Raw genomic sequence first — 107420 nt, 5'->3', positions numbered from 1 at the left:
TGGGTTGTGTGCCCTCTACCAAAACAAACACCGGTGTGCCCCAGCCGGAGCGCCACGATGGCAGGCGGGGCATGCCAAAGGCAGCTCTGAAATCGCACACAGCAGCAGCCAGCCCAGGTCCCCACGTGAGGGGACTCGGGGAAAGCAGGTGGCTCTCCCCTGCTGGCAGGAGATGCCCAGTATCGCCTCTGACACAGGGAAGCCAGCACACGGCTCCTCTGCCTGCCCGCAATCAGCTGGAAAGGCTTGGTTAAACGGGGACAGAGCTGCACAAAGCTGCTCCTCCTCCCTTCCCTCTGTGTTGGGAAATTCAGGGTGTAAATTGCTCGCTTTGTTTTTAATTTCTGCTGATGCCCCGACATTATTTATGCTCTCGAAATACAGCAGTAGGCACGAGTATAGCACTTCATTCATGAAATACATCCTACTACCTATGCTAATTATCGATCGGAGCAGTAAATAACTCCAACAGGCACAGTTTTCCAAATGAGTAGAGGACGTGGCTGAAGGCTGCCCATATGCCAGGGCCGGCAGGATTGCACCAGCAGGGCCAGTGAAGCAGCTCCTGAAATGCTCTTTTTTCACACAAAGCAAAGCCAAAAAGGCCAGCGCAGCCCCGGGTGGGTGACAGTGACAGCTGTGCCCTGCGCTGGCACAGGGCTTCCAGCCAGCCCGGCTAGTGCTGGGGGGACATCCATGGGGAAACAGGACGCAGCCTGCCCTGGGATGCTCCCAATTAATGCCAGAAGGATAGGGACGGCCAAAAGGTAACCACTCTGCCCTGTCCAAGGGACACGCAGCCACACCAGGAGCTGGTTCCCACAGTACCACGCACTCCAGGAGAGCCCAGAGGCCACTGCAAGAAATAAAAGGTCTCTATGATAACTTTTTTTTTTGGTTTGATTTGACCATGCTGGAGAAGAGGAAGGCAGTACATAGCCCTGTGTATAAGCAGTTGCTTGATTAGCATAGTTAATGCCTGTGGAATTTATTCAATGTCTGAATTCTTGCACTTTTTCCAGGGGAAAGGCAACGGGGGAATCTGCATAACACTATCCATGCAGAACTGTGTCTCAGCTGTCCCAAGTATTTCCCTGGAAGCCCTCTCTACCCTCCAGTAAGAAAAGGGACCCAGGAAAGCCAAGTGCTAGGCTGGATAGATTTAGGGTTGCTATACTGGGACCCATTTACCTTGGCTCAAAGGTGAAGCAGCACCATCCTCAAGGACAAAAGCTTAACAAGTGGGAGGATCTGAAGCAGACCTTGACCTAGTCTCAGTCACGTAGCTGCACCAAGCCAGGCGAGGTTGATTTATGGCAGCAAGAAGGCAGTTTCAGAGGCACCCAGAGCATGCCCACCCCCCCAGCACCTCACAGCACCCCCGGCTCATCGCTGCAGGACGGGGCTGCTGCAGCAGCACCCCCAGCGGTGCTGCCAGCTCTGGCCGTGCTCATCCCAGTTCATTCCGGGGCAGTGTGTGTGAGCAGGGTGGTACACAGCGTGAAACAACAGGGTGCTTTCAGCAGCTCTAGCATTCACCCCGGGGCGAGCGTGATACCCAGGCAGCCTCTCACCAGGGCTCGGCTCCTTCCAGTTTAGCTGGTCCCTGTTCCAGAGGGCTGAGCACGGTCCGAGGCACCGAGGAGACCAAAGTGGGACCCCCGGCTGCAGGAAGCACAAACCCACGGCCTCAGGGGGTTAAAGCCCACGTGGTGCCCAGCAGGAGCGTGGTGGCAGGATGCCCCGCAGCATCCAGTGCTGCCAGAAGTCGCCGCATCCAGGCAAGTCCCCACTGCGCGCTGCTGCCTGCGCACACCAAAGCACTTTGCCTCCCCTGGGATCCCCCAGACGTCCTCTCCTGCTCCTCAGAGGGAGGCAAACAGCAGCAGACCCCCACCAGCCCCACTTCCCAAGCTATCCTCAAACAACACCTGCCCATTCCCACCACTGAGAAACCTTTCCCATTTTCCCGAGGAGCTGCAACAACCCCAGCCTCCTGCAGAGCCCCCAGCTCGCTGCCAGGGCTGAGCCCCCGCTGCCGGGGATGCTCCTGTGCACCCGGGGCAGGCGGAGACCAGCACCCGCTGCGCTCCCCAGCCCTGCAGATAGCCAGGGGAGCCGCTTCACCTTGGCTCCCTCCCCAGCCAAGAGCCGTTTGCCAAGCTCAGGCTTGGATCTAGCGATAGACTTTTGTGCTCTGGCTCGTAGATCCTGAAAACAAGAGCTTTAATCATTGCTTGCTTTTATGTGCCGAGAGCCAAAATTGTCTTGTTAAATACAGTAAGCGATCAGTGCTCGCAGTAAAGAACATTTCAATGACGGCTTGTGTGGGTAATTATTTCAGGCTTGCCTTTCTTCCCCTCTTGAGAAAAATTACGGAATGTGGAAATTATTGCGAAGCCTCTCCGGACCTCGAGCCTGTTCTGCCGTCTGCAGGCGCTCACTCCAGGCAGCTGCAGCGACGTCTGTGTGCCTGGCCGGGCACGCTCCTGCTCACTGCTGGGCACAGGAATCGGTCCCTGGGCAGCTGGCACCAGGACCGTGTCCCCTGCCAGCAGCTACAAGAGGCGCCTTGAGTTCAGATAGGTCTAAATGACCCCGATTGTCCTAGAGGCAATAGGAGGCTCTGCTGTACCAGCCTTGTCCTGCCTTGTGCCCAAGCTCAGCACATCAGCACAGCCCAGAAAACATTGATTTATTGTTTTTTCCTACCACTGCATCCCTGAGCAGCCTTCAAGCCATGCTTGGGAACCCTTGTCTCACCCTTTTCTCCCAGCGCTTCTCTTTCAGCCCCGTTTAACATTATGGTATTAAAGTTTCCTCGTAGCTTTTATTGTGATTTTTTTTCCCAAAGATTAAGCAGCACAGAGGAAGCTAAGGCAGCCCTGGCACAAACCATGTCACTAGAGCCAGCAGAGCGGGCAGGCTTGAACCAGAAGCACTGCGGTGAGGCCAGGGTATGCAGCAGCCACGAGGAAGAGGAGGAGGATGGTGCTCAGCTGTCCCATTGCTCAGCCCCAGCTTTGATCTAGGGACAATTGTGGGGCTGGGAGAGCAAGCCGCAGCGATGCTGCCTGCTCCAGCAGCCGGGGGCTGTTTTGTGGAAAGTTCCTTTTTCCAGCATTCTGATCAAAATATCCCTGGCTGCTCACTCACAGCCAGGGTGGTGCAGGGGGCTGCATCGCTTCCCGCTCTGCAAACACAGCCCTGGGGCGTCGCAGCACGAACACCTCTGTGCAGGTTTAGGTGCAAAACAATCTCCCCCCAGCTGGCAGGTGGGCAAAAAGCTCATTTCTTTGAGTTTACTGCAGATGGGAGAAATGGGGCAGAGCCATTAGCTCGAGCAGGGGCCCTGTCATCACCCTGCGGACAGGCAGGGCTGAATGGCACAGCTCCATCACCCCATGGAGGGAACAGCGTGAAAACTGCAGCAGAAAGGGCCCCTCAATACATTTTTCCCCCTCTGCGACCAGACCAAGATCAGAGCAGAAGCCTTCCAGGGAGGACTCTTAACACATGGCTGCATCTCCACGTGTAAAACCTGCTGTGCTGGCAGATCCGAAGGCAGCGCAGCACCAGGTGCAAGGAGCCTGCAGAGAGGGGCTGAGCACCGTCAGCAAAAGCAGATGTGCCCCGCGCTGGGCACAGCTCCACAGCACCAGCCCGAGAGCAGCTGGGCACAGAGAGGCACCCTGGCTCTGCCTGACCCGCTCGGCACAACGCGAGCAGCTGCACCCCAGGGGAGGCTGCAGGACACAGGGCAGGCTGCTGCTGGATTTGGGGTCTTTGAGGCGATACAAAACCACCCGTGCAGCCACAGGTACAGCAGACCAGCAGGATTTGCCTGCTACCAGTGTTCACGCACCCGCACCGTGCCCACCTTGTTGGACAGGCGAGCTCCTGCACTGCAGTCGTTACCTGGCTCCGGTGCAGCTGGGACCTCTCTGCCTGTCCCCGAAGGCTCCCCACAGCCCCAGGGCTGGCTCCTGCACCCACCCCAGAGCCAGACCCAGCTCTCCCAGTCCCCCCAGCACCACAGGCTTTGCACTCCAGGTGCAAGACCACATCCTTCCCTCCCAGCACCGCCATCCCCCAGTGTGCTCCTCCACACCAGAGCCCCGAGTCTCCCGGGACACCACAGAAGCTGCATTGAAGACATTTGTGTGCTCCCCATCCCCTCCACCCACGCACGGCCCCGCTCCTCAGCCCCGTTTGCCGGGAAGGCGTGGGGGGGGGACGCGGCACCCGAGCAGAGCCAACAGGAAGGGAGGCACTCCTGAGGAGCACTGCTTCTAAACCACTCCAATATGGCAAGGCAATGGTAACCAGCTGGGAGAACGCTTTAAAGACCCTTAATTAAAGGCTGGCTGTTGCACAAGCCCCTTTTCCCATCCCCACAGGAGCCTTTCCCAGTTTCCCAGCCTCTCCCCCGCTGCCCTCCATCCCCTGCACTTCCCCGCCGCCGCCTGCCAGCAGCGTGCTGGGGCGCTCAGCCCCCGCAGGCAAGGGAAGCTCGTACTCACAGCACAAGGGGGAAAAGTGAAATATTCTGTGATTTTCAGGCATGGATGGAGGCAGCAGCTGCCTGCCGTGCAAAGCTGGCGTGGCCATACCAACCGGGTGCTGGGACCATCAGCTTCGTCATCTTGCTGTGCTCTGCACCACTCCTCACCCCCCACGGTAAACCAGGGGAAAATGGGGCTGGATGAGGCCCTCCAGCTCCATCACTTGCCTCTAACACCAGAATCCAGCTGCAGCATCACTTGGTGCCATGGCGCGAGGCAGCCCCGATGGCTGCAGCTTCCCCGCTCCTTCCCCTGCCCTGCTCTGTGTCCCCCAGGCGGTGGCACTGCCCGGTCCCACGTGTCCCCCTGTGCCCACACCTGTGGGAAGTGATGGGGCGTACACGACAAAGGCCTGGGGCTCGCCTCCCGTGGGGCAGAGCTTGCTAGAAAGGCCCCAATTCATTCCTTCTATTGATATAAATTGATGGATTAAGCTAGGCACTGCAGGGCTGTTTCTAATCAACGCTCCCCAAAGCTGTTGTGCTGCCAAGGGAAAGCGCTCAGCCTGTGCGAGGGCGCAGAGCCCAGCGGGGCCGTGCTGCCTCTGGCCGGGGTCTGGCCCCTCACCCACCGCGACCACTGGGGGAAAAGGGACGCCACGAGCCAGGGAGCCCATCCTCTTCCAGGGGGATGACCCCGAGCACCCCTGAGCGAGGTCACCGAAGCATTTAAACGTGCCCCGAGATGGAGCTAAACCCCCGCAGGAGGAGGCTGGGACTGGCACTGCTCCTGGTTGAACGCACAGGCAAGATTTAAGATCTGAGCAGAGAAGCAGCTTGGACTTTCAAAATAGCTCAAAGAAAACGTGTTTTGCCCCAAGAAAAGCAAATAAGCTCGGTCAAGCTGGTTTCCTCGCAGCAGTGCCACCATTTACACGCCTTCCACGCTTGCTCTCTAGAGCTGTGGGGGATGCAGGGGGGGGCTCCAGCCCTCGCTTGCAGCAGGACCCCCAGACACTTGCGGTGGGGACATGCCAGCAGCGTGCCCTGTCCCAGTTTGAACAGGAACTGATCCCAGCAGGTTGCTCCCAGATAAATCATTTGGTTAATTATTTCAGTAAGCAACAACTTTCCTAAAAGCACTTAGCTGCCTGCTCGCTCGCTTCCAGAGGGGCTGAACACAAAGGCCGCGTTTGTCTCACCCTAATTCCAACTAACCCAGGGAATAACCTCACCCACGGTCGGGGCACAGGTTGAGCCAAAGCAGCCCAGCTCCCTCGGGGCTGGAGGTGAGCGCCATGCTCTCTGTTTGCTTTGCACACCCGCGATGCTGGCTGCACCTGGTGGTGCCTGTGCCCACATGTGTGATGCAGGCTGCACTTCACATGGCTTGGAAGCCACCGCAGGGCACGTGGTTGCAATTACAGCAGCCTCTGCCTCGGCGTGGGCATTCTCTTTTCTATCGGGGAATGTGGCATGAGATTGTTCCATGTGTTGAGATTATGTCAGGATGGAAAACAAAGCAGCAGGCAAGGGAGCTGGCAGGGAAGGCAGGGTGCTCTGAGGGGATGCACGGCCCTGTGAGGGCTCCCCTCTGTGCTGGGTGGGTAGCTTCAGCCCTCCCTGCTCCACCTTTATTTGTATTTGAGTTCTGGTAGCCCCAAACCCCATCGCTGCCCCCATCACACACTAACGGTGCACCAGCAGCCCTGGGGTGAGTGCTCAAACCCCCAGGGAGCAGCAGGACTGCCCCACGGGACAGGGGCAGCTCCTCTCACAGACCTCAGGCACAAACACGGGAAACCTCACAGACGCCCAGGCACCCAGAGGTGCTCCCTGCCCATCGCTGTGAGCAGCCACACTGCCCCATCCCCAAACCCTGCCGGGGCACGCTGCCCTACACGCAGCACCAAGCACAGGCAGCCTTCTGCCCCCCTTACCGGGCACATCCTTCTCAGATCCAGGACACCTCCTCTGCCCCCTGCACAGCTGGGGCAGATCCTGCAGCAAGGAGCTGACCTCCTTACCTCCTGCATTTATAGCCCGCAGGTGCACAGGACCCCAGCAGCACCAGCCCCACCTGGGAATGCAGCCCCACACGCTGCAGCGGGCAGGGAGCGGGCAGATGGGGGCGTTTTCAGGGAAAAGCATGGCTTTCCTTGTCAAAGGTTATAAAATGTGTTCCCAGGGCACACCGAGATGAGAAGTGTAATTGCAAATCAGCTCTCCTGGATCTCCAGACCTACACAAAGGCTGGAAAGTTTTAATTACTTCCTTGTGGAGCTTTTTTTTTTTTTTTTTTCTTCCTCTTCTCTCCTCCTAAATTTGGAATAAAAGAAGAAGAAAAATGCGTACATAAAAATTTTGGAAAGCTCTTGCAACCCTGCTCTTCCTGGCGTATGCAGCAGCCGGGACAGATGGGGAGGCCCAGGGCACAGGAACAGCAACACTTTGGAGAGTTACTTTTAAAAACAAAAATTGGGTTAGAAATGGGAACTGCTTAACTGAGACTGGGAACAAAACTTCTTTTCACACTTGGTAGCCAAGGATTCTTCTGTGGATTTCCATCCCCCTCTTGCTCTGGCACTTCCCCCGTTTAACATCCACTGGGACCTGGTACCCAAAAGGCATTTCTGCAGCTCTGGCAGCGGAGGAACTTTGCATCCTCCCCAGATTGAGCAGACATGGACATGTAGCTCAGAAGTGCCTTCCCCGAGCAAGAGCCAGCAGTGCTCTGGGGAATGATAGCTGCCGGTGCGCTCCTGGGGTCTCAAGCACAGACTTCCAGCACCTGCCATCCTGTGGGAAAAACATCATCTTCCAAACTCCTGGTCTTTAGCAATCTGAGATAGACATAAAGAAAGAAAAAAGTCACAAACACACCCACACGGAGCTGTTTTCCCTCCCCAGTCCACACCAGCACCACGCAGGGAGACATGAACACAGCTCTGCCTATAACTTTATTCCATCCCAGCCTGGCAGTGGCAGCAGCTTCTCCACCGCCTCCAGCCCGCGTCCACGGGCTGATCCTGGTGTGTACAGAGGGCATTGCAACGGGGGGCTCAGCTCACCTTTCCTTAAGAGCCCACCTGAGATCTGCTGCATAAACTCTACCAAAGAAGCCAAAATAAAGAGGCAGTTTCTCTTTCTCGGCTCTTGGTGCACACAGGGTGTTGTGCCTCCACCAAGGTGGGAGCTGACACTTTGAGAAAATCTGATTTTTCAAAAAATCTGACTTTTCAAAAAATCTCCTTTTTTAATTAGGTCAGTGCTGCCAAAGGCCGTTTCTCCTCTGGATGGACATGGGACATGCTGCACCAGCACGCGGTGGGCTCCCCGTCCTGCTGATGGTCGGCACCCGCCTGGCCGTGGGGAAGGACACGGCATAGGGCCACCACGGCTCCGATAACAGCTCCGACTCGCCCATCTCATCTTGGCTTTCACCAGTGATCGTCACCTGCCCTCAGCAGTCTGGAGTTCCCCAGCTTAGGGCTAAAACCGTGCGCACGCAGAGAGGCCACCAGTGCACCACCAGCGCAGCACGATGGATGCTTCAGGCTGGTCCTTCTGCCGGACACATTGCCCCAGCACCATCATGGGACCCCATTGCCTTGTGCCATGGACAGCACCGATTTCCTGAGCTGATGCCATCCTAAAACACGGCATGGTGGAGAAGTGCCTGGTGACCACAGGGGATTTCAAGCAATCGCTGCTCTCAGAGCGAGATCCGGGCGATTTCATCCCGGGCACCTTCCCCCTGCCTGTCCAAGGCCACTTTTATTGTCTTGACGTGATGAAGTGCGGGCTTCACCTGGACAGACCCACAAGTGGCTCCTCTCGGAGGCAATGAATACAAATACTTGACCTCATGAGCCGTGGGGCAGCAATTAGTTTAAGCAGGGGGTTTGTGTAACACTTCAAAAGTCTTAATCCGTGCGGTCAGCCCTGGCACGGTATTTGCCAGAACCTATTGAGTAGTCTTAATGAGTCTGCAAAGCAAGCTTTCAATACATTTTGGGTCGCTTCAGATGCTTTAAATGGCATAGTCTATATGGTATTGTGTGGCTTTAGAAAGGCCCGGGCTTTAAAAAAGTATGGCTCCCTTTCACAGGACAGACAGAAACCATCTTTAGAGCCGGGACCCTTAGCGTTTTGCATATCAATACGGCTCGGGCTGAATGCAGTCACTCAGCTGGGAAATAGGATCACTATCAGCGTTTCCAGGCTTTCACAGGCACTTGGGAAACTTTAAAGCCCTTCGTGGAGAATAATTTGGTCGAATATCGTGGCTGGAAACAAAACCTCGGCCGGCAGAGCGCGGTCCCTCGCGCCGAGCTCGCGGGGCGCTACGGCAGGAGCCGCGTCCGGCCTTCATCTCCTGTTTCTGCTTCTTCAAAACTTCCCCAGTTCCTGCCTTAGAAGCCCACGGGCTTGTGCACCACAGCCCCGGCATCTTCAGCTGCTGCGGAGCTGCTCACGGATGCTCGCAGGGATGGACACACGGAGAGCCAGTGGTGCTCTGCTCGCAGGAACGGGCAGCTGTACGCGTCCGGTTCCCACATCACGTCAATCCCACTCGTGTCACTCGTCCCGTGCGTGTCGCTTGTCCTGGCATCGACCGGACGAGCCCAGGGGCTGAAAGGGGCAAACGTGCTGACCGCACACCGGCACGGAAAGTACGTGCCGGCTCCAGGGGGCACGAAGAGTGTCCCGGCAGCCGGGACACGGGAATGGGGACAGCTGCGTGGGGCAAGGCACAAGGTGCCGGCGTAAAACAGCGAGGGAAGGCTCCCCTGCCTGCCGTGCATCCCAGGACAAGCGGTACCCTCCGCATCCATCGCCCCCATGCAGTGGCGGAGGTGCTGAGCGGTTCAGAAGGGAAGGCGGCGTGGAGGGACAGCCAGCGCGGGGATGCGGCACGAGGGGCAAACCACAGCCAAAGCCTATTTGCAAACAATGCGGGGCCCGAGGGCCCTTGAAAACACGTAATTAGCTCATTAAAGAAACAAATACAAGTCACTAATAAGATATTAAAGGTTAATTAAATGTTTTCCCCATATTTAATTAAGGGAAAACTAGTTAATTCAGACTAAACTAATTTCTGCAGCCTCCCGTGATAGCGCTCTGTGGCTGCAGATTTCAAAATCTATTGAGATAATTGAACCCAAAGGTCAGAGTTTGGGGCTTTTGTTTGCTCTGCTTGGGTGAATCTGGGGAAGCAGGGATTTTTATCCTATGGGTGAGAAATGCCCCGCTTCATCATCTGGCTTACTTGAAGAGCATAGGAAGGTATGTGATACACAGCTCCCCGTCCCCAGCCCCAAATCTGGCACTTATTCCAAACTACCACCGTTAGTTGTTGTCCTTAACTAGGGAATTCCTTCAGACGATTCTCAGTCTGCAGAAAACACCCCGTGCTTTGGGTTTGCTGCTTTTGCCAGCCTCAGCCCCATGGCAGCCGGCGGCTGGCCCCAATGTGGATGATTGCCTGAATGCAGCCCCCCTGGGCTGGGAAGGGGCTGCGAGCACAGCTGAGCACCCACCATGCCCCGGCACCAGCACCCCTTTTTTCCCCTCTTTTTTTATTTTATTTTTTGCACATAGGATTGTTTCGGCAGAGGGGATCTGCACCCAGAGCTTTTTCAGTCTTGACCAACACTACCAAACTATCTCACCACGTCCAGGAACAGCACGGCTCCGTATTTAGCATTTTGGTTTTAACAACACTTCCATCAACAGAATGTGGAAACTGGGGAAAATCGGTGCAGGGAGGAGCAAGCTCATCGCAGTCACCTTCACAGCCCTCCTCCCACAGATCTCACCTTTAGATATGAAAACCAGACGAGGAACTGATGGGAAGCACAGAGGCTGACCTTGCAACCAGCAAGGAGGGAAAAAGCAGCTGCCATCAACTGTCGCAAACATGTACCTATAATTTATAGTCTAAGGCTTGACACTGCTCACAGTAAAATCAGTGGGTAACCCTCTGAAGGAAGCACAGGGGCTCACACGTTATTAAATAGGAGTTATTTTTGCCACCTCCCTTGCTGGAATGGGCACCGGCAGAAGCCCCAGGGCAGGAGCAGCCCAGCCCCGGCTGCGTGCCCCAGGGCTGGCTGGCCCCCGGCGCTCGCACGCCCGTGCACCCACACCCTCCCTCTCGCCACCAGCACGGCCACAGTTAACATAGATTAGCAAGATTTATATGGAAGAATATTTAATCTGGTCAGGGGGAGAGGGGTCATCTGTGTTTTTATTTCTTAAATATTTCTCTCTACTCCGGAAGGGTCCGTTTCTGGCCGGAAAAGGTCCGATATAAATTAGAACGAAGGGAGGAGGCTGCTGGTGGCCCCGCGCACGGCTCAGTCCCACCCGAAGTCCTGCCCTGTCATCTGGTAAAACTTCATGTTGAAAGGTCTGTAAAACTCCTGCAGGCGCTGCACCACCTGCCCGTCGATTTTGGGGTGCGGCCGCCCCTTGGACTTCCCCAGGCAGCGGGGCTTGCTGCTGCCCTCCGGCTTCTTCAGGCAGGGAAAGCCCTTGGTCTCGTTGAAATAGAAATGCTTGTCCGTCACCACCCTCTTGAGACCCAGAAAGTCCTGGACGCGGCCCATCTCCCCCGCCGGGTCGCTGACGAGCCGCTCCCCGCTGACGAAGAGGAATTTGGAGAGGGGGAAGTACCGCAGCCAGTTGTCCAGGTGCTTGGCGTAGATCCCGATCCTCACCGCGCTCCAGCTCGTGTCGATCAGCCCCGTGCTGACGTTTTTGAAGGCCAGGGCCTGGAAGCTGGGGATGGTGGGGTTTTTGGAGAGCGTCTGCGTGTAGTCCGAGATGGCGCGGGTGACGGGGTTGCGCACCACCACGATCAGCTTGGTGTCCCGCGACATGTTGTAGATGCGCCGCGGAGCCTCCTTGGTGACGAAGTAGCTGGGGGTCTTCTCCATCGTGATCTGCCCCTCCAGCGTCCGCGGCATCAGGCTCCTGGGGAGAGAAAGGGGCACGGTCAGGGCTGGCGGCTGTGTGACCCTGCCCCGTCACACCCCGTCGGTCACCTCCTCGTCCTCAGACCCCTTCCTCGGAGCCCCCCTGACCAGCTCGCCCCTCTCGGTCCCCCCAGGCCTGTCCCCAGGAAGGGGTTCCCCATCGCTGCCCTGTTCACACCCCACCGCCTGTCCCAGCTTGAGACTGGGGAGGAACGACAGCTCAGTGGGACGCTGCAGGAGAGGTTCCTTAGAGCACCTTGTGCAGGGAACCCGACTAAAAGCGACCCAGCTGCCGGGGTTAAAAGCCCCCGAGAGCCCTGCAGGGTCGAGGTGCCGGTGTGATGCACGGTGTGGAACCCTCCCGCACAGCACCCTGGTGCCGACGCAGGACCTGCCCCAAACCAGGACCATGCAGAGGCCCCCCTGTGCCGTGCCTGTTCCCGCACGGGGACATTTTTTGTCCTGGCCACCCCACAGAGCACACCAACTGCAGATGCTCACACGCTCCGTAGGGTTGCAAAGAGAAAAGAGGAGGAGAGGTAAGCCTTGACGTGGGTGTGGGCGCCCATTTGGGCGGGCAAAGGGATGAAGGGGTAACCTGGGGGCCTGGCACAGCCCCAGCCCCCGGCCCTGGCAGCAGGGATGAGCACCCTGGGGGGCTAAGTCCGGCCACCTCGAATCCAACCCAACCGGGATGCAGAAGCCCACCAAGGCTCCCACCTCCCCCAGACAGCAAGCAGTTAAGGCCAGAAAAAGACTGTTTCCTTTAAAAAAAAAAAAGAGGCGGAAAACCTCTCAGGGCCCAGGCATTGTGTTGTGTAAAATTCACTGCCCTGATTGTTCCCTTGTGCACTTTAATGAGGCATTAATTGCTGGAGAAATTACCCAGGCATGTCATAGGCATGTCACCCCATGGGCTGAGGGCTCAGGGGGGCTGCGGCAGGGTGCCCCCTGTACCAGCACAGCACCTGCCCTGAGCCCCCCATGTCCCCCTTCTTCTCAGGGGTGGACACGTCCCCTCCGGGCAGCCGGTGAAGAAGGGGCTTGGTTTGTGCAGGACTGAGCCCACAGCGGGGTCACCTCGGAGCTGCCCGGTGCCCGCCCCAGCAGGGACAGGGAGGGATGGGGTGGCTGGCTTCTAGAGGCTGGCTTAGTACGTGGGGAATGACCAAACCACTTCTTCTGAAGCAGGAAGTGCCCATCCACCCGCACACACGAATACAGAAGCACAGCCCCCCCCAGGCAGGTGCTATTTTACAGAGGCACCCGGCAGTGACACGGCGCGCAGGAGGTGCTGAGCGGGCGCCTGCGTTCATCCAGCAAACGCACGGCCACCTCCCCACACCAAGACTGCGCGGCCCCAAATGCCAACCGTGGTCAGGGATAAAAAACCCCACGGGCAATCCCCCCCCGTGCTGCTGGAGCTGGCAGCGCTCTGGGGATGCTGATGGCTCTGCCCGGACCCGGTGGCACCGCTGGGCCGTGCCTGGTCCCCAGGCGGGGACACACGCAGCAGCCTGGGACACGCTGCCGGCACGCCGGGGCTCTGCCCAGCAGCACGTGGTCCTTATGTAATGGGAAAAGGCTTGAGGTTTGGGGAGGTTTTTTCCCCTGGACGCAGGAAAGAACACTTTATTAAAAGCATTTGCGAGCAACGCTGGGCTCCGCACAACTCCCTCCCCCGAACGAGAGGCGAAGCCACTTGCGGCTTTATTTTGTGGGATTTTTTTGGACAGTGACAGCACTCAGAGCCACCTCTCGTCCCCAGCCTCACCGGCCACCAGCAGCGGCGGGGCAGCCTGCACAGCCTGCACAGCTGGCTGGAGAAGCTCCTGCCCGGCAGGTCGTCGCGTTCCCCTGTACCTGTAACCCCAAACACATCCCAAACCCAAGCCCACGATGCCACTTTAGAGCTGGCTGGGGGATGATGGACACATGCACCTCCAGCCCAGCTCCTGGCCAGCCGTGTCCCCGAATGTCCCCAAGGTGCCTGCACTTCCTTGGGACGCCGCTGGTGTTTCTGCGCAGGAGAGCGACGTCCCACGTGCTGCTCAAGCTCTCAGCACACATGGGCTTAAGACCTAAATCCGTCACTGTCCCCAGTGTGCAACAAAATGCTCGTTATGCAACATTTGGGAGGACGCCCTCTGAGATGCCGGAGAGCCCACGTTACACTGAAATACCGCTTTCCTCAGTCTGTGCTCCACAAGCCGGTGCTGGTTTGACCTGAACTCAAGTTCTGCTCTGCTTTTGTTAGAGGCAGAGCTTTGAACCTGCTGCAGCCGCCACCACCGAGCTCCCTGGACCATCAGCGGGGGTGCCCTGAGCCATCTGCACCCATCCTGGCATCCGCAACCCTAAAAACTGATCATTTCTTACAGCACGTGAAGAGCAAATTGAAAGAAAAGAAGAAAGGAGGAGACCCAGACTGCTAGGCCAGGCGGGATTTACCTCCAGGTACAGCGCAGCGCGCCTGGGTGGCCACAGAAAAAAGTTAACGGAAGGTAGGGTTTTGAGAAAAAAATCACTAAAACATTTAAAGTTCCCAGATTTTCTGTGCCAACACATGCCGCTCCATCTGTGCTGCCAGGGGTTATTTCTAGGAAAAAAATAAAATAAAAATACATCCCTGCCCAGAGCTCTCCCTGCGGACTGGGGGGCCAGGTCCACCAAAACAGGACAGGTGCCTGGGCCCCACCTGACCCCCACCCTGCCGCGGTGATCGTGAGGAATGATGCCAGCCTGGACACCCCAAGAAAAGCCTTTCCAGAAATACCTTCCAAAAGCTGCTTTATGCCCTCTCCTTCCCCGCAGGAGGGCAGCCAGGGCTGACAAGCGGGGTGACACATGCCTGACACCACCGGTGCCTTCCCCGCACACGTCCTGCCCACCAGGGGCTTGTCAGCACGCAGGAGCAACCCAGCTTTAATTAAAGCCAACCACGCCCTCCTTAGGCTTAAGGAAAATTTAATTAAAGTAGAATTTGTAATAAAAGCCCACACCGAGGCAGGGATTCCCAACTCCGCACCACCGGAGCAGCAGCGAGGGCTGTGCGAGGGATGCGGGGACCGTCCCCGCTGGGGACAGCGATGCCCCACGCAGACCCCCAGGGCCATAAGCAAAGCCCCTGCACGGCAGCGCTACCACGGACCCTCCACGGGGCTCCAGCACCTCTCCGGTTTTGTTGGTGCTCAGAGAGTGTTAGGAACGATGGCTGCCAAACAACTGCACGACATGTATCTTCCGCACAGCTCCGGCACACGGATTCCCGGCTACCTACGAGATAATTACGCTATTTCACATTTTCATTAACTCCCTAAGAATTACCCCAGTTAATTATTGATAAGCTCTGCCTGCCTCCGGATCTGGCTAAAACCAGCAAATGAAGGGCAGGGCTCCTGTTGTGCTCCACTTTAGCAAAAGCACTGGAAACTTTAAACTTGGAGCTAATTCTTGTTGACCTTGAGGTTGCTCCTTGGGCGCACCAAGCACTGCCCACGGGAACGCGGCATTGCGACGGGGGAGCACCCGGCAGCCTTCGATGGAAGTTGTATTTCGAGAGAGACCACGCGCCCAGGAGGAGGGATAAAAGTCCTGCTTCTCTATTAAGCCGATAAATTTCAATTTTTGATAAGCATCGAGATGACTGGCACTTGAAAGGCATCGGAAACAAGATTTCCTGTGTGGAGACGTACAAGACGTGGAGATGTACAAAATGTGCCGCGGGGTGCTGGCACATGGGGCTGTCGGTCCCCGGTGGCTGAGGCACGCTGCCGAACCTGCCTGGGACAGCACAGCTCTCATAGCCAGGGGGAAACTGCGGGTTAAGGCTGTGCTCCCGGGGGCCCTCACTTAGATTAATTACCTCCTCTCCTGAGGTAGCGAGGTGCAGTAAGTCACAGCCCTGATAGCAATGCAGAAAGCTGCACGAAATACAGATTAACAGCCATAGCAGGCAGGTAATCAGAGCAGACTTCAAAAACCCGGGCCGACATAACTTCCCAGGGTTAATTGGTTGAGGATTCCTCAGCTCCGGGATGGTTTTGCCGGAGACGGAGGAGAACTCATCCCAGGAACGGGCTGAGTGTAAAGTAATGGATGCGCCTGCCCGGGACAAGCTCGCTGATAAGGAAGGCTCCAGCCCGACAGCCTCCCACGGGTGATGCCAGGCAGCATCCTCAGCACGGCCCAGCCCGTGCCAGGAGTGAACAACGGCCCCGAAACCCAGAAAAACCACGGACGTGGGTGATGGGGGCAGCTGGACCAGGCCTTGCAGGTCCTGCATTATCACCCACCCCGTGGAAGGGAAAAGGGGGAACAAAACCTCCCCATTATTATTAAAAAAACGAGCACTGACAAAAAAAAAAAAAAAAAAGCCACCGACAAAAGCAAGTGAAAGGCGAGGGGATTTCTGCCGGGGTGGACATGGTTGAGAGCTTTCTGCAGCGCCACAGACAGCGCCTCTTTCAGGGCGCTCAGCCGGGAAGGCGAGGGGTGATGCCGAGGACAAAACCAGCAGGATGGGCGCAGATTAGGGTCGCCCTCCCCAGCCCCGGCCGGTGCAGGCAGGGGGCACGGAGCCGCGGGGACATGGGGGACACGGCACCCCCCGGACAGCAGGGTGACGGCCTGCCCCACGGGCTCACTGGGGCCAGCACCTTTTTGTGTAAACGTAAAACAGTTTGGAACCGGAGAGGGGCGAGGGCCGGGACAGATTTATCCAGACTTACCCTCTGCCCGCAGACACCCCTACCACCCGGATCTGCATATGAATCGCCCCGAAGGCTTATCTCACCCGGCGGGGACAAGGCGGCCTTTGTGGTGGCAGCAGCAGCGGCTATGAAGTTGTTAAACTGGAACCAGTTAGCGATACTCTCAGATACTGGGCTGCTCCGTAAGGCAGCCGGGATAGCGGCACCTCTGCCGGAGAACAGGGCGAGAACACGTTAAGGGCTGGGACATCGCAGGGACGGACCCAGCCGCACGTCCTCGGGCACGGAGCTGCAGCAGGACCACGACTGCCAGGGATGGATGGGGGCAGCCACACCGGACCCCCAAGTCCCCAAAGCAGCGCCTGTCCCTGCCCTGGTCCCCTCCACCACCTCCTCCCGAAGCATCTGTTGAACCTCCGCACCCCGACAAGCCGCCCGGGAGCAAATTAGGGCCGCGGCCGCGTTTGCTCCTCATTACTGCGCTCTTCCCCTCGCCTTCCCCATCATCGCCCCCTCGGAGGGGCCGGAGGGGCCGTCATCGCCCCCACCGGCGGGCAGAGCCCCGCGGCGCTTTCCCTCCCCGCCTGCCTCCATTATTTTTGATTCTTTCGCCGATTCAAAAATGTGCAAATGAGGCCACAGCTTCCCAATCGGGCCTGGCCATGAGCTAATTGGCTTTAAGCAGGGAAACCTGAATATGCTAATGGGGGCAGTAACGAGCCCGGGATGCGCCTGGAAGGGGAGCCAAGCCCTCGGCTCACCGATCGGCTGACTCGAGACACGTCAATTAACAACAAGGAAGATAATTTATTAATGCTCCTTTGCATCCCCCCCCCCCCGCCCTCTGCACCTAATTACAGATTGATACAAGAAACAACCCAGGGGTTTGCTCCGTTCAGCCCCCAGCACCCGCAGCGGCCCAGGACCAGGCTGAAGGTGCTGAGCTAACGCAGAGGACCCGCGGCTCCTCCAGCCTCAGCGATGGGTCCCTGCCTGGTGCCACCCGGGCCGGGCAGCAGAAGGGGCTCAGGGAAGAGCCAGGAGCTGGGGAATGTTGTGTTTGGCTTTCCGACCTATTTAGCATCCTGTTCTTGGGGATGTGGAGTGATGGAAAGGGGAGAAGCCTGAGGCAGCATTAGCATTTCTAATCAAGTGGCTGCTTTTACGAGTCACCCGACACCCAGTTATTAGCCCCCGATAAGAAGCAGGGCCGTTTCAGAAGCCATTCAAAAGAATAAATCATGTCCCTTTTGCGGGCTACAAAACCATCCAGCCCTCTGCACACCCCAAGTCTCAAATCCTGGTCATAAGAAGAGGAAAAGGACGTTCGCCCTAACACCACGGGGCAGCTACAGCCCCCCCAGCACGCACGCCTGCTCCCCTCCACCGCACTTCATCTGCACTGGGACCACGCTCATGTTTATGGCTGGGAATTGCAATTATGGGCAGCTCGAGGCCCTGAAGGTTTTTGAGCGATTACGGTGTTTTCTTTCCGTGGTTATTCCAGCAGGGTCATTAAGGCCAAGAGGGCTACTGGTGAATACACCCAACGCATACCATTATGGAGAGCAGAAACCAGAGACAATGCGAGCGCAGCTCTGGCCCCCGAGCGGCAGTGCTGGATGCAGCCGCTCAGCGCAGGGTGGGCAGGGGGTGCTGCACGGGGTGCCCCAAAACAGTCGCTCCTGCTCGCAAGGCTGGCTGCTTGCACACACACGTGCTCCTGCACGTACACCAGACAAGCACTGAGAGCTGGCCGGACGGGGATGAGGATCCAGCAGTGGCACCCCAGGCAGGGCCCTGCAGTGCCACAGCAGCACGGGGACGCCTGCAGCCCGCGGGTGCCACGACCGGAGAGAGACCGGGAGGAAAAAGCTCCTCCGTTCCCTGCGGCACTTCACGTGCAGCGAGCAAAGACGCCTACTGAACATCCACCAGTGCCAAGGCAGCTGGACCCGCTTTTACAGTTACAACGGGTGAAAAACAGAATAGCAACAGGAATCCCCCCCCCCCCCCCAAAAAAAAAAAACACCTCCAGAAAGAGCGGGCAGGCAGGTCACCTGCACGGGGACCGGGGATGCTGCGGGCTCCCTCCGGAGCGGAGCGCGGCCGCAGCGCCGCAATTAGAGCCCTCCCCGGCGGCTGGCTCCCCGCGCCCCGTTGATTCCCGGCCCCGGGGGCGCAGGGACGGCCGGCGGCAGGTGTCTTGCCTGTGACCCGGGTCAGCCGAGGGCTCTGATCTCCAAATGACCCTGCCCAGCAGTGAATATGCGTACCCGCGCTCAAACAGCTTGCAGATGAAGGAGCAGCAGACTGGAGATGATTTATTCAGGAATTAAAGGTTCAGTACCCCTTTTAAAGGCCGAGCCTCGCCACTGTCAGCCTTCATTGCACACAATTAAAGGGGTTAGCTGCCTGGGCCCGCCACGGCCCTCCTCCCTTGCAGGGGAATGAAATAAAACAAAAACAACCCCTCCACACGCCCCCACCGCCCCACGGCCCCATCCCTGCAGCGTACAGTTTGGGGCACGACAAGAGATTTGCAAACTCAGCCCACGAATGGTGCTGAGCTCAGGCACGGGACGGTGCTCTCGCTCTGCCTTCTGCAAGGACGGGGAGGTGCAGACCCTCAGGAACGGGTTTTCTCCCCTCTCGCAGAAGGGGAAGATCGGGGCCTCGGTCTCTGCTTGCTATCCCTGGCGCAATCAGCGCAGAGCTCGTTCCAGCAGCACAGCACCAGGGTGCTCAGCACCAGGCGCCCCAGGTCCTGCAGGGTCCCCGCAGCTCCCAGCAGGCAGTGCCTCGCTGTGCTAGGCTGGAATTGCCCTCCAACACCCGAGAGAGGAGATAACAGCAATATCAGGCATTGCCCACATTGTTTTCTTCCCTTCAGAGTTCGGCGAGCTGACCCGGTGTAACTGCGGGAGGGGAAGCATCGCTCGCGGGCACAACCAGCAGGAATTCAATGAAAAGCTTCCTTCCCTTTATAGCAGAAAAGGAAGAAATCCGCTGCCTGCAGCGGCTGCTGGTAATCTCTTTCTAAGGCAGTAAATTTTCCTGCAGCTACCCCAGCAAGTAATCCAGCAGATTATTACACCTTTCAGTGAAATCAGCCGTTTAAATACGCTCTCCCCTGGCCGTGCATCTTATGTTTTACGACCGGCTGAAGATACCCGACGGGCCGGCTGAGAGCAGCGAAACAAAAATTATGCTCTGCTGCAAACTGAGCGGAGGCACCGGTGACAAATCTTACGCCTCCGGTAACCGGGTCCTTGGGCGCGCCAATAAATAAGGAAAATTTCCTCTTAAAACTCGGCGGGGCTGCCAGGCTTGGGGCTGTGCATCACCACCGTGAGACGCCCAGGGGAGAGCAGGAGGGCAGCACAAAGCGCAGGGGGGGGCACACACCCCAGGTGGGCAAAGCACAGCCGGAGTTTACAAAATCTTTGCTTACAATTACAAATAAAATAACACGCATATCAGTTTTGACTAAAGTATCCTCTTGCAGCAATGGGCTGATCCTTCCTGGCTTCAGGAAGGAAATAAAAAGACCACAAAATCTCAGTTTTTCAGCTTTAAAGTTGCACAGCTCGTGTCTCCCGCCCGAGTCCTGCTTGCACCCCAGCTCTTGCCGGGTAGCCCAGGACAGGGCCGGCAGCTCCCACATAAACGGGAATTCCCCAGCATCCTGATGCCAAAGCAGGTGAAAGGAAAGCAGGCGTGCACCAAGAGCCAGCCCCGGGCACGCAGGGAAAAAACAGAGGGGAGCGCATCCCTCCCACGGCACCGCTCATGGGTTAACCTCTCCCTGCAGCATCGGCTGCCCTTGGGAGGGGAAAGACAAAAAAAAAAACCACGCCGATTTCCCTATAATTTTGCAATTCTGCCTGCAGGGCCTTGGGGCACTGCACGCCCACGGGTCTCACTGAGCAGCTGCAATAGGGGGACAAAAAAGGGGCAAAATCCTCAAATGTGCCGGGTGTGCCCGTCCCGCAGCAGCACAGGGTGCGGCCGCCACAGCTCCCTCCGCGGCCCCGGCATCGCCGCAGGTGCAGGACCAGCGGGAGCGCAGGCGAGGGAGGAAGAAAGGAGGAATTCACACGTGTCTGCCAGAGCGAGACCTTCCTGCCGGCCGCTGCACCGACAGATGCTTTGATTTGATCAGCAGATGCTGACGAGGCATCAAGACAAGTCCCCCGAGCCATGAATAATTTCGCTGCCTTCGTGTTTATTTGATCTCAGCGTGGGGCTGGCCGGCGCTGCCGCCCCATCCGGCGCTCTGTGCCCCGCTGGGGCTGGGAAGGGTGCTGGGTGCTCTTCCCCCGTGCACCTGCACCTCCTGCACGGCTGGGGGGGCACGGGGAGCAAGGCATGAACATAACTGAGCCCAGCGTTTATTTATTTTTAATTTCTCCTTTTACATGGATAGAAATGGGAACTCTGAACCCGAGCAGAGGGCGGAGGCTCTGCACCAGGGCCACCAGGTTCTGTTGCAATCACCCAGTCAATGCTCAGTAGAGCACAATGAATGCATTTCTGAGTAACTACGCGGCCACAGCCCGCCGTGGTATGGCACAGATCCACCCACCCGAGGCAGCCTCCGGACCACAGCACCCAGGGAAGCAACGGCCAGGGCTGGGCAGCGGTGCAGGACCGCAGCCAGGCCAAGGCAGCAAGAGGAAAATGCTGTGGGCAGAAGGGATGGAGAACAACCCTCACCGAGGTCTCCCCGAGATGCTATCAGCTCCTCTCTGGGCGGCTTTGGGACAGCGTGGGGCCACCTGCAGCACATGCAACCCTCACTGTGACACGGCCGAGCACCGGATGGGGACAGGGGGTGTGGGGGGGACAGCATCTCCAGCCACGAGCAGCCCCCGTCCCGCAGGGCCCTCACCGCCAGCCACTGCAGGTGGGGAGCATGCCCTGGGACTACCCAGAAATGCAAGCATTGGCAGGGAAAATAAGGATAAAAGAAATGTGCAGGTGGCCGCAGGCGCAGCCCCGCACACGGGACGCAGCAGCAGTGTCCCCGGTCCCCGTGCAGAGCCCGGCGCAAGCGGGCGTTCTCCTCGGGATGAAACCGCTCTGTGAAACATGAGCAGGCTCCGGAGACGGGTTAGCTAATCTGGTGTGGAAAAGCTGTCAGATTTGGCCAAGGGACAGAGCCAGCTTCATTTATTTTTTAACGCAGTGGGTGGTGTGGGGAAGGCTGCTTGGAAGCTTCGTTCAGGGTTAAAAAAAAAAAAAAAAAAAGACAAAAAGACACAAGACCTGCCTCTTCAGCAGGTTCCCTCCTAATGCCAAAGGGAGGCCAGGCCGGCCTGCAGCTGGGAACCGCTGCGTGCACAAAAAGCCAGGGGGAAACAACCCGGGTGGGTGCACAGAGGCTCGTGGCCAGGGAGCACGGCAGTGAGGGCCCATCTCGCTCCTCGCCCAGCCACGGACAGCAGCTCTTCTCCGTGACACAGGAGCGGGGTCTCAGAACACATCCGCGCCGGTCCAGGGCTTCCCCAGGGCTTGGAAGCCCATGGCACGATCTTACGGGCTCTGCGTGAAACCTGCACACCCTGACTGAGGACCCTGGGTCCTACTCCAGTAGGTAAACCATAAGCAGTAAAAGCTGCTCACACCATCTGTATTTTCAACTGAGCAAATTCAATTGCTTTAACTAATGTGATTTTAATACAATTACACTGCCCACAGCACCTTCAGTGTCCAGTCCAGAACTGCAGCAGGGGGATGTGACGAGTTAGAAGTCAAAGAAGCTACCAGTGAGGTGAGAGCCTGCCCGCTGCCGTAGGAGCGATGCCCTCCCACCACCAGCGTGCCAGTTTTGCACGTGGCAACTCCACCGGTTCCACTTCACGGAGACTTCTGCAGAAATGCTCTCCCGGCTCGGCTTCCCGCTGCTGAACAAGCGCTGGTCCTGTTTGAAGCTGCAGGTTCAAGCTAACCGTCAGCCGCTCTGAAACGCATCCAGAACTGTCTCGTTTCTACCTACGAAAACATAAATCAGTCCTCGCTCCTGGACCGCAGCCAGGCCTGAGGTCTGCGGCGAAGCCTTTGGGATCCATCGGGAAAGTTTCCCGCGACAGCTTTAAGCTCTTTTGGCCAGATCCACAAAGGTATTTGGGAACCTAACGCTCACGGAGATCGCCGGTACCTGAGCACCCAAATCCCCCCCGGAAGGTGATCTCCGGCAGGCAGCCGCCCCGGCCTTCCTGAGAACACCACGGAGCGCCGCGTTGGGTTTTGAAGCAGAAGCTGAGCCGGTGCCTCGCTTTGCCCTGTGCTTCCACGTCCCCCGGCCCTCTGCATCCCCAGCTTGCTGGCGAGCATCCCCGCGCACAAGGGACCGCGTGCCCCAAACCCATCTGCCACTGCACCCCCGTCCCCGGCGGCAACGGGCAGAAGGACGGGGCAGGAAGCCAGGAGACCACAACGGCCGGGTGCTGCTGCCAGCAGCTTCCACAGCCCACACCGGAGCCCGAGCTGTAGGACTCGGCCCAAGGGAGGAAGGGCACCACATCGGTGCAATTACCTGGGTTACGCACATCTCCGCGGGTGCCCGCCGTGCCCACCGCCAGGCTGGGTTCGGTAGCTGGCAGATGAGCGGCACCAGCTGCGGCTCCGGCTCTCGGCGGGGCACGGAGCAGGTGTGGGAGCAGCCCCGCGAGCGGCTGCGGTGCGGGGAACCGGGGCTGCTCGCCCATGGGGGGAGGCAGCAATGCCGCAGCTGCGCACAGGCAGGGGGTGCACGGAGATGCGGCGGTGCCCCCCCGGGCATCTCCCCAGTGATGCCCCCGACACCTCGAGCAGGCAACGGCGTGGCTGCTGCATCCTCCCCGTTTGTGAGAAGGGCACCGGTGCTGCGGGTCGGAGCCTCTGGCCCTGGCTGTGGGTTCAACAAGGGAAGCTTTGAGTTAAGCCCTCACCCCGTAACAGTCCCTGACCCTGCACCCAGGCAGACCCTGCGCCCTGCAGAGCCCGCGCTACCTGTGCGAGGGTTCGCAACAGCTCAGGGCTCGCGGGGCTCGTGTCCCCTCCCCGCCTCTGTCAGCGACAAACAATCCCATCCGGGCTGCCTGGTGCTGCTCTCGGGCAGAACGTTGTCATGCTGCCACAGAAAAGCTCTTGTTGCGATGGAAAACGTATCCAATTTTCCACAAAAATGAAAAGAAAAAAAAAACAAAAATCCCCATCTGTGTCAAATTTGTAATACAGCCTCGGGGAAGATGGGAAACAAATTTAGCTCTTTTTTTTTTTTTTTTTCACTATCAGAAAAAGCCCCGTTTCCTGGCAAGGAGCGCAGGCGAGCTTCGCCCCGAGCGCAGCAGTGCCGTGCGGGGCCGTGCCGGGGCCGAGGGGCATCCCGCATCACCCACCTGCAGCACCCACCGAAAGGAAGGGGGAACCAGCCCTGAGGGGCTGCCCAAGGGCTCCCCTCCCTCGCAAGCTGTTGAGCCTCTTCCCTGCATCCACGGGACTTTTCTCGCCCACCTGCAGCCCGTCCCACGTGTGCCAACAACCGCTCCCTCCACGGAGAAGCCTCAGAAAGGCAGCCGAGCCCGCAGGGGTGGCTCGGGTGGCCCCCGGGCTGCATCCGTCCCTCTCGCCTGGCACTGGGGGGGTCCTGCTGGTCCCCAGTGCAGGAAATCCCTGCCCTCCCAGCTGGGCTATTTGCAGGTCCCCAGCCATCCCAAACCAGCCCAGCAATGGGGCCTGGGGGCTCCACCAGACCCCAGCAGTGCAGCCAGGCTCTCGGCCCTCCCCACGTCCTCCCTTCCCCGGGAACAACTGGGAATTCTCTCACAAAGCATTTCGGCACTGGAAAAGCATCAGTTTGTGGCAACTGGAGCTGTTTGTGGGAAAGGACTGGATTTTTATTATTTTTAGCCTGGCTTCCTAAGGAAATGTGGCTTAAGCAATCACACGGTCTGTCTGCCTGTCCGCCCGCCTGTCTGCTGGTCTTCCCCCGGCCGCGTCTGGGGGGAATGCCCACCGGCCCATTCCAATCTGATTTGATGGAGAAGGATCAAAACTAGGAATTTTACACATTCCCAGGAAAAGCTGCGGCCAAGCAGCAGCCATGACCCTGACAGCTGCCCTTGGCTCGGGGAAAGGCAGCTCCAGCACGGCCCCGTCAGGAAAACCCCACCAGGAAAGCGCTTTGCTGGCCTCATCCCACGCACAAGGCACGGGCGAGGATCCCAGCACGCCCAGCCCCACGTCCTCGTGCTGTCATGTCACGGTCCCCAGGGGCACCGCAGCTCTGCCCAGCCCTGCGGGACCAGCCCTGGGCAGGAGCAGAGCTGGCAGCAGGGCACAACACCATCTCCATCAGCAGGGACAACACGTGCGAGCAGGATGGACTCGCCCGGCCCTCACCCCTGGGCAGAGGAGCAGCAGCAAAGAAAGGGCATTTCTTCACAGCCCACAAAGCTTTGGGAAGAGGGAACCTCCAGCGGCACAGGAATTCAAAGGCCACATTATTTGCTCCCGAGTTATTATGTGCCATCATGTGTACTCAAGACAGTCTTAAGCCTTCAGAAGCCGGTGGCCAGCGGAGCAGCGAGGGCTGAAGCGCAGCGAGCTGTCAGCAGCAGAAAGCTGCTATTCATTTGGCCCCCATAGAGGAGAGGAGCAAATCCTGCCCAGCCTTTTCCACTGGTGCGGGGACAATAACGCGTATTTCATTTCACTTGGCCTGCTTCCAGCCATCAACTTTTACGTGCTTCCAGGAAGCGAGGGGCTGACTTTTATTTCTAAGTTTGAAAACCTTCCCAAAGGCCAGCACACAGCACACATTGACCTCCCTGGTTTTGGTTTTTTTTTGTTATTTGTTTTTTGCAACACCCGAGCTGCCCGTAAATAAGGCATCTCCCCAGGACAGGGCTGGAGGGGCACGGGCGCTGCGGGGTGCTCCACAAGTGCTCAGCTCTTCGCTCAGAGCCTGCAGTTGTCACACCTCAATTTATCAGCAGTGATAACAATTATCGACAAAGACAATAATTTATCCTCATGCGCCAGAGGCCCCTCCCAGCTCAGGGCCGGGCAGAGCAGGCTCGCAGTGGGCAATTTGGATGGTGCTGGGCTCTGGTGGCAGCAGCACCGTGGGATGGGCACAATCTGGGACTTGCAGCACGGGGACGGAGCACGCAGACAAACCCGATGCGGGTCGATCCCGCATCCCAGCGCCGGGCATGCAGAGCCCCAGGACACGCAGCGCCAAGACCTGCAGGGAGAGACGGACAGACAGAGGGACAGGCAGCGCTCAGCCCCGAGACAGACCCGTTTGCAGCCGCTCAGCTCCAGGTTTCCATCCCCTGCTTTGTCCTCGGATGGACGGACGGACAGATAGACCCGGACAGAGCACCTTGGGCACGGAGCTGCAGCCCCGCAGCTCCTGGCTCAGAGGCGAAGCCGGGCTGAGAGCTGAGCAGGATGCACCCAGTACAGCACCCGCCGCCGGGACACATCCTGCTCCAGCATGAAACTGAGCCCGGGGAAAAAGCAGTTCGGAAAAGTCGCCTTACTGTGAATTGATTTTCCTTGTTCTGTCGGTAGCTTTAAAGGAAAAACAGAACAAACAAAACAAAACAAAACAAAAAACACACCACAAAGCAACACAAAACAAGACAAAAACTTCTTTAGGCATTTCAGAATAGTTTCTCTTAGTTATCACGAAAATTTAGCTCAGAAACGTGTTGGGTAAAACGTTCAATTCCCCACAGCCTAGAGAGCCTCATCAAAAATCCATTTGAAGTGTTACTCTCAAATCCCTCATGGCAATGGGATATTTTAAGGTCAGTTAAACTTATTATTCACTCAAGATTTTCTTTCAGGTTCCTGCATATTTTAAACAGATTTTCCCCCATCTCTAACCCAACTGTGTTACAAAACCCCTCTCCTTTCTTTTTTTTTTCCTTCTGAAAAGAAAAGAAGTTGTCAAAAGAAAAGATACTAATCAGAAACAGCTTCTGAAGTCTTACAACCCACTACAGTTTGTACTTGTTACCAAAAAACATTGATGCTCTCTCCAGATCCCTAAATCCCTTGACTTTTAAAACGTTGAATGGAGCTGTGCTTGAAGAAAAAAAAAAAAAAGAATTAACTCAAATTTGTTTTTTTTCTTATTTGCATTTCATTTTCCTTGAAACACAGTTTATATGATTTTTTTTCTCCCTCAAATTGCGCAAGGAAGTTCCTTCAAGAACTGCAACCTGCATTATTTTTGGAATACTTCAGGTTTCCACCTTATTAGAATTGCAGTTTCTGCTCCTATCACACTCTTCATCTCATGGAACACTAGGACTTATTATTTTTTAAATCGCCATCACCCCGTGATCCCAGTTTCTCCCCTCCGCAGCGGGAGGAGCACACCCCTCTTCCAGGGGCTGGATCTGGCCCTGCGCAGACAAGCTGGGGCCCTGCACCAGTTCCACAGGCCCAAAGTAACAAGTGTTTTAGCAAAAATACGACTGCTTTTACAAGTGGCCACGGAGAAACTCTGCAGACGATTACAAGGTACTGAGGCAGTAAAAAGATCAGCGCTCCCCTGAAACACAAATGTCAGTTTTCTGCTCAAAAACTTCCTGGTTTTGAAACACTAAATTCAAGGTTTTCCTTAGAAGTTCTTTGCTTTCTTAGTTTGTTAAAAATAAATAAATAAATAAATAAAAGCAAAATCCTGCTTTGGAGAAAATGGGGCTTTTGACCACAACAAGGCAAACTGTACAGCGACCCGGACTGAACCTGCAGCTCCTGCCTCACCCCAGCACCTCTCACCTGGAGACCGGCACCATAGGGAAACACACCTGCGGTGGCACGCGTGTGGGGACAAGCCGGGTCCCCTTCTGTGCTCAGCACCAACGGCACGCCTGGGCTGCTGCGCAGGGCACAGCGCAGGGCTCCGCCACCCGTACTTATACACTGCCTGTAGCTCCACCGCCACCACTCCATGCTGCAACGTCTCCTCTCCTGGTCCTGCCAGCAATACTGCTCGGCCAGCATTTTCCATCTCATTTTGGCACCTCAGGATCTACTTGGAAACCCAGGGAGCCAACCAGTGGCTAACCTCACAGCAGGGACCAGGAGGCAGGTTCCTGTCCCTGCACACCCCCCCACATCCACCTCCTGCATTACTTCATCCCCCTGCTAGTAGGAAAGTGACTCAGTGGGTCCCGAGGACCCATCCCCAGGAGCGCTGTGAGCACCTTCATCTCCAAAGCCCTCCAAACACATCCCCCCTCCTCCCTTTCCCCACGTAACGCGTGGTTCAGCCAGTGCCAGGGAGATGGCACCTGGTTAGAGACAGTTTCCAACCCTCTCCCAGGAAAGACGACGGCTGCAATGTGATCAGTTTGAGCCAAGCTCCTCTGTCGGGTCACGCGTTTGGTAGGAGCCAGAGGAGAGGCAGCGAGTACCAGAGCCAGCTCTGCTCCCGTGCGGCAGCTGGAACAGCGCCTGCTTGTCCCAGGGCACAGCTCCTGCGACTTTGGTGTTTGGGGCTGCCGCTCCAGAGCCTGACTTCAACCCAGCCAGGTCGGCGGGAATTGGATGCAGGACGCCCCCCAGGCACTGCTGAGCTGGTTTTGGACCCGTTAACGTACGTGGGATCGGGGAGCCACGAGGCATTTCCAAAGCTCCACCTCCCAGGCACGGAGGAGACACCCTCACAAATCACTGGCTGCTCCCTGAAAGATGCTCAGAGGTTATACCCCAGATAATAATTCCATAAATTTGTGAAGGTCACAAACAATATTAAATGTTCTACGTGAAGCCAAGAGTAATGCAGCCAGCACAGGAGGCAAACTGAGCAGAGAGGAAAAGACTGCAAGTGCCCATAATCTTGCTCTAGAGAGCAAAGAGTTTAGAAATTATTAAACAGTTCCTAGCATTTCCAGCCATCTGGCCTGCATTTCTCCATTTATTCAATCAGACATATGCTGCTTTTATCCCCACAACTGCCAGCTCTCCCCTGTGCTCTGAAAACATGTGCATCCTCCATCCTGCTCGCTGTCAGTGCAGCACAAAGCACAGGCTGTGCGTTCCGCACACAGCGCGGGCTCCTAACAAGTGAACGTGCCCATCACAGCCACTTCCACCAGCACATTTCTCCCACTCGTACCCAAAACTCAATGTTTGCACAAAAACAAGGCAGCCTTGGCAGACTGAGATGGAGTTTTGAGTTGGAAACCCCACTTGTGCCAAGCAGCAGCAGCCCCCCGAAGCCCGCAGCACCAGGTCTGGCAGCAGGTGTAGAGAAGCAGAGCCCATGAAGGTTCCTGTGCCATTCTCCTTGGGGACATCACCGCCTGCTTGTGCCAAAGCACGGACACGCACCGCCCTGCTGCCCAACCACCCTACGTGCAGGCCCTGCAGCACACTAACACGTGCAACAGCGTGCCCAGGCCGCCCCTGCTAGGTGTAGCCCCACAGAACATCTTCTCTGACCAGCCCACCCTTCGGACCTCTCTCTTCCAGCCATGATTTCTTCCCTGTAACGAGCAGAAGACGTGTCCGGGGGGATCAGAAGCCAGCAGTGCAAACAACAGATGGAAAGGGACAAGGAGGCCTGTAGCACCGCAGGGCAGCGCCAGCAACGCAGGATCCTGCTGCCCAAGCCCATCGCAGCCCTGGCCACTACGGTCTTTGGAGGGCAAGAGGAGTCCCCACAGCGTGCTCAGGGACGTCTGCTCAGACCCACGAGCCACAGGGGCTGTTTTGGAGCTGCAGCCACCACTGCTCCCTGCCCAGCAAGGAGATGGAGCTGCCGGCTGAGACCAGGCCTCGCTTGCTGACAGACACCCGCACGCCAGCCCCAGCTCTCCTGCCACCTGCGCCAGGCCTCTCATCCTGCAGCCAAGCACTTCTTCGGCTTCATGGGATGCCACCGCCACGCCGGCAGTGCCTGCACATTCCTCCTCCACGAGGCTTCCCCGAAGGCCGCCCCTCCAGCAGGAACAGTGCTCTTCGAGCCCACGGCAGGGCAAGGAGTGAATTACGTTTGCTCACACACTGTCCAGGGGCTTGGGTATCAGGCCAAGTGTTACCAGATGTGCAGGGATCTCTGTCAGAGCGATCTGCAGGCTCGAATGCCTGTTTGGATATTTAATATGTTGGTATCTGGGGTGCGAGGGTCAGAGCTGGGGGTTTCAATGCAGATGTTACACATCTTTTCTACTCTTACCATCACCTTTTAATAACACCATAAATCATCAGGCACTTCTCAGGTGACCACGTAATTGCTCATTTGTGTATCCGAGCAAGCTTATCTGGCCTCTCACTCCTTGCTGCCATACAAAAACTGCCAGCAAAGGAGACCCGCTGGGAGCAAACTGCAGCTACGGGGCTTTGCGTGCCCCATCTCTCCTTCAGCAAGTCATCTCCTGGCATATGTGCTTCAGATGCATCGTGGCAGCGCAAGAAAGAGACAAGTAACTGATACGGGAAGATTAAAAAAAGGTTGGATCAGTCTGTTCCTAATGTGAGCCTTGCTGCTCGCAGCCCTTTGATTGCAGCAGAAATAAAAGATGGAAATTCACTGGAGGCAAAGGAATTAATTAAAAGGAGAATAAAGGAGCATCGGTCTGTTGGAGTCCTGGCATCAATTCTGAGACTAGTTTTGAAGTGGCAACAGTTTTACTTGTTCTTTAAAGTTGTTCCTCTATGTCCTGCACGGTGACTTGAGGAGCTAATGTGCAGCACGTGCGGTGCCTTTCGCAAACAGCCTTCGGGGACGAGGCGGCTCAGTCGGTGCAGGGCCCACGGCCACAGCACCCAGCCCCTGCCCTGGCAGCCTCCCCCTTCTGCGTCCAGCGTCCTCCTCAAACCCCGGAGAAGAGGAGGAGTTGCAGAAGCCGTGTGCCTCTGCGAGGCCTGTTCAGGACCTTACACCACCATCCGGCACTGCGCTGCTCCGAACTGCTCGCTCCTGCTCCGCGGAGAGGCACAAAGCATGGTGGAGCCACTGGTCGCTGGCGCTCATCTTGGGCTTGTAAGCCGTCTCCGGATGGCTTCGTAACTGCATGAAATAACTGCAGAGGTGCTGCTGTAGGTGAGAAGAACGCTAAGCACCTTCAGCTCAATCACAGCTCATGTTCCAAGATTTATGGGATTGTCTTCAAACACAAGTTTGCACATACGTACAGGCTACGGTCCTTTACAGCTTTCTTCTGGTTTCTGAGCCCTCGGGTTTCTCACCTTCGGGACACACTCGCTTCAGGCAAGAACTGAGGCTCTCCCCCACCCTATGACTCCAGGAGCTATGGCTTTAATGGTACTTCTCCTTTCTGTCATGAGCTTACCTCCAACTTCAGTTGAAGCAAAGCTTTGAGGGCTGTTTTCAGATGGTCTAAAGCCAGCCCTTGATGTGACTAGCACATAAAGTCAGCCTTAAGCTCCTTTCATTTTAATTAACGTTTGCCTAGAAACAGGCTTAGAAGAGATCTTGCCGTAACAGAGTGTTTTATGCTAAATTGCTTTATGCTATTAATCACTTGTTCAAGTTTCACACTCTGTAGTTCAAGTTCTACAAACCTTTTACGCGATAGAGACCTTAGAGAGAGCCCTGGTCTGTCCTGCCCTTGCACACTTCCCAATACACTCTGAAGTGGAGGAATATTAATTTGGAACATACACAAGACCAGAACTGAACAAGGCAGTCCCTTGTGACCCACGGAACAAGAGCGGCTCAAACCGAGAGCGCTGCAGGCGAGGACGAGGCGGCCGGGCTCCACGGCGCCCAGCTCCGCGCCAGGAAATCAGGCGGCAGCACTTGGGGACCCCCTGGTGCAAGAAGCCAGCTGCCATCTCCGGCATCCCACTGCCAGGGTGCCTGGGGCCAGGGATGCCCGGGCAAGAACCAGGCTGCGTTTCATGCCCGGGATGAGAAGCAATCAGCCCCTCTCCAACAACGGCACCTCGGCGCCGTGGCACCAGCTGGGTCCTGCCTTGCCCGGACCAGGCGCTGGGATGCTCCCAGCCAGGCCCTTCCCTCCCTCACCATGATGCAGAATGCTGCCCTGGCAGCACCACTCACCCTCCCTGCAGCAGGATCAGGCCCTGGGGACGCCCCCCTCCCTTCTCCAACTGGGAGCAGCCCAGACCCTGCCCGGCGGCCCCTTTGGGAAGGGCCAGCACCAGCAGTAGCTCCACATCCCGGCGGCAGCTGAGCGGATGCAGGTTGTCACACTGGGTCTCTGACACCGCGGGGGACGTTCAACCCCCTTCCGGCCCCCAAAACAGGCTTTTCATGGAGACAAACGATCCCTTCCCTCAACAAAACCTAAACTCTGAGCCCAAAGCACTTGGCAGCGACCCTTTGAAATTTTTCCTCATGGCTTGCGTGGCTTAGGAACATGACTTTCTGCAGTATAAAGGCAGCCGGAGGAAGCGGCCGATGCTCTTGTTGAAGAATAATCATCCCTCCCCGGCTGGTGCCAATCGCACGGAGCCCCCGTGGAGCTGTCACTCGGAGGGATGGCGCTGGCAGCACCGCACGGCACCCGGCTCCGCCGGCCGGGGACCTCGGCAGCTATCGACAAGTGCCAGCAGTGAGGGATGTGCTGATGAGCCCTGATCAATGCACAGTGAAGGAAGCCCCTTCAGCAGCCACGGCAGCCCCAAGTGCTCCCAGTAATTGGAGGATTTCTTTCAGCTCCACTGTTATTGATGTTTTTCCCCATCAGGGTGCCAGCAGGGTACGCTGCCACTCGGGGCTATGGGAGAGCTGAATGGCACAAGCAAGGTTGGTAACAGTGGCACGGCACACAGCGCAAAGCATCCAGAGGGAAAAGCAAGGGAAACCTTCAGGGCACCGCCAGCAGCTGGAAAAGTGCTCCAGCGTTAGGAGAGATGCTGGAGCTGTTCTTGCTGGTTTAGGGTCCAGCCCAAAACCTGGCTGCACATGGCCAAATAGCATCCAAGGAGCTATGTAAAAATATGTAACTCTCACACTGGACCAGACACACGGCAGATATATTTCAGTGTCCTGCCCTGTGGGTGCAGAGACAGGAGCAACAAAAAGGCTCCTGGCACCACCGCCCTCATTTAGAGCAGGGAAAGGGGACTCTGCCCCCTGGGCCCCAGCTGGTCACCACCTTGCTGTGCCATGGCTTTTGCTCTGCGGGCTTAATTTTACCAGCAGCAGCAGCAGCAGGTCCTGCCCTCGGCTGGGCGCAGGCAGCTCAGCCCCCAGGACACAGCTCTGGGATGCCGTGGGCTCTGGAGCAGCAGGGAGGTGCAGGAGGGCTCCGGCAGCATGGCCCTGGCACCGCTGCACCCCGGCAGGAGGCAGAGCTGAGATGTGGCCCCTGGGGACAGGACCCGGCCCATTCCCTGTGCGTTCCCATCACTCAGCGCCCGCTCCCTCTCCTGCACAGCGCGGTGCCTGCTGACAGCGGCTGCTAGCTCACAGCTGGGCCAGCCCAAGGGGCGCGTGGTGGCCGGGCACGAGATCACAAATTCTCCAACATGACCGCCCAAATGCCCCCTATGCAGCCACGGGTGCACGTAGGTGTGCATGAAAAGACGGAGCTGTTCGCGCTGCTTAGGGACCGAGCAATAAATCAATAGCAAAGTGGCCAGCCCTTCCAGCAGCAAGGATGCTTAACAAGGTCACATCCTTATTCTCTCCAGACTAATGAGCGGAGATTACTAATAAGACCTCGGTGACAAGTGGATGTATTAATGTAATTCACTCCTGCCTGTAATCAATTTGCTGTGTTAAAATCCGCAGCTCCTTCTGACACTGAGATCTCCCGTGCCGCCCCCAGCCGCCGCGGGGCTGCTGGCTGGAACGCGGAGCCGTGTCCGTGCCGGGCTGTGACATTTTGTGCAAAATCACTCCGAGAGGAGCCCAGCTGCAGGAGTTCAGTGCAACTGGTTAGGAGATGCGGATTTCAAACATTTTGCTCCACATTTCAGACGTGAGCAGCGTTGGTCAGAGCGCTTCGTGCGCTGCCGTGCTGGGTGATTCGTGGCAACCCCGGCTGCCAGGCGAGCAGCGCGCGCTGGGGCAGGGATAGATGCTCTTTTTGGTCTCTGGCTCTCCAGCACCTGGCAGGTGGCAAAGCCAGGGCTTCCTGCACACAGTCATCGCTCTGGTCCGCAAACAGCAGCAGTCCACGGGGTCAGGCATTTACAACCCGTACACGGGGATCGCTTGCACATTCAGGCTGGGTTAGCTGGACACGCTGCCTCCGTGCCCCAATGACAGCAGAGTGGTCTGATTGACTGCAATATTCACCATTTGCATTTCAAATGACTCTTCAGATCAAGAGTGACTCACTTAAGAGATGCATGAATAATTTTGAAGACGCTTAGACTCCTGTGATCTGCGAGCTGTCCCCACCCGGAGGGAGCAGGAGGCCAAATTGAATTAGCTGCTGTGAATTTTTTGCCAAGGACCATCCCCACAAAACGTGAGCACGCGAAATGTGAGCAACCGAGAGCGTGCTGAGTCCTGGGCAGCCACACTGCGAGACCAGAGAGTGCGTTGGGGACCCCAGCTGCAAAACCAGTCCCTGCCTGCACAGCACGGGCAGTGCCCCACACGCTGGGAGGCCAGAGGCGTGATGCCCGCGAGTTTGGGCAGAGCCCCAGTAACGGAGCGGTGCAGGATCAGGCCTCCTCCTCTGAGCCCAGCTGCAGACAGCTGCCGTGTATTTCTCGCGTGCAGCCACCGCGATTTTCAAAGCCCTGCAGAAAGCTGTTCACAATATCCCTTTTCTCCTCACTCGATACATTTATAAACAAACGCGCCAGAAAAATGCGGTGGGAGGAGAGCAGGGGCTCCCGCAGCACCGCCAGCCCCTCGCCGCGCCCCCGGGCACAGGCGCTGGTGGCGGAGGAGCTGCGAGGGCTGCGAGCACCCCGGGCACCCCGCAGCCGGCTTCTCGCCGCGGGGCTGGATGCCTGCAGGAACCCGAGCTCGCCGTGGGGCTCAGCCCTTCGGCCACCCCCGGGCAGGGAGCAGAGCGTTGTCCCCGCTGTCGGCTCTCGCTCCGGGGCAGAGCACGGCCCTGCAGGAAAGAAACGGGAGCATCGGGCTGCCGCCGAGCAGCTCTGTAAGCAGGCGGATTTCCAAAGCCCTTTGAAAAGCCATTTAGAGCTAAGTCCTGGTATTAAACCTGGCCTTTCATTAGTCAGGTTTTCAATCTCTACCGGAGCCCGTTTCAGTGAAAAGTTTTTTAAAAGGTCAGGAAGAAGCTTTTAAGCATATTTGCCAATTAACTATTGTAACTCCCTCCTCGACTGGATGCGAGCTGCCCGCTTCCGTCTCCAGGGACGGTAATTACTGTTTGGTAAAAAGCTTTGAACACCCCTAAGTAATAGTCTCTCCTTGCATAAAAGCACCCTAAACCCCCTGGCCTCTTCCACCTTCTGTCACAATCCACATCTAAAAATAATCTGGAAGAAAAAAAAAAAACAGAATGCTCTTAAGAAGAAACCCCCGTGGTGCTGAGCGAGGCTTCGCTGGGTGTCGGCACAACGCGACGCACGCTGCAGGGCACGCCGCTGCCACAGGGTTCCGTGCAAGGTGGCCAAAACAGGGGACAATTTGCAATACAGATGGGGGCCTGGGGACCCTGCCTGTCCCAAGCAGGGTGGGTAGGAAGCAGAGCAGCCCCCCGAAAGGGGTGCTTGCACGGGCTGCCCCTGCAGCCCCCCGGCCCCATCTGGAGCACGGCCAAGGCCGCCAAAGCCCCACATTAGCACCCCAAGCCCCTCACATTGCCACAAATGCTTTTCCAGCCCTTCGGCAGTTGCACTCCTAAAAACCCATCCGCTTCCACTGCTGCCCATGAATATTTCTTCCATTCAGCCTCAAAAGTTCTCTGGAGTTACAAGGGGGTAATAAAAAATGTCCACATTTACGTGCTTAAATTTCCAGCCCCCGAGGTTACAAAAGAGTAACTGGGGAACCCAAGGAAAAGGCCGTGACCGAGGAAGTGTTTTTCAAAGACACTGATTCATACAATATTCATTTTTTAAAACAGTTCCAGGATTTCTAGGTGCCCAGCCCTATCTATTTATTCAAGCAGCCTGGGACAGCAACGCTGGCGTACTTGAAATCTTTTAGAAACTCGGGTTACTTCTACACACTCCAGTGCACAGCATGTATATAAAACCACCATTTACTTAAAAGAGACAGCACCAGAGAAAGAATTCCTCAGTCGGGAAGACCGCGACTCGTTACACTCCACGAGTCACAGCGTCTATCAGAAAACCCGGGGCCAAGACCAACACGCAGCTTCAGTCGCTTGCGCCTGGCGCTCTCTCCGCAGCACGGAGCAGCCAGCCCGAGCTGAGCCTCGCAGCATCAAACCCCGATGCTCAGACCTGCCCGCACCAGCGAGCGGCACCACACCGGCTCCAGCAGGATGCAGGTGGGAGCAGAGCCCGGGGCTGGTGGCCAGCGGCGGCCTGGAGCTGATAGCCAGGGGTCCCTGCTGCTCCTTGCCCAGCGCGCGGTGGGCCAGGAGAAGCTCCCGAGGCAGCAGGAGCCCAGCCCAGCCCCGCTGCCCTCAGTGGTGGCTGCCTACGAGCGCTTTAAACGTTTTCAAATGTTAATTCCTCATCGTGGCAGTAAAAGCTATTTTTAATCCCACGTGAAAGCACTTTGCGGCAGACCTAAGTCTGCACGTATCACGCAGTGCATGCGACGCGCTGCTGCGACCAGGCAGCGGTGGGACGGGGCACGCGGTGGCGGGGCCGACCCATCCTGCTGCTAGCACAGCGCCTGCTCCCTCCTCTCGGTGCAGAGCTGGGGCTGAAGCATTGCCTCAACAGCCAGCATTACGGCAGGGACACAGAGCCCCGTGCACGTGGACATGTTTTTCTCCATCTAACGACAAATCTGAACTATCTTGCATCAAATAAAGCACTAAAATATCTTCTTCGTAGCTAGAAAATTGCAGCTTTTCCTCAGCTTTCCTGCATTTTTTTTTTCTTTTTATTTTAGGATTGCTCTTAATCTTTTAAACATGGGGGTGAGGACAGAGGAAGCGGATACAAAAAGGCCCTGTTTTGCAACAAAAACCAAAAAAAGAAATGAGAGATCACAAAATCAGAGTAGCAAACCCAAGAAGCGTGCTCCAGGACTGAGTTTCTGCAAACGCACGAAGGAAAAACAAGGGCCACTTTGAGGCGCAGAGTGCTGAAACGCGAGTCCATTAGGAGAGCAGATTAGCCAGTGTCAATGAATAAAGATAATGTCCCGGAGCAGCTCTCAGTGCATCGCCATCTGACTCCTCGCAAGATCCCTTTGTCTCTTGCCACCTATGTGTTTCTTAAATGCGCCTGTGAAAAGCTCTGCCTGGAAGGGGATCCGAGCTTCGTGCCAAAACGCAGCCTGGTGACTCCCCAGTAGCCCCCACGCCCGGGTTTTATTCAACAGCTTGTGCTATAGAGTGTCTTGATCTGTCTGTACAATCACAACACACACAAAACCCCCTCAAGGCATCTACTTAGCTCTACTTTTCAGCTGCCAATAACACTCACAGCAAAAGTCAAAAGAGCAGCGCCGGAGCCGCGTCCCTTCCCTGCCGCTCAAAGGCTCCAGGGCCGCAAGGTCCGGAGATAACAAAGTCTGGCTCAAGAAATCCTGGACGCCTTTCAAGAACGTTATTAGCTTCCATGAATGGGCTCGAAGGGGGAAAACATCGCATGCGGCAGCTTTTGCTCCCCGTCCACCTCGGCCAGGCACACACACATGCTCCCAATCTGGGACGCCCTCCGCGCAGCCCGGCGTCCACCGGCTGCTCGATGCATGCACAGAAGCACAGCGCGAGCATGACAAACCACATGAAGGGTTCCTCCCCACGCAGCCCCCAGCATGCAGACCTGCATGCGCTGCAGCCCGTCCAAAGGCAAACCGAGGAGGAATCGTTGCAGCCGGCCGCAGAGGAGCGCAGCGCCGGGCTGCTCGGCAGTGCTGGCCATGCCCACCCAGCTGCGTGCCGCCGCTGCGGAGCTCGAGCCTTAAGACTCACATGGAGGCATTTGCCAACTGTTACCAGCAAACCCACACTGGGTAGATTTATTACGTCTGCCCCAATGTGGAAGAAAATGAGGAAGGGATTGCAATTCCTGTGAAATCCAGCACGCACCATCACGCAGAGCGCAGCTTCGCGGAGCACAACGCCAACGGCCGCTTTCATGCGGCACGCTGGGCTCGGCGATGCGAACGGCCACCGGGAGCCCTGGCCCAACCCTCCAGCTGTGAGGCGCTTTCTTTAGATATCGGGTAAAAACAGGAAGAACAGACGGGGAAGAGAGGACTCAGATCATAAATCGTACAAGGAAGTACAAGACAGAGCAAAGCTGCCTGATGGAGCTGCTACCACTGCAAAGATTCAGTGGACGGAGACAAGGGAACTTTGTATGAGCGACAGCAGAGCGAGTGCTCGCAACGTGCATTCCCCCAAACTTCCTTTCATGCAAAACCACATCCGCAAAGACCATTCCCTGCACCGCCTTCATGCCCCACGCCTGCTCTCGTCCCCCCTTCCTCACGTCCTTTTCCCAGCAGCACCAGAACCGCAGGGGCTGCGCTGAGTTAGGTGCGGGACAGACGGATGCTGGTTGCGGGCACAGCCGCATCGGGTGGCCGAGTGGGAAATGAGGCTGGTTCTGGTAACTGGGAAGGCAGTGGGAGGTTCCCAGCTGTGCCCTGACACGGGCACCACAATGAGAAAATGCCCCCAGCTCCGACCCCAGCCTCCACAAGCACCACTTGGCTTATGGCCGTGGCAGCCTGCAGCCGCTCAGCCCGCTGCAAGCACAACTTTTCTATATCCACGCAAGCAAGGGCAGGATCAGCCCCGTGCCATCACACCGAGCACCGCTCCACATGCTTGTGATGAATTTTGAAATACCACCAGGAAACGTCTCAGGTTCGGTTCTTACGTTTGCCTTTGCCCACGTTGCCACAAAGCGGAGGGGCAGCCAGCCAGCGGCGAGGGGCACAGCACCACTCCAGCTTCCCCGGCAGGACGCTCGCGCTCCCAGCGCCGCTGCACAGGAGAGGAGCACGCCCACGGATATCCCTCCCGTTCTCTTTTTATTTGGGTTTACCCCAAGCAGCACCGAGTGCCAAAAAAGTTAAAACACTGTTTTGCTTCAGGATAAAATTTCACTTCATGCTTGGATTATCCATTAGGTAATTTATGTTGCAGGCTAGAGAAGGTGTTTAATCTTCTTATAATTAGCTAAACCGATAGTAACTCAAGGAATTTCAGATGAGATGCTTGCTGCTTTTACCGAGTATTTTCGTCATACCAGCAAAATGAACTATTTTAAAAAAAAAAAAAAAAGGGAGGGTTTTGAGCTATTTCAAATTTAAATAAAATAAAACGCTCCAGTAAGAACAAATGGTTTCAGTCAGTGACTTACATTATAATGTAAACTACTCGGCACCCACAAGAAGATACTCCTTCCACAGAAGCAAAATCCCTATGGGATTAAACTATGAAGAAAGAAAATTCTGTGACAATATTTCTAAGTTGTTGTTGTTGTTGTTTTTTCCTTCTTCTCCCTTTTTTCTCCTTACATTGACTTAAGACAAGCAACGACCTACAGGTGCCTTCAGGCCAAATATCTTGGCATGAGAAGCAGTTGGTGTAATTTTGGTTTCCTAGCACATTCAAATATTTTAAAAATGTTTACACCACTTTGAGATAATCATTGGAAAAACCTGAACTTCTGTCCAACTTCTATTTTCCTCCACCCAAACACACCCCAGCTTTAAACATTTAGCTCTGTCTGGCTTTCAAGGGGAAAAAAAACCCTCAGTATAGCAGGATCTTGTAAGAAGACAAAACAGGAGAGGCACGGAAAAGAGGAAACTCTGAAAAATTGTTGTGCATATGATTGAAAACACACGTGCTCTATGCAGAGCTAAACCAAAACATCTAATAATTTTTCCCCCGACTAGAAAGGATGCAACTTCTTCCCAGCACACGGTACGCTTCCCTGCATTGCATTTGGCTGCACCAAAAATGTTCCCTGCTCTGTTTCTCCAAATTTACCATAGCCATATAGAGAATCATATCATCTAGCTGCTTCCAGGCCGGGCTCCCTGCGAGCACTCAGAGCACTGAAAACTCCCTACGCAGCAATCCCAAAGTGAGTTTTATTTATTCTTCTCTTGCCACGGTCCATCCTGCAAATGCCTCACTGGACTACAGCAAACGATATGAAAGCGTTCGATCTTCCGCACTTTAATTACGTGCTTGCGGTCATTAAACTCCCATCCTGCCAAGCAAGATCTATCTTGTAATCCTCACCCCCCCAAAATTAGTTATCATCATTATTGTTCCTAGCGCGCCGCAGATACATATGGAACTGAGAAATGAGCTAATAAATCACGGCAATATTAATACAGTCATAAAAATAAGTGTGCTACTTACTGCGTTTGAAGGTGTGTTAAGTCAATAACTTTACAGTCCAGATGTGGTCTTACAGAGCCGAAACTCTGCAGGTAAAATTACCACTAAAATTACGCTTCGCATTAAGCGTGCTTATTTTTCACAGGTTATTATTTTGGCGAGCATTGCTAAGCTGCATCCTTCCCCAAAACATAACGAACCATTAAGCACACGTAAGAAGGAGTATCCCTGCGGGGTTTGGAGGGAGCCCGGTGGAGGAGCAGGAAGGACAGGGAGAGCTACTCCTTTTATTGTTTTCAGATGTTTCGCGAGAACACCGCAGCGCTTTTATAAATCTGTACTCTTGGACTGTCTTCAAAATAACGGACCAGATTCTTTCGCTGGCTTCAAGGGGCTTAGCGCTCCGACGAGGTTTGGCCGGCCACTTTGGAGTTGGCCACGATAGGGGAGTTTAATGGACAACACATGCACGGTAGCCGCTCTTCCGATGCTTTATCGCCCGAAGAGCTCAATTCCATTGAAACCCTCAAAACTAAACAACTCCCTTGAATCAATACAGCTCTGCCCTTTGACACAAGCAGCCCGGGGAATTCAAGCGATACTCTTTTACCCTTCCCCTCCTCGCGCCAGTTCGAGGTTTCAATGCCAAAATCCGCCGGGATCAAGTCAGGTCCCGCGAGCGGAGCTCCTGGCTCCCTTTAGTTTTAGAAACTGAGATTTAAGAAAAAAACAAAAAACTCCCTAAAGGAGGAAGTCGGCGGGGTGAAAGCCACGGGACGGCTGCGAATAAAGCGGCAGGGCCACGACCGCAAACGGGGGGGTCACCAAAAAAAGCCAAGCACCCGCTGCCCAGCTCTCCGCCACCTGCCCGAGGGGGGGGGGGGGGGAACAGGGGGGCCAGCTCCGCACCCCCCCGTTCCCGAGGCTCGGGGGAAGGGGGGGGGGGCCGTTACCTGTACCAGCGCAGCCCCTTCTCGTAGCACCTGTCGAAGAAGTGCGGCTCGGCGCCCACGGCGCGCACCCCGGGGTGCACCCGCAGGAACTCCAGCAGCGCCCGCGTCCCGCCCTTCTTGACGCCCACGATGATGGCCTGCGGGAACCGCCGGCTGCCGCCGCCCGCCGCCCCCGGAGCCCCGGGCCCCGCCGCCCCCGGGGCCGCTCCGTCGGGGAGAGCGGCGGGCGGCGGCAGCAGCAGGGCGGGGGGCAGCGGTTCGCAGGGCCCGGGCAGGCAGTAGAAGAAGTAGGTGAAGAAGAGGATCATGGTGAGGAGCAGCGAGGCGCGGCGCCCCCCGACGGGTCCCAGCAGCCGCCCGCTACATCCCATCGGGGGCCGCTCCCGGCGCAGCCCGCCCCCGCCGCCGCCGCCGCCGCCGCCGCCCCGCCGGGCAGCGCATCCCGTGCGGCCGCCCTGCCCTGCCCTGCCCTGCCCTGCCCTGCCCGGCCCTGCCCTGCCCGGCACGGCTCGGCACGGCACGGCTCGGCTCGGCCCCGCTCCGCTCCGCGCCCCCCCTGCGCGCTGCTCCGCGCCCCCCCGGCCCGTCCCGGCCCTCCCCTCCCGCCCCCCGCGCACCGCCCCCCGCGCCCACCCGCGGGGAGGAGGCGGGAGCGCGCGTGGGGCGGCCCCGCCCGGGGACGGGGCTCACGCGTGGGGAGCCCCCGGGGAGGGCAGAGACCCCGCCGGGACAGCCCCCGCCGGGACCGGCGATTTCCCAGCCGCTGCTTTTTTTTCCCCTTTTTCCTTTTTTTTTTTCTTTTCCTTTTTTTTTCCCCTTTTTCCTTTCTTTTCCTTTTTTTTTACCCTTTTCCCTTTTCCCTTTTTCCTTTTCCTTTTTTTTCCCCTTTCTCCTTTTTTTTTTTTTCTTTCCCCTTTTTTATTTTTTTCCCCTCCTTTTATCATTTCTGGAGGCACACTGCAGCTGCTCACACCCAGGAGTGGGGTCCCGGTGGGGGCTGCACCACTCACACCCGGTGCTCGCCGTGCTGGGAGCCCCGAGGCCCGCAATTAGCAGCCGGCACCCCCGGGGCAGCGCTAATTGGGCTGCGCGGGCTCTGCTGCAAGCGTGGAAAGGCAGCCAGCATGCGCGTATAGTTCTTGCTTGGGATGGGAGGAACCTGGGGTGCCAGCCCTGCACCTGGCAAAATGCGCCCCAAAGCAGCAGCTCAGGTGTTGCACCCCAAAATGTGCGTGTGAAATGAGCAGTGGGGTGGGGGCAGCAGCAGCTGGGGAAACGCCATTCCCCCATCCCAAAGCACCAAGGTGCCAAGTGAACCCCAGCGGTGCTGCAGCGCAGGTGGCACACGGTGACCCTGCAGCGAGCGGCTCTGCGGGTGGCATCCCCGGGCACTGCTGGCCAGGCCTGGGCCTCGCGAGCAGCAGCGGCACCGTGCCGCTTGCCCCTGCCCTCCTGGCAGCACGGACCTGCAGCAGACACAAACCAGCCCAGGCCCGGCCTGGGGGTGCCCCTGGGGGCCGTTGTCCCCCCAGCCTGGCTGTGGCTTCATTGAAACGCTCCAAGGATCTGCCCTGGCACACACCCGAAATGCCGAGCCTCACTTCCAGCCTTGTGATAAAGCCTTTTTTTTTTTTTCTCTGAAATCAGCAGTGCCTTAATTAACCTATCAATATAATTAGCTCTTTTTATAATTAGATCCCCCGAGTCTTCCAAGAGATAGAGCATCGCGGGGAGGGGGCGAGCGCGGCCCGAGACCTGGGGGTGCAGAGCTGCGCAAACACCGCGGCATCGCCACCGAGCAGTGACAATCCTGTGCGGCGGCGGCACAAGCGACAGGCTGCGCGGTGCCACGGACACCCGAATGCACACACCAGCACGGTTGGGTGGTGGCACAATGGCAAAGCCGCAAGGTCGCCCGGCTGCGGGACGGGGCTTTGTGCCCTCTCGTGGCTGGTGCTCGCAGGAGGCTGCGCGGGGGCTGCCTGGCCCGTGGCGCACGGTAGCTTTTCAACAAGAGGAAATAAACGCTCGGGCGCGACGGAGAAACCTTCCAATTCACAACACGAAGGTTCCCCGGGGAAAAACGCGAAGGGAAGATTGCGACGAGGAAGTGAATCTGTTATCGGGAGCAGTTTGATAAATAAAAACGCATCCAAAATCTTCCCCGCGACACTTGCCAGCTCTTGTTGAGTTTACGTAAGTGATTAGAAATAGGAACTGTTTCACTCCGGGCTAGAGCTGGTGGGAATTTTTCCAGCTCCGTGTTTGGGTTGGGGGGGGAATTGTTGTTGTTGGAAAATGCCAATTTGTCAAAATGGAAACGTTTGGCAGGAATATATGCATTTTGACAAAATTCTGTCTAAACACAGCCAGGGAGGCTCAGGAAAGGCAGGTGGGGGAGTGCGGCACCCGCACCGTCCTCATCCTCAGCCCAGGGAGGATCCCAGCGGGCTGGCGATGGTGCAGCGGGATGGTGCGGTGCTGCCTTTTGGTGCTGCCTCTTGGCACCGCCCGATCTGCCCGCTGCACAGCAGCACAGGGCCCAAAGGGCAGCGCCTTTTCCTTGCCTGCCCGCCAGGCTGGGGGAAAAGGCCTAAAAGGTGACCTGGAGCTCGGTGCTGGGGCCGGGAGGCTCAGACGATCGAAGGCAACAAGCACTTGGGAGTAACTTTTTCAGCAAAATTAGAACATTCAAACTGACTCGAAACAAAATCGGTGGGTAGCAATTTTCAGCTCTTTGAGATTTCTTCCCAATCTGTCATTTCAGTATAATTTTAAATTGAGTAGAGGAGCTTTTTAAGGACAAAACACTGCATTTTTGGGGACACGCTTTCAGGGTCCTGTGCAGGCAGTGAGCCAGGAAAGGGCCTGGGGGTCTCGGTGCCAGCATTTCCACAGCCTTCAGCCAAACAAAGGCTGTTCTGAAATGAGCAGCTTCGACGTCCCTGTGCGCAGTGCCACTGGCTGGCGGTGGCTGCAGTCAGCGCAGAAGGCTGAGCGGGATGCGGGATCCGGACCGGGCCCCCTCTGATCTCCCTGCCACCTTGTCTGCCGGGACGCTGCCTGTCTTCTCCCTCCGTTAGCACTTCTTCATCTGCGGCTCCGATAACAAAACCCACCGGAGAGCGCCGCTTTTCAAGAGTTTCCCGATCGTGTTGAAAGGTCCCTGCTGCGGGTGCCCAGCTGGACGGGGCCGCGTTTGCCAGGAGCAAGCCATGCCACCACGATGGGCACCGATGTGCTCGCCCCAAGGAGCCAAACCTGGGTGGAGGGGAGCCTCCCCACACCCCAAGGGCCACCGCGGGCACCCCTTGGGCACAGCCGGTCCCCAGGGCCGCACGAGAGCCGCCGGCTGCCCTGGCAGATGCAGATGAAAGTGTTCCGGGCTGTCACCGGCGTTATGGATGGGCTGCGAGCGCTCGCGGGGAGCGTCGTGCAGACACTGCGGATGTGGAGGGAGCCTCCGCGCTTCCGAGCCCTGATTGATGAGATGCGAGGGCCGGCCACTGCACTCACTACATCACCACTGCCTCAACCTCTGCCAGGGGCGAGGGGTGTTCGAGCCCTGGAGATGACTGGCTGCACGGAGGAAGGGAAGGGTCATCGTTCCTGGGGCCAGGCAGACTAACCGCGGGTCCCAGGGGAGATGACTGCAGGCTTGGCAGCTCCCCAGGGACTGGGGGACTAACGACAGCCCGGGGGGAGCCGTGGCACTGTGGCTGTGCATCTGCATGGCCAAAGATGCTCCATGGATCGTGGCCGAAGGAGCTTGTAGCGGTTGTCAGTGCAGAAGAGGTGAGGGAGACACATTCCCGAGCTCAGGAGCTGCCACCAGACATTGTGGCACACATACGTGTGGTCTGAATTGTTTTTTTGGGGAGTAGGGGAGGGCTCCTCCTGACCAGGTGCATTGGGCAGCCCTGTCCCATGGCCATACCCGCCAGCACCCCTGAAGCATACCAGGGATTTATCCTGACACCAGGACAGAGCAAACTCCCAGGGCAGCATTCCCCAAAACTGCCCGTGCCCCACGCAGGGGTTCACCTGGAGCACTCTCCACCAGTCCTCGCCCCCATTTCCCCTTTAGTACAACCTCCCCTGGAGCCCTTGGACTCAGGCAGCCGAGGTCCTTCACAGTCCACGCAGAGCAACATCAGCACGGCGCTGTGTGAGCTCGGTGCTCCCCTCATCCGTCCTTCCCCCAGCCCCGAACCATCTCCTCTGGGCAGGATGGGGTCCCGGATAGCGGTCGGGGCATCCCCACCCAGCCCCTTCCCCTGGGACCTCCCTGGCCCGTGCAGCACGCAGGCGGGAGCTGCAGCGCGGGCGCTGTGGGTCTCCTGAAGCTCGTTGTTACAAAGAAAGAAAGAAAATGGCTCAAGGGATCAGCGGGGATAAAAAGCGCTTTAGAAACACAGGAGATCATTTAACAGGTCACCTCCGCAGCGGAGTTCGCCAAGCTGATAAAGGCGAGTAAACTTATTAAAGAGCGCACAGCTTGATTCGAAACGGCTGCTCCCAAACAGCCAATTACTCAGGGCCCTTCCAATCCAATTAGGACGGCTGTTTCCCTGATTACGGCGGTGTGTTTTACAAATACACCCTGCTCCTCGGGTTCAAAGAGCAAGCCAGAGAAGGGGCTTGGTAAGGGGCGAGGCGGTGCCTGCAGCCAGGAGAGGCTCGGGGAGGCAGAGCCCAGACCTGTGCCCCGGGATGCGGATACGGATGGGGCTGGGGATGGCTGAGTCCTGCAAATAGTGATGTTTCCCAGAAGAGCAGCCCCATGCCCGTCCCTAAAGCAGCCCAGGCCAGCTAAGGAGGCGGGTTACGTCTCCTTGGGGGTGTTCAGGTTGGGGATGGACCCCTGCAGGGTCCCAGCAAAGGCCACCCCTGTCACCAGGCTCAGCCACTCTGTGACATTACTGAGTCTTTCCCCAGGGACCTGGGGAGTTTTGAGGTTTGCCCTCTGGGCATTGTAGGTGTCCCGACCTCAAAATAACAGCACAGGGGGATTTGCCCTAATCCTCCCTGTGGGAAGAGGCAGCTTTTACAGGGAGAGACCTGGGATGGCTTTGCAGAAGCTTGGAGCTCATTAGGGCCAGGCCCTCGCTGTTTTCATGGACGTGAGCACAGGGACTGTCAGGAGGATAAAGGAGGAAAGAACCATGTCTCTTCCTCACCAGGATCAAGGGTGCTACAGTGCAGCAGACGGATCTGATCCTGTCCAGAGCAGGGGTGTCCCATCACCTGGGGTGAAGGAGACAGCGCGGAGCTCATCACCGCGGCCACTGGGAGGCTGAAAATAACCCGCAAGCTCCGACCTCTGCTCGAGGGGCTGAGCGGGGCTCGGGAGGCAGAAGGGGCCACACGGCACACGTCTGGAGCTGGGCTGGAGCCGCGGCTCCTTCTCCTCCGCCGCTCGCTCAGCGCCTGCGCCGCCGTCCAAGCCTTCACCGCAACCGCTCCAACGGGTTCGCTTCAAAATACTGGCACGCGGCCACCTCTGGGGTGTAGCACAGCCCCTGTTATTAAAATGTGTGACAGCAGCTCGAGATGGAAAGTGAAGTTGTACATTCTCCATCTGAAACTCCGTGAGGAATTTCAAGCAGGGGAATGCAATTTCCAGCCTGGAGGAGAGCCAGCAGCGCCAGGGCGAGATTTTTCTTAATATGGTTTTGCAAAACTTGAACGCAGAAAATTGCCCGTAGCTATAGCAATACCAGCGAGCTGGAGACAGCCCCGCTCGGGGAGCGTTTACACAACAAAAACACCCCCAAGCTGCCTCTCCTGTGCCACGCTCCGTGCCACCCGTTCGGTCCCTTAAATCCTGAACGGGAACGCGGTGCTTCATAGAGGGCAAATCTGGTGCTCGCAGCGTGCCCAATGCAGGAGGAGGGTTATCCTGAGCCCCCGGTGCTGTCCCAGCTCCCTCCAGCAGCCCAGGGTTCAGCTCCATGTTGTTCTCTCCAAAACAGCCTTTGGGGTGGTGGCAGGGCAGGACGGGGGTCCCAGGGGGGTGGCCCCATCCCCGGGTCCCCGCCGTGCCCGTGCCCGCCCAGGATCCGCCACCCGCCCGCAGCAGCGCAGAGGCAGCTGGCTCCGGGCCATCCGCGGTTACAAAGGGAGCCTGCCCCATATTTCTGTTTTTGATTTAAATAATCCCAATAAGGGGATAAAGCAGCCAGAACCCACTGATTTTTTTAAAGCTTCAATTTAAAAAATAATATATATGAAATGTGCGAGTTTTATGAGAGTAGGCAGAGCTGTAGGGTATCAGACGCAGCCCTTCCTACCCAAACCTCTGTCCCCAGGACTCCAGCTATTAACTGTGCCATCCAGAGCCCTCAGACATCCTCCACGCAGCTTCCCAGCCCCACCCGGCCCCATTTTCCTTCTCGTTTTTTCCATGCAAAAACAAACTCGGGCTGACTGCAATTACTCCCTTATTGGTGCCCTCCTGGGCGAAGACACAGCAGTGACAACAGTTTGACATCACGCTGGAACTGCACAAACGCGGGGATTGGGGGAGGATAACGCACAAAGGTGCTTTTTCTGTTTGATTTGCTGTTCCCCAGCATCTGGTCACACAGCTCTATGGGAGCAGCGGGATTTCTTTATCCTATAGAGATGTATGGGGAAAAAACCCTACCAAAAGGAGCTGGCAGCTCACCAGAGGACCCAGCCATCACACTGCTGGGTGCCCCAGCCTGACAAAAGGCCATTTCCAGCTGAGAAAGTCACCTCCTGAAGACGCCACGTAGCCAGACCATGAAATATCACTGTATTTGCAGGGGAAATACTGCTGTAGCCAAAGCTGATGGCGCGGGAGCGCATCCAGCTGCAGCCCAGAGATGTAGTGGGACCTTCAGTACGGTGCCTGGGGACCCTGGTGGGGCATCACGGGGCATCTACAGCCCAGACAGCCCAGGGACAAGGCGGGCTTGGTGCTGGGAAGGCAGCAAAGTCCCCACGGGTCTCCCAGAGCCACAACTTGTGGGAGAGCCCGTGGTGCCTCTGCCTCTCCCAGACGAAGCGAGGCTGGCACAGGGTCAGGCTCAGACCCCACTGTCAGCCCCTTGTTAGCAGCCCCCCTCATCCCCCCGCCGTTATTTCTGCCTGTCTGCAGCGTCAGCCCGCACGGCGAGCGGCTGCTGACTGGCCGGGGGTATCTCGACAACTGCTTACCTGCTCTTTATGAGCTTAATAACTCAGTGGAACCATAATTATGTGTTCATTGCCGATCTCATTTAGAGTTAATTACATGCCAGATAGATGTATCTCTAATGTGCTTGGAAGCATCCCAAAGAAGGCTCTCAGCAGCCATCGATCTGCACACGAGCACAGGTACTCCTTCTGCCGGGTGTTTCAGCACCCGGAGCTCGTCGCAGGTCTGCACCTCCGGCATCACCCCTTTTGGTCAGGGGGGAGATGCAGCAAGAATTTGGCTCCAGGCAGCCCCAAACCCACCACTTCTGGAAGCAACTTGGGCAGGATGGGAGGGCTGGATCCCATCCGGGCACCTCCGTGCCATAAAATACCAGCAAAGCTTGCGGTTTTGGGTGGTAGAGGTGGAGGACTGTGCCCTCACCACCTGCAAAATCAGCCCGCGAGCGCACAGAGCTGCTCTCCGTCAAGCAAAGTTTGCTCACGCCAAGCCCCAGCTGGTGAGCCCCACACCGCTGTGCCCAGCCTCTGCGGGAAAACGGCTTTTTTCAAGCAAATCAGTTCACAAGTTTCCTCTTTTTTGAAAAATAAATAATTAAATAAATAAACGTTGCAGTGGGGGTTGTTTTGCTGTTCGTCTTGAAACAAAGTGTCACAAGGTGCAGATGGCCACATTTTACGAGTCTATGAAACTCTGGCATGCCCGCTGCTAATTCCTTGCCCAGGTGGGGGGTAGCTTTCATTTGGCTCTAATTCAGCCAAATTTTCAGTGGCCAAACAGAGAGGAAGGTGTGGGACCAACAACGGCAACATCTGGAGCAGAGCCGAGCCATAACGAAACATGAAGCTTTAAAGAAATGTCTCAAATGCATCGAGGAGAAAAAGCAGCGTTGGAAGGATTCCCCGCTGCCAGCGAGGGGGCAGGCAGCCTCCCAGGTGTCGTTCTGGGGTACACGTGTGCAGCCTTTGGAGACGGGCAAAAAAACAGCATGGTGAAGGGGGAGGCAGCAGTAACCACTGCATTAAACCCTGGCGGTTGCACCCCCAGACCCAGCAAAACACTACGGGCAACACAGATTGCAGAGCTTAATTTGAGAAAACCTAAACTTTGGTAGTTTTTCAGTAGTAGCAGAAGAAGCCAACTGAAACTTTGGGTCAGAAACCTGACTTTTAGCCCCCGCTTTTAGCCCCTGGCAATACAGAGCCCTTTTCCCAAGAAGCCACCTCAAGAGTGTTTAAGCCCTGCACGCGGGCAACGCGTTCTCTTTGTTCGTTTTCATCGCCTATTCCAGCCTTAATTCTGTAAACCCCCTACGACAGCAAAATGCTTTACCATTAAGAACAGCTAATGAACACCTAATGAATCAGGTAATGAACACAACGATCTCATACCCTCGTTCCCCTCAATAGCCACATGCATCATGCGCATCCGGAATTGCAGCTGCAGAAATCAAAGCCCGGGCAGTCGGCGGGTGGTGCCTGAGCCATGAGCCAAGGGGAGAGCTCCGGGTGGGCACCCAGGGACCCACCTCGCTGGTAACATTTTGGGTGTCACCTGGGAGTGACAAGAAGCTAACGGAGAGGCATGGCAGGGAGCCCTGCTGCCCGCTGGGTGCAGAGGACACGGGTCCCCGTGGACTGCCCTGCCCTGCCCGGTGGGCGAGGGACGGTGCCGTGCGTCTCTCCTCATCTGCAGCGCACATGCTGGAGCAATCGGCGGGGGGGAGGGCTGGAAAGGCTCCAAATAAAAGAGGGCGCAGGGTACGCCTGCGCTCCCGCTGCCCCGGGCTGCAATACCTTTCACACCAATAAAGTGCAGGTGCTGGGGGATTGCGTGCGCCTGCCTGCGCGCCTCAGTAGCGTTTGGATCGTGCCTCCGGTGCCCGGCCCCCTCCCACCTCACACGTGGCGAGAAAAGGCTTGGAAAAGGCTCTGTTCAGAGACAAAAGCCTCTCGGCGAGGATCCCCTTTCCTGGTGACAGTGGGCATCTGGTTCCTATAGCGCAGGCACCCACATGTGCTGCCTGACCCCACAGGCCCCCTCTCCCCTCCCCGCGACGCAGGTTAGCGCGCGGCGCTTCGCGGCCCCGCTGGGAAGGAGCGGGGCTTTGTCTGGAGCCGGGCCGACGACAGGAGCTTTCAGGGAAATCACCCGGGCCCTGGCGCGTCTGGGAGAAATGGAGCCGGGCTGGAGCTGCCGGTAACCTGAGGCTCGTCGGAGTGAGCGAGTGGGGGCAGCAGGGGGGCTCCGCTCCGCAGGCACCCGCGGGAGCACGGGACCGCTGGAACAGCATCGCCCTGTGTGGGCTCCTGGTATCGACCAGTATCCCATGGCAGGCTGCAAAGTGTTACCCGAATATCTGGGTGCTCCCCTGAGGAGGGGCTCACGTTGGAGGGGGTGCAGGAGCATCCCTGAGCAGCTCGTTACTGCCTGCGGCTGATGGCACAATGCAGCCCGTGGGTGCAAAAAGGCCAGCGGCTGCACCGCCACCCTCCCTGCAGCACACAGCCATGCACGGCCCTGCCCTGAGTCTCCCCCATCACCCCACTCTCACCTCCTGAGCATGGCTAAAAAAATACAAGAGAACCTAAAATCTGAAATGCTGGCAGTGGGTTTTAGCATCACACCATGGGAAGAAGTCCGGACACACGGCTGGCCGGCACCCCCTCTCCTGCGCCTGGGGCTGGGTCCCTGCAGCAGCACCAGGAGGGGACCAGAGCAGCCCAACACTGGGAGCAGCATGTCCCCGTGCTGCTTCTGCATCCCGGGCTGCCAGAACGGGGCCAGAGAGCAGGACAGATGGGACACACAGCCCAGGGCAGGGGTGAGCTGCCTGGTGAGCTGGTGAGGTCTTTGCTCAGCTCTGATACCAGCCCTATGACCCAGGGCTGAGCAAGCAGTGGTGCAGGGGATCATCCAGCTCAGCATCGCAGCTGGCTCCAAGGCATCCCAGAGCAGTGAAATCAAACTCAAAACACCACTGGGATGGTCACTGGACAGGCAAGAAGGAGCCATCTCCAAGGCCTCTGCAGAATCTCCGTGCTCCATATCACTATGCAGTGGGAGGTGGATGGAGATTTCAAGGTGTTGGGTGGGAACAGACCCAATGATCCCTAAACCCTGGGGCAGAGGGACAGTTCTTCTCCCCAGGCATCAACAGCAGCGCCCACAGGGTAGCACTGACCTGCCCGAGCACTGCAGGGACCAGAGGGCACCCCAGAGCGGGGAGCCCCGGCACGGGGCCAAGCCCCAGCCCCTCTCGGCCGCCCCCGCAGCAGGGCCAGCCCGTGGGAGCCGCCATCCCCGGGCTCATGTGGATGCCCCCTGGTCATTTTTAACCTCAGATCTTTGGCATTATTAACAACATACGTGTGGGGCTCGCTTACCCTATGGGATAACATCTGGGGGTTATTCATCACGGCCACCGCAGGCTGCAGCCCCCCGCGCTCCCCGCGGAGTGGGATGGGTCACATCTGAACACCAAGCCGCTTGATGTGGAGTCATTAGCATGCACAGACTTCCAGCCCAATTACTTGACAGATGAAATCAAGATCCGTTGGCCTTATTGTTTGCATCTGGAGGGCCGCATCCGCGCACACTCCTCCTTCCTCCGGCCCGGCCCCGCTCCCAGCCTGCACCGGCGCTCGCTTCATCTGGATGTCGTTTAACGCCGCTCCGCACATGGGAACGTACCGAACGCACCGTAATAACGTCAGCCCGACACAACGGCAATTATCCACAGCACCTTCAGAGAAGAAAAAATACCCCACGGCCTGGCCCTTCCTCCTCTGCCCCTTCCTCCTGGCGGCACATCTCGCCGGAGGAGCTTTGCTCCGTTGGTGAGCACACAACGAAGCCACAGTGGATCAGGTCGTGACCGTCCACAGCTCGAGCTTCGCAGCCAAGCCGCTGCTATTCTGCCAATGGATTTTACACAGAGGAACAATTCGACCTCATTTCTACCCATTAACACAATCAACAGCGTTGAGCTTGCTGTAAAAGAAAACCCTAATGGTGCGTCGGAACTATGTGAGGAGCTGAAGGCAGCAGGCAGGTGTGGGAGCATGGGGAGCACCCAGCAGCACGCCAGCTCAAGCAGAAAGCCCCAGATCCCGGTAATTACGGCCCAAAAATGCTGGTGTGGGGCTGGGATCGCCAGCACCCCTTGCACCTTGCTTCAGCTGCACCCCCAGGGCCTCTCCTTGTGCTGTTAATTGGACAAGAAAGATTAATTCTTGTCACGTATTTTCCTCCCGTGCTTTGCTGCTCTGGAGGGCCAATGCTTTGGGGAGGGAGTCCCTGTGTGGCTGCGGGATGGGAACCTGCGGGATGGGAACCTGCAGTCCCTGCGGGATGGGAACCTGCGGGATGGGAACCTGCAGTCCCTGCGGGGCAGTCCTCGCCCCTCCAGGTGACAAACCATCCTGCTGGCACCCAGGGGCCCACCAGCACGCAGCACGTTGCTGCGGGGACAGCTGTGGCTGCCTGGCCCTGCGTTCAGACACCAGGAAATGGCGTGCCGCAGGGGGCTTGGGGTGGAAAATGCACAGAGTGTGGGCAGGAGGGCGGGGAGGGACGGCGGGAAGCGGATGCGCAGAGGCGTGGGGCTCCGGATGGCTCCCGTGGGGCTGGGGAAGCAGCGACAGCCCCGGCTGCTGTAGGGCACCCCGGGAGCCACCTGGCACCGTCCCCAGTGGAGGAGCCGGTGACCCCGGCACGGTGCCTGTCCGGTCCCAGGGCCAGCACGGAGCCGCAGCGGGGACGAGCGGCTGTGCTGGAGGCAGCACCGAGCGGCAGGAGGAATTCGGGTTTCTTTTTTCCCCTGTAACCCATCTGTGCTTAATTTCTTTGGGGGTTTCACTCCAAATTCTTCAGATTCTATGGCAAATGCTTTGCGGTGCTCGGTTCGACTCGCCTCCGTGGCTGCCTGGCTCGGGGCTGCCTGCAGGCAAAGCAGAGGGAAGGGAAAGCACCGACCCTGCAAATCCCCCGACACAAGCCCGATACCCAGCCAGCACCTCCAGCAGCAGCCCAGAGGCAGTGAGAGCCTTTACTGGGGCTGTGGCAGCAGGGGACAACACGGCAGGGGACCACATGTGGCTGGGGACCACGTGGCGCATCACCGCCCCCAGCTCCACTTCCAGCCCCCCCATCCATCCCTGCACGCTGTGCTCCACGCAGGGAGCAGAGGAACCCAAACCCTTGCTGATCTCTGCAGACACCTGGAACAAGCAGCGCCCATCCTGCCCGGGGGACAGCCCTGCTCCTGCTGCGCGCCCCGTCACCTCCCGCAGACCAGAGCTATGGAAACAGGAGGCGGCTGGAGGCAGATGTCAGCCTTGCGAGAGCGCTGATGGGAGGTGTTTCTGTTTGCTCCTATCATTTGTAGCAACAAATCACTTGTTTTGTCCTAATTTTGCAATTACAGACTGGTAGCTCTGGGCTACAGGCACATGCAAATGCCTCAGTCTGGGGAGCAGAGCTGTGCAACGCGCACCGCCCTCGTAGGGAGCGGCAGCGTGGCAGCGCACACCACAGTCACTGCTAATTAGCCGCTAATTTTACAGACTTCTTTATGGCTCTGCAGTCATTTACCCTTCCCAGTGGGCTGGAGCCCTGAAGCCAGAGCTGCCAGCAGGGCACCGGTGTGGCTCTGCCACGTCTCCCCAGGGACAGCGCAGCCACAGCGCTGGGGCAAGGACGGGCGCCAGCCCCAGCCCCATCCCCAGGCACCGGGGACAGCCGGGGAAAAACTCCTGAGCCCGGTGGAAGCCAAGCGTAGGGTGGCCACAGCTCCCACGGGCACTGCCCTGCCTTGGGGAAAGGGATCGGGAAGCACTTATCTCTGCTGCTGTGCAAAGGAGAAATTCAGATCCTGCACAACACCAGGTAAAAACGATCCCGCGCCAGGAGACCAGCCCATGCCCACATACAGGTTCAATCTAGGCACAGTTGTGAAGGTTTAAGTGGTGTCTTGGCTTGACGTGGGCTGTCTGCAAGAGTAAGTTTCCTCCCCAGAGCATACATCCAAACCTCTGTTTTGATAAGTATCAGGATACCGTGCTGGCCTCAAATGGAGAAATTAAACGAATACCTTGCATATTTTGGCGACTCACGCACGTGAGCAGCTGTAATTGAAGACACGACCTGTCTCGCCCTTCAGCATGTATTGGCAAATTACAGCTTCTCATTACTTTCCTCTGTTTCATCTATACCCAGGCAGAGATGTTCATCTAAACCCAGCTAAAACCTGCACCCTGGATGGGATGGGGGCACAGGGCTGCGCGCCTTCCTGGGCAGCTGCTCCCATGCAGAGCAAGCTGCAGTTACCCAGGATCGATACCAATCACGGGCCTGGGGATTGGATTTTTGCATTTTCATTGCCCCCCAGATGCCGTTTGCAGCAGTTCCTTCCTTACAGCGTGGCGGAGCAGAAGCAGTGCATCGTGCCGTGCCCGCTTATTGCACCTCCGCGCTGCGCGGGGGCTGCGCAGGAAGAGCGGACAACCTCCAGCATTGCATCTGAGGAGCCACCAGTTAAATGAGCTATTTTAATTAAGTGCAATCTAAGTTATGCGGTAATGTCAGGAGGGATGATAGAAAACACTCCACTTGGCCTAGTGAGCAGAGGAGGATGTATTTCATGAGCTTCATTAGCCCCTGACCCACCACCGACCTCGCCTCGTGTGCACGTTTGCACACTCGCGTGCACGCTGCGCCCACAAGCCCCACTCGGCTCAAGGCAGACCCCGCTCAAAAAAGAGCCAGCCACCCCATTTCTGCCCCACCGTCCGAGGTGGGCGGGCAGGAAGCACCACGGTCGGGGTTAACTCGTCTGAACGGGCAGCAGGGAGCATGCTGTGCCGGGACGGACGGACAGACGGACACGGGACGTGGCTACGAGAAGCAGGGCAGCAGCTCACCTGCTCCGGCGCTGCCGAGCGCTTCCCGAGCACTTCATCCCCCGTCGGAGCCTAGATGCTGCGCCTGCCAGAGCCGGTGGCTTAGATTAATCTGAGCTTAACTGGTTTGATCTCTTACTTTGAATTTTATGGCTGCGAGGTTTTTAAAGCTCGGAGAAGTTAATTTCCAGCAGAACTGTCGTGCTGCTGGCAGGCACCGCCGTGGCCATAAAATACCATCCCCGACTCAAGACGTCAGAGGGGGAACAAAGATAGACCGTGATGCAGAAAAGATGCACACATTTAAAATAATCTCCTAAGAACGCAGCACAGCCCTGAAGACACATGTCTGCAGCTCTCTCCCGAGCTGATCGTTTCCTCTTTAAATAGCCTGCGCCGCTTATTCCTCCTGGTGGCTTTCCAGTCTCTATTTCGCATCCAACGCTGGTGCAGCTTACTGCCTCCGTATTCCAGCGGCCCGGGGGAAGACCCCTCGATGGGCGCCCACTCGGAGGTGGCCCCTGCACCCAGAGCAAGCGCCCGCGGCCCTGGAGATGATGTGGGGTTTGCAGAAATTCTTGGCAGTCCTCCCACAGCTTCCCCTCTCCTGAAATTAAAGGATAGAGCTGCAGCAAGCCCTCCATCTAAATTAAAACGAGCTATATTTACTGTTCATACTAATTGAATTATATTAACTCCAAGCTAGATGATAAGCAGAGCCGTCCCTCGCAGTTCCTGGTCTTAATATGTTTTGCATTCAGACAAATGCACACCAGTGTGCCACCGTGTTCAAAGCAGAGGAATTTGGTCCTGGGCTATTTTCCTGCTGCTTTGACAAGGTTGACCAGGAACTTGTGGTTTTTTTTCTTTTTTTTTTTTCTTTTTTTCTGTGGGCTTGATTGCACAATGCAAAAGTGTTGGTGAGTCCAGTGCAAGCCCTGCAAACCCCTGCAGGGTGGCACAGCCCTGCCCCAGTGCCGTCCCCGATGTCCCTGCCAGGGAAAGGCGGCACACGGCCAGGAAGGGAGAGATGCTGCTGTCCCCATCCCACAGCAACCCCCAAAGCTGGGGCAGAGCACCACAAACTGACAGGACAGAGATACCAGGGGGAAAAGGAAACATGCTATCAGCCTAATGCCATCAAGATGAAAGTAATTCGAAAAGCTTGGTCAGGAGGCTTCAATAAGACCCAAGGACCCTGCCAAGAGTCACACTTCCTATATTGAAGTGCATAAAAGCTAGACATGTAAAACACGGAGAAAGCACTGTCAGGGTAGGCCAGTGCCAGCCAGCAAATATGTAACAGTGGGAACGTGAAATATTAATCACTGGTGCATAAAACAATAGGAAAAACCTGCCTTTTCAGGCAGCCATCAATCCTCGCTCAGCAGGGAACATCAAGAGACGCTAATACCATGCAGGTTCTGCTTAAATATTTGCCTTCCTTAATGCTCACGCAAGAAGCATTTGCTTTGAAGTTGAAAATAGACTGTAAATGTCTTTTGTGTGAGATGAAACATGATAAGACATGAAACTAGGAGGCTAAACTGTAGTTAATCACGGTGGTTTTACAAGCAACAAATCATTACCGCAGACAGTGAAGCGCAGCGCTTAGAAGCGCACGCCGCATGGCCGGGCAGAGGGGAGAGCCCGGCGTGGGCATCGCTGGCTCTGGGGCACGGCACAGCCGGGGCACGGCACAGCCGGGGCACCTGAAATGCCACGGGAGCCCTGTGCCCCCCGGTGGGACACCCAAATCCTGTCCTGCTACGTCCAACGTGTCTCCATGGGTCCCCAGTGCCGCCGATGTCCGGCGTGCCCCGCAAAGCGGCACGAGCGTGGCTGCCTTCACGTTTTCAGGCAAAAGTCAAATTTCTCAGTGGGCCGAGGTCACTGGGGGGCTTGGGATCTGCTGCTGAAAGCGGCGGCCGTGGGGCTGTGCCGGACCCTGCAGAAGGGGAAGGTTTGCTCCAAGCTCCCCCCAGCAGTGCTGGAGCGATGCTGGCGCACCCCAGAGCAGCTTTGCTGGGCGCCTTGGGGAGGGTTCCTCCGGCAGCTCCATGCGGGGGCACAGGATGCCCACAGCTCCCCTGCACCCCCACGGCCCCGCTGTGAGCCGGGAGGGATGTGGCACAGCCCGGGCAGACTCTGGGGGAGACCCATGTGGGGAAAGGCACCCCCGAGAAACCGGGATGCGCTTGGGATGCGGAGGGAGCCCAGGGATCTTTGGGTGCTCCGTGGGGAGAAGCAAGCAGAGGCGGAGGCACAGGACCGGGCAGGATGAGCGGCAGCCCCATCGCCGCATCCTGGCACAGCCAGCAGCACGCGCAGCATCCCGGGACAGGTATTTCACACATCAAAAATGCGGATTATGATTAGCAGCGATGTGCACTTGGGAGCGTGAGATAAGACCCCAAAGCAAGCGTATAAGTATGGCTGATTAACAAATAAACACTCGCTAATTGCCTTAAAAAGTCAGATCTCAGCAGCCAGGGAAGAAGAAAAAATGATTTAAATTTTCCTTGGGCTAAACATTTTTCCGTCGAGCTCAGACTCGCTCCGAGTGTTTCCAGTCATTATCTCCCTAATTAACGAGCGCCGCAAACTGAAAACAAATTTCCTCACCTCGTGGCTTGGGAAGGTTCACTGGGATTAAGCAAACTCCACGAAATAGGTCAGCGATTCCCTCCCACCAGGCGAGCGACGGCTGCCGGGTGGGAGGCAGCCCGGAATAAAGATAGATGAAGTTATTATCGGCAAACGAAGTGAAATAAGCCTTTAATTTTCCCCAGCTGTTGCTGGATGTGCCCTATTGACAGGTGTGCTCTTGGGATGGGCGCTGGCAGGCGAGCTGGGGGGGCACCTTGGCTCCTTACGGCCCCCTGCGTGCCAGGGAAACCAGCGGGGTGCGTGGGTTTGTTTTTTTTTTTTTTAATTTCCCATAACTTTATTTTCTGCAGTTGACACCAAACCAGCTCCAGCCCTCGCTGCAGTTTTACGGCCCCGCAAGGAATTGGAACAATTCCTTTTAAATGAAGTGGTGTTCCTAAGTGCCTGCAGAGCGCGGTACCCAGTGGGCTGGGACCCTGCAAAGGGTCAGGATTGCAGGGGCAACCCGAACCCGGCCTTGGCCCCCTCAGCAGCACTGAGCCCCTTCACCTGGTAGTGGCCAAATTGAAATAAAACTGAAAATTTAAGGTAAAAGAAACCCGTTGCAGGTGGAGGGCTCCCTGGGCAGCCTCCTTGTTCTTCCTGTGGCACTTGCTCGAAAGAATAACGGTAATTAGAGCTTCCTAATGCCTCCAGGTCATCTTCTTTTTCCTCGCGTAACGTAATTTCTATAGGGCTTGTCGTCTTTATTAGGAGAATTAATCTGAATCTCGCTGTGCCCTGGCCGCTCGGCTTTCCACCGGAGCCACGCTGAGGAGGGTCAAAGAGGCAAGTCCACCTCATGTCATGCAAATAAAAAAATTAAAAAATTAAAAAGCGAGGTCAGCTGGAGGCTACGGGGGAGGAAATTAATGATTTTTTAAACAACCAGGGAAGTTTACGTCGGCCTGCTAACGTAATTCAATTTCTGCCTTCAGAGCCCTTTATGTCATTAAACCCACGTCGCCAATACGGGGCCTCTTTTGCCCAACTAAGCAAAATCTTCTTATTAAGCCAGAATTGACATTAGCGCAATAATAAAATTAGGATTAATGGCGGGGGAAGGGCTGCTCCAGGCCAGCCGTGCAGGCAGGGACGGCCGGCGCTGATCCCCTCGCTGCGGGGCCGGGGGACCCGCGGTGCCCGGAGGAGGTGGGGAGGCCTGGGGGGAACCTGTCCCTGGTGGGCCGCGTCCTGCACCCACAGCACCGTGCCTGAAGCCTTCGAGCCTCCCCTGACAGGCTCTGTGGCATCAGCAGCTCCAGCCAGGGGTCGGGAAAGCATCTCATCCCCGGGAGGGCATCCTGGGCTTTTTATTTATTTATTTATTTATTTATTTATTATTTATTTATTTATTATTTTTCCCCCCTTTTCTCCTCTTTTTTTCCTTCCCCCCCCTTTTTCCCTTTTTTCCCTTTTTTCCTTTCCCACGCTTTTTCCCTTTTTTCCCTTCCCCCCTTTTTCCCTTTTTTTCCATGTTTTCCCTTTTTTTCCTTTTTTCCCATTTTTCTCCTTTTTTCCCCATTTTTTCCTTTTTTTATTTTTTCCCCTTTTCCCCTTTTTTTCTCTTTTCTCCCTTTTTCCCCTTTTTCCCCTTTTTTTCTCTTTTCTCCCTTTTTCCCCTTTTTCCCCTTTTTTTCTCTTTTCTCCCTTTTTCCCCTTTTTCCCCTTTTTTTTTCTCCCTTTTTCCCCTTTTTCCCCTTTTTTTCTTTCTCCCTTTTTCCCCTTTTTCCCCTTTTTTTCTTTCTCCCTTTTTCCCCTTTTTCCCCTTTTTTTCTCTTTTCTCCCTTTTTCCCCTTTTTTCCCTTTTTCCCCCTTCCCCCTTTTTCCCCTTTTTTCCTTTTTTCTCCCTTTCCCCCTTTTTCCCCCTTTTTCCTTTTTTCTCCCTTTCCCCCTTTTTCCCCCTTTTTCCTTTTTTCTCCCTTTCCCCCTTTTTCCCCTTTTTTCCCATTTTTTCCCTTTTTTCCCCTTTCTTTTTCTCCTTTTTTCTCCTTTTTCCCCTTTTTCCCCCTTTCTTTTTCTCCTTTTTCCCCTTTTTTCCCCTTTTTTCTCCTTTTTTCCCCTTTTTTCTCCTTTTTTCTCCTTTTTTCCCCTTTTTTCCCCTTCCTTTTTCTCCTTTTTCTCCTTTTTCCCCTTTTTCCCCTTTTCCCCTTTTTTCCCCTTTTTTCCCCTTTTTTCCCTTTTTCTCCTCCCCCCCCCCCCCCCTTTTCCCCCTTTCGGCCCGGGGCGGCTTTCCTCCTGCTTGCCGGAGGGGAACGCGCCGCCGCCCTCTGCTCGCGCCCCGCGCCCCGCGGGAGGCCCCGGGGGAAGCCGCCGGGCCTGGAGCCAGCCTTCAGCAGAGCCTTGGGAACACCGCGGGCACCCTCCCGCGGCCGCGCCCCGAACTGCAGGCAATCCGAATTGCCGGCAATCCGAATTGCAGGGGGGTGTCCCCCCCCCGTCCCCTCCCGGTGGCACCTGGGCGCTGCGAGAAGGCCCCAGCCCTGCCTCGGGGGCACCAGGCTGAAGGCACAGCAGCGGATCGGGGGGATTAATTAGCTGAAAAGTGGCTTGGAACTCAGGCCGGGATCTCATTAGCAATTAGTGTAATGGAGCCGGTCAGGCGCTGGGTCCGCCTGGGGACAACCGGGCAGGAGGCAGCACCGGGGGGGGGACAAGGGGTCCAGCAAAGCCCAGCTCAGCCTTCGGCCTCCATGAAGCCGGGAAGGGACCTTTGGGGAGCCGGGGACAGCAGAGCTGCCACCAACAACTGTGGCTTCCAGCCTCACGTATGGCTTCTTACAGGGAAACTGCTGAGACACTGCTAAAACTCACCCCTTCTTCCCAGAACTCCCTGCCAGAGGCCATGATTTACCAAGAACACGCTGAAACAGCCTAAAAGCGTCTGCAGTTGAGCTGAAATTGTGATTTAAGGATAAAGAAAACCTTCCCCGGTTAAAGTTTTGACCCTCACAAAGCCCAAAGACTTCCAATGCATCCGCATCCTCCCACCCAAAACCCAGGGTAAGACACAAACCCACCCCGGCCTCAGGGGGCACACCCCAGCTGCGGACCCCGCAGCAGGCCGGCTGCCCGGCTGCTCCGTGCTGCACCTCGGCCACCAGCCCTGCACCCCTGGGACACCGGGGGCAACCCACTCCCAGGTCGCTGCCAGGCCTCCAGAGGGGCCAAGCTCTGCCCACACGTGTCCGTGCTTCGCTCGTGTCCCGGGCCTGCCTTACCCAGAGCCTCCCCATCCTTGGGACCACCTCCAAGAAATCCCCCAGAGAGGAAGCCTAGGGTGGGCTCCCCAGGCACCAGCAGAAATGCTTTTAAAGGACAAAATAAGAAGGCTATTTCTCTGACACAGTGAATCAATGGTTTATTTTCAGTGTTCGAAGAGGTACGAGATGAGCAGTGAGCTCCAGGGAACGAGCTGGCACATTGCACTTGTGGCCGGTGCCGTTCCCTCTAGCCCAAGAGGCCTGAGGAGGCACAAAGCACGTGGATAAAAGCCCCCAAAGTGCCCTGAGCGCAGCCGAACCGTAACGCTGCGGCGTGGCTGCACCACCCTGCTCACGTGCTGCACCAGTTACACCACTAGACCCATGGGTCAAAGGTTTGCTGTGCCCAGAAACCCTGCTGTATCGATTCCAAAGAGGAGGATTTGGTTTCTGGGCAGTGAGCAAAGTGGGACAGTGAGGGAAGGCCACGAATCAGACCCTGAATTAAAGAGAAATCAGTGTCAGAGCCCTTCTGAGTGCAGAGAGAACGCAAACGTGACTCCTAAAGCCTGAGTTGTGCAAGGTGCAGTCAGTGAGCCTGGTTCTGGCCTCCCTTACAGCAGCGTAAAGCAAGGAGGAACCGTTAACACCACGAGGGTTACAACACAGTAATAACAGGTCTGCCGCGAGGCAGAGCCAGAGCCAGGCCCAGAGGACACAGCAAATGCAGAACCACCGCTGCTGCCTGCAAGGTGGGTCAAGGGGTAAAACACCTGGGTGTTGTCCAGCAGGGTCATAAGAACATCCTTGCCCCAGCATCCTGGAAGGGTTTACAGAGGGCAATTCATACCATGATCCCAGCCCAGAATAGCACCAGAGATTAACCCAGGCTCTGCTCCCCACTAATCCAGCGCCGCCCCCCCGAGATGTCAGCGGAGCGGCTCTGGGTGGCAGCGGTGGCAAGGCAGAGCCTGCCCGTCTTGGCCACGGCGCTGAGGCAGCCCCGGCTCTGCTGGTGACCAGCAGAACTGCCCCAGCGGAGTAGGGCTGCAGGCACGCGTGCTGCTGCGGTGGGCAAAGCAGAAAGGACTCAGCGGCAGCTGCTGGCAGAGGCAGGGATGTCTGGGGGAAGAGATGGTCGGGGAGGGGGAAAGGGAAGGTAAAATGAAGAGCTGCAGCCTTCAGCTCAATCTGTGCAAAATAACCTCAGGCACGGGTCATACAACCCGGCCCCCAGCAAGTGCAGTGCAGCCACAGCCCCCCCTCCCCTCCCAGCTCCCTCCCAGCACCCAGAATGGGAACGCCTCGGAGCATGGAGCCGGCCCGGGGGAACCAGGAGCTTTGTCGGGGGGCCTCTTGCTCCCAGTGCACCCCAAGATGTGAACACAGGATCAGCCCCCAGCAGCATGTCGTGTAGAGCAGCTCGCTTACTTCTCCTTTGGGTCCTTGTCCGCTTTGCCTGGAAGAGGGGGTGGAAAGAAATCAGAGCCCTTATGTCTTCCTCCAGACCCCCCAGCCCAGTTTATATTTACTTTGCTACACACAGCTCGTGCTTCACAAGCATCGCAGTCGGATAATCAGAACAGCAAGACACGGCTGGGGTGCTGCCCCGAGGTCAGACACAGCCTCCCAAAGCCTTTTTCTGACATTGGGGAAGCAAACTACACAATAACCACAGGAGAAAGAAGAACTGGCCTTCCCCTACCATAAAGTAGAGGCAACGTTCAGACCTCACACGTGACTACTGTGGGGAGCGAGCCAGCAAGCTCAGCGCCATCCTGCCCTGGCTCTGCACCGCCAGCAGAAAGCCTCCACGGTTCAGCTGCTCCCCTGACACACGGGGACCTGGGGCACTTCCAGCACGCCCCACGTTCCACCGTGCAAGTTCAGAGAGCCCCCAGAGAGCCACCCACAGACCAGGCTGAGGCGTGTGGGATTTGCTGGGGGCCTGGGTGGCTCCGGGCTTACCACATCCCTCACCGTGCAGCCAGGCTGGCAGCGGCCCCCAAATAACCATGAGGACAGAGCCAGCCCGGTGAGGCGCAGCCCTTACCTTTCGGGATAAATTTCAGCGAGCTGCTGAATATTCAGAAACGGGACTGCCCCCTCTTGGGCCCATCATTGAGGAACTCGTGGCCCAGCCCGTTGCCGCACTTGCCACAGGACACCTGGCAACACAGGGAGGGGGTCACAAGGGGCCCTTCTCAGCACGGGCCCTGCTATGAGAAAGGGGCTTTTTTTGCCCCTTCCCGAGAGTTTCGTAACCGTTACCTTGAAGGCCCCGGGGCGCTCCTTGCGCTTGGCCACGCTGTCCTCGTGGATGGTCTCGGTGAAGGCCGGCCAGGGCGAGGAGTGCTCGTACTTGGCGCGGCTGGAGAACAGCTCGTAGCCGCACCGGGCGCACGCGTAGATGCCTGGGGGGGTGGATGGCAGGGGGGGGGCTCAGCGCTGAGACCCCCGAGCAGCCCCGGGGCCGTGTCAGCTGCCCCGGGACACCCGCGCACTTGGGCTCTACCCCTCGGTGCAGCCGACAGCACAGGGCCGGGCACCGAGAGGGAGCTTTGGGCTCACCCCCGGCCCAGCACCCCCGGACCCTCCAGCCTCCCCCCGACCCGAAGCGGGACCTCCCCGGGCCCAGCCCCGCAGGATGGGAGCCCCCCGGCCGCGCCGTACCCCCCCGAATCCCTTTACATGCGGCCCCCCCGACCCCTCCAGCCTCCCCCCGACCCCTCCAGCCTCCCCCCAGCCCCCCGGGTCGCCCCCGGCCGCGCTCACCCGGCTCGAAGTGGTCGCGGAACGCCTCGCCCCCCAGGAAGGCGCAGAACGACATGGCGGAACCCCCTCCGCCGCCCCGCCCGCCGCCCCGCCCACTGCCACACCCACTGCCCCGCCCCCTGACCACGCCCCCTGACCACGCCCCTCCCGGTGCCCCGCCCACCGCCCCGCCCCCTGACCACGCCCCCTCCCGGTGCCCCGCCCACCGCCCCGCCCCCTGACGCCCCGCCCCCTTGCCCCGCCCCGCCTCAGGCCCCGCCCCCTCCTCCCGCCCCGTGCCGCTGCAGCCGCCGCGGAGCCCCGGGGCCACCGGGGGGGGGGGTCCCACCGGAGGGGGGTCTCCCCCGGTGCCCGCCGCTCCCCCCGCCCCGTCCCGCGGTGTTGGGGTTTTTTGGGGCCGCTCCGGTGCTGCGGGCCCGGCCCCGTTCCCAAGCGTGCTCCCGAGCCCGGCCCCCAGCCCCCCCCCACCCCCCCGGGGCCGCGAAGCCCCGGGAGAGGGGAGGGGGCGGCTCCTGCCGGGGCTCCGCCGCACCGCCCGCAGCGGCCCCGGGCGGGCTCAGGACGGGGGTCCCGGCTGTGCCCCCCCCCCCCCGCACCGCCCGCGCCGCACCGGGGCCGGCTGAGCCGAACGGAGCCGGCCCCGAGACCGGCCCCGGGGCGGAGCTCGGCGGGGCGGAGCGGGGCCCGGCGCGGTCCTGCGGATGCTCCGGCACCGGGAGCGGGGCGAGCTCCGGCCCCGCACCGGGCACCCAGACCCCGCACCGGGACCAGAGCCGAGCCCTCACCTCCGGCACCGGCCCCGCCACCGGCATCAGCCCTTCGGTACCGGCACCGGCGCTGCCCCCCGCCCGCCCCCTCTGCCGGCACCGGCCCCGATCTCCCCCGGTACCGGCACCAGCCCGGCCCCCCGGCCCCAGGACCGACCCTTCCCGGCAGTCCGGGCCAGGTACGGGCGCTGCGGGAGCGGGGCCCCGCAGGGAGCGGCCGGGGGCAGCCCCGGTGCCCGGAGCGGTGCCCGGAGGCCGGGCAGCGATCGGCACGGGGCTGGGGGCTGGGGGCTGGGGGCTCCCCCGTGGGCTGGGGCTCGGCGAGCGGCTCCGGGGAGGGCTCGGGCCAGAGCGGAGGGGACGGGGGGTCAGGGGGACGGGGGGTCAGGGGGACGGGGGTCAGGGGGACGGGGGTCAGGGGGACGGGGGTCAGGGGTACGGGGGTCAGGGGGACGGGGGTCAGGGGGACGGGGGTCAGGGGGACGGGGGTCAGGGGGACGGGGGGTCAGGGGGACGGGGGTCAGGGGGACGGGGGTCAGGGGGACGGGGGGTCAGGGGGACGGGGGTCAGGGGGACGGGGGGTCAGGGGGACGGGGGTCAGGGGGACGGGGGTCAGGGGGACGGGGGGTCAGGGGGACGGGGGTCAGGGGGACGGGGGTCAGGGGGACGGGGGGTCAGGGGGACGGGGGGTCAGGGGGACAGGGGTCAGGGGGACGGGGGGTCAGGGGGACGGGGGGACAGGCACCCCCGGGGAGCCCTGCACGCTGCCGGAGGGGTGCGGGACACGCTGCGGGCGCCACGGGGCAGAAAGCGGGGGGTCGCCGTGGGCTGCAGGCTCAGCGGGGGCGGCGGTCCGTCCCGCCACCCCAGGAGCGGGGGGGCGAAGGGACACCCAGGTTCCAGCAGCCCCTGTGGGGACCGTCCCTGCTGGGCCTGGGTCTGTGGGGTTGGCGTGGGGAAGTGGTGTGGGATGTGAGCTGTGACCCCCCGTGGGGTACATGGAGCGCGGGGGCTCCCGGAGAAGGAGGCGGTGGCGGCGGCCCGGCGTGCTGCAAGGTAACGGCTTTGCTGTGAAGGTGAACCGCAGGCAGCGGGAGCCAGCCGGCTCCTTGGCAGGCCCGGGGGGGCGGTGAGCTTCTCCTTCAGGAACACCAGGCAGCACCACGAGGCTCTTTGCCACTCGCATCACCCGAGGACTCCGGGACGACGCAGGCTGCGGGCTCTCGCTCAGATCGCGCCTTCCTCGGTGCGAGAGCAGAAAAAAAAGCTGGGGCCCTTCAGGCACACGTGGGTGACCGTCCCACGGAGCTGCAGGAGCCCCGAGGCCCAGAGCGCTTAGAGGGGCTCCGGTCCCTCCTGACGGCGACACGTCCACGTCCCGCAGCCCGGAGCAGAGCCCGGGGCTGCTGTCGGGGGGGCTGCAGCTGCCCGGCACGTGGAGCCCCCCACGCCGGGCCACTGCTCCTGCCCTCTGGATGCTGCCGTTTTAAATTAGGTCAGGCGTGCGTCGCGGGCTCAGCCGCGCTCCCGCTCGAGCCCAGGGGATTGATGGCTCGTGGCAGGCGCAGGGAGGATGAGCCTGGGGCTGGGGCGGCGGGGAGCCGAGGGCGCTCCGTGGGGCTGTGCGGGGAGCGGGCGCCGTGCGGCTGTGAAGGTGCCTCTCCTGATCCGCCGAGACCAAACGAGTGGGGCACCAGGGAGGGCTCCCAGCAGGCTGACCCACCGCGTACACGTTCCAGGCGCAGGTTTTCAGCCAGCCTAAAGCAGGCAGGCTCCGGGAGCAGCCGCGGCAGCCCCCGGGACCCTGCGTGGCGGCAGCATCGCCCACCCAGCCCCTGTTCTGCTAGCTGAAGCCTTTTCAGGAGGTGAAGCCGTGCCTGCACTAAAAGCTCTCGGTTTTTGCCTAGAAGCAGTCTGCGTTTGTCAGATGGCGGTACGCAGAAAATTTATGTCCTTAGGTTGCAGCGAGACTTTCTTCAAAGCCCTGCGCTCCTTAATCACAGGATAATGCAGGGAGCTCTCCAGCTACAGCACTCGTAACCACAGCAATTTGGTTTCTGTAGCGGTATGTTGTGAAGATAATTAGACGAGGGATTTCCAACTTGTTTGGCTGGGTGATAAAAACCTCTCTGAGAGGAGGCAGAGCTCTGCCACAATCCCCGCTAGCGGTGCCAGCCCGCCTCCAGCAGCCACCGGCAGCTCTCATTAGCTGCAGAGGGCTGCTGGAGATTAATTTTTCAATTAACTCTCCTTGTTTTTACATCAAAAGCAAACACCATTTTGGCAATGGCCCACCTGGGAGGGTGTAGGTATCATTCGTTGGCGGGAGCCAGCGCCGGGCAGCGAAGCACGGCAGGAGCACTTTTGCTGCCTTGTGTGAAGGGGGTGTTCAATGGGAAGGTGCTCGGGGACACCGCCCTGTCCAGGCTGCGCTTGTGTCTCCTTCTGCACCACGTCAAGTCAGGATCCTGCACCTGAGCCAGGAAGAGAGAAATCAGAAGACTCCGAAGCTGTCTCCAGAGACACCTCTAGGCTCAATATTTGCTTTCTGAGCACTGAGCCGAGACCTTCACCGGGGCTGCCCCGCACGGAGCCCCCACTGCTCTGTCTCAGGGTGGCCCCGCTGTGGCACCCACAGGGTCTGTCCCCCCGCTCCGCGCCCCGCCGGCCACCCCCGCTCCCCAGAGGTGGCTGCGTCTCAGCAGCGTACGCGTAGCCCCCGCTGTACTTGCTGTCCCTGCCAGATGAAAACTCCCATATAAACCCAGGCTATTATTATCTCAGTCTTCCACTCTGCTAATGGTCTCTCAGGAAACAGACTTTTTCTTTTCCCTTTTCTTTTTTTTTTTTTTAATTTTAAGCTTTTAAAACCCAGGAATACCGGAGCAGAGGTAACCAAACACCAGGCACGGCGCAGCGGAGCACCGAGCCCGTGCCACGCGCAGGGGAGCTGCTGAGCCCCTGAGCCAACGGGGCCACGGATCAGCACCGGGGCTTTCTGGTAGGCACGGCCATGGCTGGGGGGGGGCACGGACAGCACTGGGGACAGCTGTGGCACTGGGGACGGCTGTGGCACTGAGCCACCAGGCTCAGGGTGCGTTGGGGGTGCCGGAGCCCTGGGTGGTGCCAGCCTGGTGCTGGGTTTGCCGAGTAAATGCGAGAAGCGCGCCCTTGAGAGGGGGCAGATCCTGCCTGAGCATCGCTGCAGGTGAGGGAAGGTGCTCCCCAGCACCGCTCCCCGTGGGCTGCCAGCCCCAGGACCTGCTGTGATCTCTCCCTTCCCCCCCCAGACCGGGGCATCCCCCCAGATTATTTGGGGTTAACAGTTGGCGCGTGTAAATCAGGAGCAAAGCAAAAGCCGCGAAGCATGAGATTACATAAATGGAGCTGGAGGCAGCTGCGACGCAGCCTGTAATTAATTCGTGGTAGGAAAGTGCTTTGAAGATCCCGGGTGAGGCGCATCCCAGGCACGAGGCAGCCCGAGGGGCAGCACCCACCTGCAGCCGGGACCTGCTCAGCCCCACTCCTGCCGGGGGGATGCTGTGAGAGGAGGGGTGAGGGCGGAGGACGAGCTCCCCGTGCTCAGCCCCACGCTCTGGGTGCTGGGCTCGGCCCCACGATGCTCCTGAGAGCCTGGCCTGCAGCTGCCATCCTTCCTCCTGACACCACGCACACGCTCAGCGGTTCAGGCAGCCCCGCGCCTGTCGCTGTGCCTCGACGTGGCACCAGGCTGAGCTGCTCCCTCCCGTTCCCTCGGCAGCACCGGCACCGCCGGCGATGCGCGCGATGGCAGAGCAGGCTGTGGCAGCAGCGGACGCCTCCCCAACCCTGGCACCATCCCCAGGCTCTCCTTGGCACAGGGACACCGATGGGATGAAGTCTCATCCCGCCAGCACCAGGGAGGACAGCGGTGGCCGGGACGGCTGCAGGATCGTTTTCCCCATGGACGGGGACACGAAGCTTCTCCCTTCGCCCCAGCCCGCGGGGATGCTCCTGGCCGACATCCCGCGGGGGCCGCAGCCACGGCTGAGCCTGGCCAAATCCCGCACGGCCCCGTCCTCGCCCAGCGTCTCCCCGTCGGAGAGCCGCGCCGCCCTGCTCCGGCTGCGGGAGGCCAAGCTGGAGGACACCAAGAGGAGGCTGTCGGAGGCCGTGCAGGAGCCCCTCAGCCGGCTGAGCCGGCTCATGGCCGAGGAGAGCAGCCCCACGGCACGGGGGAAGGCAGGGGGCAGCCCCGGGCGAGGGGAGCCGGGGGGCCGAGGGGCTGGGGGCCGCCGGGTGCGGGACTGGAGCCCCTGGGAGCCCAGCCTGAACTGCCGCTACGAGATCTGCTCCTACGGGGACGTCATCCAGGTGGTGGAGGTCGTGCAGCAGGAGGCCGAGCCCCCGGAGCAGCCGCCAGCAGCCCGGCCGGGGGGGTCGGTGCCGGGCAGGGCCCTGGCCTGCGTCGCGCTCCTCGCCTACGGCTACTTGGTCCTGCCGCTGCCGCCCTACGCCACCGGCCTCTGCCTGGGGCTCACCTGCGGGCTGCTGCTGGGCTTCCTCGCCGTCCTGCTCCTCCTGCTGAAGCCTCCGCCGCCGCGGGGCCGCCTGCGCCCTGAGCTGCTCCCGGGGGGCCCGCGGGGAGCCCATGGCCTCCAGGTAGGAGAGGGACGGCCACGGGCACTGGGTGCTGCGGGCTGGGTGCTAGGAGCCGAGTGCTGGGGCTGCCCAAACCTGCACAGCACCACGGAGCAGCCAGATCCTCTCCCCTCCAGGGCTGGCTGAACCAGCTGCACGTCTACGACCCCGAGCTCTACCACCCATCGCTCACGCACTCGGTGCTGGCCACTCTGGATGGGGCCACCCTCAAGCTCTCCTACCCCAAGAACAACATCCCGCGCCGGGCCACCTTCGCGGAGGAAATCCTCGATGCCACCTTCATCGGCCATCGCTGCTACGACATGACCGATGCCAAGGTGACTGCAGAGCTGCCCCTGGGACTGGGGGGCTCTCCCCTCGCAGGGACCCCCAGCGCCTCACGGCCACTCTCGGTGTTGCAGGTCTTCCTCTGCCCCCCCTGCCTAGCCCGAAAGCGGCTGTGGAACAAGAAATACCCCATCTGCATCCTCTTCCCGGACCGCGCAGACACGGAGCACAGGAGCAGTGATGAACATGGCACAGAGCTGCAGGGGGACGAAGGGACGAAGAAGCCGCAGGTGCCCATCCAGGACGTCCCGGGGGACTGCAGGGAAAGGTGCCTGTACCTCTTCGGACGGACGGGGAGGGAGAAGGAGGAGTGGTACCAGCACCTCCTGCGAGCCTGCCACGGGACCCCGAGCAGCAGCCGCGGTGAAGGCAGGCCAGGTGAGATGCAGCCACTGCTCCGCACCAGGACCGAGCCAGGGCTGGGAGCTGCCCCGTTGCAGGAGGACAGGCTCTGGGTAGGCAGCGGGGAGCAGGGAGGGAGGTGGAGGAGCTGGGACAGGGCTCACCAGCCTAGAGTTTGTGCAGCAGCAGGGGGAGCCTGGAGGATCCCCTTTCTCTGGCAGAGGGTGGGCGGCACGTCACCGCGCGTGCATTGTGGCTGGGCACCATGTCACCCCTCGCCGCAGCCAGCCCGGTCATGTCCCCGTGTCCCCAGGGATGGGACCAGCTCCACAGAGCGCTGCCAGCAGCAGTGGAGGGAGCACCGAGGACATCCCCTCTGCCGTCAGACCCAAGGACCTGGCTGGAAATGTCCGACAGAAGATTTTTCTGGATTACAGCACCTACATGGCCCGATTCGTGCCGGCAGAGGCGGGGGGCAGCCCGGAGCAGAGCCCCCCTCACAGCGTGCTGAGCAGCCCCGTGCCCGTGAAGGTGAGTGGGGCAGATCCAGCCCTCGGAGCCGGCCAGGCTGAGCAGAGGCGACGAACCACAGGCGCTGCTGCCTCCCGGCCCCGTTGTTCATCTCCTCCCTCCCAGCACCACGGTTTGAGCGGCCGAGCCGCGGTGCTGGGGAGCAGAGCCCCAGCCTGCAGGTCCCACCCTGCTCCAGGCGCTCGTGGCTTCTCCCCATCCGCAGCTCGGCGAGGACGCGGCCGGGCGCGGCGAGGGGTGCACGGCCTGGGTGAACGCGCTGGTGGGGCGCATCTTCTGGGACTTCCTCCGGGAGCGGTACTGGGCCGAGCAGGTGGCCAGCAAGATCCAGAAGAAGTTAAGCAAGATCAAGGTGAGAAGCACGAACGGCCCTGGTGTCACGGGAGATGGCAGCACCAAGAAGCGCCCCGTCCTGTCCCAACGGTGGGTGCCAGGCTGTGGTGACGATCCCCGTGTGGTTTCCTTCCATCAGCTCCCGTATTTCATGAACGAGCTGACGCTGACGGAGCTGGACATGGGCACGTCCATCCCCTCCATCCTCAGCACCTCCAAGCCCACCATCAACGACCGAGGTACGAACCCTGCAGCCTCACAGAGCGGCAGGGATGCCAGGGCTGGCTCCACAGCAGCTGTTACTGAGGTGCCAGCCCCGTCCCCAAAGCAGGGAGGTTTTGGTGGGCAAGGGAGCAGCCCTCAGCCCCTGTGGCACTGACAGGGGCTTGCCCCTTCCCTCCCCGGCAGGGCTCTGGGTGGACATGGAGGTCACCTACAGCGGCTCCTTGCAGATGACCCTTGAGACGAAGATGAACCTCTGCAAGCTGGGGAAGGAGGGTGCTGCAGAGGACAGCGGCCCGGCGGAGGCAGGAGGAGAGGGGTAAGGTGACCGTGCATGGCTGGGTGGCATCCGCATCCTCCCACCTGAGCGAGGCGAGAGGGTGCTGGTGCCAGGGCACCCACTGATGCAGCCCGGGGCTCACAGGGCCAGGCCTCGGCTGATCCTGCTGGCAGACAGTGACGCAGAGTCGTCCAGCGCCGGCTCCTCCGACGAGGAGGACATCGCTGCTGCAGAGCCCGCAGGAGCCCTGGGAGAGCGGGTGCCCCCGCCTGGCACCGAGGGGTGAGGGGCTGCTCGGGGCCGGGGGCAGAAAGGGAGGTGCTGGGGGAGGCACAGGCAGGGGCCCTGGTGCTTCGTGGCAGCCCTTGGCAAGGGTGTCCCACCCCTGGGGGGTGCTGGTGGCAGGTGGCGGGGGGCGCCGAGCCCCAGCACGGCTCCGGGTCTCACCCTGTGGCTTACTTTAAGCCCACCCTTACTTTAGCCACGTCAGCGGGAACAGCACGGGCCGGAAGATCCTGCGCTTTGTGGATAAGATCGCCAAGTCCAAGTACTTCCAGAAGGCCACCGAAAACGAGTTCATCAAAAAGAAGATCGAGGAAGTTTCCAACACGCCGCTGCTGCTGACGGTGGAGGTGCAGGAGCTGGCGGGCACCTTGGCCGTGAACGTGCCCCCGCCGCCGACGGACCGTGTCTGGTACCTGCCCTCCTTCCTCCCGGGGGGGTCCACAAGCTGGCCACGGGGGCTGTGCCACGTGCATGGGACGTGATGCTTGATGCTTTCTGCTGCTGTCCTCTCCCCTCGCAGGTACAGCTTCCGTGTCCCACCCCAGCTGGAGCTGAAGGTGCGCCCCAAGCTGGGTGAGCGGGAGGTGACGTTCCTCCATGTCACCGAGTGGATCGAGAAGAAGCTGCAGCATGAATTTCAGGTGCCTGTCCCAAAGGGCTGGGTTTGTTAAAGGGCTCAGCAAACCCTGCTGGTTTATTTTCTGCTTCTCACCTTTGAGATCTCTGGTCAAAGAACAGAAGGTTCCCCATAGATGTTCGGGTACCCAAATGCCCCTAGAGATTAACCCCTTTGAATATCCTCAAGGCACTTGTCACTGCCCTCTGCCACAACCACTCCTGAAGCCCTCCATACAGGTGAGCTGCCCAAAGATAAACTGCTCCTGCTTGTTCCTACCCAGAGGTATCCGGAGCTGGTAATTCTCTAGGGCGAGGCATGGTCAGTGCTGCTGAGGGGATGGGGGCCCAGGACCTGTGCTCAGCCCTGATCTCTGCCCCAAGCTCCTGTGGCTCCTGCCAAGGCCACTTCCAGGCCAGAGCATCAGCACTCAGGTAGTGGAACTTAAAACTATTTTCTTGTTTTTCTGGATTCCTCTTTACAGAAAATTTTGGTGATGCCGAACATGGATGATCTCATCATTCCCATCATGAACTCCGGCCTGGACCCTCAGCCACCCGCTGGGGAGCTGCCCAGGGACCTACCGGCCAAGGGAGAGAGGAGGCTCTGACGTGCAGCCCATGGGCAGGGCAGAGACACTGCACAGGGCTCTGGGACCTTGCTGGGACGCAGAGTTAGCTGGGGCCTGGCCACTGATAGCACCCAGTGCGACGCCGTGGGGTCTGGGCTTCTTGGTTCATCTCATCCTCAACATCCTGCTCCTGCACAGATGAGCCGCCTCCTCCAATATTGCAAGCACATGTTTGGAGCTGAACCAGACCCCGGGGAAAGAGGTTTGCTGGAGACCCAAGAACTTCATGTACCTCCCACCAGCATCTCAGGACTCCTCCTGGCCAAGGGGGCAGCTCCAGACCAGCAGAGGGCCGGGTTTTCCCCTGCCTGCTTCCCAAAGAGGGTGCAGGATGCAAAGACAGCTTCCACATTCAAGGAGTTGTGATCACCACTGACCCAAGGCATCACAACTCCAGGACACATCACACCCTTCCCGCTGGCAGCTGGGCTGCAAGGAAAACATGGGCGGGAAACGAGTCCAAAACCTGAATAAACCCATCACTGCCCAGCCTTACCTAGCAGCCATCTTATTGCACACACATTCCCATGGCTGGATGGATGGATGCCACATGTGGGGTTCCTGGAGAGAAAGCCATGGATCGTGCCTCCAGCTTGGCAGGAGAAGTGCTGGGGTGTGCACGCGAGAGATGGTCAGGGGAGAGCTGGGCAGTGAGGCTGGGCAGAGGCAGGTAGCGGGGAGGCCCCGTGCTCCCAGCAGCAACTGGGCAGAAATGCTGCTTGGTACCTGCTCTGCTCTGGAAGAGGAAGGAGAGCCCCTCACCGTGGTTCAGGTGAAGATGGCAGATTGGCAGAATGATTTTTTTTTCACAGGCAGTGAAAAAAAAAATCATTCAAAAAGGGAGGATCCGCAGGACAGAGCAGACACTTGGCTGTCCCAGTTAATCCCCTCCATACGGGCCTGTCCCGAGCGTTACCTGCCCCATCCCCAGCTGCGAGGTGCCTCGAGGACACGCTGCTGCACACAGGTGGCACCGAACACAGGCGGGACACTCCTCCAGAAGGAAGACAGGCAACAGGCACGGTTTGAAACCCCTTTATTGAAGGTGCCCGATTAGGAAGCCTTGTGTATCGCAGCCCTTACAACTCTTCTTGCACACCTGGCTTCCCTTTCACCAAGTGTTTCTTCTGAGGGCCCTACAAGAGAGCAGAAAGGAGAGGTCTCGCTGTTAGTGACACACAAAGATGGCTTTCAAGGCTGCGTGTGAGCTGTGTGGGGCAGAACTGCAGCTCCGGCCCCTTTCTGCTTCACAAGGCTGCCCTGGTCCCTGCTCCCCATCTGGTAGCCCTGCGCTGCCGTTCACCAGCAAGCCCTGGGGCCTCCCTAGCCACGCAGGCATCAGGAGCAGAACATCAGGGCCCTTGCACAAAGGGTTTGTTTATCAGGAGCAGACATTGCCAGAGAGCAGCAGCGACCGACCTCTGAGCCAGGCCGGCCTGCACCCGAGGCATGCCGGGGGGAGCAGTAATTGTGCTGGCGAACGCTGCCAGGAGCCCCCCATGGGGAGCAGCTCCCCGGCTGCTGTACGAGCCCTGGACGAGGCGAGGCCTCCCGCGACCAGAGGCACAGAGACTCATCAGCCAGCTCAGCGAGCCTGAGGAGTTTCTGCCAGCTAGGAAATGGGGTTTTCTTGGACCAAGCAAGTCCGAGGGAACAGGCCGCAAGAATTACTTCCGTGGCAAAATACTTCTAGCCTAATGAGAAGTTTTAGCACGTTGTATGTGGGGGAACCTCTCACCCCAGGGAGAAAACGGCAAATAAAGCCTCCACAAGCAGGTAAAGCCATGGCCCGTCCCTAAGGCCCCCGCCACGGTTACTCAGGACTTAGAGCAGCAGACAAGCAGGACACGCACGTCGCTCTCGCTGCAGAACAAGCTCCTGACGCTGAGCTGAAGGAAAACGGCTTAACCTCTAAAAGAGCCCTGCAAAGACACTGCATAACCAATCCCCCTTCCGGGGGCTAAGGAGGCTTAGCTAGTTTCACAGGGGATTTCTGGCTGGCAGGCAGGGAATGCGGGCAGTTGCGTTCCTTGCTGCTAGCTGAAGGCCCAGCTCACCAAGCACTTCCTCCATTTCACACTCAGACTTAGGAACCAGCCTGGTGTAGGCTGCAGAACTATTCAAGAAGCTCCATTTGTTTTGGATTTATTTAGATGATTTTTTCTGCCCTGGATTTGAGAAAAATATACTGCTTGGCCTTTTTGGGAGCTTCCTGACAGAAAAATCACAAGTTTGTGGCTGAATTTGACCCAACCTTTTCCTCTTAAGAGCATTAAAGTTATAAATCATTCCAAACAAATCAAAGAAGTGCACAATTACGGGTGAAAGGGACCATATGTCCAACACGGTGCCTGCCAAGGTAACTGCTTGTTTAAAACATCCCATGGTGAATGGAAGCTGTTTGGCCATATGGTGGTGTATTATTTGCTAGCTGCCTTGTCTTGGATCACTCACACGACCATCGTGTTCTTCCTTAGCATAGTATCTGCTGTGTGAGTTGAATTCATGCCTGTCTTTTATGCGAGATGGCCCTGATCACTCATTTGGCCGCTTTTGTATCTAGAAGCAGATGCTTGGCTGGACTCAATCGGTTGCTTTAGCCCCAGCTGCAGCGTGGCCCGGTGCAAAGCGTAACTCACCATGAAAGCCCGCTTCTCCTGAGCTGTCTGGAAGCAGCCGTGGCCAAACTTGGACGTGGTATCAATGAATTTGAGTTCAATGGCTTCCTGAGCCCGCCGGCTGGTATGCACCAGAAGGGACTGAAAGGGAGAAGTCACAACGCGTCAGGCTTACATTTACAGAAAATCTGGATATCTGCTCTGACAGAAGCAGGGCTGAAATATCCTAGGTGCATCCATTAGATAATTATCTCCACGAAAATCTGCTTTCTCAGAGGAACACCCTGGTGCCCAGCTGGCAGGTTATGCCTTGGCTTGTAGGGCAGCTCTGAAATGATCCTGCTCTTTCATTTCCTCACAATCTGCTCATGGTCAAGGTTTCCGCCCACAGGCCCACCACCTCAAAGGCTCGCAGGTTCTGTCTCCAGAGAGAGCACATCTACACTTGCCTGCACACTGCCACTATCAGCCTAGCTGCAAATGCTCTCACCACGCACCGTGCTCGTGTGCCACATGCCCGCTGCTCCCCAGCATCAGGACCTGACCGATCTCCCTGCCAGCACCTGGGGCAGCGGCGTTCTCCCTGTGCTGAATCTGTTAGCGGAGAGCTACGGCCAGTCCCTCGCCAGCACCAGCTGCGCTCTCACCTTCCGGAGGGTGAGCACACGCTTCTTGGTGCCCACGACGCAGCCCTTCACCATGAGGAAGTCGTTGTTGACCTCCCCATAGTGGGGAAAGCCGCCCTGTGGGGAGAGGCAGAGAGGGTTGGCAGGCAGCAGAGCTGGGTGGGAGCAGGCGCGACAAACTGGTGACATTTTCTAGGGAAGCAGAGGGTAGTGACCGACGGTCCTTCCGGCTAACGACGCTCTGCACCCTTCAGGACACCTGCCCAGCATCACCAGAGCCACACTGACTGCATGATCCCAGCCAAGCAGCACCCAGTAAGAGCTGGGGAAGCAGGAACCCTGCTGGAGGATGTGGGTAAAGAGAGAGCAGAGCTGGACAGACTCCAGAGTTAGCAGATTTTACATGTAAAAGGGATTTTTTTAAGGGGATTTTTTTTAACCAAGTAACAAACATCTCTCCGTTGAATATGTTTTTTAAATGTCATTTGTACTTTTTTTTTTTTTTTAAACAATGGTCTCAGTTCCTGCCCAGGGTATCAGCTGGAAGTGAAATGATGGGCCTAAAAAATGCTCATAGAGATAGTTCTCCATGTCCAGAACAAGAGAAAGGGAATTACTGCATTTCCTTCAGTGGAATTCAAATAATTCCCTATGCAGCTGTGTCCAGTCAAAGAATTACTTCCCGGGCCCAGATTGCTGCAGCCAGGGCCACTTGCCGTGGGGTAACATCAGGCCACCACGGCTCTGTCACCCCTTACCAGAGGTGTAATGGTCTTTTCTGTGACATCGTAGTTCGTTGAGGCGTTGTTCTTCACCACTTTGCCATCTTCCACATGGATCCCATGGCCAATGCGGTAAATCTAAAAGAAAGGAAATGGAGACGGTGACTTTCCTGGCCCCACACTGACGTACATGGCAGGAACAACATGCTTGTCACTGAGATGTGTCCCCCTGTGATGTGCCTCTTGAGCAGAAAACAAGCACCTGCAGAGACGCGCGGAATGACAGCCCTGCAGATCTCTATGGAAACATCAGAGGAGCTCGAGGGAACTGAGGCCACTGTGCAAAGGATGGAGACAGCACAGGAGGAAGGCAGGAAGGTGCAGTGGTGCTGGGCCATACCTTCTTGTTGAGCTCCGTGCGGTGGTGGTAGCCCTTCTGGCCAGCACGAGCAATGGAGTAGCCAACCCGGGCTGGGTGCCAGGCTCCGATGCAGGCAACTTTACGCAAGCCCTTGTGTGTCTTCCTGGGGAGCTTCTTGGAGTGCCATCGGCTCGTCACCCCTGCAATTGAGATTTAGGGCTGGCGTCTGAGCATTGGGGGGAGATGCGAGGGGGGGAGAGAGCCTCTTCATCCTTCTGAGGTTCTCAGAAGACACCGCGTTGGAAGGAGACCAAGAGCTGTCACCACAGCGAGGGCCCAGAGCATGGAACTGTTCTCACTTCCCATGAATCTGATCACTGTGATATGTTCCTGTGGAGCACATCCACACACACACAAACACCCACATCTCCGCACACGTGGGGCTGGTGAGAAGTGCGATGCCTTCACATCCCTGCGACACCCCTGAGCCTCCTGGGAGGGCTCTGGGCATGGCAGACAGCATGACCGATATGACGTAAAGGACACCAAGCTCTGCACATGATGGCTGAGGTAAAGAGGCTCTTTGCTACAAATTCTGCAAAAAGTTGGTGGATTCTCAGCGTGGCTCACACTCCGCTGCCCCCAACATTCTCTTATGGGCAGCATCAGCTGAGAAGGACAGAGCCAAGCCCCCGACAAGGGTCCCCCTAGTCCGTACCTTTCATCCCATGCCCCTTGGTCACGCCAATGACATCAATCATCTCATTCTGGCTGAAGACGCTGTGCACGGAGACCTGCTTCTCCAGCCTCTCACGGACCCAGTCGACCTTGTCAGCCACTGTCCCACCATTCAGCTGGATCTCCATCACATGGGCCTTCTTCTGCCGCAGGGGGAGCAGCTTCATCTGTGTTAAAACAGTGCATGAGGGCAAAATGCTGCCCCTCACCCTGTGAGCACGCGTGCAGGGCTGCAACACCCACCACCTGTGAGAGGTGCAGGGGGTGAGCAGGGACCAGCTCCCCACCACACTGTCCACCTCTTTTATGACAGTCAGGGACCTGGGTCTGCAAGCCCAGGTATCTGGGATCTTTTGGAGCCCATACCTTGTTCTTGAGCTAAATTGCTCCCGTTCTTGCCAGCTAGTCCAGGGGCCAGCCAGCCCCAGCTCACCCTCATGGTAAATGCCCCGCAGGTGCCCATCACCAGAACACATCTGGGGCTGAACATCGTGCCAGGATGCAGCTCTGCACTACAAGCCACAGTCAGTCCGTCTCCTTTGGTCATGCTCCCTCTCCGCTTCCAAACTGAGCGATTACTTCTAGTTTCAGCCACAAGGTGCCCTCGCTCCCTCCCAGTCCCAGTTCCCTGTGCAAAGCCTCCACCAAATTCCCACAGTGGGACTTGCTCTGAAGGCTGCACCAGCCACAAGAGAAATGAAGCCAGCTTAGCTCTGCCTCAGGCTCCGATGCAGTTGTTAACTCCAGGGATCAGTATGAAAATGGGCCCTGTGTATCCAGCAATCTGCATCTGGCAAAACTGCGTCTGCCAGTGGGTTATTTTTTTCCCCAGCACTTGACACCAGTTGCTAATTTGAGTTGATCATGAGGCCTGAGGTCCACTGCTGACACAGGGCTCACCCTGCGTTGATCTCTGGGCAGGGAGCTGTGCTGAGCCTGGCTCACACGGACAGGGCTGGTGTCAGGAGGTAGCTGGAAAGGTCAGCCAGAACCCCCCCACCGCCTGCATGCTCCGTCCCACATCCCTTGACCAGCCTGTGCCTGCTCAGTCTCCTGTGACCCCACCAGGACACCCCCATGCTCCAGGCTCCCAGCCCCTAACCACGCTCTGAGGAAGACCCCGAGGCCCCCTCGCCCACTGCCCTGGGTAAGGCTCTGACCTGCGTGTGCACAATGACACGAATGACCTTGCAGTATTTTTTCATAGCTGTAAAATCCTTCTCCAGCTGCTTTTTGCCATCCTCATCCTGCCATTTTTTGCAGTACTTGGTGAAAGCCTTCTTCTTGCTCTTGTGCCTACGACAGAAGTGTTTAATAGCTATCAAGAGCTGAACAGTGAAGCATTTCTTCACCGTGCCCTGCAGACAGAACAACACAGGGACAGATCACCTCGCCAGGCACCTTCCTGGAGGCACCAGGTACCTGCGGGTACCTGCACCATACCTGGCTGCCTGCCCCATGAGAAGGGGCTCCAAGGTGGGAAGAGGAAAGCAAATAAAGAGCTGCAAAAAGGGCTGGTAATTCAGACCCTTCTGCATGAAGAATCCAGTTGTCTCCCACTGACTGGCTCAGTGCCATCAAAATACAAGCGCAAAATCGGAGCTTAGTGGAGAAAGGAGAACAGCCTCCACCAGGGATCGGAGGCATGTGGTGGGTGGATCTGACGGCCAACAGGCGCTTTTGCAGGAGACACGATTCCTATGGTTATGAAATTCGTGTTTCCATTTTCCTCTCTGCCAGTGTGGGATTTGCGGTGTTGCTGTTTACAAGGGACAGGGGTCACATTCTGCATCGATATTCCCCCTGAAAAATCTGTTTTTACTCCCTTCGCTTGGTACCTAAGCTCAAACATTCCAGTTTAATGGGGAGTAGATGGTTCCAACCTACACAAAGAGAAACGGACCTGCAGCACACACTGCGTATGATATCATGGAGAGTGCTAACATAGTTCAACTACTAAAATAAATTTACATATGCATATGCCGATTCCTAGCATCAAGCTGTTTGCAGTATCTCTGTGCATGACTGAATAGTTGTTTCACTCCACCCCAGAGCCAGCTGCCGGTAGCTGAGCTGTCTGCAATGGCTAGGCACCACGGAGAGCCTGGGGGAAAGGCCTGCAAGGGACTCCCCACGTGCAGGGGACCCCAGTGACCCACCGCAGCCAGGGAGGCACATACCAGTTCTTGTAGAAACGCCGTCTGCACTCATCGCTGATGTGCTCAGCAAAAACAGTCTTGAAATTCCTCAAGCCCTTTGGTGTTTCTACATATCCCACGACTCCCACCACCACCATCGGGGGGGTCTCAATGATGGTCACGGCCTCCACCTCCTCCCTCTTGGAGACCTCTGCGGGATAGCAAAGGGAAATGGAATCAGATCATCACCTGGGAGCCATCCGTGGCCTGTCCCTGTGGCCCACTCAGCAAGGAATATGCTGAGGGCAAGATCACGCTCTAGTCTCATGGCCAGCCTCAGCCCTTCCAGTCTCCCAGCACCACAAGCCCCCCAGGAGGGCCACACAGGTTCAACCACCAGGCACCCACTGGGTTAGATCCTACGGCCCAGCACACTTTTAACATCTTCTCCAGGTCGGAGGGAGCAGTACGCTGGATGCCCTGAAGTTTGGCTCCCATCCCAGGGGCATACCACAAAGTAACATTATAAACCTCCCCATCAAGGTGCTCCACAGTGCCCAGGGTCTGTCAGGTAATTAGTCTGCAGGGTCCTTCTGCCAGCAGGGTCCAACAAACCGCCAGCCACCATACTAGCGTGGCGACTTCCCCAGAACCTCCTTTACGGCCTTTGGCCATCAAAGATCTGGACAGCATTACCGGAGATAGGCTACAAGCTATGTGCTCTGCCACCTGTTTCCATGAGCAGCCTTTCCACCAACAAGCCCATGCCCTCTCCTCCTGGATGTGACCCCCCTCCTTCAGCCAAGCCTTACTGAGCCCGGGCCTGTGCACCTCCCGCAGGGTATGCGTCATGCCAGCCTTGTAGCCCAGGAAAGCTGTCAGGTGGACCGGTTTGCTGGGATCATCCTTAGGCCATGTCTTCACCTTCCCTCGGTGGCGGCGGCTTCTCTTGTGGGGGAGGAAGCCCAGGTGGCCATGCCTGGGAGCAGAGAACTTGCGGTGGGACTGCGGAGAGGAAGAACAAAGACGATCAGCCTCACTCTGCCCTGGAAGACATCAAAGGAACGAAGCCCAAAGAACAATGGAAAATCCCCCCTTTAACATAAGTGAGCACTGGAAGGATTTGGGGCTTTTCCTTCTTTCCAGCTTGAGAAAAATAACTTGCAGTAGCATGGGCTTCTCTTTAAGCTTCCAGCACGTGCATCAAAGAAATCAGTAAGATTCTGGACAAACGATGCAAACTAACTGAAAACTTCACCTCCCCTTTCTGCTTGAGGACTTTCAAGAAGTACATTCTTTAATAGGTCTTCTCTACTGTGACGTTAATTATAATTATTAATTGTATATTCAGAAGCACCAAAAGGGCCTGCTCACAATTCACAGGGACACGTTCAATGCTTTGTGTCATCAAGGCAAATGGCACCAAACAGGCACAACCAACAATCCAAAGAAACCAGAAAGGATGCCCAAAGGAATCAGCAATAACATGCACAGGTTAAATATTTACCTTGAAAACCAAATTAGAAGAGCTAAATACATAAACCCCAATCCCAAGGTTATGTTGTGCCAGACAGAGAAAAGCAACAGCACTTCAGAGAGACATGGACAAATTCTTACAGCACTGGCATCAAGGCAGGAAGCTAGGGGGTCACTCCAAGCACTGAGGAGTTAGATCTTAGCCTGCTGCAGCTCCCTTCTTGCTGAGCCCAGTTCCAGCAGCTGGCTGCACTTTCCACCAAGCTTATTTTCCAGCCCAAGTGGAGTTACGCTGGGTCCAGCCCCACTTCAGCTGTGCTAACTTAACCAATAACCCAGCCCTGTTCGCTGTCCCTCTCCATGCAATCCCAAAGGTAGCCGTGCCGAGCTTTACAAACCATGGGATGTCTTCAGCCCAAGTCAGCAGCAGGAAGAGGCTATCGCTAAGTGCCTCCCCTGCCTAATACTTGGGATGTTTATCAGTCTGAAGACACAAATTTAGCCACTAGCTTCATTCGGTGCTATATTCATTTCATACTCAGCAAAGCTGGCAGGTTTGACTCTAACAGTTGGGATGTGGTAAAGGTCAATTGCTGGTGTCTCAGTTTACCGCTCGCCCTCCTAAACAACTTGAACGTGAATGGAATCGATCACAATGGTTCCCAGCCACAACACAACTCAGTCAAAGCTGGGAAAGCTCCCTCAGGGCACAGCCAGTAGCCAGATTTGGTGCATTGAGCAGGCTGCTCTTGGATAGGGACAGATTAAAAATAATAATAATAATGATGATAATAAATGCATCAGCGTAGACAATAAAGACTTGGTGATTCTGCTTGGAGGTGAAGCCAACACTGCATGTGGCAGGCTCAGGGGAGAAGCAGGCAGCCAGTGCCACAGCACCAAGGATGCTCACAGCATCAAGCACCGCTGACAGTGTGAACCCAGCCCCTCCAGGCTGAGGGCTGCGGCCCCAGGCCCGGCACGAAGACGCCCAGCGGAGAGACAGGACCACCTCCCATCCCAGCCGAGCTGCCCCAGCCGGCTAAAACCCCCCCACAACAAGCCGCCATTTCAGCAGCACGCCCACCCGCCCGAGCCCCGCCGAGACTACAACTCCCAGCACGCACCGGGCTCGGGCGGAGCATGCGCAGAGCGGCGCCCTCCGACCGCCGCCGTCCGCCGGCGCTGTGTAGGGCGCCGCCATTTTGTGCGCGTCCCCGCCGCCCGCGGCACCATGGCGGAGGGCCGGGACCGCGACGTGTACACGGAGCCGTCGCCCCGCACGCCCGTGGCGGACAGGACCACGGCGGTGCCCAACCCGGTCACCTTCTTCCAGGCCTTCTTCAGCTATGTCGTCGACGCGCCCGTTACCTTCGTGCGCGGTACGGCCGGGCCGGGCCGGGCCGCCCCGGGAGCGGGGACGGGGATGAGGGAGCAGGGGGCAAAGGGCCGGGGGCACGGGGCAGGGATGGAGGGGGGCGGCGGGGGGCACCGGAGGTGCCGCGACACGGGGGGGGGGCACAGGCAAGGGCACGGCACGGGCGTTGGGACGGCTGCACGGGGACTGTGGCACTGGGACGGACACACGGACAGACAGACACACGGGGACACGCTGGGACGGGGTGCCTGACCCCTGCCGTTGCAGAGTGGATCGAGAGCCGTCAGGCCAAGAACAAATTCTACTACTACCACCAGAAGTTTCCCCGCGTGCCCGACCTGAGCGAGTGCATGGAGGGCGACCACCTCTGCTTCTTCGAGGCTGAAGCGCAGTGGAGGAGGGACAGGTACGGCACTGGGGTGCCTCTGCTGGGCAGCCACAGTGCTCTGGCAGCCCCAGGGACTGCAGTGGGTGGCTGGAATTCACTCACCCAAAATCCATTTTAGTGGATTTTGGGGAATTGAATGTTTTCCTAATACACTTAAATCACACCCGCCTTCTTACAGAACATTGGCGTTCATAGTTCTGCTGTCCCCTGCACCTCGCTTAGGCTGGGCAGGGTAGCATCAGATGTCCTCCAGCAGAGGCAATGCAGGACACTAAAATCCCAGAGCTGAACTTCCACCTGGTATCATCACACCTTTCTTCAGCTCTTGTGATCATTTGGCTGTGGTTGCATTCATACTCATCTCCTGCGCAGGATGGTGGACCAGCAAATTGTGGAGATAGTCCGGGAAAGGCTCGGTGCATGCAAGCAGAGGGAAGGTCCAAACCAGTTCCAGAACTGTGCCAAAGAGATTGAGCAGCTCGCACAGGTCACCAAGGCCTACCAGGACAGATGTGAGTATGGCAGCAGCCCGTGCACACCTGCTGCGGGGCTGTGACACTGCGGGGAAAGGCTCAGAACCAAGATTCATGCTTGGAATCATCTTTGTGATAAAAATTCCCTCTTGGTAAACGCTGCAGAGCTGGGCTTGGTGCTTAGCTGTGCTGGAGCCACTAGGCCTGGGCAGTGACATTAAATAAGCACAGCACAGAGTAGTTTGCCACTCCTGCTGCTGCCAAAGCCACCAGGTCTGTGTGCATCTGCCTCTGCACTGCAGCTTTCACTGCCCTGATGCTCAAGTTCCAGATGTTCACATGGAGCTTAGTTCCTTACAGCTGAGGAACACTCTTCAGACCTTCCCTTGATTATCTTTCTTTCTAGATGGTGATCTCGGTGTCCATGGGAATGCCAGGACATGCCTGATGAAGCAGAAGCACAGGATGATTGAGGAGAGGAAGGCACAAGCAAACGCATCTTAGCTCTGGGTGCAGAATGGTTAGCACCTCCTCCTTGGTGCTCATCGAATACCGTGTTGCGTCTTTGAACTGTGATGCTATTGTGACCTCTACAATAAATGTACAACCCAGACATGTGCCCTACAACTAGTCTCATTCCTTGCAAAGCTATTTCCAGGTCTGCATTCATCTCTTAATTGGTTGCTGCCACACTCAGGAGGTCAGCCCCTGGCTGTGGGCACCCCAGCTGTTACCCAGCATTTCCCTGCCAGACCCCTCCCCTGCTGCCACGAAGCAACACAGTTCTGCTCTACCCAGCCCTCGTAGGGACCTCCTTCAGAGTGAAAATTGTGCTGTAGGACAGTATAAAGGCCTGTTACATTCCTTCATCTTCAGAGCTGGTTCTAGACCCTATTTAGGATTAATACATGATTAACAAGGATTAGTGTAATGTAACATTCAATTTCATTCAACAGATGTTTTGATTCCAGTCCACAGACTTAAGCCTACTCAAATCCCCAGCATAAATTTAATCCACATGCCCAACGCACCAAGCATTCAATCAAACCAATCAATTTCTTGTCCACTGATCATTTTATTGTCTTGTACAAAAACCACTTAAGTAGTTGCCACAGCAGCTGCCTGGGTTCTCTGCACTGAGACTCTGGTGTGGGTCTTCGCCAGATGATCAGTGAACTCCTGCAAAAAGAAAAAAAAAGGTTAATTTTTGTAAACCATCATCACAGCATTTTCAATACTGCATCCCTTTTCAACGAGGTGTATGCATTGGGCAGGAGGGGGTGTTCAGATAAAGCTCATTTTTGAAGTGCTGAGTAACACCTCAGGCTGAGGTCCGGCCGCCTGGGGATTTCAGGCAGGAGAACAAGTCAGGGAAGAGAGGGACTGCGCCTCCGCTACAGGGCTGGTAACTGCATTCAGCAGCAGGAGGCCCACAGGTACAGTTGCGTAAGGCTGGTTCACAGAATTGCTGAGGCTGGAAGGGACCTAGAGAGGCTCTGGAAATTATCTACTCAAACCCCCCATCAAGCAGGGTCAACTGGAGCAGGCTGCCCATGACCACATCCCGTCAAGTTCTGGTATCTCCAAGCAATGGACTCTAATCTGGGCAACACATTCCAGTGCCTGGCCCGCAGAAATTCTGTACTCTTACCTGGTAAGGAGACTTGGTGAACACAGTCTCTTTCCAGAGGTCAGGAGTCAGGTAACTGTAGGTCTTGGAGATGGCATCAAAGGTGGCTTTGGCTATTGACAGAAGGCAAACAGCGTACATCAGTTAGGGCAAACAGCTCCCCTGCACCCACCTATGCAGCTCCAAAAGTGTAGAATTTCAGAAGGAACAGGGAGACCATAACAGAGTCCCTCTGTTATACATTCCAAATTCAAGTTTCTTTCTCTCTCCATTTACGACAATTACACTACTTCAACCAAGTGCAACCGCGCAGATTGGGAGATTTTTTTTTTTTTTTACAACAATACACATAGCATTTTATAATTAACTTCGTAGAACTTCAGGATCAGCTACAGCAAAAGTAAACAAATAGCCTGCATTACAGAAAGCACCAGCAGAAGGCTGCATTCCTGCTTGAATGCTAGAAGCTTTTGATTCAACAGGCTTAAAAAATAGTATAGAAATTATTTTTCTGTCAGCAACAGAAAAATGGCAATACGTACACATCTAACCCATAAAGCAGCAGCCTAGCACTTACCGAAGTTGCCCAGTGTGGCGGTACAGCCCCTGGCAGAGGTATAACAGTCATCAATACCAGCCATCATCAGCAGCTTCTTGGGAACAGGGGCAGACACGATTCCTGTGCCACGGGGGGCTGGGATGAGCCGCACCAGGACAGATCCACACCGACCAGTAACCTACGCAAACACACCCAGTTACAACTCACAACGCACAGCACAGCACGCAGCACTGAGACGACACACGAGTTGTTCTTACCTTGCAAGGCACAGTGTGGGGCTTGCCAATCTTGTTCCCCCAATAGCCTCGTCGTACCGGTACGATGGATAATTTAGCCAAAATGATGGCCCCACGAATAGCAGTGGCAACTTCTTTAGAACATTTCACGCCAAGACCAACGTGGCCATTGTAGTCTCCAATAGCGACAAAAGCCTGCGGTTGAAGAAAAGTTGTCAGTGGTGGCTGTGCAGGAACATTCTCTCAGACCACAATCCATCAGGGTCTGACCAAAGCCAACCCCAGGTGTGTGCTCGGCAGTTAAGTCACGGCTCATGCAAATGCGCACATTTTAGAACAACTCCCAAAACTTAAAATTCATACATTTTAAGCCTATTTTTCCCCTTAAAATTTGTCCTACAGATCAGAAACAAAAAATGAGATTTAGACTCCTGCTACAGCCACAGTCATCAAAATGCCAGCAGCTTTCAAGGAGCATTCCCTGTCCACAAGGAGGAACTCTTCATCTACCACAACCCCCAAAAGCCCTACATCACAGCAGGTGTGCAACTGGATTTTGTGCTAGGGCTGTCACAATGTAACATTTAAAAACATTAATATAGTTTTAAAATTAACATAACCTTAAAATTTGCAGTCACATAATATTATATACTACAGAAGAATATCAAAGGATCCACACTCATTTATCAATAGGACACCCAAAAAGCAACAACCAAAACTAGTTTTTGATAAAGAATACAACAGAAAAGGTTACCTTAAACCTTGTACGCTGACCAGCACGAGTCTGTTTCTGGACAGGCATGATCTTCAAAACCTCGTCTTTCAGGGAAGACCCCAGGAAGAAATCAATGATCTCTGACTCCTGCAAGATTCAATCGTTTAACCCATCACACAAAGCCACACTTTTCAACCAGACCTACATGCAACCAACAAGGCTCCTACAAGTTAAAGTCAACTACATAAGCACAATTTCGCCAATAAATACACAAAGCTTTGTGGGTATTAGCTTATCCTACCTTGCCAGGCAGTCCAATAATATAGTTTAGTGATAGTAAAATAAAATTTCAGCTATCAGAATTATTTGACTAGGGTGCTATCATCTGCACACAATACAAAAGGCAAAACAGATTTTGCTACTCCTCACAATAAATAAATTCAGTCCACAACGTCTAGTGATTTGCACCTTAAATGAGAACACACTTAACAACAGCTTTACAAACCTGAACTGAACTACAAAGCTGAGATTAAGATTCTACTGCTCACCAACATTCACAAAGCCTTACCTTGATGGGAAGCGAGAAGAGATAAATCTCCTCGAGAGACTTGATCTTCATATCCTTGACCAGGCGACCAAGTTTGGTGACAGGAATCCACTACGGAGGAAAGCAACAACACCGGCTCACCAGCCGCCCCCGGAGCCAGCGCCCCGTGCCCCATCCCTCCGGAGGACACCAGGGGGTCCCCTCACACCGGCTGGAGGCCGTGCCCGCAGACTCCAGCCCTGCCATTGCCCCCGGGCCAGCCCCCCGCAGTCCCCTTCCCAGCCTTACTTCCTTATCCTCCGCCTTGCCTCCGCGGGCTCCACGGCCTCTGCCTCGGCCTCTCCCTCGGCCGCGCCCGCGGCCCCGCAGCCCGGTCCCGAAGCCTCCGCGGAAGCCCCCTCGGGCGGCTCCTGGTCCTCCCGCAGCACCGGCGTCGTCCGCCATTTGCTACAACACAAGAGAGAGGCATCTCAGCCCCGGCACCACCGCCCCAAGAGAAATGGCGGCGCGGCGAGGCGACGGGGCCGGGCCGGCACCCGATCGGCCAAGTACGGCTGCCCGCGAGCCAGCGGCGGCCCCGATGGCGGCGGATGGAGCGGACGCCGCCCCGCCGCCAGGCCGCCCGCCGCCATAACAGCTGCCTTACGTGATCTCAGAGTAGAAGGCCGCGGTGCGGCGCCGCCCGCTATTTATACCCAGTCAGGTCTCGCGAGAGCTCCTCCCGCCCCGCCGGCCCCGCGCGCTGAATGCTGGACGCGCCGCCGGGGGCGGGGGGGGACGGGCCGCAGGCGGCCGTGCGCATGCGCCGGGAGCGCGTGGTATAAAAGGCGCGCACGTGGAAGGGGCGCTCAGTGTGAGGGGAGAGTTGAGGTGGGGTGAGAGGTTTTGTGCGTGGAGCGAGCGGTGGGGTTCTGTCTTGCTTCTTTTGTTTTTGGGCTTCTGGGGGGTTTTAAGTGTGGGCTAGGATTGTTGCGTTTGTGTTGGTGCTGGGTGGCCGTGGTGGGGTTATCGGTGAGGGGCCGGGAGCGTGCGCCTGGGTCTGGGGGCGCCTGGCACGGTCTGAAAGTCACCTCTGCTCTCCTGTGGCCCTGGTGAGGTAACTGTGCCGACAGCATGGGGAGCATTAAGCTTATTGCCCACGGCGATGATGTGTGGGGAGTGAAACCCATGTTCCTACAAGCAGCGCTACGAGAACCGCTGGGGGCTGGTTGTGCCCGCAGGCGCGGTGACACAGCCCTAGGCACCCCGCGTTTCTAGGGGGGCTGATCTGTACCTGCTGCACGGTGCCCTCTGCTCCTTCGTGAGGGAAAGCTGCCAGCAGTAGTGTAGTAGCGTCCTTATCTCTAACTTCAGTGGAGGTTTTAAATTTTATTGATGTTTTTCTTGTAGATGGTGCTTAGAAGATGGGTAATTGCATCATGGAGAGCATGATGCACACTTAAACCTGGAACGCTTTGGAGTTACTGAGGAATCCTCAGCGATATATGCGTACTTCTGGAGTTCTGTGTTTTCAATAAAGATTTAACTGCTCGAGTTCATACTGAAGTCCTCGTATTTGTACTTTGCGTAGCCCAAACAGCCCGGGTGGCTCTCTGGGGGGAGGAGGTAGGACGCCGGGAACGTTGCGGGGCCGCGTCGGGCGTTTTGAAGCTGCTCTGTCCGGCAGGGCCGCACCGCCCGTAGCCGCCATGGCGCTCCCGGCTTCCTTTGCCCTCAGTACGTCCCCGCCACGCGCCGGAAGTGACGCTTTCCGGCGGGCGGCACGAGGAAGGCCGGCAGCATGGCGGCGGCCGGGCCCCTGCGCTTCAAGAGCAAGTGAGCGGCGGGCGGGCGGGAGCGGGGCCTGGCACGGGGCCTCGCCGTGACGGCCCGGCCCCACGGCCCTCTCTTCCTCTCCCCTTTCCCTTCCAGCTACGCCGTGTCCAGGAGGATGGAGCCCTTCTACACCGGCGGCCGCGTGCAGGTAAGGGTGGGCCGCCCCCCGCCGCCGGGGCCTTGCTGCCCCCCCCCGGGGCAGCCCCGCTCCCCGCTCCCTCTCTCGCCCCCAGGTCAGCCGCGACGGCACCGCCATGTTCTGCCCCTGCGGCACCCGGCTCAACGTCATCGACCTGGGGACGGGGGCTCGGCTCCACAGCCTCGAGCAGGTGAGGTCGTGGTGGGGTCCCCGGGACGCTGCTCTGAAGCTCTGGGGACGGGGCTGGGAACCGGGAGCGTGGCGGGGTTGTGCAGGGTCTGTCTCTGCGGCTGGGTGCTGCTGGGCGTCATCCCCCCGGCAGCAGCTGCAGGGAAGGGAGAGCACTGACACGGCACCAACAGCCTAACTGTGACTCTTCCTTTCGTTCCTAAAGGATGACCAAGAGGATATCACCTCGTTTGCTCTTAGCCCTGACGATGAGGTATGTCTCAGGCTGTTTGCTTTGTGTTAACCTCTCTTGGGCATCCTGACAAAGCTGGTGAAGACTGAAGGCTGTTCTGCTTGGGGGTATGCCGTGCTTCCAGAGATCTCTCTGTGATCTCACCTCTTCTGTGTTCAAGTCAGACATAGTAACCATTGCTGTCTGATGGCTTTTTGGAGCAAAGGTCAAATCCAGGGATAACAGGAATGTATTTTAATCTAACCTGTCTATACATAGGGACCGTAACAATTGACGTTTCAGTTAAATCCAGAGTTATTTTTAGCTTCTTCCATTCTTTCATGCATCCATGCACTTAAGCACTGAAGGTCAGAGGCTCTGGGAGAGAATTACTGCTGTTTCTATTGCTTGTCAGCCTAGAAGATGATTTTGTGCACGTATGTTAAAAATCCAATGTTTATTCTATTATGCTATGGTGTTAGACATAGTCTTGTGAATTAATTTTGAGGTATGATTTTGAGAGATGACTTTTTGTGTGTGTGGGCACTGAAAGAAACAAAAGTCTAATTGTTGATTTTGCTTTCTTTTGTCTTGTTTCTGCACAGATTCTTGTGACAGGCAGTCGAGCCCTGCTGCTGAAGCAGTGGAATTGGCGAGAGAACAAGTGCGTGCGCACGTGGAAAGCAGTGCATGTAGCACCTGTTGCTAGCATGGCCTTTGATTCTACTTCAACGTTGTTAGCCTCAGGTAAGATCCTGCTTCATTCTCCCACAATGGGAATGGTACTGAGCGGTGCTTCTGAATAAACTGCACCAGCTTGATGCAGTCTGAGGTGGTAGTGATCTCCTGAATCCAGATAAAACCAGAATTAGTTATGCATACATAGAAGTGAGGTGATGATGAACTAATAAGAATTTTTCCAGTGTTCTAAAATACACGTAGTAAAGTGCGCATAAATATCTGGGACCTATGAGTCAGTTTGGCATAGTTATCCCAGTGTACACCTGGGACTCTGGAGATGGAGGGGGACAGGCACGAACTCTAACTTATTAACTGTATTTCAAGATTCTTGTCTGTGAGTAGTCAGGTTTTTCCCAGCTCTCTGGAACTGTAAGGTGCTCCTTGAAGTTCTTTTGGTGTGGGTGGCTGTTACTGGGTTCATTTTTCTTTTGCTGCCTTTGCAACCCATGAAATCTTATAGTCACTGGTATGTTAGGCCTCTTGTGTCTCTGTCCTTTGTTCTTCTCCAAGGTGGATGCGACAGCACCATTAAGATCTGGGATATGATCAAACAGTACTGCACACACAACCTGAAAGGATCGTCAGGAGTTGTACAGTGAGTACATGTCTGGGTGTTGCTTGGATGCTGAGACTGGTGTGAAATGCCTTGAGTTAATGGAATGTAAAGGATTGTTTGGATTCAGGTTCTGTTTCCTGACTTTTGAAATACTTTGTGAAGGAGCAGGACTGTAATTGACTTTAGCCCAGGGAGGAAACGATTTGTTCAGGAAGTCTTGGGATTTAAGTGAAATATCTGTGCTTGCTGATGTAGTTCAAGAACATATAAGACTGGCAAAGACCAGTTATAAATTTTCCTGGTGGGTGGAAGAGGAATGAAGTCTTGCAAAGAAAGCCATAGTGTAAGTTCAGCTCAATTGATCTGTCAAATTTGTGGTGTAGAACATAAAAGTTCATTGAAATGTTGGGCTAATGCTGGGGGGGTGCCAGGCATTATATTCCTGTCTCATTCAGATTTATCTCCTTCCCTCTAGCCTCGTTGAGTTCCACCCTGATATCTCCCGTCTGCAACTCCTCTCCTCCTCGATGGACTACAAAATCCGCATCTGGGACCTGAATTCCAGCAAATGTGTCGCTGTGTTGGATGGCCACTTCAGTGCCGTTACCTCCCTGGCATTTGCTGCAGATGGGAACACGCTCATTAGGTACAGGTCTACAGAGGCTTAGCTTTTCTCTCCTGTTTACCCTGCCCCTGACAAACTGGGTGCTTGCGTTGAGGTCTGGGAAGTTTGTCCTGTGGGGTGAAGGACTGCTAGAAAGCATTCAATCTCAGCTTGACAGTGCAAGGAGCTGACTGAGGGTTTTAGCACCTCTGTTTAGGGCAGCATGCTGTGCTGCTGTAGTTAGGCTGGTGCCTTCTTTTGTTATGGGTCTCTTCAGAGAGGTGTTGAACTCTTAGAATCATAGAATATCCCAAGTTGGAAGGGACCCATAAGGATCGTCGAGTCCAACTCCTATGATTCTAAATCTGAATTCAGAGCCTGAGTTGAATGGTTTTAGCACTGAAACTGCTCTTTTCAACTTGCAGTTCTGGCCGTGATAAAATCTGCATGGTGTGGAACCTGGAAACAAGAGAAAGTAAAAGAACTGTCCCTATCTATGAGGTAAAGTCCATTTTTTTTATTCCTTTGAGGTCCTTTGTTGTTTGTAGTCATGGTTTCAGTGCTTTTCATAGGCAGCAGAGTGCGGTGTGGGTGCTTGTTAGCACTAGTGGACTGTTACTCAGCTGTCTGCTAAAATGGGATGCCAGTCCCTTCTGCTCAGCTGATGTTTGGCCAATCCATGCAGAGTGTGGAAGCTGCTGTCTTGTTACCTGAAAAAGGAGACTTCTCTCAACTGGGTGTGAAGAAACAAGGGCTGCACTTCCTCACGGCTGGCAGTAAAGGTGAGTGTTTTGGTGTGTTACTGCTGGATTTAGAGGCTGAGAAAGGACTGTTATTCCTGGGATGTGCGTTATAATTTGTGTGGCAGAAGTCTCGGGATGAACTCATGGGGGATCCAGAGCAGAGCCTTCTCCTGAGCTATCTGACAGTCGTGGATGAGCAGAACCAATCAGGCCTGCTGTGGAGTTTTGACTGTGCATGTTTTCAAACAGCAAAAAAAGTTTGGTTTGAACTGAAAGAAAGCCTTGTGGTCCCTACGTGCCACTTCAATTGGTCTACAGTAGTGGCTCTGACAGAAAACTTGTTTGTGTTAGGTGTCTTGAAAATTTGGGAAGTTGCCACAGCTGCTTGTGTATATACCCAGCCTGTGCCCTTTGAGCCTGTGGAGTCGAAGGAAGAGGCCAGCAAGCACAGTCTGACCCAGTGCATGCTTGTGCCCGAGAGAAACGAGGTTGTCACCGTGTCTGTGGAGCACAATATTGTTTTATATGATGCTCAGACTCTTCAGCTCAGGAAGCAGGTAACAACCTTCAGCATGCCTTTTCCTCTTCCTTTATCTGTATTTTAGGATCACCTCTGCTTCTGGTGAAAGCTTAGTCCAGGAGTTCCTCTTCTCCTTCCTGTTCTTGACCTGTACCTTGGTTACAAGCCAGAAAGCCAGTTGGGGTTGTTTGGAGAGAGATTGCACAGAAATGCAGGCAAAAGGAAAGCAGAATAGACCTAGCCAGAAATCCTGTCTGTTCCAGATTAACAAGATTTTTTGCATTCAGTATTAAGTGAAAGGTAACAGGAATGCAGCTTTGCTGGGTACTTCTCTAACCAGTTGGCTTCTCCTTGTTAAACTGTTCCTGTTCTGCTGTCCTCAGCTTGCAGGTTACAACGATGAGGTTCTGGATGTGAAGTTCCTTGGGCCTGGTGATTCTCACATCGTTGTGGCTACCAACAGCCCTCAGCTGAAAGTGTTTGAACTGGCAACATCACACTGCCAGATCCTCTATGGTCACACAGGTGCGTGGTCAGCTCTGATGTGGGTGGGTGGAAGATGCAAAGGTATTTCTTTATCCAGCTTCAGTCACAACTCTTATGTGGAGAGTGGAGTGCTTGAGCTTTGTCTGGGGCAGCATCAAAATATTTTGAGTTGTGTGAAAAAAGTATATTTATGCAGTCCTGATTTTCCAAATGCTAGTTTTCTTTTTCCAGGTTTGTCAGTTCAGTCCCTCTCACTAGCAGTGAGATCAATTAAAAATGGAGTTAAATATTTAGGTATGGGAGTGCTAGCTCTGAATGCCATTTTGTGGCTGCAAGTGGCAGACTCAGACCAATGCCGTAAGCAGGCAGTCACTAATAATGAGTGTGGATGTGTTCCTGAGTCTCTAAAACCTGTCCCAAGTCAGTAAGCGTTGGACTCCGTACTAATTCATGCATTTCTGTTGTCTGATTTCAGTATTCCTTTGCATCCAGCTGTTTTTTCTTCCTCTGTCTAGAAACGATTCTTGCTTTGGATGTCTTCAGAAAAGGCCTGATGTTTGTAAGCTGTGCTAAGGTGCGTAAACCTTTTTCTTCATTGTTAGTGATTTTATAGTGCTCCAGAAATGGCTTTTGGTAAGATGCAGTTCTTGACTGCTATACCTCCAAAATGCAAGGTTCTTCTACGATTTGTTTTTAACATTGCTCCCCTGCTCTGATGAACGAAGGCAAATGTTCAAGCTTAAAAAGCAGCGAATAGCCAGGCTTATTTATGTGGTAAATGTGTGGAAGACCGATCACTTATGTCCTCTACCTTTTCAGGACAAAAGCATTCGGGTGTGGCGGATGAACAAAGACAGAAGGGTTATCTGTGTGGCTCAAGGACTGGGTCACGCACATGGGGTAGGCGCTGTCTCTTGCTCAAGGTAATAAAAACTGGACAAAGATTTACCTTTGCAAGCATGAGGCATGGCTACTTTGCTAATCCTGAGTGAATGTTTTGGCGAATGTCTGCCTCTGAGCAATGTTGTTTGTAGTGTTTGATTCCAACTTGTCATGGTGCTCTGAGTTGAAGGAAGAATTTTTTTGAATGCATGTTAATCTATCAATAAGTTGTGAAACTTGTATTTTTGTCAGTCTACTTGTTTGCCTTAAAGAGCAGCAGCTGCATAAGTTGCCAAATAAAGCTCAACTGATTTAGAGAGAAGGGTTGGGGAATGGAGGGAATGTCTATGAAGGTGTTTGCTTAAGTAGCAAATCTGTTTTATCAGCCTTTCTCCTTTCTTCATTCTGCCTAATGGTCTGGAAACCCAACTTGCTTGTTCAAAAGATGCAATATACCTTAATGTATAAATGAAGAGAGCTAGCAGTGCTCTTGGCTAATGCCTGAGTTGCTGGGGGCTATCCCAGTGATGAGTAAAATGAAAGACAGTTTGGAAGCCATTAAAGCACTCTGTTTAGCATGACAGCAGTGTGACAATGTGGATAAATTCCAATGGGGGGGGGAGGAGAAGGCCGTTTTCTGCTGCAGGGGAAGCCACTGTTTTGCTTTCTCACAGTTGACACTTTTTCACTTTTTTCCCTTTCAGAATGAAAGAAAGCTTCGTAGTGACCAGCAGCCAGGACTGCACGATAAAGGTCTGGAATATCCCAGAATCTCTCACTTCCAAAGCAAAAGCAGCCTTGATCTCCAGTCCAGAAACCCTTCATGCACAAGTGACTGAGAGGGGTCATGACAAGGTAAAGCTCCACCTCGTGAGAGCATATTTTTAGTACTTAAATCCTCTCCTGTTTTGTACCTTACATTTAAAGGCTATCTCACAGCAAAAGCAAAGGCTTAAACTGCCTTGTGCTCTCTGTATTTGTGACTTTTCTAGGACATAAACAGTGTGGCAGTTTCTCCGAATGACAAGCTCATTGCCACAGGCTCACAGGATCGGCTGGCCAAGCTGTGGTCTTGTTCAGATTGCTCTTTGCTGGGTGTCTTCACTGGACATAAGCGTGGAATCTGGTGCGTACAGTTCTCCCCAGTGGATCAGATCCTGGCCACCTCTTCGGCAGATGGGACCCTAAAGCTCTGGGGTCTTCAGGACTTCAGCTGTTTAAAGGTAATGTATTGATATGAATTGATTGGTAATGAATTGATTAAGGCTGCCTACAAAAAGTGTTAGTGCAGGTGAAATTTAGCTAGGTCTAGCTTTATTCTCCAGGATATTGGATGTATGAGCTGCATGCAAAACTCCAGGGCAAAAGGTGATCTTTTCTAGCTATCCAGTGATTGGTGTGGTTCATTGCAGGGGAAAAACATTCAGGTAATTGAAAAAAGTTGCCTTTGCCTGACACAGCTGTGGCCATGAATGAAAAAAAATCAAGTTTAAATTTCAGGCCCAGTCTTCATACAAGAACTATTTTTCTGGCTCAGTAGTCTCACTAAAACAGTGAGAAGGCAGTTGCTAATTCTGTCCCATGTTCTGCCACTTAAAGTGTGTTAGCCTTTTGGAAGATGGCTAAATCATTTGGTCTCTGTGTTCACACCATTTGCAATTGACCTTGGGCAACAAGTCCAAGCAAGCAGCTTGTTTGAAGAAATGCTATTTCTGCCAGTCATTTCCTATTGCCCCTTCAGTCTGCACTAAGAGAAAGTCCTGATGGAGAAGCTGCTTTCTGGAATTTACCTACCTGGGCTTTGGGAGTAAATATTCTCTTGAAAGAAGATTCTCTGAAGGCCTAGCAACAGCTCTAACACTTCTGAGCTTCCTTTCTGTTTTCCAGACCTTTGAAGGTCATGATGCGTCTGTACTGAAAGTCATTTTTGTAAGCCGAGGAACACAGCTGCTCAGCAGGTAAGTGCTTACATCAGAATCGTAGAGAAAGATGCCAAAACTCATCAGAGAACAAATCTCTTAGCTGGTAGCAGCAAACATTGACACTGGTGGGTTAGTGATATATGCCACAGGGCAGAGCTAAGGGTGCATTTCGCCCTGCTGCCTTTGAGGCTAGACCAGCCAGAGCTAAACAGTTACTGGTACCTGCAAAGGGTTTCTCCAGCTAGTAGCAGGAAAGAATGCATCTTCTCTTGAATCACCCTTTCTTACCGAAAGGCTGAAATGTAAGGGACTGGGAATACCATGAGAGAGTGTGAGGAAATGTAGGTAATAGGGCTTTCCATGATGGAGCCACCTGAGGGGATGCTAGTTGTACTGGGAGCAGAAGGGAATTCTTAAGCTCTCTCAAGATTTCTGGTTAATTCTGCTCCTGCTTGACAGGCATTGGAATGGGATGAGTTCATCCAGTATTTCAGGTGGGGCGGAGCAAGAATGGATCTATCCCGTGATTCTCTGAGTTAAGTTTGTTGTTTTTCTCTTCCAAAAGTGGTTCTGATGGTCTCTTAAAACTCTGGACAATTAAAACAAATGAGTGTGTGAAAACATTAGATGGTCATGAAGATAAAATCTGGGGTCTTCACTCTAATAAGCAAGATGACATGGTTGTGACAGCATCCAGTGACTCCTCCATCACACTGTGGAAGGTACGGTGCAGAGTTTCTCTGTTTCCCTCTCTGGGTTAGTGATCAGAACGCAGTTGCAGAGATGAGGATCCCGGTGGTTGTTCCTCATCACAACACGACACATGCTCTCCTTATTTTTTTCAACTTGAAATTGCATCAGTAAGGCATATTTTTTTTTTGGGTTTGTGTGTGTTTGGGTTGTTTTTTTGACCACACTGAATTTTTGTAGCTAATGTTATAAAAGGAACAGGAGATGGGCTGTAAGTGGCCTGCCTAGTGCTAGTTCTAAGGGGGGCTTGGAGGGCAATTGTGAGTTGCCGGATTTAACGCATAAATTATTTGACCTGGAGATCTTACTGCAGAAACTGATCTTCTGTTCACCTGTTGGCTGAATAAAAAATTATCTGTATTAAAGCAAGATTTGATGGTCATGTTTTGGTTTGTTATAGGATGTCACTGAAATTGAACAGGAAGAAGCACAAGCTAAACAGGAGGAGCAGATTATGAAGTAAGTTGATCCTGGGCAGTAGTGGGCTGTGAAAGGCAAGTTCTGTCCAGTGAAACTGCACGTCTAGAGCCATCCAGGTCCACCTACTCTGAAGTATGTCACTTAGCTATTTAGATGTTGTCAAGGCATGGTAGTCTTCTACTTTGTGGTTTATCTTTAGTTAAAGCAAATCCTTGCTGTAATATTGTCAGCCTGATAATGAATTAGTTTTGTTTATATACTACTAAGGTAAGTCACATCAAACTGCTGAAACCTACTTTCATTCCCTCATGCTTCAGCCAGCACCGAATAGTTCAGGGAGTCCTTGAATGTGCCAAGGAAATTATCTGCACAATGAGGGCACTGAGGCGTTCACTGCCAAGCGGTATTCACTTGGCATTAAACCTCTGCACACCATTATTGCCAAATCCATTATTTTCTGTACAAGATTTTGTTCCACCAACCAAATATGTTTCACTCTCTTGATCTGTTTTTCAGAGAGCAAGAGCTTTCTAACCTGCTTCATGAGAAAAGATACCTCAAAGCACTAGGGTTGGCAATCTCTCTGGATCGCCCACACACAGTGTTGACAGTCATTAAAGGTGAGTTCATGTTACACTCTGAAGGTGTTTTTCTGCCCTCTCTGCTTTCCAGAGCATCTCTTCCAGGTAGACAGACTATAGTCTGAAGTCTTTACATAGTAAAATAAAGTTAATGAAGTAAAATTGTCTGAAAGCCTCTATTTTTACCCTTCTCTTATCGCTCCCGTTTTCCTAAGTGAAATCAGAGCTGATGACAAATAGTCTCCCTGCTCTTAGCCCATGGGTGCACTTTGGAAGGGATGAGATCATGTTGAAACTTATGGGTTTGGAACTGCCACAAGGGATGTTATTTTCAACAGAATCCTCAGTGTAGGAGGAAGACATGGATATTTCTCTTGAAATGATTTTTTTTCCTCTCCCTAATTCTTCATTTCTTTCTTTTGCAGCCATCCTCAAGGAAAGTGATGGGAGGAAGCACTTGGAAGAGAACATTGTTCGGCTGAGGAAGGATCAGAAAGGTTTGTTGTGACACAGTTTAGTGCTAAAACCTTTCAGATTTGGGGCTTGTTTTCTTAACTGAAATTAAAGGGAGAAGACTTTCCTTAGACCCAGTTTTTACCAGTGAGCTCCTACCACACCTGAGCAGGACTGCTGCCCTGGGCCAACTTCTTTGTTGTGCTACTTGTGCTTACCAGCAGCTGCTCTGAGCTTGTTTGAAGTCATCAGTCTCCGGCTTTCAGGGCCACTTGGCACTACTTGGCACTCTTACTGCATGACCTGAACCCATCCTGCAGCTGGGAGACGAGTGCACTGAGCCAGTGGCCATGCCAGGACTTTGTCCCTCCCCAGTCTGATTTCCTTCAGTTACCACTGCCCAGAGGGGGGGGCCCTTGCCTGGTCTTACTACCCTCTTGTTTAAGATGTCCCTGTGATGAGAAACCATTCTGTGTGTGGTTGTTCTGCCCTTTCTAGGTTTGTTAGTAGTGCTGTGTGGGAACTGAACTTCTCTGAGACAAGAGATACTTTCTAACTCAGCATCTGCTGCGCAGCCTGTGTGTATAAATGTCCTTCTCCCCTAGAGGCAGTGTTAGCATTCTTGGTGACATGGAACACGAACTCTCGAAACTGCCATGAGGCTCAAGCTGTCATTGAAACCCTCCTGAAGCATGAAGCACCAGACAGCCTTTTGCAATACTCGGGCATTAAATCTGCTGTGGAATCCCTGCTGCCTTACACTGGTGAGTGGTGATGTGGGGATAGTTGGGGATATTTGGGCAGTGGGTGGATTGGTGTGGGTGGATTAGTCTGAGATGGAGCTGTTGGGAGGTGCCTGTGGTGGTGATGTGCTCAGCATTTCATTGTACAGTCTCAGCTGCCCTCTGCTCCTTTGAGCTCTGAGCTCTGTCAGGTTTGTGCTCTGGATCCTGGTGTTATGTGAATGTTGGTGCTTCCTGGCCTCTTGTTACCAGCCTGGACAAAAAGCTTTTCACAATCTGTGTGTCTGTGAAGTCTCTTGTGTTGTGAATGTTCCCTCTCTGCCTTGGTCCAAATAGAAGAGAGATTTTGTACCCATTTTTGGTGAACTTTACATCTTCTGATGTGAACTTTACATCTTCTGATGTCAACCATCAGTTTTCTTCCTTTGCAGAGCGCCACTTTCAGAGACTGAGCCGATTACTGCAAGCCTCCATGTTCATTGACTTCATGTGGCAAAACATGAGGCTGGCCGATGCATCACAGCAGGAAGATGTGACTTTGTGACCCTTCTCCCACCAGCTGCTGTTTCCTGAGGGGACCGTCTGGACTGCTTTCCCACCAGATATGGCAACTGGAATATTCCTGTATTTTATAATAAATTTTTAAAAGTTGAATTTTTAAAATGAGTCCACTGTTCTGTCTCTTTGGAGCTTAATGAGAGGAAGGGTCCATTCCAAGGGAACCATTCCCTTCCAAGGGTCCGTTCCCTTAGGCAAGCCATGTCTTCCTTTTGTATTTTCACACCCTGAATTTTGAGGCCTGGATGCTAAGATTGCTTAGTTTAGAGATAAGACAGAATCTGGCTGTGAACAAGCTGTTCGTCTGTACAAGTTAAAGGCTACAAAGTTGGGAGATACAACATGGCCAGTAGTATCATATCCCAAAGTCCAGCTAGGTTGTGTCTGTAGATCAGTGTTGTCTAAACACTGAGTATTCTCTCTGCTTGGACAAAATGCAGCCTGGGTCAAGTCCTGTATCGCCTGTGCCTGCTGCCTGGTAGCTGAGTGCAACTTTAATCACCCAACAAGAAAGTCTTTAGAGTATAAAAACCACACAGCCTTCATAGATTTTTATCTGCATTTTATTTCAGAGAAAGAAATACATAAAACTTAGAACTACAAAACTTAGAACAACACAAATCCTTACACATTGGTTAAATTGCTTGTATCAAAACAAAAAACTATCATACATGGGAGACTAATTAAAAGGTAGCAATCTAGACAAAAGTCCTAGGCTTTCTAACTCAGTTTTGTTCTCTCAGTTGTTCAGAGGCTCTAGCCCATTCACAGATACATGATAGCCAGTTCCCCACTACCCAAATTCGTTTAACTATAAAGTAAAAAATGCGATTAAAAAAAGTTAAGGGATTCAGGTAAATGACATTCACATGGCTGAATCACCCCATCCCTACCCAATATAAATAACTAGCTATGGATTTCATGGGTTTCACTCCATTCCTCTGCAGCACTCTGCTGCATAGCCACATTGTGGGGAATAAAGTAAGAAAATCATGACATTTTCACAAACTGTGCTGGAGGATAAATACATGCCTGAGGGAGAACTACCTCAGTCCAAAGTGACCTGAGTTACACAGGAGGTGCTGTGGCTCTCCTGGTAACAGCGGCATGCCCTAGTTAAACTACTTGATCCTGGCCCTCCTGTGCTGCAGCATGAGCCAGTGGTAACCTAGTGAAGCAGTGGCTGCAAGCCTGCTCCATCGGGACCTAGCAGTGTCCTTGAAACGTGGTGGTCCCCAGCACTGATGCTCCCTGTGGCTCCTGCAGGACTGGGGAAGGGTCCACTGGGGGTCGGGGCCCTGCTAGCACGTGTTGGGGAGTGGGTACAAGGCCTGGAGGGCTGGCCGGGGGGTGGACTGCTGCAGGGCTCGCTTCGTGACTGTGCTGCACCTCTGGAGGATCTCGCGGGCCGAGGGGCGCACGGGCACCTTGGGGGTGCCAGCAGCTGTGTCTGAGTCAGCGAGGGAGCAACTGAGATCGGTGGCAGAGAGCTCCACAAAGCCAGAATCGTTCCTGTCCTTGTGGGTGAGGTGCGGAGATTTGCTGCTGTGCGTGGCCGAGGTGTTCCCCAGGCGGGGGCTCCTGGCCTGCTCCACCTCGGGCAGAGACCGTGACAAGTCGGGCTTCCAGCTCAGCCCGCTGCCCGAGCCGAGCGAGGAGCTGTCCGACTCCAGGTCCGGCGTGGATCTCGATCTGCTTCTCAAAGAGCTCACGTCCTCGTCGCTCCGGTCCCGGGAAGCGTGGTCCTGCACCACGCTGCCTCCCCTCGCCTTGCCCTGGGGCTGGGGGGCCGGCGGGGAGGAGCAGAGGTTGGGCGTGGAGATGTTGAGGCCGCAGTTCATGATGGTCTGCAGCCTGTGGTGAGGGTTCTTGTAGGGCTGGAGGCACATGGAGGGCATGTAGCCGGTCCGCCCGTTGTACCTGAGGGGAAAGGGGGGAAAGAAGCACTGAGCTGAGGGGCTCTTCTCCCAGCTTGGACCAAGGGCAGGGGGCAGCGCGTGGGGTGGAAGCAGGGGAGGACTCGGCAGTGCCACACGCAGGGTGTAAGGAATGGCCACGGGGTATTTATCTCAGTGAGGGCTCCTCACACACTGCCGGGGGAGAGTTACCAGGCGAGAAGCACCTGCAGCGGGCACCTGGCTGCCTTGGGAGCCCTAAACGAGAGCCGCGGAGAGGCCTCCTTACCGGATCAGCCACCAGCCGTTGTCGGACTTCCTGACCACCTCCACGACCACCCCGCTGTTCAGAGAGAGCTCGTCTGCCTTCTGCGACTCGTAGGCCCGCATAACGAAGTAGGGGCTGCCTGGAGAGAGAGGGGGAAGGATGTTAGCGCCTTCTGGAGAGAAAGCTGCGGCAAGCGCACAAGGAAGGTGGGCCTGAACTTCGCCCACCTGCTGAGAGGAAGCACAACCCGAGGCCGGGGGAGACTTTTCAGGGCCCATTTTTTGAAGGAGGAATGTGGTGTGGTCCTGAACCCAGAGCTGCTGCTTGGGTCCCGGGGGCACAAGCAGACTTACCCTCCTCGTTCGAGCTCAAGGCATCCTGGATGTCCTCGTGGACGTCGATCTCCTCCAGGTACGAGGCTGGGAACCAGGCTAACTGCTTGTCTGCGTTTTCCACCAGCCACCAACCTGCAGCAAACAGCGAAAGAGAGTTTGTAACCTACGAGAGGCAAAGAGGTGATCATAAAATCCCGATGTAGGGGCAGCCAGAGCTGTAAGACAGGAGAGAAATTCTGCAGACCAGCTCAGTGCTGACACTCTGGCAGAGCTCCATCTAGACCCATGTTAGCACCATGCAAGTGTGTTGGGGTCCACAAAGCAAACTGTGAAAGCTTTCTGCTTGGGCCACAAATAAGGCCCCAGGTCTCAGCTCAGACTTTTGCCTCCCTTGATTAGAAAAGGCCAGACCACTTGTTCTTTCCTCCCATCTAAATCCAGGTGGGCACCCCACATGCACAAACATCACCCACACGCCCGATGCTACAGATGTAGCATTTGCCAAGCTATAAATCAATCTAGAAATCTCACAGCATCTATCCCCAAAACTGAAGGATCCTTATCAAACATACCAGTCATGTCCTTGAGTAACACTTCAACAATTTCCTTCTGAGCGACTTTGAAAGCCTGGTTCTTTGTGTCTTTGGTTTCAAAGGTTTCGATGCATCTGTAGCTCTGAGATGCCTGGGGGTGTGTAATAGAGAGCTGCTGCTGCGCCTGCTTCTTCTTTTCCCCTCCAATTTCTGAAGGCATGATCACAACACTGAAAAGCAAAGTTTAATATCCATTTACTGAAAACTCCCATGAAAGGTTGTGTCTAGTGTTAATTTCAGTAAAATCATGTCTATTTATGAGGCTAAGGAAAGCTTAGGCATCAAAAACTACACATTGAAGCTTTCAGTAGAACATTCCTGTTCTGCTACCCAAAAAACTAACTTACGTTTCTCTTCTGTCCATACTCTACAACATTTCTGTTTCTTGAAGAGATACGCAAACAAAAAAATACAAAAATTATTTCATACCTGTCTTCAGGAAAGCAAGGATCTAGGTCTTGGGTTTGTGCCCTGAAAAACTGAATGAGATCTTCACTCTGGGAGATCTTAGCATCCGTTTTCAGCAGTTCCTGGGAGTACGTTTCCAGCAATTTCAGTCTCTCCAGGAACTTGTTCATCTTCCTCTGCTTCACATTTGCATCTTTAAATTAATAATAAAACAAAAAAAAAGCAAAGTTGATGCAAGACAATAACAGATCTGGATGCCTCCAGAGCAGCACCTTTTGCCTGAGCACAGCGGGCCCGCACCTACCACCCTCCCCTGCAGGGAACCGAGCTCTAAGTAGCTGAGACAGCAGCTGCTTCTGCCTCACTGCTATTTTAAATAGCTCCCGATAGAATTTTTGCATATCTAAAATTTGTCTTTGTTCAGATGTTGCAAGGAACCCTGAGCCAATACTTAAAATGTAAAATTAATTTACCAAGTGCATTTGTTTACCAAAAAAAAAATATGTTTCTAGGTTATTTTAAGTCAGTGATGGAGCCGAGCACATTGATGTAACCCAGCTGTACCATGTCCCCAGCGGGAGCTGTCTGTTGATCTGTCCCAGAGGGAGGTTGGACTCAGTGACTAAAGCCTACATCACCAGTTACAGCTGTTCCCAGCAGCTCCATCGTGTTTGTCACAAAATCTTTGAAAAAAAATCAAAGATTTTTCCTCCTTACCTTTAAACTTGGGTATAGTCCTGTCTGATCTCCTGAGTGATCCACTCTCAATGGGGAATTTTCTCTTCAGCTCTTTCTAGAAGTGAAACAAAGGAGTGAATAACGGTGCCCACAAGGCTGAGCTCCTCCCTTCCCTCCCCAGGAGGCGGATATTATTTCCAGGGAGCTGTTCACTTACGTGGAGCCTCTTAAATTCCTCAAATGTCCGGTAGATGAGAATGTTGTTTTGATCTGACCAGGACACAAACATCATGTACTTCTGAAAAAATAAAAGGGAAAAGAAATGCATTTTTTATCACGATGTTCAATATTGGATGCTTTCAAGCAATGAGCATTTGCCAGGACCTGTGGTTTAGTTCTGGTTTCAGGCTGCAAGACTGTCAGCTGAAAAACGAAATTAAGGACTAGACCTACAAAAATATTTCCTTAATTTTAGGGTCCCAAATGAGTAATTATTGTTAAAACCAGAAAGAAGTTCTTAAGTTATGAAGATTAAGAGAGCAAGTCCATGATATCATTTTCTTATGAGATGGACCATCAACAACACATCTGAGACCCCTGTCCTAGATAATAATGCTTTAGTTCCAATGATGCAGGAAGATGAGCAAATGTATTCCTGTAAGAATAACTCAAAAAGCTTTCTAGTTTCCTGATTTGTAAATAGTATTTAAGGAAAAAGAAGGAAAAAAAATCAGGTTAAAATACCTTCTGCTTTCTGCATTGCATCAAGCCTACAGCTTTCACATCCACTGGGAACCGGCTCATCTTCCCAACGCCTGCTTCTCCTGCAGCTGGTGGCTGGAGGTTGGCAGAGGCACAGCTCCAGGCACAGCCTCCAGCAGCTTAAATACGCTGGGGCCGAGGGAGGGCACACACACACACGTGCGCCGCCTTCCCCGCTTCCTCCTCCGCCCAGCAGCTCGAGGAGAAATTCCCTAATTTTGCAAGCTACCGCATGCCTTTTACCTGAGCGCCTGCCTGTAACAAGCAAATACTACCGAGAGCAGCTGGCGGGGACATAGTTCAGATGGTTGGGGAAAAGAGCCTTATCTTATCACGTTTGGTAGAGCAGTGCTGGGAAGGAGCCCTGCCTTGCGGGCAGTTCATCTCTGGGTGTCAGTGGAATCCCCTGGGGCAGCAGCGGCTCAGGAAGCGAAGAGCACTTCCAGGGATGGACGTGTTTATGGCTCCATTGCACCAACATCCCTATCAAAGCTGCCTGCAGCCGTAACAGCTTGGGCTGCAATCGTATCAGTCCCCAAAACCGCTCACCAACATGGCCAGCTGTAGAGCAGAAATCAGGCGTGATTTCATGTGTGTGCCAGTGTTAAAAATCTCTCTTCTTTATTGTTTATTCCCGTTTGATAAGTGAAAGGAACTTGACTTTAAAAGGAGTTCTGGTAGCTCTATCAACATTCGCATGCTCTCAGAAAGAAATGGGAGGTGTTGATGCCAATGCTGCCAGAGCAAAGGATGAACACATCCCCACAGGTGTAACTGGAAATGTCCCTGAGCTTTTCACGTGTGAAAACGCAACGGAGACTGAGCTCGGAGTACCCCATGCTCTGTCCTACATCAAGCCTGGGCACCCACCTCCACCCAAGGTGATGAGCAGGGAGATGGAGAACCCCAGCTGGGAGACCCCCGGGAGCTCCTGGGACGTGGCTCAGACACAAAGGCTGACACGGGGAGGAGCGGAGCTGTGTGTCCACCCAGAAGCGGCTCTGCCCGGTGCTGCGCAGCACAGCCTGCACAGGGGAAAAGCAGAGCCAGGAGAAGGAATTGCTTCATTTCGGCAAACTGGCTCCTTGCTGCCCCAAGGCACGGCGTGACTGGTAATTACAGCCCTGGGAAGGCTGTCCTTTCCCTGAACTGCTGGCCTGAGGCATGCCTCAGGTTATAACCAGGCCGATGGGCATCTGTGTGATCAGACTGCCTTCTCTGTCCTCCTTCCCCCTCTTTGATGAAGCCTGAATTGAATCATTATCATTACTGGAGCCCAAATTGCTCAGCCCGGCCTTCCCTTTCATTTTCCAATTACACTGGGCTTCTTAAAACCCTCAGCAACAGGTGCAGATGACTTTTCATCTATTAAAAAACAAAAGAAAAAAAAAGGCAGAATCCCAACAGGATGCCAGACAAGATTACTTCTGAGCAGCTAGAAAATACAGTGATTAAGGCCTTGGCTTGCATTTAATGAAAATACGTGAGGCTGCTCCTGCACAGCAGGACGGCAGACAAAGGTGTTCTCAGTGCAGTTCGATCTATTGCTGCTGGATCCCCGTTCTCCTTTGGGAAGGAAATGTTATCCAGCGAGCGCTTCAGAGCCATGCCCGCATTAGGTGGGAAAGCCCCTTCAGTGCCATCCCCGGGGCACTTCCTGGCTGACAAAATGACACGGGAACTGCTGCACAAAAGTCGCCACAGCGTGGGCTCGCTGCGCTGAGCACCCCCAGCAGCATCAGACCCTCCGTCCCTGTTCACAAAGGGACCAGCTAAAGCACGTGCTGTTAAATCTGGCTGGCATTTTTTGGAGAGGGGGGAAATCACTGCATCCAGAGACCTTCTTCTTCACGATGCTGGTGTCTGGAAACCAACGGTCTAGGGGGTGGCAAAATGCTCCTCCGCCTCCTGCCAGCATGGCCACGCTGCCGTGGCAGCCGCCCCGACGGGGCCACGCTCCGTGTGCTTGTGCTGGCACGGGGCCCTCAGGAAGAGCTGGAGCCAGGGCTCTAAACAAAGCACAGCGTGTTGGTCTCCCGTCTCAGAGCAAACACAAACCACAATGTATTTCCAGGAGCATAAAGGTTTGAAAATGTTTCCCCTGAATGGAAAAAAAAACACAATTGAAGTCTTCAGAAGAAGCGAAATCTCTATGTGCATGCAAACTGGGCAGAAGCAGCTCACGCATCATTTCATTCCATGTCTGCAAACACTGCAAATGCCAGTAAAGGAAGAAGAGTAGGACATAGCCTTGGTTTTGACACTTGCTAATTCCAAAAGCCTTGCTATATTTCAGAGTTCTCAGGAAAATCGTGCAGAAGGGGTGGCTACAAAGCAGAAGCGAGACAAGAAAATACAACCAACTGCTAGAACAGCAAGGTGAAACCACGTGGAGGTTTGCCAGTCAGCTGGGGCTGACCATCCAGCCAGACCGTTTGGAGAGCTGGCGTTCTGGGAGGAGACTGCTTGGTGGCAGGGGTCTCAGAGCAAAGCATGAGCAAAACTACTGCAAATTCAGTGACTAGTTCTTGAGAAAACGTACTGCAGAAGCTAAGGTCACTGCGACATCGAGCAGCGATATGAGGAAGGGATGCGGTCAGACAGAACCCGGGGATAACCGAGTGTTTCTGGAGCCATCCCCCCACTCCGGGCTCTGCACTTGTTGCAGAAGTATCGCTGCCTTGTTGTCATTGCCGAGCCTGATGTCAACAAACTGTCCGCTCAGGAAATGCACCTAGCGTGTCACGTAGGCTGGAGTGACTAAATCCGAGGAAGAGCAGGAGGGGCTGTGCCGGGCTGCATCAGCACCAGCACCAGCAGCAGCAGCACTGCCCCGCGGCCGGAAAAGCGCCGCAGGTTGGTGCCGTGGCTGGTGGGGTGGGTGGAGGACGGGTCAGAAGCCAGTAACTCCACTGCTGTGTCGCAGACCTCCGGGCACACTTTAAAAAGCAAAGCCGTTTCCCTGACAGTAAGTCGTGTTTGTTTTGTGTCTTCTGCTACCTCCACATAATCCTGCCGCTGATTGATACCTGTCCGTGTGTAATTATTAACGGAAGGCTAGGAGCGGTCTGCCAGGAAGAAGAGTATCGAGTCCAAGTATTGCTGGGTGCTCAGATTACCTCATCAGTATTTATTTACACAAACTTTGAGATACAGCATTAACTTTTTTTCTTTAATCATTTTATAGGGTACAAAGGAGATCATAAATTAACAGGTAAATATATTACCTGTTAATTTATTAAATATTATTATATTATTAATATTAAATATTATTAAATATATATTAGGAGTGGGCTGTCCTGCTTTGAGAAGGCAGAGCACAATTACAGGTTTTTCTCAGTAATAA

The 107420-nt window shown here is 55.8% G+C and overlaps 8 protein-coding genes and 1 long non-coding RNA gene across 19 annotated transcripts; 3 read left to right on the top strand and 6 right to left on the bottom strand.

Moving 5' to 3' along the window:
- Positions 1 to 10704: 10704 nt before the first annotated feature.
- On the bottom strand, positions 10705 to 40992 carry HS3ST6 (heparan sulfate-glucosamine 3-sulfotransferase 6). The gene is made up of 2 exons (XM_083800234.1): positions 40549 to 40992; positions 10705 to 11485 (listed from the first exon to the last, which is right to left on the bottom strand). The coding sequence occupies exons 1-2, from the start codon at positions 40917 to 40919 to the stop codon at positions 10867 to 10869; spliced, it is 990 nt and encodes a 329-aa protein (XP_083656360.1). The 5' UTR covers positions 40920 to 40992; the 3' UTR covers positions 10705 to 10866.
- A 13881-nt stretch (positions 40993 to 54873) lies between these two features.
- LOC310882066 lies at positions 54874 to 58930 on the bottom strand. Its single transcript, XR_014572795.1, has 2 exons — positions 57241 to 58930; positions 54874 to 55222 (listed from the first exon to the last, which is right to left on the bottom strand). It is a non-coding gene; the product is annotated as an uncharacterized lncRNA (long non-coding RNA).
- Positions 58931 to 60599: 1669 nt separating this feature from the next.
- Positions 60600 to 63398, bottom strand: MSRB1 (methionine sulfoxide reductase B1). Its single transcript, XM_083800207.1, has 4 exons — positions 63243 to 63398; positions 62739 to 62881; positions 62521 to 62635; positions 60600 to 61926 (listed from the first exon to the last, which is right to left on the bottom strand). The coding sequence occupies exons 1-4, from the start codon at positions 63295 to 63297 to the stop codon at positions 61895 to 61897; spliced, it is 345 nt and encodes a 114-aa protein (XP_083656333.1). The 5' UTR covers positions 63298 to 63398; the 3' UTR covers positions 60600 to 61894.
- Positions 63399 to 63519: 121 nt separating this feature from the next.
- Positions 63520 to 72709, top strand: LOC310882044 (testis-expressed protein 2-like). Of its 8 annotated transcripts, none has more exons than XM_083800172.1 (12): positions 64754 to 67010; positions 67770 to 68650; positions 68767 to 68967; positions 69052 to 69355; positions 69633 to 69850; positions 70029 to 70202; positions 70323 to 70422; positions 70592 to 70724; positions 70830 to 70967; positions 71167 to 71379; positions 71491 to 71611; positions 72071 to 72709. In XM_083800172.1, exons 2-12 carry the CDS (start codon positions 67787 to 67789, stop codon positions 72194 to 72196), a joined length of 2592 nt encoding a protein of 863 aa, XP_083656298.1. In that variant the 5' UTR covers positions 64754 to 67010; positions 67770 to 67786; the 3' UTR covers positions 72197 to 72709. The 8 variants fall into 8 exon arrangements, with proteins under 8 accessions (XP_083656295.1, XP_083656297.1, XP_083656294.1 ...); XM_083800167.1 differs by lacking the exons at positions 71491 to 71611; positions 72071 to 72709 and having other exon boundaries at positions 64754 to 65874; positions 65968 to 66074; positions 66885 to 67010; positions 71167 to 71488; XM_083800169.1 differs by lacking the exons at positions 71491 to 71611; positions 72071 to 72709 and adding an exon at positions 63520 to 64188 and having other exon boundaries at positions 66885 to 67010; positions 71167 to 71488.
- A 527-nt stretch (positions 72710 to 73236) lies between these two features.
- On the bottom strand, positions 73237 to 82146 carry RPL3L (ribosomal protein L3 like). 4 transcript variants are annotated; one of them, XM_083800174.1, is made up of 10 exons: positions 82024 to 82146; positions 80233 to 80425; positions 79463 to 79631; positions 78443 to 78578; positions 77263 to 77449; positions 76584 to 76744; positions 76220 to 76321; positions 75483 to 75578; positions 74857 to 74976; positions 73237 to 73353 (listed from the first exon to the last, which is right to left on the bottom strand). In XM_083800174.1, exons 1-10 carry the CDS (start codon positions 82039 to 82041, stop codon positions 73297 to 73299), a joined length of 1239 nt encoding a protein of 412 aa, XP_083656300.1. In that variant the 5' UTR covers positions 82042 to 82146; the 3' UTR covers positions 73237 to 73296. The 4 variants fall into 4 exon arrangements, with proteins under 4 accessions (XP_083656300.1, XP_083656302.1, XP_083656301.1 ...); XM_083800176.1 differs by lacking the exon at positions 82024 to 82146 and adding an exon at positions 81038 to 81984; XM_083800175.1 differs by lacking the exon at positions 82024 to 82146 and adding an exon at positions 81295 to 81984.
- NDUFB10 (NADH:ubiquinone oxidoreductase subunit B10) lies at positions 82131 to 83759 on the top strand (the record flags this gene model as incomplete). Its single annotated transcript, XM_083800179.1, has 4 exons — positions 82131 to 82278; positions 82542 to 82680; positions 83035 to 83174; positions 83542 to 83759. 4 exons carry the CDS (start codon positions 82131 to 82133, stop codon positions 83637 to 83639), a joined length of 525 nt encoding a protein of 174 aa, XP_083656305.1. The 3' UTR covers positions 83640 to 83759.
- Positions 83760 to 84190: 431 nt separating this feature from the next.
- On the bottom strand, positions 84191 to 87484 carry RPS2 (ribosomal protein S2). The gene is made up of 7 exons (XM_083800178.1): positions 87111 to 87484; positions 86844 to 86933; positions 86315 to 86422; positions 85582 to 85755; positions 85343 to 85502; positions 84787 to 84878; positions 84191 to 84314 (listed from the first exon to the last, which is right to left on the bottom strand). Exons 1-7 carry the CDS (start codon positions 87264 to 87266, stop codon positions 84234 to 84236), a joined length of 861 nt encoding a protein of 286 aa, XP_083656304.1. The 5' UTR covers positions 87267 to 87484; the 3' UTR covers positions 84191 to 84233.
- Positions 87485 to 88532: 1048 nt separating this feature from the next.
- TBL3 (transducin beta like 3) lies at positions 88533 to 99240 on the top strand. The gene is made up of 22 exons (XM_083800164.1): positions 88533 to 88637; positions 88734 to 88785; positions 88871 to 88966; positions 89171 to 89218; positions 89782 to 89923; positions 90428 to 90512; positions 90949 to 91119; positions 91503 to 91578; positions 91763 to 91859; positions 92172 to 92377; positions 92724 to 92865; positions 93342 to 93400; positions 93646 to 93749; positions 94413 to 94563; positions 94701 to 94931; positions 95596 to 95666; positions 96196 to 96352; positions 96781 to 96839; positions 97317 to 97420; positions 97807 to 97878; positions 98440 to 98598; positions 99009 to 99240. Exons 1-22 carry the CDS (start codon positions 88603 to 88605, stop codon positions 99119 to 99121), a joined length of 2430 nt encoding a protein of 809 aa, XP_083656290.1. The 5' UTR covers positions 88533 to 88602; the 3' UTR covers positions 99122 to 99240.
- An 869-nt stretch (positions 99241 to 100109) lies between these two features.
- On the bottom strand, positions 100110 to 104164 carry NOXO1 (NADPH oxidase organizer 1). Its single transcript, XM_083800173.1, has 8 exons — positions 104057 to 104164; positions 103530 to 103610; positions 103352 to 103427; positions 102656 to 102827; positions 102206 to 102396; positions 101652 to 101765; positions 101320 to 101437; positions 100110 to 101055 (listed from the first exon to the last, which is right to left on the bottom strand). Exons 1-8 carry the CDS (start codon positions 104114 to 104116, stop codon positions 100437 to 100439), a joined length of 1431 nt encoding a protein of 476 aa, XP_083656299.1. The 5' UTR covers positions 104117 to 104164; the 3' UTR covers positions 100110 to 100436.
- Between the last annotated feature and the right edge of the window lie 3256 nt (positions 104165 to 107420).

Source organism: Anser anser, assembly GCF_964211835.1.
Source record: "Anser anser genome assembly, chromosome: 15".
Lineage (NCBI taxonomy): Eukaryota > Metazoa > Chordata > Aves > Anseriformes > Anatidae > Anser > Anser anser.
This window is presented reverse-complemented; position numbering and strand designations above follow the sequence as displayed.

Excerpts from the sequence above, each read along its gene's own strand:
- RPS2 (XM_083800178.1), bottom strand. The coding sequence starts at position 87,266 with ATGGCGGACGACGCCGGTGCTGCGGGAGGACCAGGAGCCGCCCGAGGG. Across the intron at positions 86,934-87,110 it reads GCAAGGCGGAGGATAAGGAA|TGGATTCCTGTCACCAAACT; the intron begins GTAAGGCTGGGA and ends TTTCCTCCGTAG. Across the intron at positions 84,879-85,342 it reads CGCCACACTGGGCAACTTCG|CCAAAGCCACCTTTGATGCC; the intron begins GTAAGTGCTAGG and ends TTCTGTCAATAG.
- HS3ST6 (XM_083800234.1), bottom strand. The coding sequence starts at position 40,919 with ATGGGATGTAGCGGGCGGCTGCTGGGACCCGTCGGGGGGCGCCGCGCC. Across the intron at positions 11,486-40,548 it reads AAGGGGCTGCGCTGGTACAG|GAGCCTGATGCCGCGGACGC; the intron begins GTAACGGCCCCC and ends TTCTCTCCCCAG.
- LOC310882044 (XM_083800172.1), top strand. The coding sequence starts at position 67,787 with ATGCGCGCGATGGCAGAGCAGGCTGTGGCAGCAGCGGACGCCTCCCCA. Across the intron at positions 68,651-68,766 it reads GGGGAGCCCATGGCCTCCAG|GGCTGGCTGAACCAGCTGCA; the intron begins GTAGGAGAGGGA and ends TCTCCCCTCCAG. Across the intron at positions 69,851-70,028 it reads GCAGCCCCGTGCCCGTGAAG|GCGCTCGTGGCTTCTCCCCA; the intron begins GTGAGTGGGGCA and ends ACCCTGCTCCAG.
- NOXO1 (XM_083800173.1), bottom strand. The coding sequence starts at position 104,116 with ATGAGCCGGTTCCCAGTGGATGTGAAAGCTGTAGGCTTGATGCAATGC. Across the intron at positions 102,397-102,655 it reads CCTTGCTTTCCTGAAGACAG|TGTTGTGATCATGCCTTCAG; the intron begins GTATGAAATAAT and ends TTTGCTTTTCAG. Across the intron at positions 101,438-101,651 it reads CTTGAGCTCGAACGAGGAGG|GCAGCCCCTACTTCGTTATG; the intron begins GTAAGTCTGCTT and ends CTCTCTCTCCAG.
- RPL3L (XM_083800174.1), bottom strand. Across the intron at positions 78,579-79,462 it reads CGGCGTTTCTACAAGAACTG|GCACAAGAGCAAGAAGAAGG; the intron begins GTATGTGCCTCC and ends CTTCTGTCGTAG. Across the intron at positions 73,354-74,856 it reads AGGAGAAGCGGGCTTTCATG|GGCCCTCAGAAGAAACACTT; the intron begins GTGAGTTACGCT and ends GCTCTCTTGTAG.
- TBL3 (XM_083800164.1), top strand. The coding sequence starts at position 88,603 with ATGGCGGCGGCCGGGCCCCTGCGCTTCAAGAGCAA. Across the intron at positions 88,967-89,170 it reads GGCTCCACAGCCTCGAGCAG|GATGACCAAGAGGATATCAC; the intron begins GTGAGGTCGTGG and ends TCGTTCCTAAAG. Across the intron at positions 94,932-95,595 it reads AGGACTTCAGCTGTTTAAAG|ACCTTTGAAGGTCATGATGC; the intron begins GTAATGTATTGA and ends TCTGTTTTCCAG.